At 46.2% G+C, this 144,179-nt stretch overlaps 4 protein-coding genes and 1 long non-coding RNA gene across 8 annotated transcripts; 4 read left to right on the top strand and 1 right to left on the bottom strand.

Annotated features, from left to right (window-relative positions):
- Positions 1-17,849: 17,849 nt before the first annotated feature.
- On the top strand, positions 17,850-26,003 carry LOC120837496 (zinc finger protein 525-like). The gene is made up of 2 exons (XM_040206911.2): positions 17,850-17,949; positions 22,702-26,003. The coding sequence occupies exons 1-2, from the start codon at positions 17,931-17,933 to the stop codon at positions 23,538-23,540; spliced, it is 858 nt and encodes a 285-aa protein (XP_040062845.1). The 5' UTR covers positions 17,850-17,930; the 3' UTR covers positions 23,541-26,003.
- Positions 26,004-43,564: 17,561 nt separating this feature from the next.
- Positions 43,565-62,639, top strand: LOC120844377 (zinc finger protein 525). Its single transcript, XM_042286107.1, has 3 exons — positions 43,565-43,653; positions 47,139-47,240; positions 52,674-62,639. The coding sequence occupies exons 2-3, from the start codon at positions 47,216-47,218 to the stop codon at positions 53,561-53,563; spliced, it is 915 nt and encodes a 304-aa protein (XP_042142041.1). The 5' UTR covers positions 43,565-43,653; positions 47,139-47,215; the 3' UTR covers positions 53,564-62,639.
- A 22,559-nt stretch (positions 62,640-85,198) lies between these two features.
- On the top strand, positions 85,199-93,960 carry LOC8030772. The gene is made up of 5 exons (XM_040206912.2): positions 85,199-85,449; positions 85,868-86,036; positions 89,903-89,965; positions 91,534-91,663; positions 92,862-93,960. Exons 2-5 carry the CDS (start codon positions 85,916-85,918, stop codon positions 92,926-92,928), a joined length of 381 nt encoding a protein of 126 aa, XP_040062846.2. The 5' UTR covers positions 85,199-85,449; positions 85,868-85,915; the 3' UTR covers positions 92,929-93,960.
- Positions 93,961-97,117: 3,157 nt separating this feature from the next.
- Positions 97,118-112,205, top strand: LOC120837500. The gene is made up of 2 exons (XR_005714914.1): positions 97,118-97,385; positions 111,500-112,205. It is a non-coding gene; the product is annotated as an uncharacterized LOC120837500 (long non-coding RNA).
- LOC121046026 lies at positions 102,458-118,728 on the bottom strand. Of its 4 annotated transcripts, none has more exons than XR_006076526.1 (3): positions 118,313-118,674; positions 115,117-115,213; positions 102,458-104,130 (listed from the first exon to the last, which is right to left on the bottom strand). XR_006076526.1 is itself a non-coding variant. In XM_042286105.1 (3 exons), the coding sequence occupies exons 2-3, from the start codon at positions 114,114-114,116 to the stop codon at positions 112,394-112,396; spliced, it is 915 nt and encodes a 304-aa protein (XP_042142039.1). In that variant the 5' UTR covers positions 114,117-117,658; positions 118,313-118,728; the 3' UTR covers positions 111,933-112,393. The 4 variants fall into 4 exon arrangements, 2 of the variants coding, with proteins under 2 accessions (XP_042142039.1, XP_042142038.1); XR_005797963.2 differs by having other exon boundaries at positions 102,465-104,130; positions 113,259-115,213; positions 118,313-118,719; XM_042286105.1 differs by lacking the exon at positions 102,458-104,130 and adding an exon at positions 111,933-112,450 and having other exon boundaries at positions 113,259-117,658; positions 118,313-118,728.
- Positions 118,729-144,179: the final 25,451 nt, after the last annotated feature.

Here is a 144,179-nt window from a genome sequence, read left to right as displayed (position 1 = left end):
TCCTCTTTTTCAACTACTGCCTGTTAAAGAGACTGTAACAGATATGTAGATAGATAATTGACAGTTGCCAAGGTGCTGCAGAACAAAAACATTGTGCAAGTTTTAGCATGTACAGAGAATATCATCCCATGAGTCGACTATGCCACGCTTTCATACGATCCGAGGGCCGTTTTGAGGGGGTGCAGCAACCGCAGACGAGCCTGGAGGGGCCTCATCACGACCAGCATGTGTCAAAGGAACCAATTAGAAGTTCCTAATGGTGGCCGTGTAACCCATTAACATTCATACAATATTAACACAAAGTATGGTCTGTGACATATGAGCAGGGAAAGTAGGCAAAGTTTTTCCATTACCTTGTTGGGTTAGGAAGTTCCCAGTCCATGATCCATGACATATTCGTAGCTTGGAGGTAGCTTTCCAGCCACTGGTAAGTATCTCGGTCACTAGTGAGAGTGACGCGAAGCACGTCGATGTTGTCAATGCAGTTCTCGGTGTCTCATATCTGTCCACCTCGCACGTAAAAAATCTCAAAGTCCATCATCATCACAGGTAGAACGAATAATGGAATTCAGCTGCTGTAATGCAAAACCTTGCAATTTTCACGCCCTCGTGTCGGTAGGCACGAGTGTGTTCGCTGCTTGTAGCGCGCATGTTTAAATTTGCAAAAATAAAAATGCATGTGAGCTTATTAGTTGTAAAGGCTGAACTGCAAATTGTGCTAGAACTCGGATTGTATAATCTGTTTTCTTTAATTGAGAAGTTTTACTGAGGGGCGTCTGCTTTTTATAAATGGCGGGGCGTGCTGGCTGTAGCATGTAACACCTTGCTGCGCAATCACGTAGAAATACAAGTTGAACAACATATTTAGACTTGCTTTGGATTTGTATATGCTTTACTGGTGCGTTATCATAAATTATGAAACAATGCTTCCCACACTTGCGGGAACAGAATCTGCTCTAGAATCTGGTTAAATAATGCATACTCATCGATATCAGTAATGGTAACAACTATGAAAATAGCAAGAAATAGGAGGCGACATACCAACTCAAGGCGGCCAAACAAGAAAATCCCAAGTGAAGCCAAAAGTAGAGCTCGCGGTCGGTGGGAACGCCCATGTGGAATTAGGGAAAGGACTCATTGTTTTTTAGTGTAACAGAACATGGTTTATTTCGAGTGAAAACTGATTTCAGTAAAGCAAGCGAAGGCACGTCCACCTTCGACCGTCGTTTGAACAAGAAGGGAGAAGTGGCCCCCAAGCGTGGGTAAAGAGGGGGGCTCGTCATTTATGACCCCGCGGTGGGGCGCGCTCTCCCTGCGGCTCCCCGTCCCTCTTCGCAGTTTCCTGAAAAGGGGCCGGTGCCTCAATCTCGGGTCGTCCTAGTCGTTTGCCGCCCTTTCTTCCCTGCTCGGGCATCTCCAAGTTCTCTTCTTTTTATTTTACAACACGTTCCCCCCAAAATGACAGCGTCATTTTTTTTTTTTTTGTCCCGTTAAGCGATCTCAAGAGGGTGCAATAACTGTACTATAGGTTTTTTGAGCGTTGACCCTCTGGGCATCTTGAGCAGGCATGATCATACTTTGCCATCTCTTCCCGGAAACACCTGCTGGATCCTAGCGAGTCCCCACTGCTGTCGGGGTCGCAGGCCGTTGCGAAGAAGAACCAGATCACCCCCTTCCAGCAGTTTTTCTTGGCGTTGTTTCTGGCTTTGCACATTCCTCAGTTCCGCCATGTACTCTTGGCTCCATCGGCGCCAGAAGGCTTCCGTTGTCATCTGTCGGTGGGTCCAAAACCTGCGAAGGTTGGTGTGAACACCTTAGACATCTTTCCTCCCTATGCTTGGCTGCGTCGTCAGTCGTCTGCCCGTTAAAAAGAAAGACGGACAGAGTGGCACGGGCTCTTTGGGTTCAGCAGGGCAGGCAGCTGTTGCACGGTTTTTTCTTTGCAGAAGAAACAGCTATCAAGTTTCGTTCATTGATGCAGTAATGCTGCGGAGGATTGATAGCGTTCTTCAGGACTTCCCTTCTTCTCGTTTTTCTTCTCTGCCCTTAATCCACGTGGCTGTTGCCTCGTGCCTATAGCTTGTTGTGTAGCTAGGTTCCCGCGGTTCTGGACTTCAACTCTCAAAAAGGCAAGCAGTCGTGAGATTAGTGGCACGATACCTCGTTCAATGGTGCTTGTCTCCATCGGCCGTTCCCGAGAGTCCTCAAATCTCATGGACATCCCACCAGCTGAAGCGTCCAGCGTCGACACGTCTGATGCCTGCTCGTTCACGATCGTTCTGTTAAAATTCAGCAAGATTTCTTTTGTCAGTGCACGGTAAACCATTGGAAACAGAGGAGCACCAAAGGTCTGATGCTTCTGTCCGAGTGCCTCCAGCCTTTGGAGATGGGAGATGATGGTGTCGTAGAGTCAACGGAGACCCCGGACGTCGTCGGCGTTTCGCACTGGCTGTAGATCTAGGAGCTTCTGCATGTGTGTCTGAACGAGGATGTCCTCATTTCTGAAGCGTTTCTTCAGCAGAAGCACCGCGTCCTCGTAGCACCGTGATGTGAGAGGCAAACCCCTGATGGCACTTAACGCCTCGCCGGTCACCGCAGCCCTGTGGTACCCGAACTTGTCGAAGGTATTACTTGCTCGAACTGCTCCCAGAACTCTTGCCAGGAGAAGCTTTTGCCGTCATACTTGTGCAGCTCGAGCTTCAGGTGCTTCACTCGACAGGCAGTCGTTGTCGCGTTTCCGTTGTTGTGCATCGCCGATGAATCCGAATTTTGTGGTGCCCTTGCTCGGACTTCCTTCAACTCTTCCTGAAGTGTTGCAATATAGGTGAGGACCTGATCATTGTATTCAATTGTTTGCACAAAGTTTTGCTCGGCTTCTTCCGGCACCAGTGGCTCGATGGCGGCGTCCACCTCGTTCAGTTGGGCTTGGAGGGCACCAAGCCTTGCGGAAAAGATGCTGAGGTTCTTTTCGTTTTTCTCATTGCTTTTGATGTATGAATCAATTTCAGAAAGGAGTTTGGTCACCTGTGTTTGCAGGGCAGTTCGTTTCCCCTTGAGTTGTTCCATGGTCCGGAGCTCGTTGCCTCAGCCGTTGGCGAATCCAAGATGGCTCCTGCCTTCTTCTCGTTCGTCTTTTTCCCTTTTCTGTCGTTGGATGTTCTGCGTTGGAAGTCACGTCCTAATTTCCTTCATTCCCGGGTTTCGGCACCAACTTTTTAACAGTGTGGAATTAGGGAAAGGACTCATTGTTTTTTAGTGTAACAGAACATGGTTTATTTCTAGTGAAAACTGATTCAAGTAAAGCGAGCGAAGGCACGTTCACCTTCGACCGTCGGTCAAACAAGAAGGGAGAAGTGGCCCGCATAAAGCAAGGTCCAAGAGGGGGGCTCATCATTTATGACCCCACAGTGGGGCGCGCTCTCCTTGCGGCTCCCCGTCCCTCTTCGCGGTTTCCTAGAAAGGGGCCGGTGCCTCGGTCTCGGCTCGTCCTCAAAGTCGTTTGCCACTCTTTCTTTCCTGCTCGGGCATCTCCAAGTTCTCTTCTTTTTATTTTACAACAGCCTCTAAAGGTGTCCTTTCTTGTCTATGGAAGTAGGAAGCTTCTGGAGGCGACATGAGGTTACCAGGGGTGAAGCCAGAAGCGTGGAGGGACACGCCCCCAATGATAACCAAAAACCAAGAGATGCTATTGGACAGCTGTTGAGCCAGCTCTCCTTTTCGTCCACAAGCGTCTCTTGGTTTTTGCTCATCGTTGGGGGCGTCGTGTCTCCTCCACAAGCTTCCTACCTCCATGCGAAACGGCGCTCTGTTGTTTGCAGACCAGTGGCGTCGCTGCGTTTCCATAGGAGCTAAGCCTTTTTCTTTCTTTACTTTTTCCTCAGGTAAAATCGCTCTTTGCAAATTTTACAAAAAAATGCACCATCCGTGGGCAACGCTGCACAAAGTCAAAGAGCGATAGGTTAAGAAAGCGAATTTTCCGGTCGATTTAAAGAGCCTGGCGTCTCCTTGTATCACCCTGTAGAATGCTTTCTTGCTGCACTTGTGAAGACAATTGTATCTGTTTTTGTATTTTATCCTCGCAGTACATGTATTGCAGTATTTGTGCTCCAGAATAGGTTTTCGAGTATATCTGACCAGCCCTGGCTATCTTTTTCCTGGTGGGCAGCTTCTATATAGCATACAGATGGTCTTCGTCCCAAATTCAGAGGCTAGAAGTATTCGATTTCATGTGGCAGACTACCTACCGAGCAAGTGCCCACTCAAAATTTTGAGATAGTCACAAACCATTGGGGGATGGGTGCTTGTTAGGTCATCATATTAACATGTATATATGTGTACTGTGCACATTTTTTTTTCTTTCTTTCAAATGTTATAAAATTTGGGGTTGGGCACTTGGAATGGGCAGACGCTCTAAGCACTAGAACAGCGACCACGATCATCATTCTTGACCCCAAGTACACATGGTTTAAACTTTCAATGTTATTTTACACTAATAGGTATGGGGATGGGTTAAACTAGTTGGTACGTGTCTGTTATATGCATTGGCTTGTGCAAAATACACAAACACACACAGGAAGGAATGGGGCTCTGACCGCTGTCTACAAACTAAGGTTTACTACTCCTTCCTCTTCATTCCTGTTTACTGGGACCACTAATAGTGTTCACTTTTTTGATGGCTACTTAAAAATGATTACCCCTCTCATTGGATTCATATGTGCAATGTTTGACAAGTAGTGAGCCTGCTTAAAAATAAGCAAGCACATTAGAAAAGAACCATGCCAGTGTGTAGTTTTACTTTTCCCACATCATTTTAACAGCAATCCATCGAGCTTGGCATGTTGTAAAATTGTGAGCCACCATTGTCGAGAAACATCACAGAAAACTTGGGCGATGTGACTTTCCTCCAAGACATTCCAGCTTGTCTCACTACCTGCCTTGCAGTTCCATGAATGTGACTTAGAACTCTTATGCCTTGGCACCCTACTCACTGGATCTGGCACCATCGGACTTTCATCTATTCCCTGCGCTCAAACAAGATCTGTAAAGACAGCCGCTCCAGCAAGGAAGCCGTCATAGACGCTGCACGTGAGTGGTGTGAGGACCAAGAGAAATTACTTTTTTCTCAGTGGGTGGGCTCCACTAGAAGTGCATAACACTCAAAGGAGACTTTGCAGAGAAATAATAAAGGGCCATTTGCATGTGACAGTCCCATCAAAAATAGGCTCACTACTTCTCAAGCTTCCCTTGCAGACAGGTTGTGTACCAATCTTTAACAACTTTCTACAGTACTAGCCCACAGTTCTTCGTTATGCTTCATATTTTTTGTTGGGCGTATTTGCGCACCTTGTGTTGCACTGCCAGTGCTCGTGATGTAAACTTGCTTTCGTGCTTGCCTGCTCGCAAGTGCAATGTGCCTGAAATAAATGGATGGATTTCTAAAGTTGTGTGCAGGGAGTTTTGTTGTCGGGTCTGCTGCATATATAGTCGACCATGCTGATCATCTGAGAATGTCTTGCCTCGTATATTTTCCCTACTGGTTTCAGAAAAATTAGGCATTCCATGATTTGACTGCACATGGCCCAGTGGAGGTCATGCAGCCAGAAGTGTCAGTATTCTGTAGTGGAAATTTGGGTTGATGGAACCTCGCAAGTGGTTAACATCACCAAGTTTGGAAAAGAGGACAAACTGAGATGAGAGTGCTTATTTTTGTAGCTGCTGGAAACAGAAACGTCAATGGCAATGTGCCCAACATGTAGTGCATCTTTTTGCGGCTGCATTTTGAAACCCTGTTGCTGAAGCAAAGTTCACGCTGGCTGACCTCGGTTTCCCTTTATGTCTAGACTACCTATTCACCAATGCCAGGTGCCAGTTTGGCCAGCTTTTTGTAGTCGCAAAGAAAGATGGAGGTCAGGCAGGCAAAGCCAGCCCTCGCTCCGGGGGGCTATGTTGCACGTTTTGGACTCCCAGGAGACTAGGGAGAAGGAAGTGACGTCAACGATGCTCGCTGGATGTTGATTGGTGTAGTCGCTGATGACAGTATCTGCAGAAGTTGCCAAGACACGTTCATTCACACCTACGTCACTTCCTTCTCCCTAGTCTTCTGGGAGTCCAAAACGTGCAACATAGCCCCCCTGTGTCGAGCACAGGCTCCAAGTCACTCGGGCAAAACTATCCGAGGCTTGCGGACATGTGTGAATACAATCCTTTGAAGATATTCTGAGGTAAGCATAGCTAGGACAAATCTGACACCTGCTGTCTGCAGCATGCGTACGCATAACAGTGGGCATATCACATTGCAGAGGCTAATTGGTAAGCACAGCGAGGACGACCCTTGACATCAACCAATTCGTTCACACACGTGCCCAGTCGTCGCTGCAGGTGAGGACGATGACAGTAGATGGCCAGTCGGCTTGTGGAATATTTTCTCACTGCCCGCTTCCTTCGCTAAATTTGTAACAATCGCTACGTCACTTCGCGTCACTCCACTGTGGGTGTACGAGTGCGTGCACGCTGCCCGCGGACATGCTTCAGCCCCTCGAGTGATCGCGCAAAAAAAAAAAAAAAGCACTGGTCGAAGCAGCTGCGTTCACGCTTTAGTACCGTTTCCAGTGGAGCACAAAAAAGCTGACATCGGGTATAGATCAATTTCGCCGCAGGGTTACAGGCTTGACAATGCACTTCTCCATTTCGACTAGCTGCGGGGAGCGCGATTGATTCTTGCAGAGGCGTGACAGTGTATATGCAAAGCACAATTCAGACGTGCACTCGCGGTCCAGATCACCGCTTGTGCTCCGTTGGCGTCTCATACGTACCTGGCGCGATTCCTGTTGAGGCCAGCAACGGGCGAATGATGTTACACCCGTGAATAATGCTGCCAAGCGGCGAGTTGGGCATCGCTGTAGGGCAGACTACACAACACCGCAGCGGCGCGTCGTTCGAATGAAATAAAACATTAGCTACACTGGACGTTTTAGCGAAAGCCAAACGAGCTGGGTTTATTTCCAGGCCGTAAATGACTTCGGAACGCTGGCAGCGGTCACGGGTCCTTAGGCCTAAACACACCCTTCCGCCCTGGAGTACGCGAACGTTACGGCAGAAAGCATAAAACGGCCGTAGCGTAGCTGCCCAGTCAGCATTGAGACCTGTGCGCGTATGTTATCCAGTTTCACACTAACGATACCTTCCAATATCTAGGACTGCACCAATGCACTTCTTCGACTGGGGCGTGGAGTACTCCAAAACAAAACGGCAGGGCGTCTGCTCGCGTCGGCGGTAGGGGGGGGGGGGGGGGGAGGGGGGCTGCACGCAGCTTAGAACAGCCCGTAGCGCGCGCGTACCACGTGACTGCGCCAGCCAATCGCGGTATTCTTCCCTCCTCCCTTTCCTCCTCTCCCTCCTTCTTTTCTCTCTCGCGGGGCTTTGCCGTGGGGGGTCTCACAATACGCCCCCCGCGCTGGCGGTCGCAATCACTGTTCTATGGTCACACGTCGCTCTGCACTGGCAAATATTCCAGTACATCCGGGACACTCGTCGTCTCATTTAATTGCCTGACCAACTTCGCACAGTCTAAATATCACACCCCAACTTTTCTAAACTTGATTTCATGAAAGCCACTGAGGCGTGAAAACAATATTTGAAACTGAAACTGTGGAGGAACATGAAAACCCGACTTCGAACTTTGCGCACTTGGACTTTAAAGAAATTCGAAACCTTCTAAGTTCTTTTCGAGTTTAGCCTTAAAAGAAAATTGAAACCTTCGAACTTTAGAACTTTGTACAGAAATAAATTCGAAATCTTCAAATTTATCGAACTTTGTGTCTATAAAAATTTGAAACGTTCGAATTTTTCGAAATTCAGATCCAAAGAAATTCGAAATCTTCAAATTGTCGAAATTCAGATTCAAAGAAGTTCGAAATGTTCGCAGTTTTCTAACTTTAGATCCTAAGAAGTTTTAAATTTTCGAATCTCTCGAATTTCAGGTTAGGAAAGTTGGAAATCTTGGAATTTCTCAAATAATAATAAATAAAATAATATAAAATAAATAAAATAAAAAATAAAATAATATAAAATAAATAAAATAATAAAAAATAAAATAATATTCAAAACAATCGAATCCGAATTTTAAGAAACCGTAAAAGCTTCGAACTTTTTGATTGCGAAACTCTACGGTGTTTGAAAGTTGCGAACTTTTCGAATTCAAACCTCAGTACTGTTGAAAATATCGATATATTTCGATTTCGAACATCAATTCGGTTCGAAAGTATCGAAAGCTTTCGAATTCGAACCTAGGGTGGTTCGCGGCATCCCTAGTTATGACTTTGTCAAGATTGCCTGAAGCCTATTCCAATTGTAAAATAAAATATCGAAGGTGCACGTGTCTTCATTTTCCTTTTAAGTGTGCGTGCTTGCAGGACATGAAGTGTCACAGCTTTGCGACCACAACAGCTTACACGGGCACAATCAAAATTGAACTGGTCGGTGTTCTTAAACACAATATTTAACATTATTTCGCGCATTTAGCTCCCGGAAATTAGCAGCACATTCGGGAAGTTGAAGTTGAGTGGCATTCTTTTTTTTCATAACTGGCAGAAATTATGACAAACGGTTTTTCTAGTCATTTGTTACATATGTTACATACAATTTATGTTACATAATTGTCAAACCTGCGTCGTTTCTGTAGCCATCGGTTCAAGACAGGTTTTCTGTCGCTCGGTTGACAAGTATCCATTCAACGTAGTAGCGTACTTCAAGTCTTCAACGACCCGCTGATCAATCTTGCCCTGTGCTACACCATTGTAAAATTTCATTACGGGCTTGAATCATCGCGATATGTGTCATAGGCCTTCAAGCGATAAGAAGTGTTTTAGAATTTAATCAATTTAATTGTAAAAAGTTGATTCTCAAATACATTATTTTTCTTTTACAAGAAGTTCTTACCACCCTCTGAGTACCCATACATTCAAACATAATAACGTAAAAAGCAGCATGAGTAAACAACGGGCAAGGGGAGCACAGCGTCATGCACGAAGCCCGAGAAGCCCGGGCAATTGGCGCCTCGCAGTCGCGCCCAGCCGGAGCGCCGGCAACCCGGCCGTGGCCGTGGGGCAGGCGCCGCGACGTTGCGGCGCCGCGCGCCGCCGTCCTCTACTTTTCAGTGTAAGCACGGCACACGGCGAATTCTACGCATCCCGTGGAGTCAGTAAATTCATTGAAGTGAGACAGGTGGGCGACCCGGGTCGCACGGGGACTGCGGGCGGGCGCGTTTAGGAACCGCGTGTGAACGTGGCATTTCGGATCGGCGTGAGCCTTTTTGGAACCGTTTTTCGTAAAAGTGAGTTCCAAGTTCACGTCTCCATGACCTCACCGGGTTCCTGTGACATTTCACCTACTCGTAGAGTTTCCTCAAAAAATAAACGTCGTTATTGCTGCGTGAAAGACTGCAACAGTCGCGAAGGTGACTCAAGCGTCAAACTTTACCGCTTCCCTTCAAGATTTTGGGAAGCGACACGGCGACAGTAGTGGATTACTGCGGTGCGACGCATCAAGTAAGTGAATTTTACATTAATTGTTGAATTGAACTAAAATACATGTGCAGGTTTGGAAAGTGGTCTGGCAAACTCGTTTTGCAGACTACTCGGCAAAATAACATATTGAACAAGTTGTTTTACGAGTCTCTGAGACAGCCACATAGAGAAATACGGTGGGAAAAATCGGGCCGATTGTTCGCTGTGTCATCGAGGATCAGGCGATCAGGTCTTCAGGCGAGATGCCCGTCGCCCCGTTCCGGTACTCGTAGTTCTAAGCGTGCATTTGGTTGCGACCGCGCGAGCCGTTCGGCACGCGCGGTTGCAACCAAAACCTTCCAAACCTGCAAGTTTTCAAATAGTAGATTTTCGTAGAAAAAATGTTTTGTTTGTTTCGGCTACAAAATTTAATCCTGAGTCTGGTAAAAAATGTGACGGCGTGCAAAAAATAGGACGCAAAAGGTTTTCTTTTGAAAAAGCTCATGCGAAGCGTAAATATCCTTCTCACGTGCACTTTGTTGCCTGTCGCCTTTTTACACCAGGCTTGTGTACTGTTCTCTAGCATGCAAAGTTCGGTTCTAATTATCCTCATTTTATTCTAGTGTCATGGGGGCGTCGGGAGAAGAAGAGGACGGCCGAGCGAGGCGCGAGCGGGGGCCAGCCGGCGAGGAAAGAGGAAGAGCGTGCTGCACGCGGCTGGGGCCGGGCAGGAACGATAGGGCCGTTCTGGCTGGTCCGGCCCATGTCGATCCCCGGAGCATTCCACCAGCGAGGTTCGGATCAGGACTGGCGGAAATGGCGAGCCCCTCGTCCTATAGGCCATGACGGTCCAGGAGTGGTTCTGCAGCGAGACTCTGACTGTGATAGCCCGGAACAGCTAGCCAACGCAGCGCTGGCGTGGGAAGGACGATCCGCAGGCCTGGACACGGGCTCCGACTGCGAGCTATGAACGACGGGCAACAACTATGGTCGGCGGGTCCGACTGCCGGCTCTCGAAGACGGGCAACCGGGAAGTGCAGTAAACCCATTCGCTGCCTTCTCGCTGCCTTCTCAGAGCGATCGGGCGGCGATTATTATAGAGCGACCCCACAAGTGGTGAAGACAACTCAAACTGGTGTTCAAATGACAACTCTAGAATATGCTCCAAACATAAAATAAACAGGGACATGGCGCGCACGTGCACACAGGAACTGCTGAAATTAGGGTCGCCGCCGCTCGCCACGGCCTGACGGGCAGACTGGCCGCCCCATTAACAGAGGCGCCTCCGCTTGTGGAGCTGAATGCAGCACTCTCGTGGCTCCGCCTGGCCATTGCTGGCTGGATATCATGCGCTTGTGCTATCTTGCCCCGAACGACACATAAAAGCACGATATCGCACAATGTAAAACATCTCACTCGAAGCTTTGATCTATCATGACACCGCCTTCGTTGCACTTTTTGAGTGTTAACTCATATGCGAAACGTACGGTGAGGTGTGCGGAAAGATAAAATTGTTTGTTCGATTGGGTGATGATGAGGATCATGCGAGTCACTTAATTTTGTCGCAGCCGTGCGAGTGGTATAGTTGACGCAATCATAAAATTCTATGCGCACCGGCACCAACTTGGCAACAGGAGCCGAAATCCACACGAGCCTTTCTATGCCACAGAGAGAGGAGCGCTAACCGTTTGGAGCGCTTCCCCAACTCCGGCGTTACCGCACCGCCACGAGGCGCCGTCAGCCCGTTGGCGTCTCGCCGTCTGACGAGAAGCGGAGAGCGAACGCCGAGGAGAGACGAAAGCGACACCCCCCTCCCCCATACTCCCTCTGCCGTCCACAGCTGGTTGAGACATTGCAGAGGGCGCTGGCAAGGAGGAGCCTGCAAGAGCAAGCACCCGCCTCCTTTCCTCCACCCTCCACAGGACCCAGCGCGCTTACATGGCGGAGGAGCAGGCGAGCGACACCCAAAGCAACCCTGAGCCCCGCACAGTAGTTGCGAAGCGGGAGTCTCCTCGCACACTAAGATGGCCCGGCAGCTCTCACGTCATCAGGCGGACTAATGCAACCACCGGACTCATATCTGCCCTAACCGCTCATTCACACTGGAAGCGGATACCCGTTCGCAAAACGGTTGCGAACGCGGTTGTATAAAGATCCAGTACAACTGCACGCGCACTCGATGGCATCAAGTGCGCGTGCAATTGTACTGGATCTTTATACTACAACCGGTTTCAAGGCTCATGCTCATGAGCCTTGAAACTCACAATCACACTCAAAAGATCACAAAACTCCCGCTCATGAGTACTTCACTTAGAACTCAAGCTCACACTCACACTCATGAGTCCTCAGAACTCACGCTCATCAGTTTTCAGAACTCACACTCAAACTCATGAGTTCTCTGGACTCAAACTCACGTTCAATGGTTTTCAGAACTCACGATCACACTCATGATCAAACTCACGTTCATGTGTACGCAGGACTCGCACTCACACTCATGAGTTCTCAGTACTCACGATCACACTCACAATCAGACTCACGCTCATGAGCTCTCAGGACTCACACTCACATTCACACTCATGAGTTCCCATAACTTACGATCACACTCACACTCATGAATTCACATAACTCACGATCCCACTCAAACTCACGCTCACAATTTTTCGAGACTCGCGGCCTCACTCACGATCACCTCAAATCTGACGGTGAGCGTGAGTGATCGTGAGTGATCGCACTCATGAGTGAGAATGCCGAGGTATGGTGACAACCAGAGCAACTTTTCGATGCAACTGAATCTGCTACCTGTGGTTGTAGGCAATGGGGCAGTGGTGAATGTGGAGCTTGAGGTGCAGTCGGTACAACTTTTAAAGACTGTTGGACTTCTCATTTTACACACAGGTACTGTTCTTAGCACACCCTGTATGCGCTCGGAAAGATTAGCGGAAATGCGGATCCCGCGAGCTTCGGACGCGCTCCTTGGGATGCCTTGGAAGGCAAAGATCGGAGGAAGGCTTCTCCTGTGTGGAAATATTGACGACTCATCTATGAAGATTTAACTAGCTCTGTAGAATGTATATTTTCTGCTGCTCGCGAGAGAGCTGGGCCAGTGATGCGGGTGCAACATTCTATGCACTAAACGGCCGGCCAAAAGTAAGCACATGGAATTACCGCGGCTCATGTACCGCGTTGCGTTAAGGAATGTTCCGAATCAGAACACACGATGACAGCGGAGAATGGGCTGGAACTTTCCAGAGGAGTACAAATTAAAACGGGACTGCGTTTCTGCAATGCTTTGCTGGAGACCATGTCGAAATGCGATAGGCACATAGCTGTCAAGTTTTAAGCAACACCCCGTGGCGAGCCAATAGAATATTTTAGGTCGCATTTCGATTATGCGTCGTTACGCTCCCTAGCGTTGCTCGCGGACGCTATGACAGAAAACAGAAGCTGAGAAGAATGCATTCTTGGTGTTTTGATGAACGCAGGTGTTACGAGCTGCATATTTTCGCTTGTTGGTTTTTGCTTTTCATATGCCGCATTTACATGAATGCGACTTTAGCGCATCGACTCCACTTATCATGTAAGTGGCTTAATGTGTTAACGAAGTGCATCGCTCTCAAGCCGCTAGACAGAGGTGGATTGAGACGGCAAGTGCGCATTCATTTCTGAGCGGGGAGTATTATGGGAAGGCGCTCGCTGCAGGAGTGATTGAACAGCTGAGAACATGGCGTCGGCCAACCTCTTTGGTGGCGGTGGGAAGTGGTACTGAACACAATCCCGGGTGTTCGCCCGCAATTTCCTCCCGCGAATCAATGCGAGCTTTTATTGCCATCGTTAGCGAGCTTAATATAGCTGAGCTGCTCAGTGAGGGTGGCCTCCGTCCAGGCCTTGGGAATCGCGGCTTGCACATGAGAAAGAGTCCGTACAGGCTCCGGCGCTAGTAGGAACGGCGAGCTCCGAGCACTGGTATTGTGGAATAAGCAACCACTATCTCTGTGTCGTTTCTCCTTGCGCCGGAGACTCTCTGAAACAGGGTCCGGCCATGGTTGGTGCGCTCTGGTGAGGCAAGGCACAACGGTGTCCTGTGATTGGCTGGAAACTGTCTCGCTCGCCAGGAAGTGCATTCCAACGTCGCCTCTTTTCCAGAGGGACTCGGATGCGAGCCCAAACCGCTTGGGACTCTATGTTTGTTGCGTCTCGTAACTCCTTGCAGAGCATTGAAGGCAGGTTCGTCGATTTCTACGCTCGTTGAAAGGGCCTCCGTGCTCAAAACACCGGCCGGAAAACGTGGTCACACGGTGCGACTGGTGCCGGAAACACACCTTTGACTTTGAGATGCGACATGGCGTGGCACCACCTTTGCATAGGACAAGATGTGCACCCATGTAAACATTGGCATGGCGGCATTATTCCAAGGACAATTAGATTCCATTATTGGACGGCACTGCCTTTATGGTCACATCTTGCGGACGCTATGATTGGCATTAAATGTTTGCATCTTGTGGGAACGCTCGTGCCGCCGAGAGAAACAGGCCTATACATTTTGACATTTCTTCTATGAAGGCATAAATCACTTATTGGGCTGAGACAATCCTTGTCTCCTCATTTTGCTCTTGGTCGTAGCAGTATGAGCCCACCTTGTTTCTCTGTAATTAAATGCAAAGGGGCAAGCGAGCTGGACAAGAATGACGAAAATAATCCCTGGAGAAGGGGAATAAAGGGACAAAGGACAAACACAGCAGAAGTCTGTTCGTCCTCTTCTGGCATTTTATTCTCACGGCAAACATGTTGAGCCTCGGTAAACTGCCACTTCTGTTAAGTGATGTCCTTTCCAGTCCACTCCTTTCTTTTGCGAGGCATTCTGAAGATGACCGAAGCACTTCTGGCTAGCATGTGACTTCTGTCGTGGACCCCTTTCGAAACTGTGTCCTCTGTTGGAGCTGTAAAATTCCTGCGCAATGGCAGACACAAGCACGAGCTCCTTGCGTGCTTGACTGAACGACCCCTTGGGCAGCAAAAGCAAAAGTCGCAGCTACCCGCTCTCGCTTCTTGCATGTTTTTGCAGTGTCGGTTGATGAAAGAAATGTTTCCACGTTATATAAACACTGCGTCACAAGCGTCTTTTTTGGTGCGGTGATTGATCGTCAAGCTCGCAATTTTGGGTTGTAGGTACAATTCGCCTTGGAGAACGTTAGGAATTTTGTTCTTTCTTTTCAATTTATTCACTCGCCACTCTCGAGCATGTGCTTTCCTTTCGTATTACAGACTGATTTTCCCAGGGGGGCCATTGAAAGAAATGCTATCAGATTTAAAAAAGAGAACTGAGTTGAGCGGTTCGAACCTTCTTCCACCGCATGGCAACTGCGTTCATTTCCAAATATGCCACGCCCGTTGCAATATAACTAAATTGCGTTTCTTTCTGTTTATTTTTCAGCAGGGGCAGTCTGCTGCCCTCTTGCATTCTTGCTTTAATATGGTGATTATACTTCTGCATGCCGGTACAATGCTTCTTCATGTCGAGTTGGGTAGTGGCAGGGGTGGAGCTGAGGATAGGATGCTAGGGTTCTGCAGTGCGAGATTTTGTCCACATGCACACAGAGCTGCTGTGTGTTAACCCTCTTGGTCACCGATTTGACTGAATGGCCTTCTATGAAACGCCAGTTCCCGTACTGTTGGGACACTGACAGGGTGTTTATGATTGCTGAGGTTTTTATTTGTACTTGACATATGAGAGCCCAACTACCCAGAACAGAATTCGCGGCTCAAAATTCGGTTTCTTTACGCCCAAAAACCGCCGATTGAGAACTGGCCGGTTTGAGTCGCACTCACTCTCTTTTCCGTTGTCATGGGCCGTTCTAGGTTTCGACGCGACCACCAAATTTAATCAAAGTCGTGGGTCATTGAAGGCACACAGTCAATGCTAAAAATAGAAAAAATATGAAACCTATTTTTCGTGGCTTCCAGAAAGCTGCAAATACGTTGATTGAAAAAAAAACGTTGCACAGACAACCGGAAGCATTCTGTGCATTCACTACATAATTCTCAACATGGCGTCGTTTCGCGTTTCGTGGGACTCGCGGGTGGCAGTGGGCGACGGGTGTGGGACCTCTACTTCAGAACTGTTGTTCACGGTACCGGCGAATTCTGTCTTCCTTCGAAAGAGAAATTTTGGACCGATCAAAAGAATTGATATTCATCCCGTACGACACGCCCGACCTGCAAACCGATTGTACGAAGACGTCGCTGAGCCGTTGTCCCTTCTCGTGACTAAAGACATTGCTCGCTTAAATGTCGAGCACAAAGTGCGTACATCGAGTTGAATATGCACGCGTACGGTTTCTTTACTTGGTGCGAATTATGCCAATGCGTGGTGCTGCCCGACTTCAAGCCGGGAGTGCATGTTCTGGAGGGTAGTCGGCAGCAAACTTTCCGACATACAGTTGACAAGATGCATTACTACGAACAAAAGAGTTCCTTCAGTAGCTCAGTGGAAAGACGTCCGCTTCACAAGCAGCGGGCATGGGTTCGATCCCTAGTGTGGTTGTACCATTTTTTTTTTCAAACATTTTGCGATGTTTACATTTAATTTTTGTACAATTATCACTGAAAAAAAAAAACAATTGTTGTGGACGATGTGTCGCTGAACTAAATGGTATGGGATTCCATTTTTGACATCTCTGCCGCACAGTGCCACTTTCAGATGTGAGGCAGCTCTTCACGCAACTTGGGAGTATTCTTTTCGGAGCTGATCATGGGAATTCCCCATGGGCACTCACTACTAATTGACACCACCTGAAAGGTACAAAACAACTCTTCTTGAAGTACAGAACAGCAAGTAGAACAAATATAACGTCAAAGGAACCGCACGACGAACGGATCTCGAACGCATTTCGTCTGCTGCACCCGAAAGAAAAAAAAAATCGCACGGTCGGGTGTAGCTACGTGACTTCCGCCACGCGCTCTCTCCTCTCCGCATCTCCGTGCGGTGCGTGAGTTTCGGTTTCAGTTTCGAGCAGTTGCGTTTTTTGGCTTTATTGAAAAAAATATGTCACTCTGCAGCGAAATATTAATGGGGTAGTATTCCGACACCGTAATGAATCGCCTGGCAAAAAAATGAAAAAACAATTTTGGGGGGTGTCAGTGTCCCTTTAAAGAGGCACTAAAATGGTTTCTGAGATTGTCTGTTTCTAGTGATATCTCAACCTATGGGCTACAGGCACTCGAAAAAGCCCAAGATTAGATTGATATTCGTCCCATTTACTCACTAAAGACTGCATCAAAGATTGTGACAGGCCCATCTTTCTGCGGTTCCACGCAGAAGCCAGAGGGCGTCGTCGGATGTTCGAAGGCCAATCGCAAGCGATTGCTTCCCACAAGGCAAAAGGGTCAACCAATGGCAGACTGATACTCACATCTGTGCAGTTCGCACACGGGAAGCAGTTACTCACTATTGGCCATCGCACTTTCAATATGCCCTCTGATTTCTGCACTGCTCCACGGAAAAACGGGCATGGTGCAATCTCTGGTTTTGTTTTAATAAGAAACACGTTGCACCTATCTAATCTAATCTTGGTTTTCTTTAGAATGCGTAGACCCCATAGCAACAGACAAGTGAAAGAGACCAACACCACAGAGCGCAAATCAGCGCTCTGTTGTGTTCGTCTCTTTCCCTTGTCCATGGTTTTTAGCGCTTTAACCCTCTGAGCTATAAAGCCAATAGGTTGAGTTATGCTATATATAGGTGATCTCAGAATTATCACTTCTTTGGAATGCATAATAAAGGGCCCTGTTTAGCAGTTGTGTTGCTCTTGCTGCAGCACCCCCTGCAATGTTGAAGCGGTATTGCTTGTGACCTCTCAAAGGCAGATGGATTAGATTCTACTGGCTCATCTTGAATGAAGAGAAGCATTTCAGTCAAGTTTTTTTCATGTCGATTTGATGAGTGTCAACACATTTAGCACCTTGAGAGAAGGTTGTTTTGTATGTGTAAACACTGTCTCAGAATTTTGTTTTGGTGCAATGACTTGTTTCCTGCGATGATCTGAAACCACCAAGTGCCGCTTCGCTTAGCTGATTAAATGTTTATCATACTAGCAGCCCAACGGAGAAAACAGACAGCTGGTTTTTAACATATACTTTCAAACACACAAACAGCCACCCATAACTAAGCAAGCAGGCATTGCATTTCCTCATACATTTGTCATAATAATCTCAAAATTTCAGAATTCCAGGTGTGTTTTGCATTTGTTATTTTCATAGCTGTTTGGTTAGCTTGATGCACTTGGAAGCAGTGCTCATGCAGTTTGTGTTTAGTTACTGTCATTGCTCTTTCCGTTTAATCGTAGGCACCACAAGTGGTCCCAAGCCTTCTTCACGATCTTCCAAACCTCCTTACGAACCTGACGGGAGACAACAATTGGAGTGGAAGTGATGCAGTCCTCAAGTCTTGGTAAGTTCTTTGTTTAAAACTGTTTCATAAATATAGAATGGTGACGGTGTTCAGACTAGAGATGGTTATAGTCCAGAGCAGCGCCTCTTGTATAGCTGGTGACAGAATCCTAGGGTTTTGTGCTGATTTCAAGATGCTCCACTAATGACGTATCCTCAGTGGAGCCCAGAGCCCAGTTGAAGGTGTGCAGGGAGGGATGGGTTGGGCTTCAGGAAGAGGGAGGCAAGCAGCAAAGAAGGAATTTCAGGAAAGGTTCGTAGCAGTTGAGAATGAAGGTTAGGCAAGTTAAATGTTGGGTTCCTAGGCACATTTGTGAGTATAGCCTCCGGGTCCTGCCGTCTTTCCACTGGTGTGTAGGTCGTCTGCTGGTCAAGTTTTGCCACGGCAAACCCACAGTTGCCAGGCTGATGTCCTAATAAAGCGTTTTCCAGCTACTGTGGCCAGATGAGCTTTTGATGCTTAGCTGCTTGTAAACATGTGTAGACGAAGGGGGTGGGGACAAGATAGAGAAAGTTGCATAATTGCTGTCTGCCAGGTTCTGGACTTGCACTGGGAAAGAATGGGCGGGATAGAAAGATAGTAGAAGTTGGAAAAGAATAGTGGAATGAAAGAATGTTAAAGAAACCTGTACAGAACAAGGAAAAATAAGGATAAAATAGAGAACATCTTAGACAATTAGATGGGGAGTTTATTGCTTTTAGGACATAGGTACTGAGAACTAGGACTTGTAGTTGGAGGTATGAGCAGGCGGAAACAAAATTTAAAATATTGGGACGGACGAATGAAGCTATGCAACATGTGAAGTTTAGTCAATTCGGTAAATACATGGACCGTTGGAGGTGCAGCACCAGAGATACTATTTCAGGGGGAGGGAGTACTGTGGAGTAAAATAAAAACACTTAATGTTCTGTGTATGTAGGTATGTATGCTAATTAAATAACATCATTGTTAAATTCCATTGAAAAGCGCGGAGCCCATTGTTTTTATGAGTTAAACATGGTGAAATGGTTACGAGTTCATTGATGTTCAAAGTGCTAAAAGTGAGGCTATCGTTGCTTGCTTCCAATGAGTGGGACTCCAGTGCACTTTGTGTGGAGCCAGCAATGAGGTTCAGAACACAATGAAGTTTATTTTTGCTTACCAACTCGGGTGGAACTTGGGATTGTGCCTATTAGGATGCATGTGTGTTGCTCCGGGGGTTTGTGGTCGGTTGGGAGCTTTGGGTGTGCTCTACATTAAAAGTGGAGCGCAAGATGCCAGACGGAGATCGGTTTTGGAATGCCAAGGTACAAAGTTTGCATTCTGGAATGTTATTGGTAAACTCTGCTGCGGTGCAAACATGCAGTACATTTGGGCTCGCTTACAACCAACCCCTTCCTGATTTGAATTCCCTGTTTTCGAAGTTTATTTCTTTTGAAATTCGGACCGTGTTTTTGGGAGTTTATTTTTTTCCCAATGTTTGGAGTTTATTTCTGATAGGTTCCCGATTCTCAAAAATTCTGATTGTAATTTTTCGGTGTGCCCAATTTATTTTTTTTTTAAATTAAGTATAAAATCATAATATTATCCATAGGTAAGCGCCGCTTGACCGGTAGTTCCTTTTTCTTGGGCGAGCTCTTCGGCAGTCCACAATGAAAGCAAGGCACGAAGCAGAAGCACCAACACATAAACACCAGATCACTCTGGAGCAGAAACTAAAAAAATGCGCAGGCAGAAAAAAGACTGCCAAACCGAACCAGATACACGATCACACTTATCCTTGTTCTGGTCCCTCTGCATAAACAAACACCTCGCAGTCACACGATGGCGTAAGCCACTGATCTCTATGACAATTGCTGGATCGCGCTTCCACGCTTGTTCGCTGCAGCGCAAGTGAAGCCACCGGACTTCACTCGCTTGGGATACGATTTGCCGTTTTTGCTAGCCTTTGCTGCGGTTTTCCAGCGTGCTGTAGACACGTTTTCTACTCGTTCGTCGTCATTCGCCGAAGAAGTTTTTTGAAGACTCTGTGTATTGTTGAGACTTGTCGTTGTGAACATGTGGCAAATTTTACGAAAGTGCAGTGTCGCAGGAAAAAGGCACAACGCGTCGAAAGGAAGGGCTGGCGGCGTGTTCAAAGCTTCCTTGGCACGCCGAAGTGCCGTGTCTCTGTGCCTTCGCACGCTTGGATACCGACCAAGAACCGACGCCGTGTGTATGTGTTTAGCGAGTGCAATGTGCGTGAAGCTGTTCGTGCCTCTGGATCAGCGTCTTTTCCCCTCGCGGTTTAGGAACGAGCTTAATCCAGCGTCCACTAGCGACGGAAGATGGGGGGAAGGTACGTCTTTTTTTCGTCCTTAGACGATTTACACAATACCGTGCACAACAGCTCCTCATCACTGATCAGTGCTGGCTTATTATCAACCTACTTAATTGCACTTGACGTTTGAGCGCGGCTCGCCTAATTGTAATTGGTCAACAGATTGCACACGACCATATCGGCCGCGCTTCAAAGATTTTCATTCCCGCCGTCTTGTACTTTTGCTTTCGAAAACCCCCTGGCTCCACAACGTTGCCCTATTCGTGCTCCCACGGAATCTATTAGAGTAGATTTGGGACATAGCCATGGTTAATATAGTACATAAGAACACGTACAGATCTCCCCCTTTTATTGATAGCAACTCACCGGAACAGCTGGACGATCCGGAACTCCGTGGCCGATATATATAAATGATCTAAAGGCATCTACGCGCGACACACGTTCAGAACTTTGGCGCGGCGTCAATTCTTGACCGGTATCCAAGCGTGCGAAGGCACAAAGATGCATCACTCGGCGTGCCAAGGAAGCTTTGATCACGCCGCGACACCGGCGACACGTTTTCGACGAGTTGTACCTTTTGATACGGCTTCACGCACATTGCACTCGCTAAACACATTCACACGGCGTCGGTTCTTGGTCGGTATCCAAGCGCGCGAAGGCACAGAGACACGGCACTTCGGCGTGCCAAGGACGCTTTGAACACGCCGCCAGCCCTTCCTTTCGACGCGTTGTGCCTTTTTCCTGCGACACTGCACTTTCGTAAAATTTTCCACGTGTTCACAACGGCAAGTCTCAACAATACACAGAGTCTCAAAAAACTTCTTCGGCGAATGACGACGAACGAGTAGAAAACGTGTCTACAGCACGCTGGAAAACCGCAACAAAGGCTAGCAAAAACGGCAAATCGTATCCCAAGCGAGTGAAGTCCGGTGGCTTCACTTGCGGGAGCGGCAAGCGCGATCCAGCAATTGTCATTGAGATCAGTGGCGTAAGCACAGTCGGTGGTCTTGGCTTAGCTTGTGTTGACTTGACTTGGCCTGGCTTGGCTTGGCTCAAATTGACCAGAGCCCGCATTTCCGCATGGCGCGCTGCGCTTTTGCGGCGTGCGTGCGTTGTACAAACACAAAAGTGATAAAAATGCTTTTTATGTTTTCTGTTTGCTCCTTCACGTGGCCCAATAGCTAATAAATTCCCTCCCAAACTCCCGCATCTTTTCCCACCCAGTCTCCTGCATTGTGCCGGAGGGATTGCTTTCTCCAGACTCTCGCGCCTTGTGGCTGAACTCTATTCCGAATATAACGCAAGGTGCATTTTGGAGCACGTTAGGAAAAAACTCGTTATATTCCTGCAAATACAGGATTAAATTTAGCATTTAGCACAAATAATGTTGGCATCCATTCATAATACAAATATTGGATTATAATTCACAGTTATTGATTGTATTCAGCTTATTTATTAGTGTTTTGCACCTATTTTAGGTTTCATTTGGTATCTCTAGAAGCTTCCTGAAGTTTCAACGTTACGCCTGAAAGCTCTTCAGTGTTGCTTCTTCCAGATAACAGACTTGTTTGACTTTGTAATCGACTGAAGTTTAATGAAATGAGCTTCAGCCATGCACACCACTTCTAGTAATCTTCGACGAACATGCAAGATTTAAATGCAGCTGCTAATTTTTTAGTGTTGGGAGTCAAATCATAGCAGTCATTACACCTACAAGGGCAGGTGCAGGGAATTTAAAAACAAAGTTTCCAACAGTGTTTACGTTCATAATCTTGGCATTAAGTGTGATAGTAAGCTAAGGTTTCAGTCATATGACAGTTTCCTATCAACACAAGAAATCCAGTTTCCATAATGTCCCGAGACGGCCCACTTCAAATTGAAAGCGGCACAACCATGTGGTTGGGCTAACTTTTTGAGTGAGCAAACACTTTTAAAAATGTTATAAGCAGACAGGAATGCTTGTAGGGAATATAAACGATAGTTTCTTCACAGTTTATTGACACACATTATCGGAATTTAAAAGGTGGTCTGCAGTTTATGATAAATTTTTTTTACTTTTGTGACACTGTCACTAACCCCATAAAACAGTGGCTGAAATTGCAATTGATGATTTGGTCTATCAGCCGAATGCACTCAAGGAGACTGCACCACCCACAAAGAAAGCAAACATCTAACATATGTAGGGGAACAATATGTGCTTGAACAGTCTCAATGCTGTTCATGCTAATAAAATAATTAATGGAAAATGAGTGAGAGGAGTGTCGAAAAGAAAGGAAGCCTGGAACTTAATAATTAATGGAAAATTTTTATTTGAGTGCTTTCATGAATTTATTTAAGAAGCAGCAAGATATTAAACCACATAACTAAATCTTAACTACAATAATAGGTACTTCTAAATTAGTACCTATCTTGGTTGCTTTCCTTGAATTTTAATACACAGTATTTTCTTTTAGGTGATGCATCAGCACAGTTGTGGGAGATCAGCTGCCGTCTCAAAGCTACTGAGGACATCTGGTTTAGATGCTGTTCCTGCACTTACTTCACCAAAGATCAGCATGGAATTGTGAGCCACCTGGTTGCCCATAGTGGTGAACAAGTCAAGTGCCATCATCTCCCCATGTCTCCTAACTCTAGGTCCAAAGTGAACTGCAACACTCGATTGCTCAGGGGTGATAGGTTCTTTAAATGTAAGCTGTGCCTCCACACCTTTGTTGACAAAGGCGGTCGAATCCAAGACAATCGAACACACACAGGTGAAAAGCCATTCAAGTGCAAGCTTTGCCCTAAGGCCTTTGCTCGGAGTTCCCATCTGAAAGACCACAATCGAACACACAATGGTGAAAAACCTTATAAATGCAGGTTGTGCACCCAAACCTTTGCTCAGAATTCCCATCTGATAATTCATAATCGAACACACAGTGGTGAAAAACCTTATAAGTGCAACCTGTGTTCCCAAGCTTTTGCTCGCAGCGGAAGTTTGACCTATCACAACCAAATACACACTGGTGAGAGGCCATTTAAGTGTAAGCTATGCCCCCAAACCTTTGCACGAAAGTCCTGGCTGACGCACCATAATCGAACACACACAGGTGAGAAGCCTTATATGTGCAAGCTGTGCCCACAAGCCTTTTCTAGCAGTTCTAGTCTTAGTCGACATAATAGAATACACAGTGGTGAGAAACCTTATAAGTGCAAACTGTGCCCCCAAGTCTTTTCTCAGAATTCTCATCTGATGACCCATAATCAAATACACAATGATGAAAAACCTTGTAAATATAAGCTGTGCTTCTAAGCTCTTTTCAGAATTTCCAGCTGAAAAGGTATACGGAATGCACACAGGCAGAAAGAAGTGCGAGCGGTGTCCAGAAGCCTTCGTTAGAAGTCCAGCCTGACCTCCATAATCTAATGCACATGGGTGAAAAGCCCTTCAAGTGCAAGATCTTCCCCAAAACCTTCTCAGAATTTGTTATATAATCTAATATGCACATAAAAGCCCTTAAGTGCAAGCTGCATTCCCAAGCTTTTACTTGGAAGTCCAGTCTGACTTGCCATAATTCGATGTGGGTGAAAAGCTATTCACATGCAAGCTGTGCCCACCATGTCTTTGCGAAGAATTTCTATCTGAGAAACCATAATTGAACATACAATGATGAAAGACCTTATAAGTGCAAGCTGTGTTCCCAAGCCTTGGCTCACAGTGGCAGCCTAATATACCACAACCAGACATACACTGGTGAAAACCATTCAAGATCAAGCAGTACCCACTGTACCAGTATTCAGAAAAGACGAGACGAGGCCATGACTGCTGGGCTTAAGACATAAGCGTGTGTGTTCTTTTGCACTTTCTTCATTATTCAATGCATATTGCCACACCTTCCCTTCCCTGAGGGAGGTTCGAATGAACTTAGAATTCAGCAAGTTGCAATCACATCAGCATACAAATAAACGTTGAACACATGAGCATGCACACAAGCATACAGATATCCATATATATACTTATAGACACATATGTACTAAAGAGTCACTCTGTGAACCTCTTCGATTTCATGGTAATACGACCGGGCCATGTCTGTATTTTTGTGTCCTTGAAAGCTGACTCTGGCTGAGCTTGCGTTGGTCCTGGCTTCGAGACCATTGGGGGTGGCGACGTCTGCACATTTGCATCTGTTGGTAGTGGAGCAAGGTGGCATTTTCTTCTGACCAGAAATCCTTTTGAGGTCTCCATGATGTATGATCGTGGTACTGTCCTTTTTCCTGCAGCTTCTATGCAGAGCATGTAAACTTGCAGAAAGTAAATGTGTGACCAGAATTCAATTTTATTTTTCAAAGAAAAGGTTGGCAGTTTCAGCTTCCACACTGTTGTTTCTTTCAGTTATTGTAGTCCTTGGTACTAAAGTATGAATGCAATAATTTTGAAGGTTTCGATTTTGACCTTTCATACCACATGCTGTCTCATTTGACCAGTTATTACAGCAGGTGATTGATTGACGAGTGTGTGCATACACCACAGCACAAATGGGGCATCTCTAGTTGAATTCCCACACTGCCCAGCAGGTTTCTCAATAAATTGACACTGTACCAATGTGCACGTTTTTAATACCACATACTGTAAAATCTCATAAGGGTGCCCTCTCAAAAGTAAAAGATAAATGGCGAAAAACATCAATGGGCTATCTTTGGGAATGAGACAGCAAAACTTTAGAAAAAATTTAATGAAAAACATAAAGGGCAATTGCCACAAACAGTGTGGCTTGGGAACCGATACCGCATATCAAGGAAACAATAAATCTGCATTTCACAACGTGATAAACACATAATTCAGTACAAATGCCTGTGTCACAAGGAAGGATACCGCAGACTGTGGATGCAGCAGATTCGTGTTTCATAGTGTGATAAACATTTGGAAACCGGCTACACTTCTCTGCCACGGAACCGATATCGGGCGCACAGATTGTGAAGCGAAAAACATGGGAACTCGCATGTCATGGGAACCAATATTGCGTGCGCAGATCACGGACAAAAACACGGGAATGTATGACTCCCATAGAACATGGCACAATGTCTAACGAGAATCGGCAGTGGGCGATGTTTGAGAATTTTTATGTTACAGATATTTAGCCAGAAAAACAGGAAGGGCGATCTCTCAGGGGAGGGTGCCCTTGCAGGATTTTACGGTAATTAATGCCTTTTCAAGTCTACGTTGATGAAAGGAGGTGTTGAGATCTTGAAACTGACTTTAACACAGTCTCATTCCTAAAATGTTTTCACTATTTTTCTCTGCAGCGGCATTATTGTAACATATTTATACGACACCTATTTTGAGACATCACTCCCTAGTGTTTCGGTGGCTCCAAAAGTATGTTGCTCCATGTTTTTGTTCCTGAGAGTTGTTTGAGTGTTGCCTGTCCCTCTGTCGAAATTCTCACTCCATAGGCGTCAGTGTACATCAGGCTATGCGCTCGGCCCTTTTTGTATTACACAGGATAGTAGTTTGTTTCTATGCTTCTCTAATGGCAAACATTGTGATATTTTTTGTAACAGAATGAGATGGGTCAGAGCAGCTTAAGTCTCAAAGAATGCAAATTTAGCCATGATTATGTGTGGGTTACAGAGTCCAATGATCATGTGTGCTTATTTTTGCCTTCTCTAACAGATTTGTTAACAGAGCTCCAGTTTGGCTTGATTGTTTGTTTATTAGGCTGACCTCGTTTATCTCGAACAAAATCTGCAGACAATAAATGTGCAATAAGACTTCTTTTTCGCTGTTTCTCTGAAATAAAAGTGGCAGTTTTAGCTTCCGCAGTGTTAATATATGTATATACAGGGTGTTTCACAAAAGGTGGACAAATTCCATATTGCGAAAACTACTTATCGCAACAAAAAAAGGCTTGTGTTGTTTTGGTCCTTTGCCAAGGGCCTATTTAGGAAAAATATTAAAGTCCGGGATAATTAGGTTGTTAATTATTTTTTCATATTAACTTTTTTAATATTGTGTTACGACGCAGCCTCTGCTGCGTCGCGCAATGACAGCGCAGGAGAGATTGGTTGCACTATCTCTCCACAAGGCGCAGTGCCGCTGGGGTGGGGATGCACTCCGATAGGAAACCGAAACTTAAAAACCCGTCGAATTTGTGCGGTTTTTCAGAAAGCCACAAAATGCTTCGCGTGCCTACTATCATTCTGCAATTTGTTGATTTAGTGTTTTTTGATGGTGCTGAGCAATTTTCTTATTGAAACCATGCCCTTAAACCCAATATTAAAAAAGTTAATTACGCAAAAAATAATTAACTTAATTATCCCGGACTTCAATAATATTTTCAAATAGGCTCCTGGCCCAGGATTTAAATGACACAAGCCTTTTTTTTGTTGCGACACATAGTTTTTGCAATATCGAATTTTTCCAGCTTTCATGAAACACCCTGTATATATATATATATATATATATATATATATATATATATATATATATATATATATATATATATATATATATATATATATATATATATATATATTCTTTTCTTCTTTTTGCCGTTGCAGAGTTTAGTTGAAGTAAATTTGCCACTGGCAGAGTAGCTCTTTACAGAGATTGTAGTTTGCTGTATTGTGTCATGCTGGGATCCCACAATGGCAGTTTCGTCGCCGTCCAGTGGTCTATAAAGTGGATGTGCACACTGCCTCAGTGGGGGTTTTGCTGCTGGTTGTGACAATAGCCCAATTCCTGCCTTCCAGGAGGTTTGGGTATGAGGTGACATGCTTTTACTACTGCTGTGTAATGCATGTCAATGTATTGCTGCCTTCTGAAAAGGTATGGAAAGGAGACTTGAAAGTTGAGGAATTTTGAACCATATTTATTGCACTCTTACTCCTAAGCACTGGCTACTTTGTAATTAGACATTGTTAAATTACACTTTCTTTTCAACCTTCACTGATCTGACTTCCATATTTTGGTGCATAGTTCACTTGTTCCTGAGTGTTGGAATTCTGTTCCTTGGCTCTCTTCACTAGAAGCCATGAACTGTTGATGTCATTGTACAAAGTTTTTTTTACAAAGTGTTTCCTGTTAGTTTTGTTATTGTTTAGAAATATTGCAGCTTGTAGATGATTACAAATCTTGTTGGAAATGACAATGCATGTACAAAGGCTGACAGCAGAGCGTCCTAGTCGTTAGCAGTCCGTACAAGAAAAGAATCTAATAATGGCCTATTTACCCGAGATTATGTCAGTAGCTTGCTACAGCTGCATTCACATCCCGAAACAACTTTAAAATAAAAATAATAAAGCTTACATGGGAAGGATGTATTGGTGATTGTGTCTTTTTTTCCACACTGCAGTGTCTTTAACTAAAAAATGGAGTTGTTCTTTTATTTACGTGCTCGGAAATTGTCACACCTCTTAGATGAGCAGAGCTTCAGCACTGGTGAAGTAAGCGAATCTCCCGCCATGCGAGCCATGCATTGTGAAACTTATAGCCTGCCCTAAAGTTCTAGTAGTTATTTTGCCAACACATACCCTCATTTTGATAGTGCCAGATGCCTGCTCCAGGCATCTGGCATGTGGTTCCTTCTGTAAAAGAGAGACCAGAATGGGTAGCATTGCTTTTTATATTGATATGTAATTACTTTATAAAGCCTGTAACTCATTTTTTGCCCCATTGGAGCCAAAGCTGAGGATTGGAATGCAATGCCACATGAAACGCCTTTATAGTGTTTTCTATAGTTGGTGACAGGTTTAAAAAGCAGAAAAGCTCCTGCCACCAAGCTGTTCACTTTTTCTGCTTTAGTAGAGCAAATGCTAGAGAGGAATCGAGGAGGGACTCACCTCCTCTCCCTCACTTTTCTCCTATAGTGGAAAGAGTGGAGGGTTTTAAGGGAGGAGCTTTACCGCTTTCTTAACGTCTTGCAGACTACCGTAACATCCCGAGAGATGCACTACCTGCCTAAGATAACCCACCCCTATTTTTGGCGTGCTTCGTAATTTTTTTTTTTCAGAAACACCAAAAGATAGCTTATTGGTACTTGTAAATACAGTGCCCGGGCCAGTGGTAACGTTGTCCAAAATCGGGTTAGTTAGTAGCTACGGCGGGACATAGGCGAACATTTCTGACTGGGAAAGGCATGCAGTCTCCTTGCCCCTCGCTGAGATAAGTTTACCAGGTCACAAGATCTATCGGGTGTCTCAAATAGCGACCAGGCTCTTTAAATCGACCGCAAAATGCGGTTTCTCAACATATCGCGCTAAGATTTTCCACAGCGTTGCCCACAGGTGGTGCATTTTTTCTATAAAATTTGCAAAAAGTGAACTTGTCTGAGGAAGAAGTAAAGAAAGAAAAAGGCTTAACTCCTATGAAAACCCAGCGAAGCCACGTGGTCCTCCGCTATAAGCGAATAGTGGTGTTAGAAATATATGAAAGGTGGTTTATGTGAATTGAAAATAGTAAAGGGCCCAGCTCTGTTTTCTGCAGTGGCCAGTGTGTCTGGTATAGATAGCCTACAGACGGATGTATGTAAATTTTCATGTCGCAAGCTGCACATATACTTAGTTTTATGAGCAGCTCTTATACTAGAGATGAAACACCCTTTCTCAAAGCGAAATTTTATTTCTCAGTTTTTTTAAATGAAATACACCATGTTTCATGACCTGCTGTATCGAGGAATGGAATCAGTGGTCTCCCAGAGAAGCAGGTAAAAATTGAGTCTCCATTCTTGTGGAGTTTTATTTCAAGCGACCTTGAAGAAGTGCTCGGAAAGGAGCACAGTGTGAACCCTGTATTCCTGCTTGGCCCTGGACGAGTGCAGAGCCATGGCCAGTGGGCGACTGTACACTTATCTTTAATTCACATTAAAACCTGTCTCAGAACAAGAGGGACATACAGTGGGGTAAAGGGAAGCCTGGACTGGGTGATGGTAACACTTCCTGAGACAAGAGAAAATAGTTTCTCAAGGCTTTTCAGAAACATTTCGATTGATAAAGGGACATGTTGGCACTTTCTAATTACGTTTTCAGCATCCTTTTGTCAAAAACTCAAATCCTTGCCATCATGTATCATCGTGAAGCACTGATAAGCTTCAAATGTGTTGTTTATGAAGTACCAATAAATCTATGACACATTGATTGATTTGCACTTGAAGGTACTTTCAGTCATAACTACTGCAACATTTCAGTGTAATAAATATTGTGAATACATCAAAGATTGTGACCACCTATCTGTAAAAAAGGCGTTTCTTAAATTGAAATATCTAGTGGGCTACTTCATTGTTGGTAAGGACTAAGCTTTTAAAATAAGGGTGGAAAGACTTTGGCAGGCAAAATTATATTGGTAATAAAAAATGACTAGCATGGTGGATAAGTCTGCGCATAGCAAAAAACGCAGGCCGATTTATTTGCATGGCACCCCATTGAAGCAACTTGAGGCAGTGGATTAGTATACGCATCAGAATGTTCAGGTTTCACTCCCACCTCCCTTTCTTGATAAGGATGCGTTCAAACATAGAACATTGAAAGTTGACTGCTTATGACCCAACGTATATAACCTCACATTTTCATGACATTCTATGTTTGTCAGAGAGTGATTTGGAAAACATACATAAAAATATTTCTGTAGCGAAACTTTACGCAGAAAAAGTCATAGACAACAAATTAATCTGACGTGCATTCATTGATTTTGCAAGAGCATATTACTAGGTCATATCTGAGGTGTAATAATCAATATGGTCATAGTAACCAAAACTCGGGTCATTAAAGGGGCGAGCAACAATTTTCGCACTTTGTGCAAATACCGTTAAGAACGGATCTCTGACGTTAATGACCTATGAAACGCGTTCGTTTTTCACCCCACGCAATAGAAGTACCAGAAAAAAATTCAAGAAAAACAAGCAGCGTTCACCCCCTCAACTCGCAGCCAGAACAAGCGGCCGCGTCATCTGGAGCCGATTATATGCCGCCAATGTTGATCATAGCCACGTGCTGGGGTTGGCAAAGCACAGGACACGCGCCGAGTTCCAGACATTGTTATGGCTCGGCTATTGTCGTCGTTGCAGCAATTGGACACGGGCCACTACCCGAATGCTTCTTGAACTATAGTAATTATCACGAGCCCAAATCGAGTGTCCACGCAATGCTCGGGTCCAATCTATGGAACGCATTCAAATATTGTCATTGGGGTGTACTGCGATCCCCACGTTACGCCATCGAATTTTGCAAAAGAAGAGATTAAATGAAAACGCTCGCTTTTGTCCTTGAAATTACACTGCAACAAAGGAGTTTCTTGGCCAGTGGCGTTGTGTGCGAGTATCCTTGAGTCCCACTAGTGCCAGTAAGCTAGTGTAAAGTGAAAAACATTCCAACTGAATATCGTTGCACCGCCCCTTTAAGCAAGACTCGTCCAGTGTGGGTCTCATAGGAAAGTAAACTTTAGACGTTCTTCGTCCACATGAGTTTTCCAAACATAATTTGCTTAGTAAATTGTATGATGTGAAGATGCGAGCATATTCATCACAGCTGGTAGCCATAATGACGTCATTAATGCAGCTAACTTGACTTTGATAGTTCTGGGTACTAGGGACCATGCGTTCATGCAGGGACGGCGCCAGGCTTTTCATAGTGAGGGGGCAGTGGGGAGGCGCACGGCATTTTTGGGGAGGCATGGGCCTTCGATCCGACTAAAAGAACAAATATTCAGGGACGATGATTTGGCGCTTCGGGAGTTTTTAATAGAAATCAGCTCAGTTTATTTCATTGTTTTACAACCTATCTATAACTCTGGTTAATGTAGAATTTCACGTGCAAAATATTCAGGCATGTTGACATTCCGCAATACTAAATAAGCACGCTCACGCTTGTCGTGACTCATCATCTGCTCTTTAGGCAGTCTTCTGCACCGCGGAAAACCGGAGCACGTCAGCGATCATGTAGATGTAGTGACGATTCTCCCTTCTCTGCTGAATACGCCTGGCAGAGGTACACGGCGACTGATTTAGCCGCGCCACTGTTCTTCGTCTGCTTGAAGGAAGCCGATGATCTCTGGGACACCTTGCGTGCCGCACTGTTGGAGTGGCGTCGTAGTTCGCCTTCCTTTTGAAGAGCTTTCTTCCAGTTTCGATAACCCTCCGTCAAAATACAGCACTTCCACTGTTTTACTCCCTCCCCCCCCCCTCCCCCCCCCCTCCCCCCAAATACACAAACACTTTCAGCTTTCCTCCAACCTCCTGGGATAGTCCCTCGAAGGGACTCCGTGCCCCAGGGTCGCTAATGATGGGAGCATGGCAGTTCTCAAACCGCCGGGCTCCGACCTATTCCCTTTCCCGAGCACACACAGTCGCCGTCACCAAAGTTGCTTCAAGGACCCCATAGAGGCTTGAAATAAGCAGGATGATCTAGACACACCAAAGCCGCCTCTTGGGAACTCGCCAGTCGGCCCGAGCGTCTCAGGACTTTGAGAGATTTCCTCGGTCAGAACATGAACAGTGCCCTTGAGTTCGGCGCAGTGCAGATGGGATTCCAGGTCTCTCCGAGTAATCACTTGGGTGAAGCTACTTTCAGGAAGTCTTTCATGGTTGGTGACAGAGGAATTGAGTGGTAGACGACGCTCCTTAGCTTCGGCAAGCCATACCGATATTCATGCATCGTTCTTCACGGTTTACGTAAAGAAAATAAAGCGGACGGCACGAAACAGTTAAAAACGTCCTTTAGGCTGGCTATCCTTTAAAAGCCAATGCCTTTTCCATGGGACGAGGAAATTAGGAAAATGACGAGCCATGTAGCGTATGCGGGTCTGCGCGCGAAAATTAGGGTGGGGGGGGGGGGGGTGTAAAGGCTGGCATATTTTTGGGGTGGCAGGACAAATCTTAGGGGAGGCGCCCGCCACCCTTCGCCTCCCTTTGGCGCCGTCCCTGCGTTCATGAGTTAACATACACCTGAGGATGATTGGGCCTCCATTCAGTTTTGGTGGCTGTTAAGCATGCTATGCCACATTGCAGTTGTGCACTGCAGAGCAGCACACCATGACATGTGAAATGTGAAGGAGCCAAAAGAGGGAAGTAGGGGTCTGCATGTGGCAAACCCTTTAGGAAATTGGAGCCAATAAATCTTTTGCTCATAAAATGATTAAGCTCACACTATCTCAGAGTGCCAATATGTAAAATCGAAAGCAACTATTTTAGAAGTCAGCGAGTATTTTTAGTTGAAGACAATGCTTTAACTTCTCACAAAATGCATCATGTTGATCTTACGGTACGACCTCATGTTTCTTCGTATTTTCATTTCTGTTATAAAAAGCATGGATATATTTTGTGTTCTCCGGAGTGGATTGTGGATTGAAGTGCAAATATGTACTAACAGTTGAGCACTCTGCTTTAATTATCTGTCTCATGATGGACTACCACAGATTTTGAACAAGGCAGTGTGGAATGGCGCAAGAGTTACAGATACATCAAAATAAGTTTATTGCTAACTTAAGTCCGACAGTTGCATACAATACTATGCAAGCTGAAAGCGAAGCCGTCATGCAGGAAACTCCTCGCCTGCCTCTGTTCATGCCTTTGGGTGTCACTGGTGTATATTAACACAACACTGCTGTTTACTTTTCTTTGACCCTAATACTACACAAAGGGATGTTTTGCACTTCGATCACATTGATGGGGCTCGAGTTTGTACGAATGATTTGTTTTCGCAGGAACCCTGCAGACCAAGGGGCTGGCACAAGCATGAAGTCTGCGACCCATGACGGCGCAGACGCTGGCCGAGTGCCATCACCGGTCTTGGAGTGCCAGCAAGGCCCCCAAAAGGCCCGGAAAAGCACAGGCCAGGAGCTCCTCCCAGAGTTTCTTGCCTTTCTTTGGCAGGCTGAAGAAAACAAGGAGAGGTGGCATCAATAGAGGATGGCCCTTTTCAAACGATATGTTGAGGCCTTTCAAGTGACAAAGAAATAAAGCTTCTACATACTTCCTACATTTTTTAGTAAAAACTGAGCCCACTGGTCCGCTTCACCAAGCAGTCCCTGAGTCAAGGTTTGTTTTTGTGTGCACTCTTTAGTACTTTAATTATTTCATAGGGCATACTGAAGCAGCCGTGCCACTGGAGTCTTTCGAATTAAATGAGCAACATTGAACTGTCTATTTAAAGCAGTTACTACATGAGATCAGAAGTCCTTTCTAAGGTGACTTATATGTACTTGTGGGCATTTTGCATTACTCTGCTGCAGCCTGTGCACAGGCCATGTATGGCACATGTATATGTATATATGTATGGCACTTGTACATACATGTGCACACGTGTGGCACAATTATTTAATGAAAGTCTGACTTAGTAAGCTTGAACTTTGTGTGCAGGAATGCCAACTTAATAAAATCGCAATGCTCGCGCTGCATTTTAACCTGGATATATGGGAAACATGTATTGAAATATGTAATAGTTTACTGGAATAAGCCTAATATTAGTATTCACAATTTTTTGCATTTTATTTTTACCAGTCTCACAGATTTAATATCTTCCATAATATGTGTCTGTCTGTACAGCGTGTGACACTGTTGGCTGGAACTACTGCTCATCGGTCTTTCCTGTGTTTTGTTCAGGACTAAAGAGCTGTAACTACCCGTTTGGAGTAACTTATGCAGTAGAATTTGATGCAAAGCATGAACAAGTACAGAAGTCATGTGCACAACAACAGTGCTGTTAGCCTGCACAACCTCAGATACTTCTACATTTTTATGGCAAATGAAAATTAGGGGGTGTCGCGAACCGGCCGAGGTTCAAGTTCGACCAGGTTCGACTTTTTCGAACTTTTAGTGGGAAATTCAACGAACCTTCTATTGAGTAACAGGCTGAAGTTGAGCTAGTTGGTACATAATTTAGGTAAATGGTCAGCTAGAACGAGAGGGACAAACACAGACAGGGAGAAACAGAGACATACACAGCGGTGTGTATGTCTCTGTTTCTCCCTGTCTGTGTTTGTCCCTCTCGTTCTAGCTGACCATTTACCTTCTATTGAGGTTCGACTCGTGTGCGCATGCGCGACAGGCTGGCCAGTTGGCTTCGGATTGGATGGTGATGGCTAAGGGATGAATTAAGGGCAGCGCTGATTAGGGGTGTCGCGAACTTTTGTCGAACCGGATTTTTAAGTCGAACTTTCGGGGTTCGACTGTGTCGAACCGGTTCGACGAACCTTCGAACTTTTCACAGATTCGACCGGTTCGACTTTGTGGACACTGTGGCCAGACCTTGTTACAAGCATGTCTAGGTTTGGAGAATTTTTTTTTATGCAATGGGTTACTTTATTTTATGAACAGTTGCAATTAAAAGAAATCAATTCTTATCACTGAAAAAGTTAATAACTTAATTTTTTTGTACTGTATTAACTGAAAGAACCAATCAGCGCTGCCCTTGATTCACCCCTTAGCCATCACCATCCAATCCGAAGCCAACTGGCCAGCCTCTCGCGCATGCGCACACAAGTCGAACCTCAATAAAAGGTTCGTCGAACTTTTCGCTAAAAGTTCGAAAAAGTCGAACCTGGTCGAACTCGAACCGCGGCCGCTTCGCGACACCCCTAGCGCTGATTAGTTACTTGAGTTAATACAGTACAAAAAGGTTAAGGTATTAACTTCTTCAGTGATTAGAATAGACCGAGCTCACCAGCCAGTTTGACTACGCCACCGCTGCCGCAATGCATCGAGGGAACTTTAGTCTTTCTGCACGTGCGAGAACCCTGCTGGAGCTCTGCGCGTGTAGAGCATGAGACGGCACGAGCCCTCTCGCACGCTGCCGTCTGCCTCCTGTGAACTAAAGTTATGGCGGCGTCACGCATGCGCCGAACGCTTAGTGAGATCGGTCTATTAGTTTCTTTTAATTGCAACTGTTTTTAAAATAAAATAACCCTTTTCATAAAAAAAAAATTCTCCAAACCTAGACATGATTGTATCAAGGTCTGGCCACACTGTCCACAAAGTCGAACCGGTCGAAACTGGTGAAAAGGTCGAAGGTTCGTCGAACCGGTTCGACCTAGTCGAACCCTGAAAGTTCGACCTAAAAATCTGGTTCGACAAAAGTTCGCGACACCCCTAGTTATAATAAAGACTAAAGAGGTGTCAGAAAAATGAGTATAGTTGTGGGAAAACTCAATATGAAGGGATAGAACAAAAAATGACGAACAAACAATGTTATGTTTTTTTCTGTAAAATGCCACGCGAACATCCATCCAAGATATTACAAATAATCTTGAAAACCGGGTATGGGCGTTTGTTAGATCCGAGAGCAAATATGAAGAAGGGGTAGAAAACAGGGTGGGCTTTACCGCATCGTACAGATCGCGACAATGTTAGCGCGAACAAGCGATCACCGGTTTTTCCAGTTTTTCTCTTTGAAACCAAGGGATGTCATCAAAGTTATTATTACCACGGAAAGAGCTCATTTAGTTCTATATTGTAAGCGAAAACATTTCGTGCTCGCTAATACTTTTAAGAAGTAAAATGCGAAAATACGCTGATGTCGTGTTCGCGCCAACAGTCGCGATGTGTACGTGTGCGCGTGACAAGCTTCACTGCTTTGCTCCAATGTGCTCGGAGAGCGGAGGAGCGTCTCGGTTCGCTGGTTGAGCTTTACAAGTCTGTGGTAGGCACCTGATATGTTCTTTGCTTTACTTTTTAAACCTTTCAAATGTAAAAGATGGGCACTTATAATGGGCGAGTGATGGTGGTGGTGGTGGTCAGCTGTAAGCTAGGGGCAATAGTAGGAATGCATTCATTTTTTATAGTAGACTAGTATACGCAGCTCAAATATTAAAACCATGTCAGACATTCAACTGACCTTCGCTTGTTTAAATTGAGCCTCCACTTCTCAAAATTTATAAAAGGTAAAGACCTGGCCGTTCCTGAGTGTTTCATATGGAGGCATGAGCCACGGCAGAAGTGGTTAGGCCAAGTCTTCAAGGAGGAATCCTTCTGGAGTAGAATGGAAGTAGGAAAACAGGTTGGACTTTGTATCTTATGCAGAACATTGATTCTTGCATCAGTAACTAGGATTCTTATCAGGAAGTAAAGTGTCCCACCAGCTGTTGTGTCTCTCCACAAAACGGTCATGTAATGAGCATGTGGCACCACTTATTACGTGAAGACACCCCGCCAGCACTCTACTACACTAGCTCAGAGGTCTGTAAATTGGTGGTCGCAACCACCTATTGGTCACGGACCGATGTGAGGTGGTGGCAAGGCCTCGAGGAAAAGTCCGGAAAAAATATATATGCCCAAATTTAAGTTGCTCAGAATAGGTGGTGTGGGGGGTCACCGAACAGCGTTCAGATTCTCTAGGGATTGCGAGCCCAAAAAGTTTGCACACCTCTGCACTAGCTTAATTTCTTCAAGTGTCCACTGTATTTTGTTAGCTCATGAGTTAATGCCCGTTCGCACTCTTGCAACCGTCGTACGACCGAAAGAGACCAGACCGGTTTTTAAGCCTCTTGCGACCTCTTAGAACCGGATGCGCACCAGCGGAGCTGGTCGTAAGAGGTCGCAAGAGGCTTAAAAACCGGTCTGGTCTCTTATTTGCTGCATATATCTACATATCAAACAGGCTGTTTATTAACAATATAGCCTGAACTTCTGCTCCAGGTAATAAAAAAGCAGGAATTTTTGCATATGAGCTAGGAGATGCGATTAGTTTTATTTCATCAGGTTACATAAGATATCTTATGTTGACATCAGGTGTCAAATATGTATGTAACGTGTTTTTGCTTTTTTACATTATTATAGGAAGGCAGGGGTCATGAACATGTTAACCAGGATACTCTTTTTAAAACCACTCTTACCTGGAGGCCTAAAACTATGTACTAGTGGGGCTATGAAAGCTGTTTCTGCAGCTAACCGAACTCAAATCCAGAAGCAAGTGGTATCATAACGTACCCTCGCACTTCTTGTCCATCTGGGAATATGAAGCCCTCCCTGGGAGTACGCGGGCATCGTAGGCGGAGCCAATGAATACATCAGTAAACTTATTTTCATTGCAGATGCCCTGGAACACGATCGAGTGAATTTGAAGCCTGTTGTAGTACGATTTCTCCGAGACGGATGGTTTCCTGATCTCAATGCGGCACTCGTCAATGCAGCCGATCACGTTTGCAGGCCTCTCTTGTTGCTAGTCTTGCTCTTGTTGAACTTCCTGAAGGCTCTGCTGCTTCAAGCTTGCTCCTTTGGGGTCGACCATCGGATAGCATCTCCGCTGACGGAGTTCAGAAACTTCAAGACGCGTCCAATGCAAACATGCACGGACGACTCAATGATATTAAATTTATCAGCGATCTGATAAATGGACATCTGAGTCCCGGCCGATCGGTGCGTGAGGACCACGAGACACGTCTTCTCTACCGTGATATTCGGACGGCCGTGAATCGTAACAGGGTAAAACCCTCACGCCTGAAATCGTTCAACGAGCATCTCTGCTGTCTCCCGCGGGAGCCGGAACAACCGCAGGAATTCAAATTCCAAATACCTCGGCATGATGTGCTCAACGCACAGGGGGTTCCTCGTTCGTTCCTGCCTTCCCCGAAGTTGTACAACGGCGTCTACCATTCCGGCATTGAGGAGATCGTCGTCGTTGTTGGAGTCGAAAAAGGTCGCGATGCGCCGACGCGTCCATCATTTTGCGCACGCGCGAAAGAAAGCGGACGACGATAGCAGACGACAGCGCGAGGAGGAAGTGTCACTGATCTCTGGGAAGTGTTTTTATTCGATTAGCGGCGCTAGTGCAGCGGAACTGCACCAGCGCCACAACACCGGAACTACATTGTAGACCTGTGCGCCGCCGCGCCGCGCCGCCGCCGCCGCCTGTTTTGCTCCCGCCGCCCTGCGCCGCCGCCGGAATCCGCAGAGCCAGCACGCCGCCGCCGCCGCCGCACAATAAATCCGGCGCGCCGCCGGCGCCACCATCTTTTTTTTTTTTTTTTTTTGGGGGGGGGGGGGGGGGGGGGGGTATTGGTTTTTTTTCCTTCTTCTGTATGAGTTGTACTTACTATATTATGCATAAAAATGAATAGATTTTTTTGCCTTTCATTTTTACTCCTGTAAATATATCAATAAATGTAGAAGTACCATAAAAAACGGAGACACGGAACGATAAAAAAAAACGGACAAAACAACAAGTCTCTAACACCGTTCGTTGTTTATTTGAACAACGAACGTTGTTACACATGCCTCAAAACCCTCACACCAAAAAAGAAACACCTCCTCCTCACTAGGTAACAGAGAGCCGGACACTCAGACAGAACCCATATGATCCATGATTCAGACATATCTAAATGATTCACACCAACCAGTCACCCTGATGACCTCGCTTGAGGGCTGACCAGCCACATGCGATAACAAGAAACTCCAGCTCCAGCACAGCCCTTACAATTTTTAGAAAACAGACACAAAGAACGCCTCATGTCACTGTCCAGTGCCAAGGACGGTGTGCTTACTCAATTACCAGAAATCGAAATACGCATGGTCTCCCTCAGAACTCTCCTACCATTGCTGATTGTTGGGCGAGAATTGGTATTGTGCGTGAGAAGACATGATTGCGCTTTAAGGCTTAGGCAGAGGAAGAACACCACAGAGCGCTTACTGTCAACTGATTTAATCCAAGAGCCTCACCGTAGATACACACTGCGTCACCGCACAACGCGGACCGCAAATACACTATCTCTTTTTCTGCAAAGTCGATTGAAACCACGCATGACTGCAGGTGCAAACCATTATTTGCTTCTTCCACTGTTCTCGCTAGGCACAAAGATAAGACTGTTAGAGAGATAACTGAGGCGGACGCCATCAATAGTTCCGGCACGTGTTGTGCATGTGTTTTTTTCTAGCACCCCTGAGGACCACCCGAAAAGGAGGTTAACCTTTCTAATTTGTGCTGAGCTTTGAAAACTAAATTTACACCGAACCTCTTTGCCACTGATATAAAGTTATGAGAGATTCCGATTAAGGTAGTAAGGCACACACACAACATTCTTTACAACCGGTTTTTTTCACAGGAGCCGGATTGAACGTACGTTCCTTACACCTTCAGCACAACTGTAACAATCCCATCCTGGTGTAATTCTTAAAATGGTTGTGAACGAAAATTGAGCTTGGTAGAAGGTATTGTCGGTTTTTATCTAGAAATGCCTGACAGAAGTGGAGCAACAGTCCATTGTCACTCAAAAACTCTGAGTAATTGATTCAAATATTGAATCCGCATCATGGGAGAAGGTGCGATGTGACAACTGTAGACATCAAGGACTTATGTTACTTTATGGATAACTCGGAGCTGTTAATAAGGGTCAGGAGGTGGTGTGATGATAATCTAGTGAAGTTGCGGTCTGCCACTGGGATTGATCTATAGATAGTTTTATCAGCATTCTGGAGTTTCATTTAGAGTCTACTGCCGTAGACTTTGATGGTTCTCTTTTTATTCAAAAACAGGGTGTGCGTATCGGGTCGTGAATCGCTCCAGTGTTGTCCGAGATTTTTTTTTTTTTTTAAACGAGACTTATGTACACGTTGACACGGTTGTGCGGTCCTTGTTGATTGGACTGCACAACCCTGCCATCGCAGCAGTCGAATTAAGTACTTATAGATACTGTTGCACACAGGAAAAGGGCCTGTGTTGGAGGTACGGCAAGGAATCAGCCAAGCCTCTGCTGGCAGCGTCTATGTTGGCAGCTCACAGCTGTCACTTGAAAATAGTTAAGAGTGGTGTAAGTGCGTCTGCGATGGATAACGCCTGTAAAGAATCCCGTATGTTTTGGGTTGGTGAGGCAGTTGACTTGCAAAAGATGCGTCGTCTGGAAGCGGGCCATCACCACGATGTAATTGTTAGAGTTGTGCTCAAGGTGCTGAAGGTTTAATCCGGCTCCTGTGGAAAAACCGGTTGTGAAGAATGGTGTGTGTGTGCCTTACTGCCATGGAATCTCTCATAACTTTATATCAGTGGCAAATAGGTTCGGTGTAAATTTAGTTTTCAAACCTCAGCACAGATTAGAAAGGTCAACCCCCTTTTTGGTGGTATTCAGGGGCGCCAGAAAAAAACATAAGAAACCAAATGTAACTTTTCAGGCAGGAGTGGTGTACGGGACCCTCTCATTTCGTCGAAACTCGTTTCGTGGAATTACGTATTGCAGACAACTTTTCGGGTCCATATCAGAAGAGCGAAGGACATTTTAGCGAAAGGCGACATTTGAGCGAATGTTCGTTTTAGCGAATAACGGGGGCCCGCGTTAACCCATCCGTCGCGCTGCGCTTTACGCCGCTTCGCGGCGACAGTCTACGGCAACTATACAAAAATATGAACTCACTTGGCCCATCCGAAAACGCCGCTTCGCGGCGTCTGACTATTCGCTAAAGTGTCGTTCGATGAAACGTGGGCGTTCGCTAAAACGTCATTCGATCAAGTGAGTGCCTCCCCAACTTTTCATGGGCACAAGTTTCACGGACACACGTTTTGTAGACACGATCGTTTCATCGACAATTGAACGCTGTAGAGAGTCTGGGGACATCTCGTCACGCGTGTATCATTAGTAAGGGTTCTGATGGAGTTGTTGTTATCGCATGTGGCTGGTCAGTCATCAAGCGGGGTCGTCTGGGTGGCAGGTTGGTGTGACCATGAATCATTTGGATCTGTCTGAGTGTCCGGCTTTCAGTGACGTATACACTCTATAAAAAGGGTGTATTCTTACACCTTTTGTCTTCTATAAGACACCCCAACACTTCAGACGTCGATCTCACGGTACTAACTTTCACGAGAGGCTTGATAGCCGTGTGGTACAACTTATTAACATAGCTAATGTATGTGTTACTGACTACAAAAAAGATAATCGAGGTTATCTTGGCCCTACTGCAAAACCTCAGTGCTTTCTTTCTGTGGTCTTTGATACGTACTTTAGCTATTTAATCAGTTATATCGCTCCGTTATCAAGCCCCTTGTTAAATGTATGGCCGTCTGTGCGCCGTGCGTCAAACTAAAGTTATGGGGTGCGTTATATGGGACAAAAGGGTGTATGGTGATACCCTTTTTTAAAGAGTGCTTTTTTGGTGGTGAGGGCCTTGACGTATATATAAGAACGTTCCTTGTTCAAATAAGCTACATCCGTTTTTTCAAGAAAAAAAAGAAAGTTTCGAGCATTTATTTATTTATTTATTAAAGTACCCTCATGGCCCGAAGGCATTACAAAGGGGGAGAGCACATACACGAAACAAAGATGTTCGTGTACGCGACGCAAAGTCTTACGAGATTTGGCTGTCGAAGAAAGAAGCGATGATTTTGGCGCTGGAACGTGTACGTCTTGATAACACATATAGTGGAATCCAGCTACATATATCTTAATTCTCCACATAAAGGTGGAAATTAGTATTGGTTCGCAAGGAGTAGGACTCTAGAGTTCTTGACGTGAAAACGGGCATAAAAGCTGTGTTTGAGACTTGTTGTCTAGTGCGTTATTTTTATCGTTTCGTGTCTCCCGTTAGTATGGAAGTTCTTCACCAGCTCGCCTGTGTTTTTAAAGTGCTATAACGGACTGAACGGTTTTGTAGACCGTAAAACGATTTAATGAAAACTTAGTGAAATATTTTGATACAATAAGCCCGGGCTATATTCGCGTCCGTTATCAGGCTTCTTTCAAACGTATTTTATTTTGATCCACACGCCTGGCTTGTTCGTTTCACGTCGTGTTTCTAGGAGTCCTTCTTTCTCGTTTCCACGCCGGGATCCAGCATCGGGGGTCGAAGTCGAGCTCTCATCCGGTCGAGTCGGAAAGGCTCTCCTTACGGGTCTCTTCCGCCAGCGTGTTTGCTTACACTCCCGAGCTCAAAATCCTTGCGCCCTCGCACATTTTGTTAATGTTGTCATGATCCTCTGTTATGCGTCTAGCCATCGTGGAGGGCGGCGTCGGCGTGATGCGCTTGTAATCGGAGGATCTGCTGCGGTGCAAGGCGAGTTGGTTGAAATCGACGTCAATCGCTGCAGGTTGTTCGTGAAAAAAAGAAAAGAGCTATCGTGCGGCAGCTTGGCGCCAATCCGGTGTGCCTTGCGGGGTAAACCTGGAAATGGTGTAGGTTTGATTGTTCCCGTTGGTGATGACTTAAGTGTTCGTGGAAAAGCAGGCCAAGTTTCGAGGTAGGAAGGCCGTTCGTGTACCATACCCTGTCCCTGACGCTGTATGGAGCTGGTCGATATTTTGCATCGTAGGAACGCTTCATGCCGTGAAGGTAAGCGTGGTTCGCGTTTGCAGCGTCGCAGTTCGCGCGGACGTCACCGACCTCGTCGGGAAGCGGGGAAAATTCCATTGGTCGACGTGGGACAAAGTTGAACAGGAGTTCAAACGGTGATCTCTGGAGTCTGGCGTACGGCTGCTGGTTTACTCGAAAGCTGGTTGCCTGGAGATAATCGCTCCAATGGTCGATGTCGCCGTTGACTTTCTTTCGCGCAGACATGGAAGGATTTTTCCGTTGGCGCGTTCGACAAAGCCGTTAGCTTCGGGAGCCTAAGGTACTGTTAGGGATGCTCTGAATGTGCCTGTCGGCGAAGTACCGCGAAGCCGAACGAGAGGTTAGGACCCTGTCGTTGTCGGTGATGACGGCTTGCGGCGTACCGAATGAGTTCTATAAATCGAAGGACGTGCTCGGTCGACTTGTTCGGCACGGGGCGCGCGACAAGCGCGTGGTGAGGCGGAACGCGGTGATAAAATACCTGTTGCCGTCAATCCTCGTCTTGCGGAGGATCTTGCGCCGCGGCTGCCAGCCGGCGACATATTCTCTTACAAACGAGAATAAACAAGAAGCCGAAGTACCTGATTCTTCTAACGGACGCACTCTTCACAGCGAAGGCAATGCCATACCTCTCCAGAAAAAAAAAAATAAAATAAAAAAGTGTGTTCCTTTTAATGGTATTTGCATCTTGCTTTCCAAATTCAAACGACTCCTTTCTCTCCCCCTCACTCTCTAATTTACACCCCTCCCCCATCCCCCCACCCCTCCCCTCCCTCTTCCGCGCCACGCCGCCGCCGATCCATTGATCCCCGCGCCGTCAACACGCCGCCGCCGGAGGTACACACACCGGCGCGCCGCCGCCGGCGATTTCTGACCGGCGCACAGGTCTACTACATTGACCCTGCCCTACCCTACACTTTTCTGCACTTCCTTCTAAATCGAATGCGCGTACTGTTTTGAAATATTTTGCGTCGACGTCCACCACAGCCCTGCAAAAACGCAATTTCATCGCATGTTACAGTAGCTAGATGGCGCAAGTCTTCGCCCAATTCGAGGTTTTCTGTTTTAGTGGTATTTTTTTCTCCATCATTAATCCCAGAGCAACTTTCAGCTGCTGCCCGTGGTTGGAGTTGGAGCGGGTGGTATCACGTCTCTCACCGAAGGATTCTGAATTTCTCTTTCAACAAACAGGTACTGGTCTTAGCACATCTCGCAGGTAACAGGACTAAAAAGTCACGCACGCAAAGATTACCCGAAATCCGGATCCTGCGAGCTTTGTCTGCGCTCCTTGGGACTATACGTTTTCTCCTGCTCGCGAGAGATAATAATAATAATAATAACATTAATAATCTTTATTTGGGCTTGTCCAGTGGTGCGGATGCAGCATTTTATGCACTGAAGGCCCGCCAGAAATGAGCAACTCGTATGAAGCAGTAGCCTGTTTTCAAATGGCGTCATTCACATAGTCAGGTTAATCATAATTTTGAGCACACTGCATTACCGCGGGTTTTATATATAGACTCGGTGCGTTCAGGAATGTCCCGAACCAGAACACACGATGACAGCCGAGAATTTGAGCTTTCCAGCAGAGTAGGTTATTAGTCAATCAATCTATCAATCAGTCCTTTATTTGCCAAAAATTCTTTTAGTGGCGCATCTGCGCACGGCTAGCAGATTAGTCTAATCCGTGCGCAGGGGCGCCTACTAGCCAACGTCCTGAGCACACGAGGCAATACAATGAAGGATGAAGTTTTGGTTCAAGCGAAAATGGAATAAATTTACAAATAAAAGGGGCAATGTACCTATAGGTGCGGAAGAACATGCAAACGACTTCTAGCGAAACCGCCGAGGTTGTTGGTCGTCTGAGCCAGAGGCGTGCATCTGTGCCCAGGGAGGGGGTCTGCATTCCTGCTACGCTTTGCTGCAGACTACGCCAAAATGCGACAGGCCTGGAGCTCGAGTGTTCGGCAGCGCCTCTGGCCAGTACATAGAACATTTTTAGGTCGCGTTTCGATTCTGCATCATTACACTCCCCTACGTTGCTCACGGACGTTATGAAAGAAAACGGAAGTCGTGAAAAGAATGTAATCTTGGCATTTCGATCAAATGCTGAGGCTACGAGGTGCATATTTTTGTTTGTTGGTTTTTCATTTTCATAAGCCACATTTACAGGAATGCGACACTAGCACATTGACTCCAGTTATCACATTCAGAGCTGTGATATAAGTAACATAGTGTGCTAGGGAAGCACCCCGCATTCGGCCGAGGTGGATTGAGGTCGCAAATGCACATTCCTTTCGGAATGGGAAGGATTATAAGAAGGCACTTGATGCAGGAGCGAGTGAACCGCTCAGAACAGTGCAAAGTCAGTCTCATTGGCGGCGGCGGGGAGTGGTATTGGGCGCTGTCCCGAGTGTTGCTCGCAATTTTCTCTTCAGAAGAAAAGCAAGCTTTTATTGCCATCGTACGTGAAATGAATAGAGCTGTGCTGCCCGGTGAGGGTAGCCCCCGTCCAGGCCTTGGGAATTGCGACTTGCACTTTGGAGGGAGTCCCTAGAGGCTCCAGTGTTAGCAGGGACAGCACCAAGAGCTTTGAGCACTGGTGCTGCGGAACAAGCAGCCCCCACCACGGCGCCGTTCCTGCCTGCGCCGAAGCCTCTTGGGGAGCCGGCTGTAGTTGGTGCGGTTTGGTGAGGCAAGGCGCGGCGGTGTTTTGCGAGCAGCTGGGTTCGATCCCCGTCCACTTGGCGACTGCGCTCGTTGCCGAAATTCGCCACGCACGTGGCTATTAATTCAATTGCATTTCCCTCTGCTCCTTTTTCTGCAGGGGTGGTCTGATGCCCTCCTGCATTCTTGCTGTAATGCGGTAATTTCATGACTGTGCTCTGGTACATTCAGTTCTTGAAGCCTCCCACCGGTGCCAGGGGGGCCTCCGTTGTGGTCACCTTGGGGGAGGGGGTTAGTGGGACATATTTTAACAGGCAGCTTGCCTTTAAACTAATGACATGCACATGCCTCCAAACCAATCGCTGACAAAGCGTTCTGCGGTGTCAGCGTTTGGCTGACATAGCCGAGTGCTACGTCAGAAACACGCCCAAATAATTCATGTTGTACCTATGGGTTTGATTCTCAACTTCGCTGCTAGGTGTGCGACAGTTGGATCTACACCCTAGAGGGGTCTCACACTCAGACCCCCCGTTGAAATCTAGGGGGTCTGAGATTTCCCTTGACTTTAAGCACTGGGTACATTGCTCGTTTGTGTCGAACTGGGTGGTGCCAGGGGTGGAGCTCGGGATGCTTGGGTTCTGCAGTGCGAGATATCATTCTGCGTGCAGTGAGCTACTGTGCACTGTGCCACTTAGCCACTGATTTTAGGAAATGGCGTTCAATGAAGCAGCTTTGCTCAAGCTGCGTTCAATGAAAAGTCGAGTCCACTACCGTTAATAACATCGGTAGTGTAGTTATCAATTTGTAATGCATGTTAAAGAGCCTTGCTTAGCAATTGTATTGCTCTTGCCAAAGTGCCCTTCAGCAGCGTTGAGGTGGTGTTGCTTGTGGCCTCTAAGGGCAGATGGATCATGGTTTCTGCTGGTTTATCTTGACCGGGGAGAAGCATTTTATTCAGCGTTTCATGTCGACTTTACGACAGTCGGCTCATTTAGTACTTTGAAAAAAGATTGTTGTTTTGTATGTGTAAACACTGCCTAAAAATGTGTTTTGGTACAACGGCTTGTTTTACAGCAATGCTCTGAAACTGCCAAGCGATTTGTGTTGGTGCAAAATTTGGTTTAAAGGGCAACTTTGGTCAAATTTCGATGATGAGAAAACAATGCAGTCCAACATCGCATCATCTGAAAAGCCTACATGTAAAATGTTACGGCACAGTCCTGCCTAAAAGTTTATTAAACCGGCCAACAATGTCGGAGCGGCTCCACGGTCACGAAGATCCACCAAATCTAGCGAGCGACGTGCGGTGCGCGGAGCAGCGCAGTCAACGCGTCAATTCCATTGTGTTGACACAGTCATGAAACACTGTGTGGAATGTCAACAACTGGAAGAATTGTTTTGCTTGTTTCTTACTTTTTAAGGTGCGGAGTGCGAGGGCAAAAGAGAAAAAAGAGAGCGTGGGGCGCCGTCTGCCGCTTTCGTTGATGACATAGCCGACGTCTTTGTACAACGTGATGTCCATAAGTTAACGCGCAGGACCAATGTTGCCTACTGTGGGCAAGGTTTCAGTTTCACTTTGTGATTTTTATTTAAACGAGGTTTGCAAGAAAACTATTTAGTTTTTCGAAAAACGAATGACATAGAACCATTTATTAGTAGTTTTGAAATGATAATCACCCGTAATCCCAGAATTTTCAAAATTTCCGGAGTTGCCCTTTAACTGATCGGATGATTACTGTGCTAGCAGTGCAACAGAAAAAACAAACAGGTTGTTTTTTAACCTACCTTCAAATGCCAACTCAGATGGCACAAACTACCATTCAGAAGAATCAGAACTAGGCACGCAGTTATTGCATTTTCTCGTTCATTCATCATGATAATCTCAAATAGCAACATTCTGGGTATTTCTTCTGCATTTTATCCTCAGCTGTCTAGTTAGCTTGATGCTCCTCAAGGTTCCACTCACTTTGTTCTTAATTAGTGCCATTGATCTTTGCGTTTGGTCCCAGGCATCTCAAGTGGTCCTGTGCATTCTCCGTGACCTTCTTAAGCCTTCTCACGGGCCTGGTTGCAGACGGCTATTTCTATGGAACTGATTCAGTCCTCAAGTCGTAAGTTCTTTGTTTCAACATGTTCTATAAACACAGAACAGTAACGGTATCTAGACTGCAGGCAGTCATAGTCTGGAGCTAGTGGTTTATCCAGGAATTTTTTTCGGGGGGGGTGGAGGGGGCTGAGGTGGCTGGAATGTCCATGATTTGAGGTGCAGAGGGGGGGAGGGGGGCTAAATGTATGTGTATATTATAGGTAGGGCTCCGTGTTTTCGGAATTCATTTTTCATGAAATTTGGAGGGTGTTTTTCGGAGTTTATTTTTCGTAAATAAGATTAATTTTGCAGTGTTTCCTGTTAAAAAATTATAAATAATAACTGGATGCAAACATATGGCAGATAAAAACTAAAACACACTTGTATCAATTAAGATGTCTTGAGTTGATTTTGGCATTGGTGCCATTGGCAATACTAATTTGTCCCACGACAAAAGTCGCACACAAGTGTGGCTTCGATAAACGTCGATACCTAAAAATCATTAAACTGCCGGTGTTAGCTACAAGGAAGCTCGTATTCATCCCATCAATCTATCCTGTGGCCACGCGATTTGGAGTGGTTCAGGATGTAATAGAGAAGTTTCAACTGCCCCTCTTCCCTATTTTATACAATCTCTATGATCAATAGCTTTCACTGTTACCCCCCGAAACATACCCTCTCCTTTCTCTAAATCCCAAATCCCATGGCCCAAACTGGAAACCAAAAGAGTGGCTTTTGTCGCGACACAAATGGTATAATGACCTGTTTCCCTGAACCAACCTTGACGAGACAAGCCGTAAGACCCCTTTTGACAACGGTCCGAGGCTAGAAAGGTAATTATGGTGTCATTTTCCCAGGACCATTGACCCTGCACTGCCCAAATTGGGAAGGGGGGGGGGGTGGCATGAACACATAACAATACAGAGTTTATCGGATAAATCCGAATTGACAAAAATTTTACCGGCGGGTGTTTTTCAGAGTTTTTCGGATTTATCTAAGAACAGGGAGCCCTAACTATAGGGTCGGCGGGATTTCGGGGGGGGGGGGGGGGGGGGGGGAGCTGAAGCCCCATAAGCTTCCCCCCTGGCTATGTCATTGTCTAGAGCAGCACTTCTTGTACAGCTGTCAATAGACTTCTAGGGGTTCATGCCGATTTGGAGATCCTCCACCAGAGACGCGTCCTCAGCGCAGCTCAGAGCCAGATGAAAGTTTTTCTGGGTGATGGGTCGTGCTTCAAGGTGAGGCAAGCAGCGAAAAAGGAATTTCAAGAGAGGCTCATGCAGTGGAGAACGAAAGTTGGGCAATTTTAATGTTGGGTTCCTTGTTTGTGCACATGGCCTCCCAGCATTGCCTTTTTTACGCTGGTGCATGTTGGTCGCCTGCTGGTCAAGTCTGGATGTTTGTATGGATGGACGCTAACGACTGTACCCTTTCTAGTGAGCAGTAGCTTGCGCCACTTAGCCTAGAAACCAAAACAAAAAATATTCCTTCCCCCTTCTAAGCAAAATTCTTTCCCTCTTTATTACTGTAATCGTCACCAGGCAGTGTGGGATATCGCCATGATAATCATTGGGGGATCGGGCAAAAAACTAAAAAACACAGCCTCTCACCTTCTCACCTTGGTGAAGGAGTTGCCATTTCTTTGGTAAAACCTTGTCGGCAAACACATAAATGCGTGGAATAAACAAGGAGCAGAACTCGGCTCCTCCTTTGTTCTGTGCATTTTTATGCTTGATTTATGCTGATTGAAGCCTATTTCTCAGACGTCCTTCAAGATACATGGTGTAGCCAACCACTGAAAGAAAGCAGATGACACACAGACAAATTCTGTAGCCAGCAAAAGTGCCGTCGCTACGCAACCACATTTTTAAAATTTCTTTTTTCACTCCCATTGTCCGCACCTATTTTTAGTCCAGAGGTACATTTTGAAAAGATTACGTTCACTTTAATTGACCACGGTCATTGCGAACAGTCTCGATAAGGAGGTGTGCCATCTATCAATATGTGCGCCAAATGCGTCCTGCAACTAGATTCGGTCATCTGCGTTGCCAGCCGCCGTTGATTATTGCAAGTATTTGGCCCTGTTTTTTTTACAGAAAGGGGGCTAGGCTTTGTAACTTTACAATATAAAACCGTCCCGTGAAAGTTAAGATTGGTACCAGCGGGTGTAGATTTTTACGGCCCATTTTAGATCGAGCCTCGTCATTTCACACACCCTATACATGAGAATGCAAAATAATTTTTGTGTAGTTATAGAGACATGACACAGGACACCAAGAATGGAGAGCTGGCGATGACAATATGTGCTAAATATGACACGAAACTACCAGAGGGATAAGAACCAGAACGGCGATTGCGCGTTTGGTGAGCATTGCGGTGCCATTTCTTTACACGCGCTTATTTTTGACTACTGACCTTGAAGGTGTTGCACTTGGCTGGAGAAGAAGGAAGTAAAAAAAAGGAGGAAAAGGTGGATCAGGGAGAGGATAGAAGTGAATAGGGGGATCTAGGGATGAGGGGGAAAGTCAAGGAGGTCCCCCGGGGATTTGTTGTGGGTATTGTTTTGGGAATCGCACTTCTTTTTTCCCGAAATGGTCCCGGCAGAAAATACCCGATGCCTTGGAGGACTCGGCGGGTGGGATGGGGTTTGTTTCTTTTTTTGAGTTGCCTGCAACAATAAACATTTAAGCGTACTACATTCATAGTTTGGATTTCAAATAGCTGCTTTCTTAGCATTTTGAATTTGGGTTCGTTCAGTGTTGGAACTGCTGCGCCATTTGTGCCAAACTGCGCCAGAACGAGCAACCTGCCGCATGCTGCTCCAAAGGCTGTATTTGCGCACAACTGGTGCCGTGTCTGCGCCAAAAGGGAGCTGTTCTCGAAAAAGGAAACTGAAAGTGTCCGACACTTGTCATTGTTGGCGATGCCACTAAAAATTTTGAAAGTACACTTGTTGTTTTTTTGGATGCCTAAGTGTGATGTGCGAAGGGTAGTGCTGTGTGAATATTTGAATTATACGCTATTTGATATTCGCTTCAAAATTAACTGCAAGATCCACATTTTTTGAAGTGTTGATTGCTGCGGGTTAGCCCCCTTAAGTGCGCTTCTCCTCAAACACCAGTGTACTGCAGCATTTTTTAAAGTGTTGATCGCTGCGGAAGTGCGCTTCTCCTCAAACACCAGTGTACTGCAGAGGAGCAATACCCGCAGAGTTGACACCCCAATCTCGTGACTCGCTTTGTCGCATCAAAGCCACTTGCTTGGGCGAAAAACACACTTTCAAAGGGGTCTGGTGCATGCACGCACCTGGTGTAATAAAAAAAAACACAAAAAACAGGAAACATTGAAACGTGATTGTTGATATTTACATTGCAGTAAAATCTTCGAAATTTAACTGGGCTATTATGCAAGCGTATATGTTAGGCAGCTATATTCTAACAACATGTGTTTATTATTTGTGCTTATTTTTTGTTCTTTTTAAAAATCAGAATTGAAGAAAATATTTCTATATAGCAAGAAGATTCATAAACCGCCTTAATTAAGTCTGGTTGGACTCCTTATGAATTAATTTTATGTCAAATCTGTCATTTGCTTGCCATCCCAACATAGGTATTGGACTTTTGAGGCTACAGTGTATAAATATAGTTACATTAAATTTAACAGATCTCATGAGTGGGCAATTAGGAGCTTGGGAACAACCTTTGGGAGTTCAGCTGAATTTTCATTTATGCATGGTGTAACAGTAGCGAAAGGCATAGAGAAAGGTGCATCAGCCATTCACTATTCAATTAAAAAAATATTTGGCCAAAGCGACTATTCACTTTGAATTTGCTTCGAACCCAAAATTCATTTGCACATGCCTTACGATGGGTTATCGGTTTTTGTGCAAACTGTACTCGCATCATTTGCAATGAATAGCTAGCATTATTCATTGTGATTGGCTAGAGTAGCTGTGTGCTCCGCTTAGCTGCTCTTTGAACAGTAGCAGGTGAAATACGAGCAAGAACAGCATGATATGAACCCTACAAAGTAGCCAAAAACATCTTTTTACGTCAAACACTGACTGAAGACGCCATCGGTATTAGTAATAGGGTAATCGAGACATCTGCAAAATTATCGCCATATATTGTTCAATATATAAATAAATATCTGTAGCGGCTAGGTCCCCTGTAGGTATGACACTTGAAATAGTCTCCCACCATTCCAATAACTGCAGTTTTTTCCCCAGGCTAACTTTCAGAGAGATAGTATAAAATTGTTTGGTCTGAAAGCTCAAAATTGTTTTCTCCAAGCGTAGGAATCTCTGCTCCAAAACCCATTTTTCTTTGCTACAAGAGCTGCTCCAAATCACCACTTGTCAGTTACACCACTGTTTTTTTTAGTCACTTTATTTCACTGTGTGAATTTTAGTTTCTTTGGGATTGGGTCAATTCTGGATAAAAACTTATTTCCCAAACTTGTTTGAAAAGGGCTGCTCTTTTCTCCACTTACAAATCACCATGGTGTACTGGGTTAAAGCTATTAAAAATATTGACCTCCTTAATTAATATTGCACCCACTCACAACAAATCCTGAAACGGCACTTCTAAATCTGTTAGAACCCCCAATGCACGGGAAAGGGGGTATCTCGTTCCCATTCGTCTGCTAATCAGTAACAAGAAGCGACCTGCATTTAGTCAAACATTTATTCGTTTGTCAAATAGTGAGTGTCTCTTTTCTACACTTGCCAAAGGGAACGAGTCCCCACAACAAATCTCTGGGGGACCTCCGTGACTGCAACGCGACCCCTCTTTCCTTTTCCTTCTCGAGCGTAGTGAGACACCTTTGAGATCAGTACCCATCATTGTGCCAGTGGGCCTACTGGAAATGGGCCGTTGGCCGGGCGTAGCTCAAGGACGGCGGCCAGCTGCGGGCCGGTGAGAAAGCCCCTGGGTGCCGGATCTGGCCCGCGGGGCGGGGTTTGGAGGCCCCTGATCTAGAGCATGTAAGAGAAACAACATGCACTTAAGCAGGCTCGGTGATGTTTATGCTAATAGAACAGTTATGGAGTGAACTGTATTTAAGTGCTTTTATGAAGCAAAAAACTTTTAGCCTTTCCACTCCGGTGAAGAAGGAAGACGAGCGGAGCTGTACCATGGAAAGTAATGGCTGGCCGCAAGTCGGCAAGCCAGAGCGGAAAGGCTGCCGCCATCTATGAGCGACGGCGGCAACCAGATACGTGGCTTACCGCCGTTGCTCATAGATGGCGGTAGGTCTCCAGGGGTCGGTGTCTTCATTTCTTTGCGGGGGACATGATCCTAGGGAAACTAGCCCTTAACAGCTCCGCTGTAAAAGAAAAGGACAGCGACATATGAAACCAGTCAGCTGAAGTCTGACTTCAGTAGTCGCTACTTATTTTTAAACTTATTGTCCTGGTTTGGTTTTCCTTGTGTTTCCTTACACACATAAACTCTTTTAGGTGATGAAGCAGCACAGTTGGTGGAGACCAGCTGCCCTCTGAAAGCCACCGAGGACATCTGGTTCAGATGCTGTTCCTGCACTTACTTCACCAAAGATCAGCATGGAATTGTGAGCCACCTGGTTGTCCATGGTGATGAACAAGTCAAGTGCCACCATCTCCCCGTGCCTCCCAGCTCTAGGTCCATAGTGCACGCCAACACTCAATTGCACAGAGGTGATAAGTTCTTTAAGTGCAAACTGTGTCCTCTATCCTTCGCTCGAAATGCCTATTTGACCCGTCATAATCGAACTCATACGGGTGAAAAGCCTCATAAGTGCAAGCTGTGCCTCCATGCCTTTACTAACCGTAACCATCTGGTCGAGCACAATCGAATACACACAGGTGAAAAGCCATTCAAGTGCGAGCTGTGTCCCCAAAGCTTTGCTCGGGGGTCTGGTCTGACCGATCATATTCGAACACACACAGGTGAAAAACCATTCAAGTGCAAGCTGTGTCCCCAAAACTTTGCTCGGAGGTCTAGTCTGACACATCATCTTCAAACACACACAGGTGAAAAGCCATTCAAGTGTAAGCTCTGTCCTGAAGCCTTTGCTCGGAAGTGCAATCTTAGAAACCATAATCAGAAACACCACAGTGAAACACCTTATAAGTGCAGGGTGTGTTCCCAAGCCTTTGGTCAATTTAGCAGTCTTATCCACCACAACCAAGCACAAGGTCACAATCCATTCAAGTGCAAGCTGTGTCCCCGAGCCTTTGCTCGGAAGTCCTGTTTGACCCGTCATATTCGAACACACACAGGTGAGAAGCCTTATATGTGCAAGCTGTGCCCACAAGCCTTTTCAAGGAGTTCCAGTCTAAATCGCCATAATCGAACACACAGTGATTAAGAGCCTTACATGTGTAAACTGCACCCCCAAGCCTTTGCTAGCAGTTCAAATCCGATCTGCCATAATTGAATGCATGGTAGTGAAAATCCTTAAGAGCACAAACAATGCCCCTTAGCTTTTTTTTTTTTTTTTTGCTGGGAATAGAAGTCTGATCTACCACACTGAAGTGCACGTCTTGAAACACACATTTGTGAAAACCCTTACGATTCAAATGTAAGTTGAGCCTTCCATGCTATATAATGTGTGTAATCATTCATCTCATGTAGAATTGTATGCTATTTCAAGTTAAATATTTAAGTGCGAGCAATGTCCCAAAGTCTTTGCTTACATTAATAGTAAAGGTTGCCACATTGAAGTGCATATGTGCATAAAGCCTGTCGAAAACATTTTCTAAATTGTTTTGTTTCATCAGGCATGCACCAACACATGAGGTTGACAAATTTAAAGGAGTTGTGCGAGAATTTCTGAACTTCAGTGAATTTCGAAATTAAGTAAATGAAGAACAGAAGACCACCTTCCTTGTACGGAATGGTGGTTTTTATCTTAAAATAAATAAATAAAAGTTTGGACTTTGGAGTACCTCTCAACTCTCTTACTGTCTTTTGAGTGACGTCACTTGGAGAACTACTTGGTTTCCCACTGGGCTCTGCCTTCAGGGCCCTAGCACTCCCTTCGCAATTTATCAAAGATTGGCATCGACGAGGGTCGCTGCGAGCGGTCAAGGAAAAAACGCGGTTCACCACGGGGCTGAGGGCCAGAGGGGTGGTTATTATTTGGGCCCGTTCTCGTTTTGACCTTCTTGTTCGGGCTTTCTCAAAAGGCCCTTCTCGGTCGTGGCCTCTGCATTTGATCCATTCTCGTTACATCCTTCGTGTTTCATCTTCCAAGAAAAAAAAAAAATAAAATCGGGCCACTTCGAGGTGTCGGCGTTACGGCTCGGTCTCCGCGTATCCCCGAAGAAGCTTCTTCAAGTCCACCCTGTTATCAATTTAGCCTATCTCCAATATAATTTATTTTTGAAAATAAATGACGTCTTGACAACTGGGTTTTTGGTAATTAAAGAAACATTAGGTTTAGTATTCTCGATAAAATTTTAGGTTTCATGACGGACACTATTGGTGGTCGCGTACCACCATCGCACAGTGCTCTTGCTCTGAGTTCCGCAGGTAGGCTGGCGCATAGTTCCCTTGCGCGGCTTGGTCTCGCCCATGGCTGTAACCCGATGCTGCATCCGGTCTGACGTCAGCCAGTCTCACCTTCACGGAATTCACGTGCGAGACCTTGGTGCCGAGCTAGAATAAATCACAATCTTCCGAGAACACAACCTTGTGCCCAACGAAATAAAAGAAAAGGGCAGCACAGAATGGCGCTCGCTTGGAATGCGCTTGGCAAAATAAAATAAAAGGGCCAAAACAGAATGGCGCTCACTTACATTTGGGCATCCTGGCATTGTTAACGTCCTTGTTAACGACAACGAAAAGCAATGCTTATGCAAATTAAGAACGATGAATCTTTCACGTTTCTTAATAATAATAAAAATATGAATACACATGAATGGACACTACATATAAGTGAACAGCACAATGAATGCATCAAAGCTTCAATGGACGTTATGCAACAAAAAACAACATCAACAAAATCAATACAAGCAAAAAGTAATATGTTTCAAATGTGCTCACTTCGGAGTTGCACACTTACGTGCAGAGCGCCTCGGGAGCCGAACGGTGACTTTCTCCCTGGTGGATTCTGCTTCTTCTGACGATGATGTGTCGTCTTCCAAGTCTGTTTTCTTTGTTGTCGACGTCCATTCCTTCAACTGGGAAACATGCGCCGTAGTTGCGAATCTACTGGCCTTGGTCTTGTCAAGCTCAGTGACGCGATATGTGTCGGATGGAAGAACCTGCGTCACAACCAAAGGCCCTCTGTACTTTGCTTAAGCCTTCATTGGCTTGCCTGTTGGTTCAAAGGCTCTTCTCATGAAGACTATGTCTCCGACATCGTACAGTCGCGCAGGGAAGTGTCTTCGGTCGTATGCGGTTTTCAGTTTTTCTTGTTCCTCAACGAGGTACTGTCGCACCTGTTCCCGCATTTCCTTGGGGTCTTGCCACACCGGTTCCTCAGCTTCGACTAGCCATTTTAATGCGGTGTTGTGAAAGTCTGGTTGATATCAGTGTAGCATCTCGAAGGGGGTCTTTCCCGATGTTTTATTCACGGAGTTCAAATTACCCTCAGCTAAATTCAGTTTTGCGTCCCAGTCGCGCTGCTGGGGGTCTGTCATGGAGATTGTGATGACAGGCAGTACAGTCCTGTTCACCGTCTCCACTTGACCGTTCGCTTGTGGGTGTCATGTAGAATTAAGCACGTGGTGTGTGGCTCGTACACTGCAAAACTCCTCAAATGCCCGAGTAGTAAAACGACTTCCCCTGTCTGTGATTAGGGTTCTCGGGAGGTTTCTTTCCAGGATAAGCTCCTGCAGAGCCCGCAGTGCGCGCTTGGTCGATGTGTCGCGCGCTGCGAAGAGTCTCACAAATTTTGTTAGGTTGTCAATGATGACAAGTAGGTATTGTTTCTGCTTCTTACTTTGCATGAATGGACCCATGTGATCTATGGGCACCACCTCAAATGGTTGCGTGCCTGGTTGTATGGGGTTAAGGAGACCTTCTCATCTGCCAGCAGGTATCTTGTTGAAAATGCACTCAAAACACTGTGAAATGTGCTTCCGAACGTAGTTCCGCATTCGCGGGAACCAGAAGCTCTCATGATTCTGGGCGACTGTTCTGTCAAGTACGAAGTGACCCATTAAGTCATAGGACTGCACCACTACAGCCTTCTGCGTACACTGGGGCAGCGCAAACTTGTACTTTTTCTTGCCGTTCTGTTTGATTACTCATCAGCCTATCATTCTTCAGAATGTAGTTGCTCACTTTCCCCTTCTCCTGTTCAGTGCGACAATGTTCCGGTTTTTCTAGTATGGTCACCAGTTCTCGTAGCTCCTCATCTCCTCATCGAAACGCTAGCACTTGGTCTGCAAGGTCGCAGGTGAGGCAGACCTCGAAGTGGTCCTCAAGGACAGAGTCCATCGGATTCACCGGCTCTTCCACTGGGCATCAGATAAGCGAGTCCACATGAAGCATCCGTGATCTGGGACGGTGCCTCATTGAAAAATCAAACTCCTGGATCAAGTCATACCACCTCGCAATCTGGGGCTTATGTGTTCGTTGTGCATTAAGGTACACCAGAGCCTGGCAGTCAGTCACAATAATAAAATGGATGCCAAGTAACAATGGTTTAAGCCGATCCGCCGCCCAAATGATAGCCATCGATTCGAGCTTTAATGAGATAGTTGCCCTCGGCGTCGGTCATTTTCTTGCTTATGTAGTAGACAAGGTGCCACTCGTCGTCTTTCTGTTAAAGGAGCATTGCTGCCAGTCCCTTTGCACAGACGTCTGTATGCAACTGCGTCTCCACATTCGGGTCGTACAGTTGAACTACAGATTCACATGTTAGTCTTGACTTAAAAACTGGAAGCTTTCCTCTTGCTCAGGGTTCCACTCAAGCTTTGCATTCTTCTTGGTGAGTCTTGTGAGGGGTTCAGCGATTAACGCATACTTCGGGACGAAGCGTCGAAAAAAGCTCGTCAGCTCCAAAAATCGTCTGACATCATGACGGTTTTTTGAGACCGGGAACTCTGCAATTGCCCGTACCTTAACTGCGCCGTGTTGCACCGCTCCGTTCTTCAGTCAAAAGCCCAGAAAATCCACACTGTCTCTTCCAAAAGTGCATTTGCTCAGGCGAAGAGTTAAATTCGCCTTTCTGAAAGCTTCCAGAATTTCGCGCAGTTGCGTGACGGTATCACCCGCTTTTTTGATGGAATCAGCACATCATCAAGGTAACACATAGCAATCGTCCCCTTCAGCGGCCCCAAAACGTGGTTCATAAGACGCTGGAAGATGGACGGAGCATTCGTGAGTCCAAACATCATCCTCTCAAATTGACCTGTCTCGTCCGGAGTGATGAAAGCTGTCTTCTTCGCATCGTCACTCAAGGGCACCTGAAGGTAGCTGTGAGCGAGGTCTAGAACTGTGTACATCCCTGCTCCGGATAGTCCTTCTACTCCTGCTCCGGATAGCCCATCAATGCTTGGTAGAGGTTATTTTTCTTTTGCGGACTGGGCGTTCAATTGTTGATAGTCCAGAACTAGACGCTTTTCTCCGTTCTTCTTTTGAACAAGGATCATGGGACTTGCGTAAGCGGAATGCGTCTCGCTCACAATCCCCTCTCGTTTCCATTCGCTGACAATCTCGCAAATCGTTTCTCTTTCTGCCACATAGGTTCAGGAAGGCCAAACCGCAACTGGTGAGCTTCCCGGCACTTCTGGGATGTCCATTTCAAGGATTTTGTGCACCTAAGCTTGCTCGAGTTCGTAGTGAAGCACTCCCGAATCGCGATACTCATTCAGGAGGTCAAGGAGCTCATTCTTTTGCCCCTCGGTCACCAACGAACCTACTTCGACCTGATTCTTATCTATCGGCTTCCAAATTGCCGTGGTGAAAACTCCCTGTTTCTCGGTTTCGTAACTCTCTTCTTCTTGGTTTCCTTGGTTGTCCTCCTCGTCGAATGTGTTTACAATGTCGACCGCAGTGATACGTTCAAGACGCTGTCCCTTTTTAATGGCAACATCGTTATTTCCGTTTGGAAATACTGGAAGAGCAATCTCTCTGTCTTTCATGTCGAGAAGAATTTCTTTTCCACAATTGTGGAACAGAACGGGGCCAGTGACATCAGATTCTGATGACAGCGTGATCCAGTTTACCACGTTCGCCTGGAGGGTGGACCTTTCGGTTGTCTTTACAATCAACTTGGGATTGTTGCTCAAATGTTCGAGGTAAGAGAAAGGGCACTGACTCTTGTGCCAAAAGCGTAGACATCCGCCCAGCCTAGCTTAACTCGCGTAAGGTAGCTCGGTGAAAGTTCGACCAACGAGCAGGTCGACCGACTGGGCTTCGTCTGGTACAACAAAAAGTGTGATGTCCTTCCCAGTAACACCGTCAATCTCCAAGTCTGCTTTGCATTTACCAATTGACGTTACTGCCGGGACGTCCCGGTTTACAAATCCATAAAGAGCTGTTATGTCTCTCATCAGCTCAGCACTGCAACGCACTGCCGCAGGCGCGCAAGAGAGGCAACTTCCGGTGTCAATCATTCTAATGAGCTTTTTTTCGCCGTTCCATGTGACTTGCCTGAGGAGCACTTCAGAAAAACTCCACTCTTTTGAGTTGCTTACGGTGTTGGTCTCACTCCTTGGGGCTCTTTCGATGAAGTGACGCTGAGTGTGCCTGGTTTTTCCACAGCTCAGGCACTTTAGTAGGCGCTTTCGCTCTGGACAGTCGCGCACGATGTGACCAAACTGTGAGCAGTTGTAGCACTTACACTGCCCCTTTACGTTGTGTATTGGTGATGTCTTATCCTTGTTGTTTCTCTCGTCAAGTTTTCTTGACAGACGTCATACCCGCGTCTCGATTTCGCGGTGTGTCGGTAGCAGCCTTTTTGTCACGCTGTCCACTGAAGCGCTCTTGTCGATCCCGATCGATTCTTTTGAATTGCTGTATGTTGTGTAGGAGGTCATCACCGTCCTCGTGTGTTCTGCCCATTAACATGGTGCGCACAGTTGTCTTGATTGCAAGCCGGCCAGTACTTGCTCGCGAGTATCGCAGAAGTCGAGGTTTGCCTCTCCACAAAGACTGATCTTCGAGTGGAAGTAGGCGATCGTGCTCTCATTTTGCTGCTGGACGCGGTCTTGCATTCTTCTCCAGCGTTCCACTGCTCGGGTCTGGCTAACGAATGTTTGTTGAAACTGGTGCTCGAGATCTTCCTACGACACAATTTTTGCATAGCGTGAGCGTAACCAGTATTTGGTAGCTTCTGTGAGATGCGATTTTGCCGTCTCCAGGAGGAAAGGTGTCGACCACTTGTGAAGAGTCGCCGTCCTTTGTAGGTTCTCAATCCACTCTCGCGCAGCTGCTGCGTCCTTGCTTCTGTCGAAGTTGGATATGTTCTTACTGAGGTCAGGCATTACCTGGAACGTCGGCACGCCGCTCACTTCCGCTGCTCCTGACTGCGCCGGAAGGGCAAGTCGTCCCAAGAGGTCCGTTAACAAACAATACTTTCCTTGAATCATTCCCAAGAGCTCACGGAAACAAAACTCGTCTCCCAGGGAATGAGCAATTTCAGGCGAACCTGCCTGGTTTGGAGATGCTCCTGATGCTTCTTGGTTCATGGTGAAGCGTTGAGCTGTAGAAATGCAATTACACCCAGCACACAGGCCCGCACAATCAATATAAAGCGATAACATAATACACTACATCTCATACGGAAACTGAAAACTCCGTTGGTAAAGAGTTCCACCAGGAGATGAAACGTCAGACGGTACCTAATCCTTGAGTTCCGTGCAGTGAGGAGCCCCCAATCGTAGGCACTCACACGCACGTCGCCCACCTGTTGCTCTGTGGGTCGCTCCAACCGGGTTCTGATCGCACCTGACTTGTCGATCCAGGGTCCGCGGGTTCGGATGCCTGAAAGCACTTGTTTGCTTGTGTCACTCTTCAATCCTTTCGTTCCGAGGAGTTGATTGATAATCCCACTTCTGATATGTTATAAAATTAGTCTATCTCAAATAAAATATATTTTGAAAAGAAACGAGGTCTTGACAACTGGGTTTTTGGCGATTAAAGAAACACTAGGTTTAATATTCTCGATAAAATTTTAGGTTCCATGACGGACACTATTGGTGGTTGCGTACCACCATCACACAATGCTCTCGCTCTGAGTCCCACAGGTAGACTGGCGCATAGTTCTCTTGCGCAGCTTGGTCTTGCCCATGGCTGTAACCCGATGCCGCATCCGGTCCGACGTCAGCCAGTCCCGCCTTCGTGGAATTCACGTGCGAGACCTTGGTGCCGAGGAGTTAGAATAAATTACAATCCTCCGAGAACACAACCTTGCGCTCAGTGAAATAAAAGAAAAGGGCAAAACATAATGGCGCTCGTTTTGAATGCCTTCGGCGAAATAAAATAAAAGGGCCAAAACAGAATGGCGCTCGCTTACAACCCCTCCACACTCGCCTATACGCAAGCGCTCCCAAACGCGCACGTGCTAATTAGTCCCACGGTTTGGCTAATAGCTCCTGGAATTCGTCCCTTCCACTCTTGAAACATGCAGCGAAGGTCAGGACCCTCTTGTTGGGTGGTCTGGAAGTGGTAGCAGGCGCTGGGCAATGGAACACCGAACTGCTCTTGTGTCAGAGCACGGCTTTGTAGGTCCCTCTTTTCTCACGTCACGGGAGAGTGCACTCAAAGTGGTCCCCCCACCCCTTCCAACATACAAACACACACACTCTGTACTCTATTTTTCCCTAAAGCGGATTGCAGCGTATCCTACGAGCTGTCGGAGCAGATCCAGAACTGAAAGCTTACCACGCGCCATTCAGTTCAAGTGCGAACGGGACCAAATGTGAAGAGACCCAGATGCGAAAAAACCGGTTTGGGCGTTTTGAGAAGGTTCAAACGAAAAGTTCCAAAGGAGAATGAGGCAAAACGAGAGCGGGCGAAACGCAAATGGGGGGTTTCGAAATATGCCCTGGCCAGAGTAAATGAGATGGGGAACAGTTTTGTTGACTTCTGTATACTTTCAAGGATGGGACACCATAGTTTCTGCAATCACCAAAACCCGGCTACAGATTGACCGATGATGTATTCTTTGCGACTATGTGGTGGAACCGCAGCCTTTCAGGGGAAAGGTGGCATGTTTTTTCTCACTTCTGCCAAAATAAGTAATATTAGAAATACAAGCTGCAACTGCATTTAACGTTAATATCTTTGCACTGCCCCTTTAAAAGGGAATTTGTGTGAAGCTGCTGGCAGGAAAGACTTTTTTTGAGCACGAGCATTGTCTCAGAACATTTGGCCAGAATTCGAGTTTGGCAGCATGGATTGTGCACAAAGAGTCTGACTGCTTATTAGCCATTCATTTGCATGCCTACTTTGTCATCACAAAAAAGTATTTGGCGGTAAGGAACGATTACTTGAAAGTGGTGATCAAGAGGCGTGTCATTGTAACGGTAAACAGTGTTCAACTTTTTAATTCAATAAGACGGGTCAGAGTGGGCCAATTTTGAATGTTCTACATCCGAGTACACGCTGGACCATGCCTTTGCTCTTGTTTTGAGTTCCTTTGCACTTGTCCGAAGTGTGTTTCATTGAGAATGAGGTGTGGTCTGATATTTTGTAAAGGAGTTCATTGTTGTATTGTTATTTACTCCTATCTATGCAGAAGATGTAAGCTCGCAGAAAGAAAATGTGTAACCGCAATTCCATTTAACGTTTTTTAAAGATGAAGTTGGAAATTTAAGCTCCCTCACTGTTTCAGTTGTTGCTGATCTTGGCACTGAAGTGCGTGCGGAGTGTATCTTAAAGTTTCGACCTTGAAGTCCTGTACCATATGCTATCGTATTTTAGCAATTACCTCGTGGGTGATTGATTGATGAGCACGTGCATGCACTGCAGCACTAATGGGGTATTGTAGTCGAATTCCCACACCACCCAGCAAGTTTTTAAAAAGAACTGACATTGTACCGATGTCCACGTTTGTAAAAGCGTGCAATTCCTTTTCAAGATTGTATTGGCGAAAGGTGTAGAGATCTTGGGACTGACCTAAATAGTTTTGCAGTAAAATGGATAGGTGGGCTTCCTCGTGTCCTCATTTTTTGGCTCTTCGCAAGTTAAATAGTTTTCACTACCCTCTGCACAGGCATTTTCTTAATGATGTATTTATATGACACCTGCTTGGGGGAAGACTTAACTCTGAAAGAAAAAAGAATAAATAAAGCATTATTATTATAGTGTTTCGGTGGTCACAAAATTTCGTTGCTCAGTTTTTTTGGTCCTGACATTTGTTTCAGTGTTGCCTGGCCCTCTGAAAATTTTAAAGTGGAGATGTCATTCAACAAGGTAGAGGGGCTTAGAGCGATAAACTGGCACCTGAAAGTGACCGCCAATTGGCTGCCGCCATGTTGCGCATTTTTGACCACTGGACACGTGACCTTATAGTTTTGCGTCTAGATTTGAACGAAGTACCGCGCACAGATAATATGTTATTGATCTTTATTAGAGGTCTGTTCACACAATGCATCTTTTAGGCACGCAACAGTTTCGCGACACTCCAAGTTTCGCGAAATGTGCTCGTTCACACGTCGATGACATTTAGACTCGCGAAAATAGTTTGGGTGTTGACCATAAAGTGGCGCTTCAGTTGAAAGCCAACATCATCATCATCACCATTAGCCATTCAGCGTCGTGTTCTCCATCTCCTGCCACATTCTAAGAGTCAAAACGCAGGCGAGCTGGTGAACATCATAATTAAGAAATAAAACCTTAAGACAAAGAAACAAAAAGCGACATACACACCACCGTCTTAAAACCAGCACAGCATACAGCTGTCATTTACTTCCATTTACTTAATTTACTCTTAAATTGTCATTTACTAGTTGTTGAATTGTCATTTACTGCCATTTACTTTATTTACTGTTGAATATGTATAATCTGGATGGAGGTTGACAAAGAAGAAGACTGTTGTGGAAGTAAATGAGAGCTGTACGCTGTGCTGGTTTTGAGACGGTACTGTGTACGTCCCTTTTTGTTTCCTTGTTTCAAGGTTTTATTTCTTAATTATGACTAAAAATAGACGCAAATTATCATCATCACCAATTACGTCTTCGTCCATCGCTGGATTTTTTTCCTTCAGTGGTGCTTGACGTGCTTGCGGAAGCGCCGGCAGTATCCACCGTTCGTGGTTTCTGTTTTTTTTCGGATTTGGCTCGGCTACAACACCGGCAGAGAAGTGGTCTTCTCAAACAGCTCGCTCGCCCCTCAAAGGCCACGTGACAGTGTTTCTGAGCGGCCATTGGCGGCGCCCTAAGGGTGATTGACAGGACTCGGCAAAGTTTCAGCAAAAGCTCGTTCCAGGAACGAGGTGTGCGCGCAACTTTTTTAGAGCGCAGCTCTTAGGGGCCCGTTCCCGGCTTGAGCGGCGTCGCCGTCGCCGTAACCAAGGTCATCCCAAGGTCACGTGACCCCCAAGGTCACGTGACCCCTCCAGGTCACGTGACCCCTCCCAAGGTCATCTCAAGGTCACGTGACCCCACGTGACTCCCAAGGTCACGTGACCCCTCGAGGTCACGTGACCCCTCCCAAGGTCATCTCAAGGTCACGTGACTCCAAGACCCCACGTGACCCTTTGAAGGTCACGTGACCCCCAAGTCACGTGACCCCTCTGAGGTCACGTGACCCCCGAGGTCACGTGGTCTCCTCCCCAAGGTCACGTGACCCCTCCCAAGGTCGTCTCAAGGTCACGTGACCCCAAGGTGGCCCCCACGTGACCCCCAGGTCACGTGACCCCTCTGAGGTCACGTGACCCCTCTGAGGTCACGTGACCCCCCGAGGTCACGTGACCCCCATCCCCGAAGTCACGTGACACCCCCCCCCCCCCCGAGGTCACGTGACCGCCCCCCCGGAGCATATTAAAGAATGAGGGGAGGAGGAGGGGTCTACCCTCCCCTCAGTACCCTTCACTCCTCCTCCTCAAGAGCTGCGCTCCAATTCGGCGTTACAGGGATTTGTAAACGGCTTTCACTTTTTAGATGCGCGCATCCTTTTTGGATTCGTTCAGACGGCGCAACCATTTCGCGAAACTACGTTTCGCGACACTAGATGCGCGAGAAAAATGCATCGTGTGAACGGGCCTTAACAGTACCGACGAGATGAGTTATGTTTCGTTTGTTTTAAGTCGAAAATGTGCTTTTACGACAAAAACGCGCGCAGCTTCGCAATGCCTCTGCTAGATGCCGTGAACCGCGGTGCTGTATTTCGGGTTTTTATCGGAGCTAGATACTGATCTTTGGGGCTAACGGTATTGAAGAAATAGTTTGTCATTTTTTTTTACAGTGATCGAAATACAAATCTCGCCTAAATTTTGCATAACAGCCTCAGGATTTTGTACGGTCAAAATTGTACAACATGCTTGGGCTATGATGTCTATTGAGCTGTTGCGTAATGTGTGCTTATTTTTCGCTTGTGTAATACATTTGTAAACACAGCTTCACTTTGGTCTGCTTTGTTGTTATTACGCTGATCTCGTTTGTCTCGAACAAAATCTGCAATTGCTAAATGTGTAATGAGACCTTATTTTGTGGTTTCTCTGAAATAAAAGTTGGCAGTTCAAGCTTCCATAATATTACATTTTTTACAACCCTTGCATATCTCAGTTAAAATAAATGTGCCACTGTCGCAGTACATGTTTAGAGACTTCCTAGCTGCCATCCTGTGCAAGGGTTGGATCTCACTGTAGCAGTTTCGTCGCCAGCAAAGGGTCTAGCAGGTGGACGCGTACATTGCAGCGGTATAGCGGTTTTTGGCGGTGATTGTGTTAGTATCCCAATTCCTGCCTTCCAGGACATTTGGATATATCATATAAGGTGACAAGGTTTCACTGCTGCTGTGTAATGCATGTCACAATACATGGCTGCCTTGACAAAGGGTATCGAAAGAAGACTTGGGAGTCGAGGAATTTTGAACCAACTTCCTTGCACTGTTACTTCTTAGCACTGGCTACTTTGTAGTATGTATTGTGATGTGAAACTTCCTCCTTTTCTTCACCTGGGTAAACGAGGATTTGGAGGGGCCGCAATAGAGCTTTGCACACATGGGGGAACGGTAGCCAAATGATAAGGAAGACGCCGTTTTGAACGGCTGCGTTTTCATGTTCTCCGCTTAAGAAAACAAATCGGCCAAGGTATTACGTCTACTGCTGCTGCTGCTGCTGCTGCTACCGTTTCCCCGATGGATGACTATTGAGCGCCGATAGTTATCCAACCTACTTGTAACCTCATTATTCAGTATTCTGGCATGAAGATCTCGCTGCTCGACCCTACCGAGCTCCGGACTTTCGGGATGCCGAAAGGACATCATTGCCATGGGACAATACCTAATGTCGCATGCCCACATAGAAATGCTTCCAGTCCAGGCTGTGTTATGGAACCGGAAATCGACTACTGCTGGAGCTGGAAATGTATTTTACCAGCCGAATTCCAGGCTGTTTCCACCCAGAAATGGACAAATTTCTTGCTGGAAATTAGATTTTTCCTCATCTAGCTGGGAAACTTCCAAGTGGATCATGTACTTCCAAGCTGGAATTTCTGATTTCCAGCGTGAGCAGCATCCATTTCCAGCTGTAAACAGGAGTTCCAGCTGCTGCTGTATAATTTAGCCGAAAATGTGGCTGGAAATTTTCATTTCCAGCTGTAAGCTGCAGCTTATTTTCATTTGGGTGTCTGGACGCTCGAATGTGCGACTTCCCTCGCGTAAAGCAAGCTCGTCGCCTGCGAAGAGCTAAGGGTGAAAGGACGGAAATGCCTCGTCGTAGACCCTGAGTCAAAAGACGTGAAACTGAGACTTCTCTGGCTGACCCCGCACACGGAAAACCGGAGAGTTGTTGAAGCGCTGGAAGCCTTCGGTACCATGCGCTCTATCATACGAGAGAAGTGGAAATGTGAAGGAACGGAAGATACGGATACCCTCAACGGAGATGTGCAACTGATACTCCAAGACGACATAAGCGTGAGGAAGATTCCTTACCTACTGACTATGTAAATCCCGGAGAAAAGCTCACCGGAGAAAAGCTCACCGGAGAAAAGCTCACCGGAGATAAGCTCACCGGAGATAAGCTCACCTCGAAACCGGCGGATGCGGAGAAAAGCTCACCGGCCATTGAGCGTATGCGGAGAAAAGCTCGCCGATTTTTTTTCTTCTATTTATATGGAGGCTGTTGGATCATGCGTAACATATATTAATTTATTATTATTAAAATTCGTCAACTTTGTAAAAAAGAAAATCTCATTTTTTGTAATATTTCCTAAGCTTATTGTGGATACTGCTACCGAAATAATAATTGCGGGCGAGTGTTTTCTATGGCTTACTCTCTAGGCAACGAAAACCTAACTGAAAACTTTATGAACTTGAAGAACAGGAAAAAGTTTGAAAAATTAATAATGTCTGTCTAAAACCTATAAATCAAAACTGTAAATGCCGAAAATCCGAAAGTGCATACGCAACAACACGGTGCCTGTAATTCCTTTTGGAGCTTTTGTTAACTTTTGAAAACAGGATAAAACAGTCAGTAGGATATCGAGGGTTTCCGGACATTTCATCGAACGCCGTTTCATCGAACGCCGATTCATCGAACGCCGTTTCATCGAATCGCTGACGGCCGTTTCATCGAATGTCTTTTAAATAAAAAGTGTGAAAGATGCTCGTTTATGCACGGATCGAGTGCATTTTCGTGTAATTCACCCATTTCATCGTCAGTTTTTTTCATGACCAAACCTGTAGCTGTTACAATTTATTTTGATGCAAGTAGCCCATGAGAATATTTTTACCGATTTTTATCTTTGTTTCGCACGTTGTGCTTATTTGTTCACTCCCTCTGTATTTACCCGATGGGAGTTGATGTTATTGTAACACATGAATAAAAGTCTCACTCCCGGTAAGAGCGCACTCCAACTCATGGAGGTCAGAAGGCGACTTAGGTTTTGCGCAGGCGCAACAGCTTTAGCCATGTGAGCTTCCTAGCCTCTCATGTCTTTCTATTTATACTTTTTTACTGCCCGAAGCTTGCAGTAGCTAAAGCTGAGGTGCTATTTATAAAACTACAACGAAACATTTTCTTTTTTTTTTTAGTTTTAAGACTTAATAATAATAATAGTAATACCAGGAGGTCTGTGGTGCCGCAGTTACATAAGCGACAAAAAAATGCATAAAAAAAAAAACACTCGGCTGCGTGCTGTTTAGGACCGCAAGTGCGGTATTGCCCCCCTGCAGATGGGTAAGTCAAAAGTAAGTACGTCACTTCAAATGTTATTTGAAAACTTTCGGGGGTTCATGTATTCGTGCGACAGCCATTCACCGTTTCAAATGATGAGCAATTTCTCTCAAAAAATCCCCCACAGCCATGGCCCGTCGGTTCTCATAAAAAAAGGCGGACCTTCTCATTTCTTGCCGCTACGGCCTTCTGGCGAGGAGGCTCTTGGGAACTCAGCATCGCCTCCAGCTTGTCTTCCGTCAATTGATGTTCTGCGGCGATGCAAGTCAAAAACTTCCAGAACCCGGGATGGGCACCTCCGACCAGCTTCAGGAAGCGGGAATGCCACCCTGGCGTTCGATAAGACTGCGTTCGATGAAACGGCTTCGATGAAACGGTGTTCGATGAAACGGCGTTCGATGAAACGACATTCGATGAAACGGCTTCGATGAAACGGCGTTCGATAAAACGGCATTCGATGAAATGTCCGGTCCCAGATATGGTGGCTTCTTTCTTTCACGGACATGCACGTTTCCTAGCCGTTCGTGCTGGTGTTTCCACCCGTTGCCTTTGCGTGATAGGGCCCTTCTACGGTGAGCCACCCCAGACCTTCAGAGCCGCACACTCGCACCGTTGTTCTTCTGAAAGGTAGCAAATAGGGCGAGTTGGTAAACGTTATACATGATGAAAACCGCTCAAACGACGACGACGGAGTGAAGACAACAATCACCACAAGACGAAGTTGTTCGCAACTAAAGTTTTGTTAGTGAAATTAACAGAAAGAAAACAGCGTAGCGGACACTGATTACATCAACAAACACCTACTTATCTATTAGGCAGTAAACAATATTCGGAGCTGAAACGGTTCACCACACCGCTATTCATATTAGCTCGCAAAGAGCAAACCTTTTTATCTGACAGAGCTACGTCGACGGCGCACTGTCAGCTGTCAATAAATTGTTGTCGTTTTTACTTCAAGAATATTATAAAAACGAGGACATATGTTTAATGAAGTGACGAATGCGAATTGTGTTAAATTGCCACGTTTGACGCAGAATCCGCACAGTTAAAAAAATCGCCGAGCTTCTCTCTGCATCCGCTCAAAGGCCGGTGAGCTTTTCTCCGCATCTGCCGGTTTTGCGGTGAGCTTTTCTCCGGTGAGCTTATCTCCGGTGAGCTTTTCTCCAGTGAGCTTTTCTCCGGTGAGCTTTTCTCCGCCGCCCGACTATGTACGGGTGCCGGAGCTTGCTACTGATCCCTGACCGACCTCCTTTGTGCCTGCGATACAACCGCGTAAGCCACATCCTCCGCCACTGTTGGACTCCCGAGGTGCACGAAGTGCCGAAGGTACGGACACAGCTTTGTTGATTGCGTTTTCGCCTATGCCGACAGGCTTAGGATGGGAACAGTAGGTGATCCAACCACAGAACACCTGATGAATGCAAGTGAGGTTGTTAAATTGCGTAGGGACATCCCCATGATGACGGAGCTTCCAGGCCAACGTCTCGGTCACCCTCGACCGAACCCACCCTCCCAGAAGGAGCCCTCCCCTCTCCTGATCTGACTGCAGATCAACCCACCAGCCCCCGTACCATCCAAGAAAGAACGCTGGCAACTTCTCATGACAGAACACGGACATACTTTCACAGGTGATCAACATAACACAGCAAACACTGAGGTTGAGGAGCAAGGTAACCCTACGCAAGGAATCGATGATGCAGATGACCCCATATTTGCAACTGAGGCACCTACAAATGCGACATTGGGTGATGGTTCCTTAACTAGATCGAAACTGTTCGACAAGACAGGCTGGAGCATAGCACAAGCGGTATTTGTAACCATCTTCTGGCTCTACACTCGGCGATAACGCTCTACCGTAAACAATCGGATGTCCAGCGCCCTTCGGCTCCGTGTAGCTACCTTAAGCGTGAGGTCTTAAATCTAAGCGATATCAGTACCAGCTTCTTCAGCTGATATCCCTATAGCAGGTAGATGTACTGGCTGTACAAGAAACAAAATTGTCCGGCGAGGAAGAAACCGAAATCGCGTTGAAGCCTTTTCTGTACGGTTTCGATGTGTGCGTCACCCATGCAACGAGCACCTCGGCCGGTTGTTTTTTGTTACTAAAAAGGAGAATGCAGTTATGGAACTGACAAATGGCGATTTAGAGCAGCTCTTGTAGCAGAGAACAACGGCTTTCGGTGCAGAGATTTCCACTTTTGGAGCAGACAATTTTGAGCTTTCATGTAAAACAATTTTATGCAATCTCTCTAAAAGATAGCCTGTGAAAAAAAAAAAAAAAAAAAAGAGTTGCTGGAGTGTTGGGAGATATTCAAAGTATACTTACAGGGAACCTGGCCACTACAGATATTAATTTTTTTATTGAACAATCATACACTGGTAATTTTCCAGATGTCTCAATGAACCTATCAGGAGTACCTATGGCGTCTTCGGTTTGTGTTTGACACGACAAATATGTTTTTGGCTACTTTATAGAGGGTTTGTATCGTGGTGACGTAATTGCTGCGAGTTCGACATCATACGGACACTTTTGTGCTGAATGTGTCTCACGCTGCCCTCGCTCGTATTCAGCTGCTACTGTTCTTAGAGCAGCTAAGCGGACCACGTAGCTACTCTAACTGATCACGAGTAGCACTAATCTGGGCACCATTCACACAAAAACCGATAACTTTTCGTTAGGCATGTGAAAATAATGGATTTCGGGTTCGAAGCAAATTCGAAGTGAATACCGTAAAATCTCGGGACATAGCCCAAATAAAATCGAAAGAAAATTGGGTGAAAATAGAGTGGGCTAACTTTTGGCGTGCAATCAAGAAAAAAAAAAAAATGTTATTTCAAGATTACGTGTCTCTGTCAAAGTTGTTATCGCGACGAGAGGCCATGAAGCAAAGATGATGGTACTTCCCAATCAGCAATGTTCGCTTATATCCCGCCATTTCTAACTAGACGCATTTACATCAAGGTCATCATTGATCCAAACACTGCGATTACTAGGAGTGGTCTATATTTCGGTATTTAGAAAGAAATAGCAAATCAAGCCAAAAATATGGGTGGGTTACCTTTCAGAAGTCGGGCATCTCCCGGGATTTTACGGTAGTGGTTTGAGCCGATTATTTTTTAATCGAATATTGAACAGTTGCTGTGCCTTTCACTATCACACCATGCTTGAACAAAAATTCAGCTGAACTCGCAAAGGTGTTCCCAAGCTTCTATGAGCTTGGGAACACCTCAGACGGTCCAATACCTACAATACAATGGGATGGCAATTAAATGACAAATTTGACATAAAAGTAAACCTATAAGGGAGCCCCAAACCTAATTAAGGGGATTTATAAGTCTTCTTGCTATATGAAAATGTTCTCTTCAATTCTGAATTAAAACAAAACAAGCACAAGTAATGAACACAGGTTGTTAAAACATCGCTTCCTTACACCCTTGCCTAAAAGCCGCAGTTAAATTTTGAAGATTTTACTGCAAAATAAAAATCGCCAACACTTTTCTTTTTTTTTTTTCTTTTTGAAATTAATAGGAGCGCGCGTGCGTTCTACCACTTTGAAGGTCTGTCTCGCCGAAATGCGCGGAAATCGCTGTGTCAGCTTCGCGGGTGTCGCTTCCCGCAGTGCATCGGTGCTTAAGGAGAAGCGCACTCAAGGGGGCTAACCCGCCGCTATCAACACTTCGAAAGGTATGAATATTGCAGTTAATTTTGAAGCGAATATCAAATAGCGTATAATTCGAATATTCGCGAAGCCGTTCTCTTCGGACATAGTACTTGGGCATCCGAAAAAAGAGCAAAAAAACAACAACTGTGCTTTCTTCATTTTCAGTGGCATCGCCAAGAATGCCACGTGCCAGACACTTTTTCAGTTTCGTTCCCTTTTGGCACGGACATGACGCTTAAAGCCATATATGAAAACCGAAAGAAAAAACTTTTACTAGGAGATTTTAACTGGGTTAAATATTGAGGATTGTTCTCCATTTACGGCCAAATTTGACCCTAGTACAGCTTTATTGCAGTCCTTCATTACCGAAAACAACTTAGTAGACATTGGAGAACAGAAAGGAAGCAGAGTATATTACACACATTTCCAACGCTCCTCTCAGGCACGACAGAATTGAAGGTACGTCTCTGGATAGCTCTACAAAATTATTCCAGATTACACGGTTAAACCTGTACTTTTCTGAGACCACTGTCTTGTGTCAGTCACCATCGGCGGAAGGAAAAAAGAGTTTATTACGTCCTGAGTTGATCCTATGGGAACAGACCAGAATCCTTCTAGCCGACAAAACAATGGCCGATCGTATTCCCGATTTTTTTTTTTTTTTTACACGTACGTACAACAGATGCCCTTATTACAGGTATTTGGCAAATGGGACATGTTCAAACAAGAAGTTAAAATTTGGACAATCGAACGTGCGAACTCTTTCACATCCGAAACGAAGGCGAGAACTCTAGAATCTTTTTAATACGATAACAACTCTTTACGAACTTGAAAGTAACAATCCCGCTGAACACACAGAAGAAATAAACATGGCTGAAATACAGTTCCAGCGATACGATGCCGAGAAATATCGAGGCGCAGTGATTCGATCGCGCTCACAAAAATTTCTACTTGGAGAGACACCCGGGTGGAGATCCCTGGAAGATGAGCGAAGGTGTGCTTTAACGAAGGAAATAGTTGAAATTGAACATAATGGTAGTAACAGAATAGATACATATAATATTTCAGAGGCCTTTGTGGATTATTACACTAATCTTTCAGGGAAAGGCATTCCAATTAAAGAAAATCGCTCTCTTTATCAGATGAGAGAAAAAAAAAAAGAAATCGACGAAGAAATTTAAGATATGATAAAAGCTCTTCCTTGAAACGAGACACCTGAACTTGATGACCTCGGTGTTGAATTATATAAGTTTTGTTTTTTGTTGATATGTTGAGTCTATTACTATTTGATGTCCCAAAAGTCGCATATGAACACCAAGCACTACCGCCAACTTTTTATTATGGTCGCACATCACTAATTCCTGAAACAGATTACACAATAGCTTTAAAAAAGCTTGAAGCTTATCGACCTGTATGACTTTGTAATGTGGACTGTAAAATATTCGCAAAAGTTTTAAACAGACGCTTACACCTCGTAATACATAATCTAATCGGAGAACACCAAACTTGTGGTACACGAGAACGAAACATTCAAACGAACTTACACGTAGCAAGATCTGTGATAGACTCTGTATCTGATGTGCGAGATTAAGTAGCTGTAGTTTAACTTGACTTGTCCAAAGCGTTCGATAAATCAAGCCATTCTTTCTTACTCAAAAAACTTTCTCGTGCAAAAAAAAAAAAAACGTAGGTGCCATGTTATTCGAGGGCATTCTGCTCTTTTACAAATAGCATCCTCGATCATCCGAACCGGTGCGCACGAGGTGCGCCCCGTCGTCTTCGCTCAAGTGCGCCGGTGCGCACTGGATGTCCTCGAGCAACGCAATGCACCCTCCTGGTGCGGCTTTTCGTTGCCCCCAACGCGCACCAAGAAGATGGATGGTGCGCCGGGGTGCAGCCCCATCAGGCATTGCGGCCTGGAGCGAGAATCGAGGAGATGGCGGGAATAGCAGACGCGCAGTCGATCGAGATGGCGACCTTGCGAAAATGAACACGCCTCGCAGCTGCACTCGATAAATTTCCCTGCTCTTCTGACAGTGAGGACAAGGAGCTTCTTACCATCGCCGCGACTACCGGTAATTGCTGCGGTGGCAAGGAGAGCCCGAAAGTTACCAACTTCGTGGAAAGGGTTGTAAGGCGTTTCGATGACACCGAGGTACGGCTATACTCTGTTTCACCTTCAGTCCGAGCGCAGTGGACGCCACGAGCCATCCCAGCCGATCCAGCGCCGGGAGAAAGGCGCGTGACCCGCCGGTGGGGCGGAGCGACATAGGGAGCTCAAGGTCGCATGACACTCCCTCAACGCCGCATTGGCTGGGATGGCTCCTAGCGTCCGCTGCGCTCGGACGGAAGGTGAAACGGAGTATAGTATCTGGTGGTCCTCCTCCTTGAACCAACAATCACGAGCGAAATGTACCTGTAGAATTGTCAGCCGCTTCGTGACCCCGTAGACAATCACGTCCACGATGTTCATTTGTATGGGACCGCTAAATCCGAAAGTAAAAAGCCAGGAGAAATTGACAGCAGACGCTCACCGCGCGCGGACGTACGCAAGATAAAAACAAAAAACAAAACGCTAGGTGACGCATGGTGACGCTCGTCGCGGTAATGCTCGATGTTGCGCCGACTTCGCGCTGCATCGAGTTAATCGAGTTTATCAAGAATGCCCCCCCCCCCCCCCCCCCCCCCCCACCCACCAAGAAAAAAAGAAAACCCAGCACCACAAGCAGTGGCGTCTTCGGCAAAGCCGAATTTTTGCCGAACTTTTCCTGAAGAATCGGGAGAGGGTGAATAGATGGATGGTAATTACACCACTTGTAACGGGCGGCAGCTTGGGCCGCCTAGCCTAACATTTCATCGTCCCTTCTTTTTTTAAAAATTTGTATAAATTTTGTTATAACACAACCCCCTTCCCTCTTTGGAAGCGATTCCATTGCTTATTTTTATCTGTATTTCTTTTGCCCCTCCCTAGATCTTTTCCACCTACCTTCCAATCTCCTCTTAGTTACCGCAATTCTTTCCCTATTCATTCGTCCATCCATGTCTGTAAATCCCAGTGCCCTCTCCAAATCCGTGGTCATCCCCCCCAAGAGGGTGGGACGAAGCCCCGTGCACCTTAAAATTACGTGTTCTATCGTTTCCCTTTCGTGGTTTTTATTTAGCCCTATATGTTTTCGTTCTTAGCACCCCCGTTCTAGCTTCAAACAGTAATGAGCTCCCCAATGAATTATCATACAACTGTTCCTTCTTTATTTCTTGTTTTTGTGCCCTGTATATTTGATTTCCCCTGCGTTCTCTTTTTCCACAATTTCCTCTCTGTTTCCTTTACTCCCTTTTCTACTGATATACTTTGATCGGCCCCATCTCGTTGAATGTATTTAGATCTCAGCTCGCGGGTTCGGTTTGTCCACTTAGTGTTTAGACTTTTCATATATAAATAATTGTACACTTTCGCTGCCCACCGCGTATCCTCAATTGCAGCTAGTCTTCGTTCAAGTTTTACTTTACTGATCGCTTCTCTACTCTCGAAAGATGCCCATCCCATATACCCCTGTACTCCCTCATTCGGTGTATTCCCATGTGCTCCCAATGCCAACCTACCCACACTTCTTTGCTGTATATCTAAACCTGCCTGAATTTCTTACCTTATACACTATACCGCATTCCCAAATGACAGTCCTGGCACCATGACTCCCTTCCATACACCGCTAACGACTTCATATCTATTATAGTTCCATAGTGCACTGTGTTTCCTGATAGCTAAATCTCGTTCAACCTTCTTTATTACAATATCTTCATGGTCTTTTATATACCATCTTCCTTCACTTAACCATACTCCCAGATATTTGTACTTTTCTACGTGTTCTATCAATGTACTAAAGTTGAGGCTTGGGCGAGTTGGTACATACTTCGGAAATTAAAAAACAGCGCGGAAAGACGAGGACCAGACAAAGAAGTGACACGGACGTAGCGCTGACTTACAACTGAGTTTAATGAACGGAAACTCGCAATATATATTTGCGGTGTCACGAACAAAAAAAGAAAAAATTCAGCCCATGTGATGTATCACCAATAAAAATAAAACAATGATAAAAACATTGAAAAAACATTGAAAATAAAAATGAAATGCGCCATGACACAGCCGTACAAAGTATGTGCTAAAAATCGAGCAAGTCACGGAACCAGAAAATTCAACTCTTTACCTGATAGGGCCACGGAAGGACTGCTTACACATGCTGCACCCAACCTCGCTATCTCAACAGCCTCTAGAATTTCCCGAGTAAGCTGGTCCCTATGACGCTTAACAACCTCACACCGTTGGAAGTCGGGAAGGCAACCACAGTCGCGGCAATGAATGCCCAGGTGACCAGACACGGTTGTAGAGACACTGTAAGCGTGCTCTCTCAACCTGTCGTTGAGACAGCGGCCCGTCTGGCCAACGTAGCGCCTGCCACACGTCAGAGGGAGAGAATACACAACCCCCTCCGAACACGGAACGAAGCGATCTCGATGCTTCGTACTGCATCCCGTGGCCGCCCTCGAAGAAGGGTTAACAGCTCTGCACAACCTGGACAGCTTGTCCGGGGCAGAGAATAAAACATCGACGTCACACCTGCCAGCAATGCGTTTTAGGTTGTGGGACAGGCCGTGTACGTAGGGAATAACCACAAACTTTCTTCTTTCCCTTCCCTTTCTGTTGTTGGCCTCTTCTTCACTTCTCATAGGGCTGCTCTTGATATCTCTCAGCAAAGACTCGGCGACCGTTGTTAACACGTGAGAGGGAAACCCAGCAGCTGCGAGGCGTTCAGTTTGCCTGTCAAAGCTATGTTTAATTTTATGATAGCAAGACCTACGCAGCGCATGTGTATAGCAAGTCCTTGCAATCGCCCGCTTGACAGTTTTTGAGTGAGCGCACTCGAATGGCAACAATGGCTTTCCAGCCCGGGGTTCATAGCTCCAACAAAGATGACCTGGACATATAGTTAAATTCAAATCCAAAAAACGGATGCATCCTGCCTCAGGCACTTCATGAGTCAGGACAAGTGGCGAAAGGCAATGACTAAAAATTCCTAAAACGTCAGTCATTGACGAAAGAAAGGATACGGCATCTTCTTCCGGTATGTAGATGATTTTCTGATTTTGTTTCATGCCGATGCCGTATCCTTTCTTTCGTCAATGACTGACGTTTTAGGAATTTTTAGTCATTGCCTTTCGCCACTTGTCCTGACTCATGAAGTGCCTGAGGCAGGATGCATCCGTTTTTTGGATTTGAATTTAACTATATGTCCAGGTCATCTTTGTTGGAGCTATGAACCCCGGGCTGGAAAGCCATTGTTGCCATTCGAGTGCGCTCACTCAAAAACTGTCAAGCGGGCGATTGCAAGGACTTGCTATACACATGCGCTGCGTAGGTCTTGCTATCATAAAATTAAACATAGCTTTGACAGGCAAACTGAACGCCTCGCAGCTGCTGGGTTTCCCTCTCACGTGTTAACAACGGTCGCCGAGTCTTTGCTGAGAGATATCAAGAGCAGCCCTATGAGAAGTGAAGAAGAGGCCAACAACAGAAAGGGAAGGGAAAGAAGAAAGTTTGTGGTTATTCCCTACGTACACGGCCTGTCCCACAACCTAAAACGCATTGCTGGCAGGTGTGACGTCGATGTTTTATTCTCTGCCCCGGACAAGCTGTCCAGGTTGTGCAGAGCTGTTAACCCTTCTTCGAGGGCGGCCACGGGATGCAGTACGAAGCATCGAGATCGCTTCGTTCCGTGTTCGGAGGGGGTTGTGTATTCTCTCCCTCTGACGTGTGGCAGGCGCTACGTTGGCCAGACGGGCCGCTGTCTCAACGACAGGTTGAGAGAGCACGCTTACAGTGTCTCTACAACCGTGTCTGGTCACCTGGGCATTCATTGCCGCGACTGTGGTTGCCTTCCCGACTTCCAACGGTGTGAGGTTGTTAAGCGTCATAGGGACCAGCTTACTCGGGAAATTCTAGAGGCTGTTGAGATAGCGAGGTTGGGTGCAGCATGTGTAAGCAGTCCTTCCGTGGCCCTATCAGGTAAAGAGTTGAATTTTCTGGTTCCGTGACTTGCTCGATTTTTAGCACATACTTTGTACGGCTGTGTCATGGCGCATTTCATTTTTATTTTCAATGTTTTTTCAATGTTTTTATCATTGTTTTATTTTTATTGGTGATACATCACATGGGCTGAATTTTTTCTTTTTTTGTTCGTGACACCGCAAATATATATTGCGAGTTTCCGTTCATTAAACTCAGTTGTAAGTCAGCGCTACGTCCGTGTCACTTCTTTGTCTGGTCCTCGTCTTTCCGCGCTGTTTTTTAATTTCCGATCTATCAATGTATCCTGTATCTCCGGGGGTTCCCCCTTCTCGTCGTTGAAAACTATTGTATCCGGCTTGACCTTACTAAATTTTAGTCTTAAATTGTCCGCTTCCCTGCTGTAAATACGAGTACAATATCGTCTGCATACATTAACCCTGACAATACTTGATTTACTTTATGTCCTTCCTCCATGCAAGTGAGGTCAAAACCTGGTTTGCACTGTTCAAACCTTTTTTCCATCTCACTGAGGTATATTATAAAGAGCAGGGGAGACAATGGGCAACCCTGTCTAAGACCTCCTTTTATTGCTGCTGCTCTTGTAGTTTCGGCTTCCCATGTTATAACCACCCTATTCTCCGCATAAACCCGTTCTAGAAACTTGACCATGGTTCCCTCTAGTCCATATTCCTTCAGTTGGTTCCAGAGTTTTTTATGATTCACATTGTCATATTCCCCTTTGGTGTCTAAAAATGCTACCCAAAAGGGCCTTTGACTTGCAGTTGCTATCTCTATGCACTGAGTGATTACGAATAAATTATCATCTAGTCGTCTACCTTTCCTGAAATCGTTTTGAAGCACCCCCAGAATATGCTTTCTCTCTGCCCATTCTTCCATTCTTCTTTTTACAATTGGCATAGCTAGTCTGTATATTACTGAAGTTACTGTGATTGGTTGGTGTGATTTGATGCTGAATTTGTCTTCCTTGCCCTTATATAAGAATCTCATCCTGCTCCATTTCCAGTCACTGGGTACCTTCCTTCCCATAAGTATCTGGTCAATCATCTGCCTTAGTTTCAATTTGCTTGTTCTGCCTATAACCTTTATCAATCTCATTGCTATGCCGTCTGGACCTGTCGCAGCTCCAGCCGGAACCTTTCCTTCTGCTTTTTTCCCACTCCCCAGTGGTCATTTCCTCTTCTTCAGTATGGTCCTCCTGTTGTGTTGTGTAGACGCTACCATTCCCTTCGGCCTGATCTGATTCTAACTCCGAAAATACTGCTTCGATTGTATGTCTAATGTATTCCCTTACATCTTCCCCCTCTACCTTTGTCCCTCCCTGTGTGGTTAGGGTCTGCTGGTACCCCTCGGTCTTTTTTTCCTGTGCACTGGTGTGCTCCGAGAACGTTTTTGCCGCCATTCCTATCCTTCTGGTTTATCTCTATCATCAACTGGATCCCTGCCCTCCCAATTTTGGCCTGTATTAATGCTGATGCCTCCCGCGGTTTCTTTTCTGAAATTCCTCCCATTTTGATGCTACTTCGGCTAGTGCAGCCCCCTTTTTCTTTGCCCATCTGTGTTCTTTAGACGCCGCTTGGCGTCTCGATATTGCTGCTTTAACCTCTTTATCCCACCAGCTTTTGAGCTTGCGTTTTAGTTTTCTTTCGCCTTGTTTGATTCGATATTTCTCTAACTCTGTTTTGAAAACACTAATTAAGTCTTCATATGTCCATTCTCTTTCCGGTTGCTTGGATACTATGTTCTCGATTCGCTTAGATACCTCCTGTAGTTGTTTATTATTTAAGTTATTCCTACCCTCTTGTTTTTGATTTTGCATATCTGGTTTTACTGTGCCGAATCTGATCTTGATTCTCTTATGGTCGGTCCCCAGACTTTTTGTGCCTTCCTCATCTCTTTCTATACCTCCTAATTTGTTGTATATCTTACGCGACATTAAACAGTAGTCAACAGTCAGTGCGAGTTTTTTCTTTCCCATGTTATGTTTCCATCGCATTTCACCTGAGCATTAACCAAAACCAGATCAAGAGCTTCGCAGAACTCCTCTAACATCCTCCGTGTTGTATCCGTAAGTCCATCAAAGTCTCCCAAATGTGCATTAATGTCTCCCAAGATAATTATTTCTTTGTTAGTGCCGATTTCCCGAACGTCTCCTGATATACATGTCAAGTGTTCTGCATTTTCCTCCCCTGCATCACTTCCGGTTTTTAGATACACAAAACCCAGGATTGTGTCTAAACCCCCAATATTGCCTTTGACCCACATGTGTTCCCTGCAGCCCTCTCGTTCTCTTTCCCATTCCTGACCCTTCACTAACACCCCTAATCCCCCTCCCTTGCGTTCCCCATTGGCCCGGTTGCACCCCATCCAATGATATCCCGGTATGTATGGTGGTTCTTTCATATCCCTCAGATGTGTTTTTGCTAATCCATGCACTGCAAGTTTTCGCTTTGTAATTGCTCCTCAATCTCCTCCCACTTCATTCTGTTCCTGCCCCCCTGCATGTTTATGAACCCTATGTTAAGCTCTTTGTTTTACTAGTCCCGCGAGGCTTCCTCTCACCCTCCCGAACCCTTCCCCTGTATCTACATTTTGGCCCTCATTTACACCGGCGCCCTCAGGGCTCCGGGACACCCCAAAAAATGTAGGATGTGACGTCCAATCCTATCGCCTACCGTGCTCCCAGTGGTTCCACTGTAGTGGATGTCCATGTAAAAGGGTCGGAGCGAGCCTCGTACACCACCCTGTTTACTTCCACTACTCCGTACACAAATCGTCGGCTCAACCCCCTTATCACCCGGTTAGCTTCCACCACCGGCTTCTCTATCTGCAAAGACTGTTCCAGACCTCTGGGAGGGTGCATATTTGCACATGCACAGTCTCAGATGCCTCCCTCAGCTTACGTAACCCCAACTCTATCTGCCTGGCGAGGTTCTGGCTCCGTCCCTTTAACACATCATTTAGTCCTGCGTATACTAGCACTAGGTTCTCTCCCTTCCTGTTTTTCCACACTTCCTCCCTCGCTTTGGCCATAGCGTCTACCATGCACTTTCCTGGCTGAGCCACTACGTTTACCCTTCCATCCCCTTTCACCCTGTCCAGCAGCCCCTCCTTAACCCTTGTTATGTTTGAGTCTCCTACCACCAGCGCACCCTCTTAACCCCCGACTGCCTGTCTTCCCCCCCTCCAGCTATCTGTGCTTTCTCTGCCTCAACTTCTGCTGCCTTTCTCGAGCCCTGCTGTACTCAATTACTCAATTTCTAAGTGAGAGATAAAAAAAAAAGGAAATAAACTGTTCCTCTCTACCTGCACCACCTGACGGTATAACAGGTTTGATCCAATATAATATAAAAAATGAGGGCCTTAATTGACCAAACGTCTCTTTAGTCCTTAAAGCCAATTAGAAAGAAAAACAGGGAGCCCTGCTGTACTGCAGCAGGGCTCCCTGTTGCAGTACAGTGCTGCAACAGTACAGTACACTGCAGTACAGTGCTGCAGTACAGCCCTGCTGTACTGCAGCACTATACAGCTGTGCATACTTTTTTCCAACACAGTCAACTACCTCGTCAATATTTCATTGGCCCCCTTTGTGTGCCACCGCCATCCCGTCTTCTCTGCCACCTCCTCCTTTTTCTTGTTAACTGCTCTTATAAGTTGTTGCACCATCTCCTCACACTTCTTCTTATGATCCTCCAACTCCGCCTTCCACTCTTCCCCCAGTCTAAACTCCTCCTCCTGTCGCTCAAGTTCGGCTCGCTGTTCCCGTTCTCGCCTCATATTTTCGTTCGGAAATGAGTCAAGCATGACGGATAATAACTGTAAATGATAATCGCACGTTTGTATTTTGAACTACTGGCTATATTTTTCGTTCCAAACGGTGCACTCGAGCAAGCGCTCGAAGAGAAGCGAGCGGAGAGCGTGATGCGTCATGGGATATCCGGCGCAAACAAAAACAGAAAGAAAAGATTCCCCGCATTCGTGACGTACCAAGGCTGGCGTAGTTATGAGCTTTGCCCTTGATGGCGTTGTCAGCGTTGTGGTGGTGTCAATAGCGTCAGCGCGTTACAACCGAGCCCTTCGAAGTACCCGTGGGGTGACGATCGTGTGGCTGGCCCAAGGAGCACGTAGCTTCCACAACACTGTCAGCTTAGGGCTGAACGGGGTGGGGAAAGCAACTTTTGTTCGAGTTGAGTAACGGGCTAATGTTCTTGGGGGGGGAGTGGCTGTGTCCGGTTGCACGAACGAAGGTCTGAGAAAGAGGGGAGTCCTTCCTTTCTGTCTTAGACCGTTTGGTACAATGCGCGATTTGTGAGTTGAGGAGGAAAGTTAAGAAGTAAAATGTTGAAATGCCAAAGAGCGGCGCTGCTCCGAAGGAATCTGCTACGTCACGACTACGTGGCAAGTTCCCCAACGTTGCTAGATTACCTCCCAAATAGGCTCCGCAGGCATCCACCAGGTGCACATTGAAAGATCGTTTATTTAGCTTTAAAATTAGTTTTCTTGCGCCTTTCAACGGACGGCTGGTGTCTTTGACGTTAGGGTGCAACATGCAACACATTCAAGCTAGAAAATGAGCGCTGGACTTTCGTTTCCCTACACATGTACGACGAAACCGTCCGATCCGACGTCCGACCAGGCAATACGACGGTCGGAGTCGAGGGTTTTCAACGCTCTCCGATGCTACGAAAACTCTCACCCCCCAAGGTCATTCCGGCAGTCCGCATGTCGGATCGGAAGGTTTCGTCGTACATGTGTTTGGTGCTTTACTTTCCCATTCCCTGGTCATCTTCTCCACGTCCGCTTCGGCCCTCTTAATCAAATCTCCGACCTGCGCCTCGAGCTAAACCCGCTTCTCCCGCTCTACCCGTATATCAAAGGTTCGCTTGCTTTTTCGCGTAAGTAAATTTGACAGCACTGTGGGAACTACACTACCCTTTCCAAAGTAGCAATAAAGAAATATAAAAGAAAAAAAAAACAGCTTTGATATTGTTGCCGGACTTAAAAGTTCATATATCATTTTATTCGTGCAAAAAACATTAGGCTTTTTTTCAATGCATAATGACAAGTTATTACTAAATAAGGTGATATTGTACAAGATAATTGTATCCGTGTCGTTTTTGTGCGTTTGATGGTAATTTTAAAGTAACTTTTTGCAGAAGTGCTGTGACAACGGGGTTGGGTAGTAGTGGCCGCAGTCACGACAAGCAAGATTCGGTTTTGAGGCCTCGTCAGCGCAAACCTGCAAATATGTATTGTTGAAAAAAAAAAAAAAAGAAAAAAAGAAAAAGGCGGTAACATTGTCTGCGAGTTACCGTTTCGTGCGCGAAAATTAATGCAGTGGCTCTTCAGCCTTAATTCACCAGAAAAGATAACAATATTATTGTAAATATGCAAAATTTTCGATTTGAGTCACTTCAGCTTTGCATGAAAGTGCAAAGCTGTTCAGTCAGCTTGTGCAACCAGGACATGAGTCCCACATGAACGCAGCACTTGCGCACAATCTGCTCCACCGTGGCCTCACCTACTGATGCGGAAAATTCAGAACTACGGCCTTGCTCCTATCTGTAGCTTCCCTTCATCGTACCACGGCGCCCGAAGGTGCACCGTACACCTTCATGCATTTAAACCCCAAAATGGCGTGTCGCTTACGTCAAGAACATGTCTACCCTGTAGCTGAACTGTCGTAGTCTTACCTGGGGCCCTAGACTTGCGATTTTCCTCCCCAGGAACTGCTCAAGGTGAAAAAGGCACCCCTTGGTGGTGACCTCTCGGAGCTGCTGCCAGCGAGTTAATAGGCGAGTGCTAAATGGGCCTCAATATGACTGCAATGTGCCGGTGAGAGCTAAGCGCTCGATCCGAATGAGACTGAAGCGAGTGAATTCTGGGGACCGAAATGGCAGAGATGTCACCAGCCTAAAGCAGATGTGGCGCGTGTGTATGAAGGCTCCTTATGTGGCCCATGCATTCTACTCCGGCAGCGACGCACCGATTGTGGAAGCTGTTTCCTCGTCGTTGCAGAAGGAACATGAAGTACCAAAGGCTGGCTTGCGCGAGGCAGCGTCTCAGCTGAGACAGGCTTAAAGGGGCCCTGCAATCATATTTAAAGGGGCGGTGCAACAATTTGCGGACTTTGGCTAATTAATTGCGGGAATTGATCCCGGCCACATATAAAACGAAGGACCGAAAACTATTCTTTCCTGCTTGCCCTAGTTTTCATTAAAAAAAATTAAAGAAATTGGTATCTCTGGCACCCCTCAACTCAACATTGAAGCGGCACCACCTTCGCCCGTGACGTCATTCGGAGTGGCGTTGGTTTCCGGTTGGGTTCTTCTAGCTTCCGTTTCCCCAGCGCTCGCCGGCTCGCCAGGCTCGCCGCTTTCCCGCCGATTCCCGACCAAGGGCCCTAATCTGGACACTTGGCGGAAAAGTCGGCGAGAAATTCGGCGGCTATGATTGGCCGGCGCCAAGGTCAAGTGTGCCGTTGGCCAATCGCGGCCGCCAGATTTCTCGCCGTCGTTTTCGCCAAGTGTCCAGCTTAGGGCCCCAACATGGCGGCATGGGCGGACGGCCTGAGCGACGTCGAGCGCAAGATGCTTGCGACGCGGCGGGCAGTCGGAGTCGAAGTCGAGACACCAGGAACAATAACGATACCACGATACTACAGACCACGACCAACGGACTCCGTCGAGCGAGGGAACGACAAAACTGTCGTTCCCTCGCATACTGTTTGTTATGAACTGTGGGGAATAGAGGCCCAGTCAGGGCAGAAATGTCTTTTGTCTTTACTTCCCTACCGGGCCTGGCCCGTCAGAAACCAAATGAACTTCAACCGGGTTGCTCGTGTAACCACCGTAGGCGCCTCGGGCGTCGACGGATGACGGCGACGGCAGGTTTTGTTGACTTGCGGTAGATGGCGCCACAAATAATTCAACCCTTTTAGCGGCAATATTAGGCTTTTGAAGCGTTTCTGCATGCCTAAACAACAACATTTTTTAAACCTAACCTTAAATCAAGCTTACAATTTCCTAAAACTATCACTTACAAAAACCACTCCGAATGACGTCACACCACAGGTTCCATTTGCGGCCACCATGTGGCCGCAGGTTGGGAAAAAAAGCGTTTTTTATTTTACGATTACGCAGCGAAATAGAGGTATTTTGGGGTATGGTGGCACTTTTTCTCTTACTTATGCCGAAGTAAACAATATAAAAAATACAAGCTGCACATTCGTTCAGTGTTAAAATCACTGCACCGCCCCTTTAAGCGTCTACCTTTTTTGCAGTTTCCACGTCTCTTGGGGTTCGGGCAAGCCAGCGGGCACGGAGAGAGTAACTAAATATCAGTGAGTCATATTTTATCCGGAGGCCCCCAAAACCTCCTCCACCTACGAGGGCGACCCGCGTTGCCGAAAGCGCGCAATATGTGACGTATTTGGTCCTGGGCTTACTACTGGTCAGAGCCGCTAAAAGCTCTTTTTTTTTTTTTTTATAATCGAAATACAAAATATAAGTGTCGCGGACCATTTTAATTATGTATGTATCAGACAAAAACACAAATGCAGTTTATAAAGTACCGAAACAAGAACGATCCGTCGACAAACCCGCCACCAAGCGGCGGAAAAAATGGCGTATACTAGAAAGGGCTAGTGGGATGGCGAGCGCCTATCCAGAGATCTGCCCGTGCCTAGATCTGGGGACAACGCCAGCGTAGGGAAAACCGCTCGTAGGGAATCCGTTCGCGTAGTGGTGATGATGATGATAATCATGTCATATAACGCCTGAGACTGTGGTCGAAGAAATTGTAAACTTTTTAATAGAAGGATCAGACACAAACAGGGACGTCTCAAACTCAGCTAACTGGTTTATTTCTCGACCATCCTATATCATGATTGACTTGCCCACTGGCGCCACCCTGGCCTTGCTGTTTTCAACGGTTCTCAGGTTGCCGGAGCGGCGTGTTTGAACTGTTTGAACCACAGGTTTGAACTGTTTCAACGGGAGTCATGGCAAAACGGACGGAGTAGCCACTGCGTGGCCTCGCAATCCCAGCGACCCGACGAGCTCACAAAGCGGTGCTCGGAAGACGACCCTCCCAAAGCCGACGACGCGCACTCACCTCTGTGGACAGCGAAGAAACATCGTCGCACTGTGACAACGGCGACTAGTGCACGGCATTTATTTTTTGTTGGCGTTCGTTTCATAAAACCCGTCTATAAGGTATGTGTTCAATCTTCATTACTTTACCTGCGCGGTAGAACCGGCCAATATCTGAAAGCTAAATCAGCCTGCGCGTTAGAATCGTGAAAACACGGCAAAGTGATTCTGCTGCGTCCTCAACCCCTTTTACCATGACACAGGATGTCGTAGCAGAGTCTTACGTGTTTATCGCATCATAAAACGCAAATATGCTGTGTCCGCAATCCGCGGTATCAGTTCCCGTTTTATGTGGTTTGTAGCGGATAGCCCAGTTGCTTATCGCGTTTTTTTAAATAAATTTTTGCTGTCGCATTCCCAAAGATAGCCCACCCCATGTTTTTCCCAATTTATCTCTTCATTTTGGGTGGACATCCTTACGGGATTTTACGGTAGTTTTGCTTTGTCCTCTGCATAAGTCAATGTCCTTTCCACTTTTCAGGAGCTTGTGACCACCCTGAAAGGCTTGACGAGCTATGTGCTCGTATTCATGTTGGTGCCACGAGGTGGGCCTTTCGGGCATGCCAGGGAGGATGAGAGGCTGTCCCTAAACCGCCTACTTGTACAAAAAGGTGTTGCCCTCGGCGTTACCATAGTGAATGTCGACCGACGTAAGTACATGGAACTTTCACCCCTGGTGCACTGTCCTTTTGAGTTACATGTGACGTGCCCCTTGTGACGAGATGTCATCTTCAGTGTTATTGGTAGCCAGGTATTCATGATACCTCTGGAATGCTGTTCATTGAGAGTGACAAGGTTGGGCGGATATAACCTAAAAAGCATTTGAAATGACAAATACTGGAATACACAGCAGTGACAGCTAAAGTACTGATACTAAAATACATTTATAAAAGGAGCATTGCAAAACAACTCAAATATGTATGACTAAAAAATGGGTGACAAAGTATCTTTAAATATGTTTTGTTTGAAGGAGAAATCCTGATACTGAAATATGGGGGGCAGTCAGTTCATTGACAGTTCGTTTCATCGACAGTTTGTTACATCGACAGCTCAGATAAGCTTTTTTTCTGTAGTGACTCCCCGCAGAATGTTGCCGCGAAGCAGCTTGAGTGGGTGGGCCCACTGATCTCTACTAAAAGAGGCTGGATGGCGCTTAGCTGCTCTCCGAGCCTGGCGCAAGTGAAGCCACCGGAAGTTCGATTCTTGTCCCGGAAGCTTCCTAGTGCATTCAGTCGATATTTTGGACCATGCTTTTTTGTTTCTTTGATTGGGTTTTACTACTCCCGTTCTGGATTAAATCCCGAGAATGAGGCATTTGAACTTGAGACATATTCACAACTTGATCTACTAGAATCTCAAAATGTTTACATTGAATGGCTTCCCATGATACTTCTCGGGTCCACATGCACTCTTACTGCGCAACAAGCAGGCTCTCTTGAGGGAACAAGCGAAAATCCAGCGCCCTTGACGCTTTTCGAACCAGCACTCGGAAGGGTTACAAAACCTGCCAAGCACTCGCTTCCGGGACAAGCCGCTCACCTCCGGTGGCTTCATACTTGTTTGCTCAATGCGCATACATCCAGCCCCCTCTAGTGGAGATCAGTGGGTGGGCCTTGTCGTGAGGATGACGCCAAGCCCTATGCCGTTACATACCCAAGGCGAGTTCCTCTTCCACTGCTTTCACAAGTGGAGAATGAATTGGAAAGGATGAAAGAAATGGGAGTCATCAAGAAGGTGGAAAAAGCAACGGAATGGTCCGGCATCTTGCGGTGCAGTGACACGGCCAGCAGCCCAACCAAGGTCCTACATTGTAAGCACATCAACAGGACTAACACGACGCAGCGGGAGTCACATGCAGCCAACGGCGGTCACTAGGAGCGGACGACCAAGCAGACCATCGTACAGGTTGGACTTGTAGCGCGGCTCCCTACTCCTAAGAAAGGGGGGTGTCGTGAGTGGCATTGCGAGCGACCACCGACTGCTGTGCCGCGACGCGCCTACGCGCGGAGTGCTCTCGCTCCGGGAGGCCAGTGGACGGGGGAGAACGGCACAATTATGCGAGGACATGGCTGTGTGTCGCTGACTACACGTATTGCCTTTAACCCGCAATAAACTGTTCTTGTTATACCCGAGCAACGGCTACGACAGGCCTGGTGTGTTAATATTTCTGTAGTGAGCCGCCACAGACGGTTGCTGCAAATGACGTAGACGGGCGGGCCAGGTAAGTTAATGCGTCAGCATTAACTTACCTGGTTGTGTGTGTCACTGTGTTACAGTGACACACACAACGAAACATCACAACATCGTACAGTTAGCGTAACGATTGTCGATGGCATGTCAGTGTCGACCAGGGGCGGATTTAGAGGGGGGTCCGGATGTCCTGACCCCCCTCTTGATTTCTGCTTGTGTAAATTTTAGGGCGTAAAACGAAGGAGAGGGGGAGGGGGTCCCTAAACATATGGTACGCTGACCGACGCCTGACCCCCCCTCAGGAAATTCCTGCATCCGCCCCTGGTGTCGACGAAATGTATGTCAATATGTCGTTTGATTAAAAGTTGTCGATGAGATGTCTGTCGATGAAACAAAACAGATACCAAAATGTAAGTTGCCACAGTAGTGGGGTTTGCTATAAAATGAAGCAAAAAATTATAGTCTTGGTGGTTGGGTCAAAATACTTAATGTACTTGGAAATACAAATGCTGGGATACATAAAAATAGCTAAAATAGTGATACTTAAATATATCTGTAAAAATGTATTGTGATATGCATCGGAAATGCATTTTAACAAGGAGCAGAACGTATTTGGAAATACAAATGCAGGAATACCTCTTAGGGATGGCAGAAATACAGATACTGAAATACATTTTTCCAATTTGCTTGAGGTGCCAACTGTCATATCATAGGCAACAAATTAGTTGGGAGGTGCAATAAAAATCATTCTTGCTTTGTCTGTTATTTTACACTGAAGCGATACAAAAGAAAAACATGCAACTGCTAAACTCAGTTACACTTGAGGAGTAGGAGCTTCTCAAATAGCCGACCTGTGAGCCATTGCCCATTCAAATGCAACGTCATGTTGGCAAAAGAAAAAGAAATAGCTGCTCAACAGTTGTTGAGGAATACAGGTTCATATTAAATCAAAGAAACATTGCTTTCACAGCTGGGAACCACATTTTTTCATTAAGAAATGTGCCACTCACAGCACATTTCTAATCTTCGCAGAATAGAGAAGAGGTCGCATTGACAAATATTTCTGGGAATTGGAATGAACCTTGGTCAGCATAGTAACAATGCCCCGCGTCCCTTTAAAAAAAAAAAAAAAGACGTCCAGACTTTTTTTTTTGGGGGGGGGGGGGGGGGGGGGCAGAAGCATGGTGGAAAACATTCTTCAGTTTTGCAGAATAAAGAAAGGGGTTGCTAAGGTCCGACACAAATAGTTCCGGTCAAACCTAGGTTCGCATGATAGCAAAGGCACAACATACCCCTCATAATGCCCTCTGGCCTTCTCTAGCAAAACAAAAATTGTCATCTTTTTTATCCAGAGGTGAGGGTTATTTCTCAAGAAATGTAACGAAATACATCCAATCTTGATTGTATTGCGGTACCGAGAAACATCCCAAATGCATTTCGATACAGAAATACAAATACTGGTGAAAAAAAAGTGTTGCAATAGAGAACTGCAGACACTAAATGTATTTCTGAAATACTATTGCAATACATTTGTATTGCGATACTGCACAACCCTGCTTTCGACTTGTTGTCTGATGTAGACGCTAAAAACAGAGATGATCGGTGAAAAAAAAATTGGTTTGGGACACGTTGCTTTCTTATCTGCCGTCCTCTGACATGAATCAACAAGGGCGTTGTGACTGTTGGTAGTAGCCGTCTGACTGACCTCTCAGGCCCTTGTCCTCCAGGGTCAGCGATCCCACTGATTGGAGACCCCAGTTTGCTTAATTCTTGGTAGCAAAACAGGCTCAGCAAATGCCTAGAATTCGGGGTTTCAACCAAAATAGTTATCGCCTAACGCCAAATCGTCCCCAAAAACTGTTTTTCTGTTATAACAAATTTTGCATTTTCGTCATCGGCGGATGTTTCTCAGTATTTTTAGGTTAAAACTGGAAAGTCACAACCTACTGATAACTTGGGTTCTGTGTTTTCTGAGTATTTTTTTTTCCTCAAATTGTTTTTTTTTTTTGGGGGGGGGGGGGGGGGGGGGGGAAGGGTAATTTTTTGTGCAGATTCGTTTTTTTTTTTTTTGTGTAAATTGGTTATGACTTCAACCAATTTACACAAAAAACACAGAATCTCTGGGAAAAAATTAAACACCGAAAAAGAAATACCCCCAAATTTGAGCAAAAAGAATTAACTTCGAAAACACTAAACAAGATCAGCGTTTTCGTTTTTTATTTTTTTTTCGAATTTGGCCTACATTTATCGGTTTTTATTTCGAAATCCAATATTTGGTTTTTATCAGTTAATATACACCAGAAAATTTATCTTTTTTCTTTTTCAGTGAAATGTATTCTATTACACCTGTTCTTTTATAAGCACTCAGCGATGGATACAGTTGTAGACAGTAAGTTCCTTGAAAGTTTGAAAATCCAAAAAATGGGTAAATATGTCAGGAATATAACAAGATACCATTTGTGAAAGTAACATGTATAGAAGGCAGTTTTAAACTCTGGCAGAGTTTGAAACTGCCTCTATGCATTGGGAGGTTCTGAAACATTTTTGATAAGAAACTGTCCAAATCACTTCTTAAAATCACAGTGAACTCGGCACACGAGAACCGGTCCCGAAGGAAAACAGAAATTTAACTCAGAAGGCGAGCCCAAGTACTGCACCTTAAAGGGGCCCTGCAATCATATTTAAGCGTCCACCCTTTTTGCGGTTTTCACGTCTCTTGGGGTTCGGGCAAGCCAGCGGGCACGGAGAGAGTAACTAAATATCAGTGCGTCATATTTTAACCGGACGACGCGGAAACCTCCTCCACCGACGAGGGCGACCCGCGGTACCGAAAGCGCGCAAAATGTGACGTCTTTGGTCCTCGGCTTACTACTGGTCAGAGCCGCTAAAAGCTTCTTTTTAGTCGAAATACAAAATATAAGTGGCGCGAACCGTTTCAATTATTTATAAAAGTAGTTTTTGTTCATCATTTTACATAAAAAAAGAAACGAATTCAGTTCACAAAGTACGAAAACAAGAAATGACCGGTCGACATACCCGCCACCAAGCGGTGGAAAAAGCAGCGCATACTAGAAAGGAATAGTGGGATCAGGCGCCGACACTGAAAGGTCCCGGATGTACGCGGCGGCGCTGCAGTCTTATACCGGCTCGAGGATCCGACCGGTTCCGAGCGTTCCCAAGGCTCTCGGCGCGGGCTTGGCTGCCGATTTAGCCCTTTGGCGGTACGGCAGCGCGAAGTGGCTCCAGTTCTGAACTGACCTTTACCCCGTGTTTGCTGTCGTTGGTGGCCAATGAAGTGTCATGCCGAATTAGTATTTAATCGCGCAGCAAATGCAATGAGAGCCGCTCTGGCTGCCTGCTGCATACAGCCTATCCAGAACACGCTTCAATGGCGCCCTCTCGCGCCGTCGACTCGGAGTGCGGCAGCCGTGAGCGCTCGATGAGCTCACTACTTCTCCCCTAGTTCACGGCCACTCTCAAGCAACCAAGGATGTCATGAGGGAGGTTATTTTTTGCTTGTTTCTGTAATTTTAATTTGCCTATAACTTTTAAAATAAAGGGAATTTCGAGAAAAGAAAAGTTTCACTAAGTTACTACGTTCAGTGCGCTCAGGTTCGGGGCAAATGAAAAATTAGTAAAAAAGTCATTGCAGGGCCCCTTTAATGTCTGTGTTTACAGTTAGATCCTCCCCTGACTAAACGAAGGTGGACCCCAATAATGAGCAACCAGCCCCATAAAACATTTGCAATGAGTTAACAACCCCCACCCCCTGCACGCACACATCCACACACAAAAAAGTAGCTGCACAATTAGGTCTAAAATACTGACCCCTACCTAAACCTATAATGTTTATTGACTGCTTCCAAGTTAGACACATGTGTCCTGTGTGGTTCCAAGGAGTGGTCACAAACCAGCTTTGTTTTATGCTATTAATTGATTCATTCGCTGACGTTTCAGCACCTGTTCCTCAACCGAGGCAACATTGTCAACCTCGACAAGCTGGCTACCGACCAGTACAACGTGTGCCTTGTCTGCGGCATCCAGCGCCTTGCATTTGCGCTCGGCAAGGCACTCGCAAAACTTTATGGTAATTCTATCCTTGGTGGGTGCTGTACCCCATTCTGACGTTTCAAAGTCCACAGGTGGAGCCTGTGGCCAGTGGGGAGGTGTATGTCTCCAATTTGCCGGACCCTAGCACTAGCTAAGTTACCGCCGAATTCACAAACCTCATTCCAATTGAGGCACCCCTCCACTTCCTCAAGGAAGGTGCGAGGGCCGGTGCTGGCCAGTCGCGACGACGGATAGGCGGCCTAGGCTGCTTAGCCGTCCTCGCGATTGGCCAGTGCCGTCCCTTGTGCCTTCCTTGAAGAAGTGGGGGGGGGGGGGGGTTGCCTCCATTGGAATAAAGGTTTGTGAATTTGGCAGTTAGTGTCCCTTTTCTCCTATGTGCAATCCCAGCCAATAGAACCTTTCTGATGCGTTAATTCAGTTTGTTTATTTCTAAAGAGCACCTGAGTGCCTGCATTTTGATGTGTCATGATGCTCTACTGTAAAATCTCAAAAGGTAGCCCACTCCTATTTTTGGCTTGATTTGCATTATTTTTTTAAACTCTGAAAGATAGCCCACTTCTAGTAATAGTAGTGTTGGGATCAGTGATGGCCTTGGCACAAATGCGGCTAGTTAGCTGTGGCGGGATACAAGTGAATGTTGCTGTCTGGGAAGTACATACCTCGGGATTTTGTGGTATATGCCAAATAGCTTTAGAAATAAAGGGATCTGCAGAGATGCTTGAAACATCATCACTTTTCTCATGGTAAGGAACGAATTCAGGGCCATAGAAGGGCTGCAACGAATTGTGTAGTTGGGCTAGTTGGTTGGTCATTTTGAAATAATATCTATCTGCTTCTTTTTATGTTTACTTACTGTACCATGCAGAAGAAAAATTTTCAGTTGTAAGTGAGTGCTGTGTCTGTGTTCTCTTAGTCTTTTTTTTTTGTGCTGTTTTAATACCATTTTAACTATAGGGGGCAGGGATGGCGCCAGCATCTTCATAATGGGTGGGGGCAGTGGGGAGGCCAACCAAATTGGGGGGGAGGGTTGCTCTGAGGTGCCGTCGCCCACGGGCTTATCGAAGATAGCTTATAGCTTATGCGGTGTGCTCATTGAAAAGGGAAATGAGGAGACACGAGAAGGAAGTGGCGGGGAGGGGGGGGTTATTACAGCATTGACCTCTGCCCCTGTGCTCATAACTCACAACCAGGTTTTGCTTCCTTTTCTTAGACAGTCTGGAATTCCTCATGACCTCGACTTTAACTAAGCTCCCCTTCGTTCACGTCTCCGGTCTCCGCTGAAGATAAGCGCCACACAGCGGAATGCGGAGAGAAAAGCCAGCAGGCGTCGCAAAGGGGAGCTGCTTTTTCTAAGGCGCTAGATAGCTTACTCGCCCACGGTACGACTTGCAGTGGCTGGAAGTTAATAGAAAAAAAAAATATATAAATAATAAAAGGCACGAACAGCTCTAAAGTCTGGACACTCATTACATCGGGTTTTCAAGCCGACGTCATAGGCAGTTATTTGTGTACAAAGCTGCTTCATCTTGGGGTGGCAGAAGAAATTTTAGGGGAGGCGCTTGCCACCCCTCGCCTTCCCTTGGCGCCGTCCTTGATAGGGGGGCTCGCACACCATTGGTTGGGTAGCTTGCGAACCATGTCGCTGAGTGTCATTGTTGATGTGCACTTTTTCCCATAAGAAGAAACAAAGTCAATCAAAGCATCAAGCAAAAAGTTCAGTGCCTAATTATGAATGCTACAAACAGAATATTTGGAAGCCTTTTTCAGCTTAGGCCATTCTAGATGGTTCAATTTTATTTTCTTAAAAATTGCTTTCAGAAGCTCTTTACAGACTGGTGCAGATTACATACCCGGGGTTCCCAAACCGGGTTCCATAGGCTGGTCTTTTGGATTCCGCAAGCACCCAAATATATTTCATTTTTTTTATGGAAAAGTGAGGAACTGTATATTTGTACTCAAATGCTATGTATACCATGAAATACCGAGCATCCGCCGATTCCACACTAAGCGCCCACCCCTAAATGTTGTAACATCTAAAAAAATATGGACAGTGGAAATATAGATAACATTGATAGCATATCAAGTGCCCGTCTCCCACTTCTTTGCGATGATCTCCGGATTTGTAGAGGGTGCCTGAGCGTTACTTTACGACATATTTTAGGGTTGTACAAATATTCTAAAATTCAGAATATTGAAGCGAATGACACCATATTCTACTCGCACTTTGAATTAGTGAGGAGTATTCGGCAAATTTAAATATTTTCAAAGTATTTCTTCACCGCTATACACCGCCGCAACGCACCGGTGTATAGCGGTGAAGCGTGATGCATGCGTGGCGGAGCAAAGCACAAACTTTTGTGAGCACGATGGTGCGAAGCATGACGTGCTTGGTGCAGCACCTTTTGAAGATTGCTAGGATTCCTTGTCACCAGAAAGTTTGAGAACACTTGTTTGTAAAGATTGAGTCAAGGTGCCGGATAATGCATTAAAATCAAACGGAACAATTGGCACCTGCATGTAACAGGCCAGCATTTCACCATATTCCTTTTGTCGCTTCAGGGGCAAGCCCAGATTACCCATATTTAACTGCTCAAATGAATAAGGCCCTCTGCGAGGGGATCCCCCCCTCACAGGGGGCGTGTTCCAAACCTTACTCGACTGGATCCCAGCTACTCCTGCGGGTCATATCACGTGACATTTCAAGCTGAGCAACGCTGGACGCAAAAAGGTTTTCAAACACCAAGGTATGAAAATGTTACTCTAAAGTGAGATTGGGTAAATTTCGGAACACGGCCAGGTTGATCACAACCGCTGGCCATTGCTGAATCAAAAGCAGCTGGCGTTGGCACGAGAGCGCTCGACACAGAACACGCAGAGTGGTCTGTGTTAACCGTTGCGTACAGCGTATATAAATTTTTTTTCTGCGTCTACCCTTCGCCGGAATATTCTGCAGGCTTGATTTGAAACGGATTGATACGGTATTCATGCCCATGCGACTCCAAGACACGTGGTGGTCAGCCCGAGCGGATGCTATGAAGCTCTGTTCGCTCAGGAAATTAGGGTCGCCTTGAGGGTCTGAAGGTTAGGAAGAACTAGCAGAGACATGGGTTATGGTTGAAGACTATGGGTATGACTGCAAGAGTTGTAGCTTAGTTCATGAACAGGGTGTTGCGATGCTTCAATGCCATCAGAAGAAAGCTACATAATCAGACGCTCACATTGAATAAAGCTGTAAACCTGACGAAATTATTGAGTGATTATGTATCCGGTCTAAGAGAAAGATTCTATGAAATGAAACAGGCAGCAAAGGAAACATTGGGAACTACATACAAAGCAACAATCAAAAGAAAGCAAACCGATCGGCACAAATGGCAACCTTCACCCTCAAGATGCCTCACTGAACTTCCACTGTGATACCAATATTGGCATGATTGACAACCTTTTGCATTCACTTAAAACTTGTTTCACTGCTTACAGCAAAGTCTGCCTACAGTTTACTTTTTATTGCCGACCACGGCACACTTTCGTTGAAACAGTGGTGATTCCAGGCAATGGATAAATCTGGTCTGTCGGACGATTTCCCCGATGAACTAGAACAGTTTCTTTTATTTGCCAAAAAGGAAGGCTTCTGTAAGAAACATTCCAAAACTGTAGTCTGAGAAAAGCTTCGAGGCTCATTTCTAGGTGTTCATGTACCCATTTTAGATTTTTATTTTTTTATGGTTGCAAACTTCAGGGGTGAACACTCTCTCAGTAGGCCCAAATTGACATAACACAGACTTCGATCAATGATGGCCAATGACCGCCTCAGTGAATTGTCCTTGCGGAGTGTGCAGATGGGTAGTCTCCATTGGGTCAAAGTCGAAAAGTTTATATAATCGCGATTTGAACAAAAGACCCCGGAAGATCCCGTGAAATGTAGACATGATACCAGCTTCCTTGTAAATTGTAAATAATGCTGAAGACTATGGTTGTGCAAATATTCATAACTTTTAAATATTGAATAGAATAATGCCGTATTCGATTCATACTTTGAATCGAATAGGATTATTCGGTAATTTTGAATATTTTCGAAGTCTGAAAATAGGTCTGCAAAATGTTGAGCCCCCCCCCCCCCCCCCCCCCCGCAAAAATTAAGATGCTTTGCCATAGTGCTGTAGTGTTAAAGTATGAAGCTTCATGCAAGCATGTCGGGTGAAGCGGTGGAGCTTTGTGCGAGCGTGCAAGTGCAAAGCGAAGAAGCTTGGCATTCCCGACCGAGCTCGAGGGCTACACAGTGGAGGCATACTTGGTTGATATGATAATCTTATGTTATATTGTCTAAAGGAAACTGGCTTTGTAGTATCACAAGCCGCCGTCCTGCCATTTTACGAAGTAGCTCCTCACAACGTTTTAGCTTGTTCTCAACTGGTGTCAGCTGCTTGTGCAAGCTGATGAAGCATTTAGAGAAGATAACTATTTCGGTAGTTGGGACGATGACATGGCAAGCCCAGTTGAAAATGTAATGGGATACATTATTCCCTTGAATGTATTGCGAGACCAGGAATATATTTTTACGTGTATTTCGATGCTGAAATACAAGTACTGACCCAAAATCTGGTGTCCTGTATATTGTTACAAAGGGAATGGAAGACCTACATATCATAGGCAATCTGGGCTCGTGTTGCTGTACCGGTTCCTTGATCACCGCTATGGTTCCCTCTAAGAGTAGCCTGAGGCAGTTGTTTTCAGTCCCCAGATATCAAGTAGAGTCACTGCCTGCACTTTGATGGTCTCACACAGTTCACTCATGAGCGTGCATTGTTACCATTTGAGACAACACCATCAATTTTCTGGCAATGAAATGAACTCGCTAGCATTCATCTTGCCATTGCAGATCCTTCAAGTGTAACTAGTCCCCCATAATGAGCTGAAGTAGGGTGGTAGATTGGGCTAGTTGGTAAGAGCGAAACTAATCATAATGGAAAACAGCCTCTGCTACAAAACGAAGTGAAAAAAAAAAAAAAAGAATCTTTATTCATAAATTGGAGTTTAGCACTGCCACATTGTGAGGCTCTATCCCTGTGATTGCCAGCTGCCTGGTTGGCATGCGTGTTTGTGTTAATGTAATAAGACTAAAATGCTTCCTTTTCATAAAATAAACTACACTTGAAGGTCATCTGTTGTTTTGTCGTGTTAGTGCCTTTACTTCATCCTTGTGTCTGAGGCTGCTTTCCATTATTTTTATCCCATAATAATCATTTTCAACTGAACCTGTGTGCCTTTCTGGCCACAGACAAGCCACCCCCACAACCAGTACCTTAACAGTGCATATTTACTGTATTTTCGGAAGGGGTGTTTGGACAGGACATTTTCACCTGTGCAAATGCCAGCGAGCACCTTTCCCTGCAATACAGCGGTGTCTTTCGGTGAAGCAAACCTATGCTGATCTGCGAGAGTATGAGAGTGTGCTTCATTGCGAAGTCATTAAGCTCTCAATTTAACTTAAAGAAAAAATGACAATATATATATACTCAAATGATCAAGCTATCTACGTTGCGAAAATAATTTTAACTATGCAAAACGCATTTTTGTTTCGAAACCGGGGAACCAGCGCACGGTAACGAGAGTATGTTTACAAACGTCCCGGCGCCATGTTGTAACGGTTCACCATGCATTTTTTTCCTTGCGTTCTAAGTTTTGATGACGCCTTTCCCCGCTGTTATCTTCGTCGTCGCACCTACAGCCCTCAGAGATCGGTAAGTAGACCCGTGTCCCGCGAATGCAGTAAGCATGTAACATCTACATGTGTGTAGGCGTTGTAAAAGAACATCTACACCGTCGTATGGAGCTACTAGTTTCAAGAAGCCGAATTGGGCATTCCACGCGTACAGGCCTCGGAGCTTGTGCGAGGAACATGGTTATTCGAAACGTTAAATTAAAACTGAAGATAGTGAAGATCTCTTACCTCAATTCGGCTACGTGAAAGCGCTTCGCTTATCACGTTACGATATTGAGCTACTATGCGGTCGTAGCTACCAAGTGCGGGAGGTGCGCTGAGACTTTCTAACCGAATTGGGCGCCTATTAGGACGTAGACGAGTTGAATATGATCACTGTTCTTTTTCAGTTACTTAGGTACGACGGGTGACAGGCGTTTAAGCGTTCCGACACGTTAATACTGGTGCTCAGGGGGGCTATGTTGCGCTTTTTGCACTCCCAGGAGACTAGGAAGAGGGAAGTGACGTCAACAACGCAGCAAATGCAGATTGTATGTTGATTTTGTTTTCTTCTGTCAACATCCAATCTGCATTTGCTCTAGTCGTTGACGTCACTTCCCTCTTCCAAGTCTCCTGGGAGTGCAAAAAGCGCAACATAGCACCCCAGGTTCCCGGTACCTACCGTGTTTTCAACCTGATGGACGCGTGAGATGTAGCAATACTTTTAACGCTGTGTCTAAAGCTACGTGTCGGACGTACCCGGAACGAGGAGTCTAAAGGTACGTTGGACGTATCCGGAACGAGGACTCTAAAAGTATGTCGGGCGTATCCGGAACAAGGAGCCTAAAGGTGCATCGGACGTATCCGAACCCTGGAGCCTTAAGGCTCGTTCCCAGTCTTGCAACCGAGTACGGCCGAGAGAGACGAGATCTCTTAAAATTTCTGAGGACAAGAGAACACACTGGCACGCTGGCGCCATCTATGCGGTGTCCCTGGAACTGCGTTTTACAATAGCGAAGGTTTTCCGGGATTTCCGAGGTCAAATGTGTGTAATACCCAAGAGAAAGGCTTGTTTATAGCGTTGACAAAAGTTTTTCCAGCCAAGAAAGAAAGGATAATGTGCGAGCGAAATAGAAAATATGCCGGACCGCCAAGCTTACACTGTTACCCAATAGATGGCGCCAGTTTGGTTTCTCGTCGTAAGAGGTTTCAAGGAACTTGGTTCTAAGAGGTCGCAAGAGTGTGAACGGGCCTTTAAGATGCATGACGGACATGCGCGGAACCGGGAGATGCGTCGGACGTAGACGCGGTAGGAAAAGGTCGTATCACAGCGGGTCATAGCATGCCTCACCGAGACCCCACTGTCGATTTTCATTCCAGCTTTATTTCTCATTGCTACTGTAATTAGTTCATTCTATGCACTCCTTTCGTTTTACACCCGCGATGTGCAACGAGGGGGGGGGGGGGTGCTTACTTTCGTGAAATGCTCCGTAATTACAACATTTGTGCAAGAAATATCAATTTATTATAGGAAATTCATAAGAAAAAAGTCGCAGAACAAATAAAAATAACCCGACGAGAATTAACCTGCTCGCCGTCAATTCTCACCGCGCACCACGGTCAAAAAGTTGCTCTCAGTACGACTCGACGAGTCCTCGGTGGCCCTGTCCAGTTAGCTGCAAACAAACTCACGAATTTTCTTCTCAATTTCCAAATGTCGACTTTTGCATTATTGCGCCGTCCCGAACACTTTTTACGGATCGCGACGCCCTTGAATACCTACACCCGCTGTCTTTTCCACCGTATCGCACGGTATCGCAGATGCTCTGCAGTGCCGTGGTTACCGTTGTCTTTCGCATACCTGATCACCGTTCGCTCTAACTTCACTGTGTACGAAGTCCTCTTCGCACTCATGGTGGACAGCAAAGTTATGAACGCCTGAACATATGGGCTAAACCACGTAAACAAAAACAAAAACGAGGTGCGCTTGCGAGTCGGACGACGGAGTCGAACGAACGGCGACGAAACAAAAACAGAGCACACAACGCCTTACCTGTGCCTATATTCTACAGCGCCTGCGCGGTAGCGCAAGTGCCGTTGTGTGCCGCCATCTACCAACTGATGACGAAACCGAGTGCTGGGGACCAGAAGGTGGTGTGCTGCCGGCACCTAAAGGTGGGCACAAAACTAAAAGCGTGGATAAGACGAGCAAAGAAAAGGGGAAAGGAAACAAGCGACGTTTCAGACGCTTGGCCTTGATGGAGAGCAGATATCGCATGTCTCTGATCTCTAATTTCTTGTACAGAATTGGGGCGCTTACAATAAGTCCGACATATCTTTAGACTCAAACTTGCGGGTACGTCCGACGTACCTTTAGACTCCTCGTTCCAGATACGTCCGACGTACCTTTAGACACAGCATACTTTTAATCCATTTCCAAGGCGATCAGGAAGCTTCAGTGCAACAGCTGCACGTTAGACGACACCTCAGCGTGCTGCAAGCTGGTAAAAACGAGTTTTTTTTTTTTCTCGTTCGAAAGGCCTCCAGCGTCTGCGGGGAAACTGTCACAACATGTCGTTTGGGTTCAAACAAACCGTTGCTAGGGGCGTTGCTATAGACTAATGCATGCAGACTCCACATGAGGCTTAACTTTTGCTTACAAGTAAATTTTTTGTAAGCAATCTAACTTCTTGATATCTAATTATGAAGATGTTCTTGTCGTTTCTGTGTCGTATTGCGACGAGGAAAGCCATTCCGCTTTGCTTTGGTAGCAGACGACACGATAGATTTGCTGGCCTACCTCTGTTGCAGCGGGCATCTTCATTGAATTGCTTCTGTAAACCAGTGACGAAAACAAGTGCATCATCATGACCGTAAAAACTTCGGCAATGTGCCTTTTTTTTTTTTTTTTTCATTGTGAAGAATATAGTTTTGTTCGGAGGTGCAAAAATGCTGTAAAATCTACCCACGTCATGCAAATCAGTTACGACAACGACCCGAGGTGCATTACCGGCGTAGTGCAGGCCAGCAATCTTACACCTTCGAGGGAAGTCGTTTATTATTGTTATTATTATTGAGACTTGTACTAAATTAAAAAAAGCTAGTCCAAACAGGAGAACACATGAAGAGCACAATGAAAAAAAAAAAAGTCATTAAAGGTAGATATATAAGCATAAACAAAATAACCGGATAGCGCATGGACACAGGCATACATCTCAACGCCGTTTTACCATAACATTTTTAAAGGGGTTATGACACGCCAAAAATAAAATATTTCATAACTATACTGCTAGGAACCATTGTATGTTCCTATAATCCTGCTAAATTTGTTTTGAAAAAGGAGCGATAATTTCGTGGATAAATCGATTTATATGCGGGCATCTCGGAGGGGCAGATCCGGGCGGGCCTGGAGGCTGATGACGTAGCCAGCCTCCAGCGTGTTGTCTAATTGCACGCACTCCCAGACTTGGCTCTCTTGGCGTATCGAGCCTCAGCTTCCTCGTTTACCTTCCACGTTTTCAGCATCCGGTCTGTGACGATTACGTATACGGCATCGATCGCCTTGTCGAAGTGTTCGACATTGATCGCAGCAGCGATGAGAGTGATTGCTATCAAGAGATGTTGGAAGCTGTTCATTTTGACTGCGACCCGCTGGCGACGAGCTCCAGCGACGACGAGTTCGCCGTGGTCACCGTCGTCCGGGAATGTCTCGCAGGCGCATGCAGGCTGGAAGGTCAACTGGACGGGGGGCGAGAGCGAGAATAGCTTTCAGTTTACCGAGCTGTTTGAGCGGTTTTGTTCGTACCGCGACAAGAAGAGCTTGGGCGATCATGGGGGCGCCTAGAATGAGAGAGTGTTCATGGTCACGTGGTTTATGGACACCATGGTGCGACTAACTTGAGCAGTGTTGCCTGGTCGCCAGATGAAAATTATAAAAATTCGTAAATTGAATATTGCAATTATCAGAGCTCTAGAAAATGCGTAACTTGGTGTATATACTAAGTAGTCTATGAGCATTCCATTTCAAGAATAATCTATCCGTTTAATTTTTGTGTCATAACCCCTTTAAGGCCCGTTCAGTCTTGCAACTTCTTAAAACTGGGTTTCTTGAATCCTCTTACGAAAGGACACACTGGCGCCATCTATTGCGTAGCAGTGTAAACTTGGCGGTCCGGCATATTTTCTATTTGTCGTGCATTATCCTTTCTTTCTTGGCTCGAAAAACTTTTGTCAACGTTATAAACGAGCCTTTCTTATAGGTAGTACGCACATTTGACCTCGGAAATACCGCAAAACCTTCGCTCTTGTTAAATGCAGTTCCAAAGTCGCCGCATAGATGGCGCCAGTGTGTTCTCTCATCCCAAGAAATTTTAAGAGGTTTTAACAAGTCTCGTCTTTCTCAGTTGTACTCGGTTGCAAGAGTGAACAGGCCTTAAGCACCGTTCAGTCTTGCAACCGAGGAAGACCGAGAGACCAAGCCGGTTTTTAAGCCTCTTGTGATCTCTTAGGACGGGATGCGTTGCAGCGGAGCTGGTCCTAAGAGATCGCAAGAGGCTTAAAAACCGGTCTGGTCTCTCTCGGTCGCAAGAGTGTGAACGGGCCTTTAAGACTACTGAAAGTTTGATCTGGATTTTACTCTCACTACTACTTGCATGCAACTACTTTATCAATATTATAGTAATAAGATATAAATATACCGCCATATTTTCAAACAATATGACCGAACAGAATATGGGTTTTACGTGCTCTTGGTTGGTTTGGCCCTTTTTTTACATCGAGGCAACTGTCCGCCAGTGCTACATGTACTCACCTTATGGTTTTTATCCAGTTCTCTCACGCTTTGGGGTATTGCGGGAATCTGAAGAAACTGCAAGAACCTTTCTTCATGGGATGGTTACAACCAGCTATGAAGCACTTTCACATAGCGCAAGTCCCCCCAAAAAAATTTAGGATCTCAACCGGTTGCCTGAAGTGCTTTTCTCACAGGTGCAATGCAGTCTTTTAGCAGACGATCATCTCGATCGACGACCGGACTTTCAATAAACCATATTTTGCATCGCACCCCACTATGAATTCTTATAAGTGTCTGAAAGTCATTATATTTCAAACAAATACAATATCAGAATATAGTCTTTATTCACACGATTCAAACGATGGCGCCAGTTTGTGGCAGACGGCATACTTCTTGTATTCGTAGTCCGCTGCAGGCATCTTGAGGACCGGAAGTTGCAGTTGAAATTATTCCAGAAACAAGCGATTATTTGCACACTTCTGTCTAAACATACAAGACATTCAAGCTTTCTATATCTGTGAATTTTAGAAGTTTAAATCCTACTCCTGATTTTTGAACAGTCGGGTTTTCGTAGCGAAACCTAGCCACATGTATTTGTCAACATCGACCCTAGCAACGGTTTGTTTGGACTCATGACGTCACACTTACGGAGTCAATTGCTAGCGTCCGTAACCAATTGGCCCGTTATTTATTACTTGTTCTACAAACCCAATTTTTTAATTGTACTTTACTCGCTCAATATTTATCGTAAACATACCCAAATCGAGTGAAAATAAAGATGTGGTTTTTCCACTGGTCAAAATATGACTAATTAATTATTAAGATTGGTGATATGCGTTTGCAGTGAACAATTTTATGAACCTTTTACAAATAAAGGGTGGTCTAAGCCGCCAGGCTCGATCTAAAATGGACCGTAAAAATCGACGCCTGCACGTAGCAATCGAAACTTTTCGTCAAAGGTGTATTCCACGGGTCGGTTTTTTCCTGGAAAATTACAAAACGTGTTCCCTCGTCCCAAGAAATTTTAAGAGGTTTTAACAAGTCTCGTCTTAGGACCAGCTCCACTGCAGCGCGTCCGGTCCTAAGAGGTCCGAAAAGGCTTACAAACCGGTCTCGTCTCTTTCGGTCGTACTCGGTTGCAAGAGTGTGAACGGACCTTAACATGATTCTTTTCTTTTGCCTAGACATAAAAAAAAAAAGTATGAAAAAAAAAAAAAAGAAAAGAAAAGGTGGTACTGAAAAGACAACATATTAGTTCACATTTGAAGACGTGCCTCGATGAGGCAAGCAAGTGTTTTATTGCTGTGCCCCATTTTGAGTTTAAAGTAAAATCTGTCACTGTGTTTATGCGTTACCATGCTGCCTCTCAAGAGAGCAGAAACACTGCCACAGTTTGACTCAGTGAAACAGTTGTCCATCAAAGGTAACAGCACCCCATCACATAGCCATCCGCATCATCTCCCAAACTGCGACCATCACTGGCACAACTTTCATCAGTCTTCTGGCCCCCCCTTGCCATGTCTCTATGAACATAGCTCAAGACGAAGCATAGGTATTTTTTGTGGGACCTCATTATACACCTGACATATCTTTTGCCGCACAAGCGAAATATCCTTTACTTAAATGTCAACAGTAACATTGGTTCACCAAAATATAGACAGAATATAAATATTGCACGTTCGTCTCCTGGACTTATCCCTAGAAGTCCTCTGCGCCACACACTGACGACTAATGCATCCATGTCCCAGTGACTTAGCAGGCTTGCCTCTATTGCGTAGCTAGTTTGGCAGATGAACCTGTCATGAATGTTGATCACCATGGCATGGCAAAACCTTCCAATAAACTTCTTGCCCCACCACTGTTCACCTCGCCATGGAGATCTCCGAAATGAGGCACTAGTTCCATGCCACTAAATTGCACAGCCTCGCGGTGAGCAAATCACCCTGTAGCCTTGCTGACATCTCCTAGGTCACCGGTCTCGAGGTCCAGGTACCTGCACATAATCAATAATTGCTGTAGCAAAAGGTCACAGAATCCACCAGCGGATGCTACATTTTCTTGCAATGGTCAGTGAACTGAATTACACAGGACTTTGACCTTCCCATTCCAATGGCTCCAGCTCTATTCAATCACATATACTTCACTGGGTCCAGTACAAATAGCTTCATTGTTTAACACAAGATCAAGGTAAGGTTAAAAAGCTTTTTGTTGCAAGGGCAGCCAAATGAAAACCTAATAAAAATGTTTCTCTCGAATTCGACTCCAAAAACATTCTGTCCAGATGAGCAATCTTCACCACTTGTTACCTGCTGCTCACCTGTCATACTTTGGCATTTTCAACAGATTGAAGGTGCTTCCCTCCTTGAGAGCTAGAATTAACCTATGATGAGTGTTCAGGGAAAAAAAGGCTCAGGTGGCAGGCACCAAAACGGCAACACCCCTGGGTGGCTTACAAGGTTATTTCAAAACAATGTACTATAGGTAAAGTTCTAGGTTTTTGGTATGACGGCAAACACTGAAAAGTAACCCTTAAAAAGTGTTTTTCAAAGTCGGTGGAAAAAAGCAAATAAGAAATTCAAGTTTTTTTTTAACAAGAAAAACACCAGTTTTACAACAAACAACCTGTTTTGACATCTTCATTTCGTGTTCTCTTGAACACAGACTACACTGATCTGCTTGCAAGGCTGCTTCCTCCTTTGAAAAGTGTTTCTACATGTGCCATTTAGCACTCCATGGGTCTTATAGATATGCTGTCACTCTTATGACACAAGCCCTGAGAAACCCTGCATGCATTCCGGTCAACAGCAAAAATAGACAACGAATAACATCAAATTTGCAAGAAAAGAATAAACAGCAACCCCCCCCCCTCTTTTTCGGATTTAAAGAACATGGAACTTGGCTTTAAAGAACATCACTTTAAAAGTTGCAGTTATCCAATAAAAAAGTAAGTGTTACAGTTACAAAGTACCGCTAATAAAGAGTAACGCGTTACAGTTCAAAGCTGTTGGAAAAAGTAACAACTGACCGGTAATGCATTACTAGTAATCACACTCCATTTCGCATTAAGATGGACCGCAGCTGATGCTAGAAGCCATCACGCCCAGCCAGAGTGTCACGTGACATTGTGCATTGCTGCGCCAAGCCGGAAGGTCGCCCAACACACTCAGCACAGAATTAGTTGTGCTGGCTCGTAGCATCTGCTGCAATCCACCTTAAAGGGCCCCTAAGAAGAAAAAAAAAAGTTAGTTTTGAACAGTCTGGCTGGGACACGCGTGTCAAAAAATTAGTTTATGCGAAAAAAATTTGTTTAGACCAATAATGACGGCACAAGACGCCATTTAGTCGGCAGTTACCTCCTTTCCACTTGTTTTCTCTTGGCATTTTGGGCACATGGAGTAGAGATGGACCGGCTTTGCCTTCACGACCGAGATGGTCATTCCGGAATGACCCGTGACTTCATGGGCTTTGCACGCAAAATTTCAAATAAACTCCCGCCGTCAATATTGCTCTAGAAAAAAAATTTTCTTTTTTCGCATAAGATTTGATTTTTGACTTGCGTGTCCCAACCAGACTGTTTAAAAAAATCTTTTCTTTTCAGGGACCCTTTAAAGGGACACTCAGACGGTATTTATGCTCGCCGAGGTTTTTAGTTTTATGTGACATATGAGAGCCAAACTGCCTAGAACAAAATTTGCAGCTCGAAATTCGGTTTCTTTTCGCCCGAAAACTGCCGATCAAGTCGCACTCACTCTCTTTTCCAAGGCAGTTTTCTAAGGTTTAGACAAGACCACCAAATTTAATCAAAGTCGTGGGTCATTGAAGGCACACAGTGAATCCTAAAAGTAGAAAAAAAAAATGAAACATTTTTTGTGGCTTCCAAAAAGCTGCAAATGCGTCGATTGAAAAAAAAAAAAAAATAAAGGTTGCACAGACAATTGGAAGCATTCTGTGCGTTCACTGCATAATTCTCAACATGGCGTCGTTTCACGTTTCGTGGGACTCGCGGACAACGGGCGTGGGACCTCTACTTCAGAACTGTCGTTCACGGTGTCGGTGAATTCTGTCTTCTCTGTAGCAAAATATTACTTAAATAGTATTCAAACGCCTGGCAAAAAATGAAAGAAAAAATATTGGAGGGGGGGGGGGGGGGTGCAGTGTCCTTTTAAGGTAAGCCCGAGTATAGCTACTGCCCATGACTAAGTAAGACAGTTAAAACAAATTCTGTAAAAAATTTTCGGAGCAGCTCAAGAGGAGAACATGTACATTTTGGAGCAGCTTAGGAGCAGAAAATTCCACATTAAAGTAAAACATGTATCGCAGCAAAAACTTATTATATAAAAAAAAAAAAAATTGAAAAAAAAAAAAAAAAGTTCTGGAGGTATTTTGGTGCAGTTTTGGACAATTTAAGGGTGATTTTGGGATAAGACTGACCAAAGGATGGCTGGTCAACATTTTCAAGTCAACTGATATTTTTATTGTCCGGTGTAAATAAACATGTTTATTTTTCATCAGAAAAAGAATCTGGGCGCACGAGAAATCTTAGATCACATAAAGGTAGACGGTCGCATTCACGCGCACTATTGGAGCAGGCATCTTTAAAATTAAATAACTAAAACAATAACACCAGGAGAAGACTAATACTTTTTAGAAACAAAGAAAATTATTTAGACATGGTGGGTGTAACCATTACAAATTATTTTGTTAAAGGGACACTCAAGTGGATTCTGATACCGTCTATTGTCGTAACTCAATCTATAAGCTCTAAGCATCCTAAAAAACCCATAATTAAATTCAAGGCTGGCCGATTTCCCCATTGAAAGTCCAATCAAAGATTGCGCCACGCCCCTCTTTCTGCGCCATGGCGCAGAACACCAGGGGGTGCCACCATGCGCGCCTTCGAAAAGTCAGTCCGCCGGGAAACCGTCACTCGTGATTTACTGTCATGTGCCTTCCCCTGCTGCCTTCCTGTCTGGTGGCACCCTCTAGTGTACTGCACCACAATGCAGAAAGAGAGGCGCGGAAAAATCTTTGAATGTACTTTTATTAGGGAAATCGGCTGCTCTTGAATGTGGTTTCAGGTTTTTTTTAGGATGCTTAGAGCCTATATATTGAGTTACAACAATAAATGGACATGGCTGCTATGGTAACTGCAGTGTATTTTACGAAATACATGTGTTTTGAAGCTCAGCGTCTAAATAGAGTTCCACAGCACTCTATGGAGCACACAGTTCGTAAACGAAAATCTAGATGGCGCTTCGAATAATGACGGGAGGCGGATTGAAGCGAGTGAGGGGGGGTACCCTCTTCTACGAGAGTTCCACAACTGAGGTAATCTAGTAACGTTGAAGAGAGCTTAGAATGGGCAGTTTTGCCAAGGGACAGCAACGTTGCAACACGGTACAAAAAGTGTATGATATATTAAAATATAAATTTTTGATAGAGCAATAAATACAACCCCTAAACACCCCAATTATGTTAATAGACAGTTTCAGCATAGCGTTACGACATGCTACCGTGAGCACGGCAACGCTCCAGCGTGAGCTGAAAATTGTTCTTGAAAGGCGCAGTGCGAGCTTCCGGTTGCAATGCTACACCGCAAGGTAGCCTGCGGTAACAAACTTCCTATAACCATACAGCCGTTTGATCCATGTGTTGCAATACACTAAAACCTAGAAGGTGAGCAGCGAGTTGCGAGCCTGTGACACGAAGACATCAATACTGTGAACGCTGCTGTTCTGGAGCTTGATGGTCACCGTGCACGGCTCACTTTTTAGAGCACTAATGGCCAGGCAAAGCGCAAACACAGTACCTTCATCACCCTCCAAAATATGTTGCCACAAACAGTGACGTGGTTGGTGTCTAAAACGCGCTCACACACAAAGCTTCGGAAGTTGGGGTTTCTCCAACTTTTAAATATCAGTATGCTCGTTTTTCTACCACGCATCAATATCTCCGTCACCTGTAATATGATCCTGCCCTAACTGCTTCACATTTGTACACAAATGAGTCATTTTTAGCGTAGTGACAAGCGTGAACAAGCAGGTGCACGTGAAATCCTGGAGAATCTATCTTCGTCTCTTCTGCCATCCTGGAAGTACTGCCTTGCCACGTATGGGGCGTTGGAGTTGCAAACACGGGATATTAAGCAATGACAGAAAAATATCAATTGAATTGAAAATGTCGACCAGCCACCCCTTGATCGATCTTATTTGAAATCACCCTTAATGTTTTGGCACAATTCAGCAACAGCCAATATGTTTTAGTTTTGTAGAAACCTTCATCATATAAATTACAAATTGGCAGAGTGTATACATCGACGTGCGGCGTGCTTTGTTTATCAACACAACGGGAAACCCGCGCACGCGCAGAAGGTATGTGGACAGAAGCGGCCGAGCTCTGTGTTTTTGCCATTGCAGTATGTGGTCTACATTTGTTGGTGAGGCTGCACAAGGTGCCTGAACTTCATTTGTTCTTGCATTTTCTGCCAACGAACCTCGTATGTGATGCTAGACTATTTGGGCTAGCTACCGGACTTTGAACGGCAGTGGTACAGACAAACTGCATTGATAGCGTTGCCTTTGACAATTCTAATGGGCACTTTGACAAAAAGTTGGTGCCACTAAAGTCAATGGCTTATGTCGTCATTTATGTGGCGCCTTCAACAAGTTAGTACACAGCTGGCATGATTCAGTCATACAAGTCTCTTGATCTGTAAAAATACAGCACAAGTATAAATGCGCATAACCCTTTGAAGGAACTGCATAAATTGCTATCTTGACCTATCGTGCTACGATTTACTACAGAAGTGATCTAGATGGTGCAGTAATTATATAAAAGTTTGAGCCCCCCACACCTAAGGAAACAACACTTTTTATGGGTGATTGCTAGGGTGACCATATTCCTCAGGGTAGAAAACGGGACACCCCAGCAGGCGGCGGCGGGAAAGGGGGGGGGGGGGGGTACTAAAGCTTGAGTGAGGAAGAAAAATTTAAGGAAATAACTTGTCGTATTTCATAACGTTCGGATATTGCACTTCGGTAGCATGAACTCATTTGGAAGGTCCTGCTTCGGGTCCTTCGTTGGAGTGGGCGTAATTTGTTGACGACGGAAGTTTTCTAAGCAGGACTTTATCGTGCAAGACTCGGTTGTAAAGGTCTGCGCACTTGTGTGGGAAGTTCAACCGCACAAGTATCATTGCTCGCAATGTTGAGACAAGAAGGCGAAACTTCTCGCATATCCACATGGAGTTCATAATTAAAAAGGCGCGCTCCACTGGAAACGTGCTTCCAGAGAAGCACAGAGCCTGTTCCACGAGTCGAGAAATCTCGGCGCAGCATACATTCTGTTTTCATCTCTTTAAAGACTTGCAACTATCTCTGAGAGACCTGGAGAGTTCCCCTGCTAGTTTAATTTCAATGTTTTTCTTGACAAGGGTCCTCCATTGGTGAACACACACGTACGTTTCTTCGGCATTTTCGAAAAACAGTGCAGTGTCGCCAACCGAAATTCTACATGCGTGCTATAGTCAGTAACTTATATATATATATATATATATATATATATATATATATATATATATATATATATATATATTTCTACACACGCGTCTTCGCGAGAGAAGAAGTGTTTGTGGGCAAGAACAGTTCTAAATTTTTCTCTCGAGGTGAATATTTTAAAGCACCTACGGTTATTTTTGTAAAATATAGTTGTAACGAGTGGGCATATTTTCGGTTTGCTTCAGTTCGCTTAGTGCCAATTTCATGACTATATATGCACTCCTACGAAAACGGGATATGATTCATTATTGGGACAAAAAGACGGGACGGTAAAAGCAAACCTCAAAAACGGGACTGTCCCGGCCAAAACGGGACGTCTGGTCACCCTAGTGATTGCCCACTCCTTTTGGCACAATATCATCAAACAGCCTTTTGGGCCACCGTGGCATTTATTACGACTAAAAAAATGAGGGAATGGGAAGGAAGTAAACTTGGCTTATGTATTATCTGTCTCCCTTTGCCAAAATAGACAGTGGCCTAAAATGTAATTTGGTTTTCACACGTAAACTAAAGACAAAAGTTTTTTTTTCTCTTTTATTTTTTTACTAAGGTGAGCTCTGTTCAATAATATAGCTAGAAATTGCCAATTTTATTGAAAAAAAAAAAAAGTTTTAGTGCAGGCAAGTTGACGGTTGACACTTTGGTCAAAAAAGACTGTGGACTGTGGTAAAAAAAAAACGTGAAAGCCGTTTACAACTCCCTGTAACGCCGAATTAGAGCGCAGCTCTTGAGGAGGAGGAGGGAAGGGTACTGGGGGGGTCAAGTGACCTTGGGGGGGGGGGGGTCACGTGACGAAGCCGATGACGTCATCAGTAACGATGACGATGCGGATACCGATGACGTCATCAGTGATGATGATGATGCGGATGCCGGTGACGTCATCAATGATGACGATGCGGATGCCAGTGACGTCACTGATGATGTCATCAGCGATGATGACGATGCGGATGCCGGTGACATCATCAGTGATGATGACGATGCGGATGCCGGTGACGTCATCAGTGACGTCACTGATGACGTCATCACTGATGATGACGATGCGGGTGCCAGTGACGTCATCAGTGACGTCACCGGCACTGATGACGTGACCCCTCCCCAAGGGTCACGTGACTCCCCAAGGTCACGTGACACGCAGGGGCACGCGACACCCAAAGTCACGTGGGTCCCCAAGTCACGTTACCCCTGGGGTCACGTGACCCCCGATGACGTCATCAGTGACGTCACCGGCATCTGCATCGTCATCATCACTGATGACGTCATCAGTGACGTCACTGATGACGTCATCGGGGGTCACGTGACTTGGGGAGCCACGTGACTTTGGGTGTCACGTGACCTTGGGGAGTCACGTGACCTTGGGTGTCACGTGACCTTGGGATGACCTTGGTTACGCCGACGGCGACGCCGCTCAAGCCGGGAACGGGCCCCTAAGCCCGTTCCCGGCTGCGCTCTAAAAGGGGAAAAAAAGGGACAGACAATGTCACAATTATATTCCACCTGTGTGCTAAATTACATTGGTCCGAGCTGTGCACATTATTAGTTTGTACAAATATCACCAATGACGAGTCATTCGTCCACCCTCATGCTGTGCTGCTCTCTGCGTCAAAGACAAGTTACGTTCAAAAATTGGTTTCGGTTTCTATTTTCAACCTAAAAAGGTGCTAGGAAAAAACAAACCGTTTTGCACTTTTGCAATGTGTTTAGCCTGACAGCAGTTGTTGGCCTGGCAACATGAATTTAAAAATGGCGACACGCATGAGGAATGCTAATGGCGGTGATGGTCCCCAGAAAAAGAGCTGTTTCTTGCAGCAGTTCGGACGGCAGCGATGCTGAAGATCCCGAATTTGTCTTCAGAGTGAGTCTCACATTGCCTGTGAAGACAAGACGGCCTCAGACGACGACGAGAGTGACCATGAGAACGTGCTTCTGAAGACTTCAGATAAAGTAGGTCGACTCTTTTCACAAGAGGTAGAAAAAGTTTGCGGGGAAACGCATAGGAATACTGCCACTGAATGTCAATATGGTAGTGTTTATAATATTCCTTTGGCATCTGGGTTTTCATACATAGTTTAAACTGGATGTTATGTTAATGAGCAAATCATGGAGCACAAAAGGTGTGTTCTCCTGTAATCCCCAAATTCAGAAACTGTAGTACATTTACAAGTTTGCAACAGTTGTCATCCGAATTGGATGGCCACCATGGTGATAAGCCAAGCGAGATCAGTTCAAACACGTGGTAGAAGAAACTCTTAGTATTGGTTCTGCTGGAAATTGTGTAAGTGTCTCGTCGATGGTGATTCACAAGCAAGCACAAACTTTTTGACCAATGCAATTTTTTTTTTTTTTTTTTGTCAGTTGCTTGACCTTGGCACATATGGAAGCGTCGAGTGCATTTCTTTTGTTTGCTCTTGCTGACAGTCTGGGTGTGTGACTTGGTGTGAGGGTTCTTGGCGTTGACTGTGGTGTACCGTTATAAAAGGGTGTGGTTTTAGAATAAACCTTCAGCTGTGTTCGAGACGGTGTGTGTGTGTCATCCTTTTTTTCGTGTCTTTTTCCTTCCGGTGTTTCAGTTTTTCGTCTGCAATTCACCAGCTTGCTTGTACTTTTACTCTCCTCTGAGTTATCGCTTTTTAAAATGCTGGCAATTGAATCTCACCTAGCCCGTTACGAACTATCCCGTGCACACAGGGCCGACTTATATGATTATGCTTCCTGTAGCAGACCCTCGTGCTTGGGTTGCCAGTGGTCACTCCCTCTTGGCTCACAAAACAATGAAACAGTGATTATAGGCACTCATTAGCAAGAAAACCATTATATCCTAAAGCATATAAGTCACATACTAAAATAATTTGGTATGTAGCGGGAACTGCAACTGTCACATTCCCGTGCAGCAGTATGCAAAATAAAAAATAAGCATGTAACAGGCAACTTGAGGTATTATGGTTACACATTAACTTAGAGGTAACCTGTCCGCATAAATTTGAAATTAAATTGGCAAGCTCTGGCCTTTAAAACACTTTTCCAATTAAGACCAGCTGATAACATAAGCCACCTGTTGGAGAATGGCGAGCTCGAGCACCTCTTGACATTCTCCAAAGCGGAAAAAGCTGCACATTCTCGTGCAGTAATACTATCTAAAAAAGAAGTGCCGGTTTCAGCGAGGGGCACGCTTATAAACGAGCATTTCGAGGCACTATGGTTGCCCGTTAATTTAGAGACAACCGTTCCGTATCAACTGAAATAAAATTGCCAATCCCTGGTTGTTAAAAAAGCGTTACGATTAAGGTCAGCATATAATGCCTCGCCTAACGTAACCTGTTGGAAGATGGTAAGAGATGCCCCTCTTGCCTTTAGCTCGAGCCTCTCGTGACATTCTCCAAAGTGGAAAGAAGTACAAGCTGTCCAACACGCCATTCCTTTTTGCAAGAAGAATACTGCCCCTTTTTTGTAGTCCAATTGTCACGACTACTGATTTGCAAAGTAGTCATGCTCCTTGAGGGCCAGCAAAGACATGCTCGGAACATTCACATGGAGCTGAGCGGATGCTGCTCCTTCCGTAGGAACTCACCTGGCTACAAGGCCCTACATGATGTGCTGCTGCTCCAAGCTGGTGGGAGGTTTGCCATGCATGGGACCAGAACCAGGGCGTTTTTTGGGGGGGAAAGTACCGTGGTTGTTTTTTCATCTTTTTGTTGTGAGGGATTACCCTAGGTTTTGGAGAAGTCTCATCTGGAACAGAGTCAAGTACTTCCTGGGCCTTGGTATGGTATTTCAACACCAGGGAGCTTGTCAATTTCTTCCTGGAGAGGGACTTGTTCAGTCCACTTATTGTTAAACATATGTTGTCCTCTGAATTTGGTTGAGTCTTCTCCATCCCTACCTCAATACCCTGCCGAATGTCATCCAAGAGGGACTGTGGCTCATCATCTAACGTAAAGCCTGTTGCTTCACGTGTTGTTGATGGCATTTCTACACCTGCCTCAGTGTCGGCCTCCTCCACGGTCGTCACATGAAGCCCCAGGTAAGCTACTGCGTGAATATGCTTGCACATCAATGATGAAATCAGGCTGTCATTGCAAGTGCACTTGTAACTGTTGATAAAGATGTCACAGTCCCTGCAACAAAGCACGCAACTCTGGCGGGGGTCGCCCTTCTCAACATGGTAGCTTCTCTCTGTCTGGGACTGAGACTTTACAAGCCAGCCATTGCCATTTTGCAGATGTTCTACATCTGATGCTGGAATTTTCATCCCCTCCTGGTGCCTCCGAAAAAGGGCTGCATCATGCCGATTCGTTTTTCCTTTTACGAGCGACTTGGGACGCTTGTAAAGCCGGTCACGGCTCAGTTCGAAGAGGATCATCAACAGCTTGTCGAGCCTCTGGTTGCGAGTTCCATGCATGTAGCGTGACTTCAGGTCCTTGTACATTGCCTCCAAAAGGTTCGTAGTATTAAAAGGAATGCCCTTTCTGAAGCAGAGCACCCACTGTTAGGCTCTGCCACCGTGGTAGTGCCCGAAGTACTGAAGAAACTCGTGTACTTGTTGAATTAGTTTTGGATCAGTCTCTTCACTTAGTTTCTGACACGGGAAGCCTGTCGGAGCTCGTTGGAATTGACCCTCATATTTGCAATTTCTCAGCGCCCACAACTCGTCGCAAAGACGGTCACGGGTTTGCTTATATCTTGGACTGACTGCAACTTCAGAGCCCAGTTGTGGCTTACATGCCACGAGCAGAGCATCCAATGTTGGGCACAGCCCATCACTTCCTCCCATGCATTACCTTTATGGCTTTAAGGAGCGTTTCATAGCCTTGGTGCCTAGTTACTTTGAGATCAAATATGTGCATGGCATGCCTGAGTGATCTTCTGCAGCTGTCATGAGTGTTCAGTTGCAGATTGTGGCCATTTATATTATGAGTGTAGTCAATGCACAGAAACTTGGGGCCAAGCTTTGTGAGGCGTTCTTTCTGAGGGACAGTCATCAGGGCAAGCTCAAAGCTCTCTTTTTGTTTTCCTTCCTCCATGTCAGTACAGGACTGAAGAATCTGACTTTGTTCAGTGCCGTAGCTCTTTCGTCAGAATTTCATGCTTGACGGAGATGTTGCCAATGTCTTTCATTGAGAGTAAATGTAGCCTGCCCATCTCACTGCCAGCAGAAGAATGTGCGTCTACCAGATCTTTAAGGGCGGGGATGCCTTGCTTTAGTTTATCAGCTAAAGCCTCCTCCTCAGTCGTAAAGAGGCGCTGGTGCTTCAGTTCCTTCGGGTGGCCGTAGTGTTCTGCCTGGTACTCTACTGTCACCTTGCCATCTTTCCCTGTAGCTTGAATTGTGGCTAAGCATTGCACATTAGTCTTACAAGTGCCCTGGGTTCTCAGTTGTCATTTACCTCTTGCTCTGAAATGATCCAGAGCGGTGGCAGTAGTAATACCTTTTCAGGACACCCTCATCTCGTCCCTTGGGTCCGTCGTGGAGAATGAAGCGAACATGCTCTCTGCCATCCCTAGCCTCCCTCCAGTCACTGAATTCTGGCAGGCAGAGAAGAAAGAAAGCTTAAAATGAAATGGCCTGAATTAAGAGTGGTATTTCAGTCACATCATATACTCCACTGCTTCAAAACATCTTGTTTGTTTCACTAAATGTACATCCCAATCAGACTTTTAGCTGTAGCATGCAGTCCATGGTTTTTTTCGTGCTTCCAATGCCCACATAGTAGGTGCACTCCAAAACACTACGGTCTGCAAGAACAGGTTCACTGCTCCCCACATGTGTGGTGTTTGCAAGTGCACCTGCTATGTGAGTGACGGGAGGACAAAAAAAAAAAAAAAACACAAACTAAAATATGTTTTGCATATTCATAAGTTCAATGCAAGTGCGCACTACAACGGAGAGGGAGCACAAGTTTCTTTTGCTCCGTGTGGACCGCGCATCTTTCACAGAACACTTTAAATCTACGGTTAACCAAACACTAAGAATTTTATTCGCGAATCGATTTATCCGAGAGCTTACTATTTGATTTGTATTCCGATATTAAAGTATTCATACACCCCTAGAAAAGAGTCAAGTCTCATTATAGTGGCAGTCACAAGAGCAGCTGAAAAACCCTAGTGTGTTGGTACCATGTAAACTGTAGACGTGAGATATATGCTTACCGTAAAATTCTGAGAGATGCCCCAGCCTCGAAAGGTAAGCCACCCCAGTTTTTGGCTTCATTTGCTTTTTTTTCTTTTAGTTAGCTATTGGGGATATCATGTGTCTAGTTATTGTGTCGAGTTAGCTACGGCAAGATATAATGAACCATTGCCGACTGGCAAGTAGAGCTATTATTGCTTTACACTGCAAGTGAGCCCACTCCTTAATTTGAGCCATTTTTTTCTTGATTTTAGGTGGGCTATCTCCCGGGATACTAGGGTAACACTGTGACCCCTCTACTTCACTCCCCAGGTAGCCATACTCCCATCATACATACCTGTGGCAACGGCCAAAGCCGCTACAATCAGGTGTGTCAGGTTTGTGCTTAAGCTTATGTGCTTAAGGTTATGTGCTTAAGCTTACACTGAGCAGCCGAGCAGATAGAGCTCCGCGGCTCGTGCGTATGAACTCGTGCTTTGCGCCCGTGGCTACAACGTACCCGGCTCTGAGCCGATCGCCATATTAAACCTCTTCTTCTACCTTGCTATTGTGTCACCTTTCCTGGCGAAACTTGCAACACGACTTGCAACATGGTGTCAGAAGTGGGATGCGGAAGTTGTTGACAGCGAAGATGCTCAAGAGCCACGTACAGAATGTGAAGGCAATCTTCATTCACACACGAGAAGTGGCCGATGCGTCAAGGCTCCCCAGAGACTTTGACTCTTCTGTATGGGAGAGATGTTGGCTACACTGAGCAGCCGAGCAGATAGAGCTCCGCGGATCGTGCGCATGAACTCGTGCCTTGCGCCCGTGGCTAGAACGTACCTGGCTCTGAGCCGATCGCCATATTAAACCTCTTGTTCTACCTTGCTATAGTGTCACCGTTCCCTGGTGCAACTTGCAACACGACTTGCAACACTATCCACAAGCTTTAGCGTCAGTGCACGAGAACAAGTGTTGGCTCGAGGAATAAAAATTGACATTCTATTTTGTCTTAAAAAGGGCTCGGACATTCATTCAACTCTTTCTCGACCTAACGTAACGAGGAAGTATGTTACCACACAAACAATTCAGTGCTAAATGAATTGCATGTGGTAAAATACTCCTTCAGGATGTTATAAGGTATATACACTGGAAGTATGGCTATTCCCATGCACAGGTGTGCTTTAGGAGGCGATCCTGTTGATGTCCTGATGTGAAAGTCATGCTTGTAAAGTAACATGGCTTAAAGAAAGCTGAAGTGGTTCCTAAAATGTAGTTGGAGGTCAATTCTTGCCTGGTTTTACCCCATGAATCCAAATATGACAATTATTTGGTGCAAAATTGTTGGCAAACGCAAGGTAGCCATGTTTCACATTCACCGTTTATGACGTCAAATATGGGTTTCCGGCTACACAGCGCATGCCAGTCCATAAAGGGTCCCTTTCATTTCATCGAAACTCGCTTCGTAAAATTATGTTTCGCGGACAACTTTTCATGGACACGTTTTGTCAACACAATCGTTTCATTGATGCTTGTTATGCGAATTGCATGCTGTAGGGACATTTCGTCTTGCGTGTATCACTGGGGTATGTATTAACCCACCCACAAGCCTGCCTGCCTGCCTGCCTGCGTTCACGCCGCTTCGCGGCGGCTCATTACAAAAATGTTAACCCACCTTACCGACACTGCATGGGACTGTCGCAGTGACAGTCTCATGCAGCTTATTACAGAAAAAAAGGTAACCTGAGCTGTCGATGAACCGTCATGCAATGAACTGATTGCCACTTCTCCAGGAGTACTCTGAGTTGCATAGCTTTGATCAGTGCAGTTGGTGTGCAAGCTTTTTGGGGATTGTGCACCTGCAGAACAAAAGAGCTCTGTATACGACATCACAAACTACCACTTTGAAAGCACTTTTCAGAGGGGAACGAAAGAATAAACTCGTACCGCACAGCAAGTTTTAAACATCTCGAAAACAATTTGCACGAAAGACGAGAGAGGGACAGGACAAGTGGCACTATCGAAAAGAATGTGGCACTTTGAGATTCAAAGAAAGGCAGTGTTGCATTTTGATGCTCTAGAAAGATGAACAACCCTCTAGAAGAGAAAAGGAAAGAAAAAAAAAAATTAACAAACCGACTTTCTTCTCGTACTTCTCTTAGCACGCATCAAACAGTCAGTCGATACTAGATGGTAACGCTTGTTGCCATTTCTGTTCTTATCCTCTTCTTTTGCAATGTTTTCAACATATGCTGGGATTTCATGTGGCAGCTCGTGCTATTAGAGGAACGAGTGTATTTTATCCCTCTGTGCAATCGCAATAGTCACCATTGGTGCGGATGCAAATTTGTGGTAATGAATTGTCGTCTCTTTTCAAATTTTTTTGTCTTTAAACGAGAGCTTGAATTATATATTTTCTGCTCTAGGCCCACACCGTATTTTGTAACAGTGGTAGGCATTGTTATTGATTTTTCTTCTGTAGAAAAGGTAGAAAACTAAGCGAGCGCACTTACCTTTCAACAAATTGAACTTTAACTTGTCACGCCTCGCGACGATCCCGTGTTTCGCTTCAAAGTGGCGCAGCAAGCTGTTGGACACAGATCGCATGCAAGGCGGCAGCGGACAGTGTGATCCAGCTCGTGTCAGCGTCCCCGTGAACCTCCTTTAGGTGCCTCTTTAGGTTGTAGATTTTCTTGAAGCACATGTCACAAATCATGCACTTGTACTTATCTGGGTCGGCGTTATGCCGCTAGCATGCACAAAAGCTACGGAGCAACCAGCAACCACATCCGAAATTCAAACTGAGAACCGTTGAAAACAGCGAGGCGCCAGGGCGCCAGTGCGCGAGTCATACGTGACGCTATCATCATCATCACCACTACGCGAACGGATTCCCTACGAGCGGTTTTCCCTACGCTGGCGTTGTCCCCAGATCTAGGCACGGGCAGATCTCTGGATAGGCGCTCGCAGTGGGATGAGGCTTCGACGAACGGCGAGCGTAGAAAGGTCCCGGATGTACGCGGCGGCGCTGCGGTCGTAAACCGGTTCGAGGACTCGACCGGTTCCGAGCGTTCCGAAGGCTTTCGGCGCGAGCTTGGCTGGTGATTTGGCCATTTGGCGGTATGGCAGCGCCAAGTGGCTCCCGTTCTGAACTGATCTTTACCCCGTGTTTGCTGTCGTTTGTGGCCAATGAAGTGGTATGCCGAATTAGTCTTTAATCGCGCAGCAAATGCGATGCGAGCCGCCCTGGCCGCCCGCCTCATACAGCCTATCCAACACGTGCTTTAGTGGCGCCCTCTTGAGCCGTCGACATGGAGTGCGGCAGCCGTGAGCGCTCGCTGAGCTTACTACTCCTCCTCTAGTTGACGGCCACTCAAGCCAGGACTTACGACGTCAATAAGGAGGTTATTTTTTGCTTGTTTTTTCATTCTAATTTGCCTATAACTTTTAAAATAAAGCGAAATTTGAGAGAAGAAAAGTTTCTTTAAGTTACTACGTTCAGTGCGCTCAGGTTCGGTGCAAATTAAGAACCAGTCAAAAAGTTGTTGCAGGGCAGCCTAGCTTGGAGTGCGCGGGCGCATGAGACACGATTTAAGCTTGAGCGCTACCCTTGACAGCGCTTTCTTGAGTCAGTCTGAGCCGACACGCTGCTTGGAGCAAGCCGACCCAAGTCTCCGTTGTTTATTTATTCGAATATCTATTTTGATTTATATCGCAAAAAAATTACTTCGAATTGTGTATGGGTGGGGAAAATTTTTTTTTTTATTGGTAGATGTATACTTTATTTCTTAAAATATTTTTTTTTTCTGATTCTGTACTCGATGCTGATAAACTAGAAACGAAATGTGTCTAATAAGATTGAAAAGTTATACCCCTGTCAGACGGCAGCTAAAATGGCATTTACGCCAAATGGCATTCAGTGTAAATGTCATTTAGGCACTGTCACACGGCAACTCGAATGGCATTCAACCGAAATGCCATTTCAGGTAAACTGAGTTCGTAAAGCGTACTCTCGTCGGCAGCGCTCGGCACATGTGACGGGATTTTTTTTTAAAAAGAAGGCATTAATTGCGGAAACAATTTTTACTTCGTTTTAATTACGAAAACAATCAGTTCAACGCATATTTTGCACACACTTTACGTTCCTAAATGTTTAACCTACTCACGGCTCCAGCGATCTAGTAGGCCTAATGGCTCTGAACCCAGCTGACCCAGCGCTGAACCGCTGTAACTGTCGTGAGCTCGCCTCGGTCGGCTGTTGGTTCGTTGGTTCCATTTCCAGTTACGCTCAACATTTGCGCGTTTTTACGATGTCGGAAGGAGCACCTGCCGGCAAGAAAAGGCCACCTGTTAATTATACCACCCGCGAGACGTCAGCACAGCTACGTGAGACGAGCACCTCGAATGCCTTCGGTAGCAGAAGCGGAACGGCGGGTTCTGCACCGGCATTCGGGCGTTTTTAGAAGCCCTCGGTTTTCAAGACAGATGTCGCAGTCCATCACAACACCGAAACCTCGAGGAACATGTTTGGGTAAGATATAACTTTGACGGTGGGCGTAACCAACGTGAGCACGCAAAACCACGACGCGCAAGACAGTTAGCGGAGCGGACGGCCGCCTAGTGTTTGTTTTGCGTGTGCGGGTCGTTGCAGCACCGCGTACCTTGAACGAGTTCATTGCACGACCGGCTTGGTTGTGGTTCATACTAATATAGCTGTCTGCGCCTAGCAGCGCTTTAAATTTCGCGTTTGTTGCGCAGGCAACAGCTCCCGAGGTTGGCTGACATGCCTTGTCAAATGTACTACCGCCGTGTAGAGATTCTGGGAAGAATGCAAGACGTCAAAGAGGTTGTAAACTTGAGGAAGAAAACGAGAAAGGACGGACAAACACAAACTTTGTGTTTGTCCGTCCTTTCTCGTTTTCTTCCTCAAGTTTACTATCCATACCAACCCGCTCGTTCTGTCCCTTCAAAGAGGTTATTTTTCTTTTAAGTGGTACAAATCTTGTAAATTGTGGTCTGTTGTTCTAATAAACGTAGTGTAGGTATTCGCCACCGTGACCTTTTACCGGCTTTTACATTCCCATTGACGTGCTCCAAAATGAAATAATAAATGCTGCATAAAGTCAGTCTCTGAATGTGTCTATTTCTAGCTTTCTTTGATGTTGGAGAATCCCATTCTGTTTCAAAGCTAAATAAGCTACGTGTGTTTACATTATAGGTGCACATTTTTATTCCAAAACATCCCAAAAATCGTTTGATAAGGTATTGCACATATACATTGAATACAGTTGCTGCACAGTTGCTACTTAAGATATCTACATGTTCCAGAAAACATCTGCTGCTGGGGGCCACCATAGAAGTAGGCAAAGTGATCTGGCTACATTACAGAAAAATCTATAAGTTCCTGGGATCACTGCCTCTAAATAACAAGTGCAGTTTCTTGCAGCCATGGCCACTTATGTGACATTCTCCTCACTTGTTTTCAGACGTGCAATGCAAAAGCACTCCAGAAAGCGCAACCTGTGTGAGGTACCTTTGGAAAAGCCGCAATAAAAGAATGTTGTGGGGCTGAAAAGGACAGTGCAATAGCCAGCATCAGGGCTGCCACTGGTAGTGACCCTAAGATACCAGTGACAATGTCGGTGATGATGCCACAAGTTCCAGAACAGGCCGACGAAGCAGGCCTTTTAATGCCATCTTCTCCCACTTGGCTCAGTACAGCTTCCAGCCCGGACGGAGAGGCATCGCAGGCCAGCACTATGGGACGTGACACATCGTAGTGTGTTAGAACATCTGAGGATTCTAGCAGACCCTTGGCACGCTTGTACACCTCTCCTTCCATCTTCGTCCAGGCCCACACCTTATCCTTATCCAGAAGGCGATAAAGGGTTCCAACTCATGGGCAGCCCCCTTCAAAAAACAACCATAGAGGTTCAGAGCTCCCAAGAATGACTTTAGTTCTGTCTTGTTCGTCAATTCTGAAGCTTTCTTGGTGGCCTTCACCTTTTCGGCCGAAGGACTGACGTCGTCCTTGTTGGTACGGTACCACAGCTACTATACTTCCTCGACTTGGAAAGCGCACTTGTTAGCGTTCAGACACAGGCCGTTGTCCTGGATGCGCTGCAGCACCCTTGGCAGCCTATCGTCGTGTTCAGCTCCCGTTTGTCCTCCGATGAGAATGTCATCCGAAATAGCCTACACTTCTTCAAGGCCGTTCAAGAGCTCTTCCATATAAAGATGTGGGGTTCTGCCGGGCACTGTTAGTATATTATTAGAGGTATGAAGGGAAAAAGAAGTGCCTAAGGAAAGAAGTGGAATGACATTTCAACCAAACGGTCTTCTTCAGGTATACTAAAAGGGGAGACGACAGATCAAAAGGGTCAGATCGGCTTTGAAGTGCAGGGACGAAGGACAGGCCCTTTGATAAAATAACGTGTTCAGGGGCAGTGAGGGGTAAATCGTCAAGTATGGCAACACCATCATTCCGTTGGACGGCAGCCTCATGATTTCGGGGCAAGAAAGTGTCTAGTTTCCTTGATTTACAGGCGAGACCATCGGCATAGAGATACGAGTTGACTAAAGAATTTTGTTGACAAGTTTGTGTGAGTGAGAATGGAAAGATGAGTCAAGGGACTTGAGGAGTCTTTTAGCGACGGTGAGCTTTTGGCGTAACTGGGCACAGTGGTCATTATGATATCTCAGATCTGCCTTCACTAGGTGGAGAGCAGCATTATCTAATATTTGTGACACTTCTTAAGGGCCAGAGAAATTCTCATTGGCAGGTTGAGAGGAGGGCCCGTGTGTTCGCACGCAAGACATGTCGGAGTGCCGCACGGCGTGGTACCGGGGAGCAAAGTCTGACGCTTTGTGGACTGGTTGCTGCGTACTGGAAAGGATCGTAAGTTGGGCTGTCGATAGCAAGTTAGGGTGGGTGCTTTAAAAATAACTTTAGAGTCTACGAGGTGGGAAGTTGTCTCCATGATTAGTTTGCCGAGCCTGGGTACGGAGGGATGGAACATAAAGATGAGGCGGTTTCGGAGTGGCTGCTATGTACTAGAAGGGATTGTAAGTTGGGCCGACGACGGTAAGTTAGGGCGGGTGCTTTAGAAACTACTGCAGAGTCTACGAAAAGGGAAGTGGTTTCCATGATTAGTTTGCCGAGCCTGGGTATGGAGGGACAGAACGTAGAGATGAAGGGGTTTCGGAGTGGTTGCTGTGTACTAGAAGGGATTGTAAGTTGGGCTGACGACGGTAAGTTAGAGCGGGTGCTTTAGAAACTACTGTAGAGTCTACGAGGTGGGAAGTGGTCTCCATGATTAGTTTGCCGAGCCTGGTTACGGAGGGATGGAACGTAAAGATGAGGGGGTTTCGGAGTGGTTGCTGCATACTGGAAGGGATCTTAAGTTGGGCTGTCGATAGGAAGTTAGGGCGGGTGCTTTAGAAATAACTCTGGAGTCTACGAGGCGGAAAGTGGTCTCCATGATTAGTTAGCCGAGCCTGGGTATGGAGGGATGGAATGTGAAGATGAGGGGGTTTCGAAGGGTGTTGCTGTGTACTGGAAGGTATCGTAAATTGGGCTGTCGATAGGAAGTTAGGGCGGGTGCTTTAGAAATAACTTTAGAGTCTACGAGGTGGGAAGTGGTCTCCATGATTAGTTTGCCGAGCCTGGGTATGGAGGGATGGAACGTAAAGATGAGGGGGTTTCGAAGGGTGTTGCCGTGTACTGGAAGGCATCGTAAGTTGGGCTGTCGATAGGAAGTTAGGGTGGGTGCTTTAGAAATAACTGTAGAGTCTACGAGGTGGAAAGTGGTCTCCATGATTAGTTTGCCGAGCCTGGGTATGGAGGGATGGAACATAAAGATGAGGGGGTTTCGGGGTGGTTGCTGCATAGTGGAAGGGATCGTAAGTTGGGTTTCAATAGGAAGTTAGGGCGGATGCTTTAGAAATAACTGTAGAGTTTACGAGGTGGAAAGTGGTCTCCATGATTAGTTTGCTGAGCCTGGATATGGAGGGATGGAACGTGATGATAAGGGGGCTGCATGGTGGTTTAGATCTTGGTTGGGGAAATAGGGCGTCGTGCCGCGAAATGTTACGAGACGCGACTACTCGCATTGCGCAGAACGCCGAGTGGGTAGCTACTTTCAATAAAGAAGGCGGTCATCGTCTTAAAGGGGCACTCAGGTGGATTCTGAGATCGTCTATTTATTGTCATAACTCAATCTATGGACTCTAAGCATCCTAAGAAACCCGAAATTACATACAAGGGCGGCCAATCTCGCTATTTAAAATTCTATTAAAAATTGGGGCATGCCCTCCTTTCTGCGCCGTGGCGCAGAACGCCAGAGGGTGCCATCGGACGGGAAGACAGCAGGGGAGGGCACGTGACAGCCAATTACGAATAATGGCTTCCCAGCGCACTAAATTTTCAAACATGTGCGCCTTTGAAAAATCAGGCCGCCGCGAAGCCGTCACTCGTGACTGGCTGTCGCGTGCCCTCCCCTGCTGCCTTCCCGTCCGGTGGCACCCCCTGGAGTTCTGCGCTACGGCACAGAAAGGGTGGCGTGCCACAATCTTTAATTGGATTTTTAATATGAAAACCGGCTGGGCCCTTGAATGCTACCTTGGGTTTTTCAGGATGCTTAAAGCCCATAGACTGAGTTATGCCAATAAATAGACAATCTCAGAATCCACTTGAGTGCCCCTTTAAGCTGTTGACGGAAATCAATGTCGTTGCTGCAAATCCTACAGAGGCAAAGGATCTGCAGCCTCAAACGCCATTTTGAACTCCAACACTGGTTTGCCCAGGGGACGACGCTGCACCCTTTTGTCCAAGACACCACACACTAGACGGTCCTATAGCATGGCTGACAAGGTCTCACCAAAGTTGCAGTGTTCGGAGAAGCGGCACGGGGCGGGGACGAAATTGGCGATGCTTTCTCCAGGCTGTTGGCTGCACTTATGAAACGCAAAGCACTGAACAATCACTGACAGGCACAGTGTGAAGTGGGCGGTGAGCTCCAACACAATGTCCGCATAGGGAGTCCACTGGCACACACAACAAGCATACGACGGAGTAGATTGTCGGTTCACAAACGCTACACAGGACTGCGCATATTGGGGACTCCTCGACGATGTTGTGCACAATGAAGAAAAAGTTTAGTCGCTCCTGGTACAGGGGCCACGCTTCAATCTTTTTGGGTCGAACTCTTCGAGATGTCTCAGCCGCCCCATGATGACAACGTTAGGCTCATCCTTTTTCGCCATATGCTCTCGTCGTTGCCAAGTTGCCACGAAGCTGTCGTTGCTCAAAAAAGTGTGGTTGCATGCCTCGGAGTTTGAATTTCTTCATTCCCGTCGTTGCCCAAATCTTTATTCAAGCAGCCGACTTGGCCGTGCAGAAAAGAGGAGTTAGACAAGAGGCACATGGTTTACGACGAGTCCCCAAAATGACAAACAGTTCGGTAAAACCAGCTTGACTCGCCTTGGCTTGACTTCTGCTGACTCGCCGATGTTTCCAGATGCACACACACAACACTCACGACGCAAGATTCCGTTTCATTTTAAGTGCAAGATCCAGGCTTTCAATGCCGCTACCAAGCATGCACGATCATGTAGTGGTAGCATCGTTCAGGGCAACATGCTCATGCTCATAGCTTCACTCACGCATGAAGTAAATGAAACCATAGCCCCTGTGTCCACTCTAACTCTCCAAGTCAGTAGTAGGCTGAAATTTATCCATCACTACAAGAAGTTGGGAGTGATGCTGAGAAGTCTGGGAGGGTTGTCGCATGTACGGAATTGACCGATCGACGTGCACAAGATGATGTCCTGGATTGGGCAAGGTTCGAGCATGTTGGATGTTATCAGGAACACGTGGTTACACAGGATCCGTGGGGACACGGCGGTCCCATTGACTTTGGCCATATGTGCCTGGGGCTTCCCGAGTGCTAGCCAGTGCCAACCTCTGGAACATGGTCACGACACTGCCTCAGCATCCCGACATTGAGATACTGGAACTGGTAGCAGTGGTCTAGGAGAGCCAGAGGAATCACTGTAGTTGGATAGAAACATTGCAACAGATGCATCAGTCCTCTAGGCATAAAATATCTTACACCTTAGTCATATTATTCTTAAAATTGGATATTCAATGGAGAAGCAGAGCAGTTAAAATTTCACCACACAGCTAGCTTGGAACATTTCTTTGAAACTTCACAGAATGGCAAACATTCTATAGCTTCTAAACATAGTATTTACAGTGCTAGAAGCTGGCACTCTTGTCTTGTATCTAGAAACAGTTATTCAGTCATTTTCACCTCATCAAGGATGCACAATTGGGAAGATGATCAATCCAGTTGTTTTATTCACATTAAAGCGAATTAATGAATAACTTTAGAATGCTGACAGGAGCCATATCAGTTAGTTTTGAGTGACATTCAGTAAAAGGAAGACAAGTGAATTTTTTTTTCGTTTTAATTTTGTGAGTTTGAAACAAGATAGCCTGCATTTTCTAAGAGCAAAAAAAAAAAACATGTAGGGATATTATTTCTACTGGGTCAAACTTTTTTTCTTTTTTTGCAAAAAGGGTACTTACTATTTTTATTGTGCTTTGGTAGCCGCTGGTGCTGAAACTTGATGTCCCAGGTGGCATTCCTACAGCGATTCTCTATGACCTGAGGGAGTCCTGGGGCAGTTCGGTGATCCCGTGTGTGTTTAACCGTTCAGCGGTCGCGGCGGCGCTCACGATCTTCGGCCAGTCGCGTCGGAGGGATGCGATCACTTGGCAGTGGTTTGCCCCACGACGAGCAAGTTGGCGATGGTTCTGTCCTCCGCAGGAGAGTACGGCTTTGCAGCGCCGACTCACTTTGTCACTGGGGTGGTTAGGTGCACGCAAGTCACCTGGCCAACCAAGCACTCTATGTAACACAGACACACATCCACATCGCCGGCATCAGCCAAACGCCTGATTGAAGACGCGGTACGTTAGTAGTACCTACTAACGTACCGCGTCTTCAAGCAGCCTGTCTTCAAACCGAAGCTCGCGGAATGCTTCTACGACGAAGATGATGGGCGGCCTTCTCAACAGGGGAGACGCTCGAACCAAGATCAATTCATACCGCCGTGACAGTGACGGCGGAAGCGCAATACGGCATCCAGGATCCCTCGCAGACGTAGAAGTGAGCACGGCAGCCGAAGATCGAGCGTGAGGGACAACCAGAGCAAGCAAGCACTACCGAAATTAACGAAAGAACTGTGCGAGCAAGCCGACAGCTGTAGTGGCGGAGCGCGGGAGGCTCGGCTTACGGATCGGCTTATGACGACGTTAGGTTGACTAATGGATTTCGCCCCACGCTTCGCTTTATTTTTTCGTCAGAAACTAGTGAGCGCAACTTTCTATCCCAGTTTTTTGTTATATTTTCTTGCCCCAGCAGACAAAACACACAAAAACAAGTGTTTTGCCGTGTTAAAATTGTTTATTGACGAAAACGTGTTCTACGTGCACGAGACGAATTTCCGATCACAATCGTAATAGACATCACTTAAATGTCATTTTAGTTGTCGTCTGGCAGGTCCCATCCTGAATGTCATTTGAAAACCTGAATGTCATTTGGCGTAAATGCCATTTTAGCTGCCGTCTGACAGGGGTATAAGAGGCTCTGAGACGGACGAACCGGAGGATGACGGTTGGCACTTTTCTTTTTAAAGTCACGTCTCGTTGGGAGTTGTAGTAGATCGTTTTTCTCCTCCGCTACGGTATCCCCGAAGGAAGCGCCGCAGCTGCGCATGTGCGCCGCCAGCATTGTCTGCATAGTTCAAGGTCTTGTGGCGGATTACGGAGCGTTATCCGGGTGCTTAGCGGGCTGCGGAGACGGTCTACTACAATTCCCTAGGGTGCCTCCATGTGCGCTTCGCATAGGGTGATGCCAACTGCCTGTTTCCCTTTCCCACACCCTCGTCCACCGCCATTTTGTTCCTCATTGTTTCCCCGTGCGACGGAAAGTGGCCTTTGTGTCCATCGATCCTCCCATCCGAGGGGGGAAATGCTAATCCTCCCTCCGTGGGTTCCACAACGCTGCTCCGTACTTGTGAGATAAGGTGCTTGTTTCCGGGAGGGTTATAAGCCTACGGATTATCGCCGAGGACCAAAATGGCTGATGGTTTGTCGGCGAGTGGTATTACAAAGGGTGGCATCACCCTAGCAAAGCGCACATGAAGTCTCTTTACAATAGACCCTTTCCGAAATTCAGTGCCATCTGGTGGCTGAAATGGCGGTTTAACTTTTGCCATACGAATGGCGGCAATGAAATTGTAGCCTGCAGTATTTTATCGGGCACCGTCACTTTTGCATGTCAACGGCAGACGAGAATAAACTTTTCGCTATCCAGGTTTTTCTGGATCATCTCTTCCAGTGTCGATTCCCACAACGATGCAACCAGTCAAAACGAAGCGCCAACCCAGACAGACGCCTTGATAAAGTTCTATAAGTCAAGGGGTTTCGAAGTCGATTTTGTGCCACTAACAGGTTCACTGGGCTGGAATTAGAGAAATGAACACTTACGCAGCGCTTGCATTCAATTCCGGTTTCGCAACGCGCTAACGTCTAGAATGTATAGGACTTGAATCCTCAGCTTAGGAGTATCTCCAACATGTTCCTTCATCAGTAGATCGAAAGCCGCCATTGGTATGGCTCATATGCCATTTTTCAGATGATGATGATTGTGATCAAAGTGGCCAGACTGAATTTCGGAAAGGGTCTATTCCCTAGTACAGAAACCCCGCTATTTAGACACATTTTTCAGGAGACAAACTGGGTAAATAGCCAAAGTTTTGTCTCGTTATTATGGACAACTCATATTATGAACGGTTTTTAGTGGAAACGGAGGTGTCCATAAAGTAACACGACATCACTGTACACTTTTTCCTCTCCTTCCCCAATCTAATGGAGAATTCTACTGGGCGTTTTGTAGCGCGCCGGGATCAGTTGGCCAGATTCGGACTGGAGCACATGATCCGAACGGGGTCGCGCCGCCTACGGATCCCCAGTGGAACATGACCACTACTCCGGGATCGGCGGATGCCTTCCCGTCATTCAACTGCCCGGGAATCCACTTTCTGCGGCCGCCACGGTCGTTCCGAAGACGTTTTCGCAATCGTGGCGCTAACACGTGTTCGACGCACGAACGGCAGGAATGGCTCAGGCGCTTCCAGCAAAGATTGCCGGAATGCCCGTAGCGCGGCAAATACCTTCTCTTCTCCTTCCTGGAAAGCGAACCGGCTGTCGAGCCAAGCGGTAAGCAAGCGGCCATTACGAATTCTTCTGATGTCGAGACAATCTAGGAGCCCAGCCTGCGACGTGCTTCTTCTTCTGTGGCGAGATGGGCGGGATCAGGCGAGATGCCCCACGAGAAAGGAAGTTACGTGTGTGCGCCGAGGGCTGGCCCGGCTGGCTTCTGGTTGAATCCGCCGAAATCGTGGGAGTGACTTTTCTCGGATCGAGATCGAGATCTGGAGCGGGAGCTAATCCAAAACAACCAGTGAAACACGTCGGTCTCGATTCCGATCGCCCAGTGAAATAGGCTCGCTCAGAAAAGTCGATCCCGGCGCGCTCCAAAACGACCAGTGGAATTCGCCATAAGGTAACCTCTTTAGCAGAGCTTGCTCTTTCTGCTTTTCGACGTAATCCGTTGACACTTTTTTTTTTTCATTACTTCATACGCTACCAGCTACCATTTGACAGCCAAGACAAGAACGCAGGAACTCTTTTGTGGAAGTGCCTCTACAAAAGAACCAGAAAACGCTGACGTCAACCACGGTTTCGTGACTATTCTGGACCTTATAAAAAGATGAGCCGAAAGTTGGTAACTTGGTGGCTGACGCAACATCACCATACTCGAGATCACGGACTTCGAGTGGGTGTCTTCCGAGAAAAGGAAACCGTTACTGGTGGTTTCTGCCGTAGAAGGTTGGCAGCCCACGAAGCGCAAGATTACGTGCAGTGGAAACTACATTTCCAAGGGACCGTCATCATCGGTCGTAAAGTACTACGTCTGCCTGGCATGTCGTAGTAAGAAAGAGGCAGAACAGCTAAAATATATTAGCCTTCCCCGGCTGAAATTAGAAGAAAGTGGACAACTCTTCCTCATGGACCAGAGTGTGGAGCACATCTGCCAAACTGCGAATCCTCACAAGGTGTCATCCTTTATTTTAATTTAATTTAATTAATTTCCAACTTAAAAAAAAACACCAAAGTAAAAAAAAAATATTTTCTTTTTATTGTCCGATTGAATCATGTATTATTGTCGAAAGAGATATTTTGTTCGCGCAATATTCACGCCGCAAACACATTTTCACTTTTACGAGGGAAATCAAAACTTGGTTATTTTTGGCGCGAAGCTGAAATGTACAGCTATCTTTTGAGGTTGCTCTCATCGTCTCTGAGATGATTGACGTTTCAATTGTTGGTGATTGAATCGTTGCTGTGTGTTGTGGTCAAATTACATTTGACCACAAGGCTATCACAAAAATCGAAAATATACACTTAATATCGATATACAAATATATAAAAATATACAAAATATGCATTTGGGCGCTCGCGGAAGCCAAGAGACCAGCCAGTTTGAGAACCCCTGGACTATAATATATGTGCTGTAGCGTCACATCCGCGCCCTAACGACCATCAAGGTCGGTGTTTCGAATGATACTTTCGCTAGTATAAGATGACGTTAATTAATTTTATTTTCAGTTTTAAAGAAAATACGAACGAAAAATCAACAACACCCCTAGCACATTCCCAGTGGAAACTGTTAGAAATTACCTCATATCTCAATGTTCATTTGATATTTGTGGGAATGTCCGATCCGCGTATTACAGAAAAAATGATGGCCGATACCCGACGCTACAAGACGTTGGCGAGCCATCCACGGTCTGGAAGGAACTCATCAAGACCTGGGTAACAAGGAATAGTCAAGGCCTGACCGACACGCTCCTGCTTCACCAAGAGACGGTACCGCAGATGGTGGTGCTGGCGTCCCCGTTGGACATCGAGACGCTGCATGGCTCCTACCACTGGATATGCGACGGCACCTTCGAGCACTGCACCTCCCCCCCCCCCCCCCCCCCCCCCCCCCCCCCCCCTCATTCTGCCAGTTATACACTATACCTGAATTTGTACGAGGGGAGGCAGTACCGTTGGTTGCGGCACTGTTGGCGAACAAGTCGTCGGCCACATTCGACAAACTGTTTGGAGTCGTCCGGGACGCCCTGACGCCTCGATATGGGTCAGTTGGTGCACAACGAACTTCGACTTCGATGAGGCTGCTATACACCAACTCAACTCTCCTACGTCACGCCGCGGTGGTGGCGCGCCGGACGCACTTCCGGTCTCGGGCGGTGGGCAGAAGTCGCCGTGCCAGACATGCATTCCTGTGTTCCTTTGGAAGAAACGAGACAAAAAACCTGCCTTCTCGTCAAAATGCTGCGATGGGGGCTTTACCAAGAGAGTCTGGGAAGGTTTGAAGATCAGTTTTCAGGTGTTTTTGCACCCTCCGTTCGTCCGAGAACGTGGATAGCAGCCGTGAAAAGGGCAAACCTGACGCTGTCGAACTACAATTGCGTGTGCGGGCCACAATTTGTAGTCGCCAGATGTATTTGCTTTGTTCCAACATGACCGAGAGAAAACCCCCAAGTTGTCCGGACCACCCACGGATTCAGTGCGCCTTCAAATTCACACGGTCGCCTGATCGTTCGAACTTTCGTCTGCTCTTTCAAAGTTGTCTGCTTTTTGTCGTCTGCTCGTTCAAACAAAAGCGGCCCGTAGACCAAACTTTGACCCGGTGATTGCAATAAGAAGTAATTGCAGGCCTCAAAAGACTTAAGTAGGCTCGGTGTAAACAGTAGATACAAGATGTTAATTATTGGTACCGGTGACCGTCACCTACTTGTTACGCTTTGTCTGTTCCCGCTTCCGATTTTCAGTATTGATGTCGATCATCGCCGCTACCTTTTACACTTTTTCAGCACGAGCGACGTCGCGACCGAAAATAGCTACAAAAATCTCATCAGGGTTTTGGCGTCCATTCTGCAGCGTTCATGCGAATGAATCGCCGCACGTCAAATTATTTACGGAAAGTTTAGCGGCGTAACGAGCCTTGATAATTTCGCTCAGGCGATTGAAGTGGTAAGACATTGCGATGAGGACGTAGAATCGACAACTCCAACGCGAAAAAGAGTATGCAGACTCACACAGACGCCGACAACGTGACCTTCGAATGGTTTGTTGACGCGGGACGCGGTGCTTCTTGCCCGTACTCCATTGCGCGTGCGCTGGAACTGTCGTCTGCTCTTTCAAACTTGGCTGCTTTTTGTCGTTAGTTCGTTCAAACGACAGCGGCTCGTAAACAAAACGTTCACCTGGTAATTGCGATAAGAACTAAGTGCAGGCCTCAAAACACTTTTGAAGGTTGGTTGGGGTAAGTCGGCTAAGTGTAAACAGGTACAAGAAGTTGTTGATCATTGTTACCAGTGGCCATCACCGACTTGTAATGCCCGATCCTACTTGAGGTTTTCAGTATCCATCTCAGCTACGGTCCACGCTTTTGCAGTCCGAGCGACGTCGCGACTGAAAATAGCGAGCAGAATCTCGACGTGGGAGTCAGGCTTTAGCGCCCAATCTGCGGCGTCCACGTAAAATGAATCGCCGCACGTCACATTATCCACGCAAAGTTTTGCCTCGATAGTTTTGCTGAAGCCGCTCAAGTAGTCAGACATTGTTAGGAGGACGTAGAATCAACAATTCCAACGCGAAAAAGAGCACGGGGACTCCCACCGACGCCGACAACAACGCAATTCAATGGTCTGTTTATGGGCGACGGCGGGCTTCTTGCCCACCATCCACGGCGCACGCGCGGCGCCGGTGACGTCCGCTAGGGGCGCTCCGGTTTGTTTGTAAACATGAGTTGGTGTATAACAAGCTGCGAGCAGCAGTTCCGAGGGGTCACGACGAAGGGGTGTCTGTTTCACTTTGGGCAGTGCCTCACAAGGAAAATCGCAAGCCTAGGACTCCAGGTAAGACAATGACAAAATTTTCAGGTTAAGAATATTTGCTAGTTTTGCATTCATTACTTTTATAGTTGCCCTCGCTTTTGCATGCATTATTTGTTCTTCGTATGCTCCTACTCACGCCTCGGGTCTCCACTTTGTGTTTTTCTGTACAGAGCCTCTACCGAGATCCAAGTTGAGCCCAGCCTTCAAAGACTGGGTTCACAAGGTGGTGGGACTTTCCCTTCTGCCGCCGCTTCTGGTCCTTCCTCATTGGCACAACCACCTGAAGAGCAGGCAGCCCGTTACGGGTGACAGCCGTTTGGACCGCGCATTGGTCGACTCCCCTACCTGGGGAGCCAGGGGCTGTGCTCACCAACCCAGGTAGAGCAGTGGAACCAAATACCGTGGAAGCCAATACTGGCAACTCCCGCGGAAAATGGGCGAAAAGTGATTGCAGCGCCCCTGGCGAGCTCGGAGTCTCGGCTGGCAGGCAAGTTCTCCCAAATGCATTGGTTTTGCCTATCTCCGTGCGAGGTGACCAACGAAAAAAAAATTGTCACGGACATTCGCTGCTTTGAAAGTTAAAAAATGGGTGCCAGCTCATGAGTGAAAGACATTCTCTTCCCGTGGGAAAGATGTTACAGCTTTCTGGGTGCAATTTCGGAGTTCTCCCGAAGAAAACATTCTGTCACAACTTATGTAAGCCAAGCAAAACACGAATGTATGCCTTCGCGCTGTTTCGTGAAAAAGGGAAATGTACAAACATTTCAGAACATAGCTTCGTTTCAACTTTATTGTTCTTATCGGTCAATTCGTTTTGTCGTTGCAATTCCCATTTCTCATGAGTGTCTTGCTTATAACCGTTTCGTCGAACAGGCGAGCTGGCTAATCCCGTTAAGATCGTCTCCGGATGAAGAAGCAGAAGTCAATTTCGAACCACGTACGTTACGGCGATGTCAGTATGCTCCGAAAGAAGGCGTTGTGCATATGCAAAGCTGACGCGATTATAGATTAACAAAAGCGGAGTTACGAAAAAAGCAGACTTCTCGCGCTTGCAAAGAAAGAAGGGGAGAGCGTCGTAGCCCCGCGAAAAACGATGATTTCAGTCACGTTATTTACAGTGCACAAATTCCGATTGTTAGCGCGGGGACGACCAACATCTTCTGCTTCGCTGCTTCTTTACTTCTACGATAAAGGCCGACACCCGTTGAACCGTCTCCACTCTTTTCATTTTTGAGGCGACGGCACTCTGCCGCGTTATTTCTTCCTTTTGCTTATATGTTGCTGTGTATATTTTTTGTTTGCTTTTTGCTTTTTTTTTTTTGCCCGACGTGTAAACAAATCGCGTATCCTTGCTTTGTTTGGCTTAGTTTTTACTCCCTTTCCTTCGCTTCGGCGCTTACTACCCCCGGTTCGTCTGCGCTAGGCCCGGGCATTTTGAGGGCCGTCTGCAACTTTGCGGTTGTGTTTGTTGTTTTCTTCCCCTGTCGTCTCCGATAACCTCCTATTTTCGCCTTCGATTGAGTTTCTAATCCAAAATCGTCATACGTGCTTTTTGATATTTATTAAATATGTTAAGAAGTGTAAGCTCGTTACCCATTTTTATTCGAATTTTATTTGTGTACTCCGGCCGGCACGTCTGCTACGGGTCATCGTTTGTTGATCAACCGGCCGCATTCAAGAACACGTTTGTGGGATGTGGTGGAAAATCTTTCTTCTGCTTCCTACATCGACCTACGGACACCTACGTCAACAAGTACTTGAATGCACTTTTAAACTGCTTCGTCAAGCGAGCTAACGAACAACCCGCCAAAGTCACTGGAAAAATAAATTCGAAAGCAAAAAAAAGGTTAGTCACTGCTAGCCAACGTTACTAAAACACTCAGTTGGGAAACTCGCCGCCGAAACCTGGGCCGCTGGCGTCCACTGAGACCGAGCTAAATGCGACAACAGCGCCACTCTTTTTCGTTTGTCTGTACTATGGTCACCTCGAGCTTTTTGAAAGCCTGTTTTTGCGTAAAAACAAACGGAAAAGACTCTTTTTGTATGAAATTTATTGGAGTTTAGTACCAAATGGTGGGCGCGTGATGTTTTTATCATCTTTAGTTCGCAGGGTTTTGCGGAATAATTAGTATTGTTTTCATACAACCATGCCTCAGCGGGCCTTTCAGGTAGCGCGTCCCGCCCTAGGTGTATTTTAACTTCACAAGTCGAACGCGGCGTGTCCGCCGGGGAGACGGGGGTGGCGCCCCTGAAACCTCTACCGCTGTATCTGTTTTCAAGCCAAAATACAAGTCACGTGCAGTTCTTCCGGTGGCCGCTGCGGGAGAAATGGTGGCGTTGTGTTCGTCATTAGCTCGGTGCTCGGAGACAGATTGGGGCCATTTTTTCAAAGCTGTCTCTATGGGAGTTTCCCAACTGAGTGTTTTAGTAACGTTGCTGCTAGCACATATAGAAGATAGCCTGCGACCAAAACATTTCTGCGACTCTTTTTTACCGGGCAGTGTGAGCTGCAATACGTTATTTATTTCCCCTGTTTTGTTTTTAGTTCGTACCTACGCCGCGAAAGCAAATAAAGAAATGTACAACAAGCAGCTGAAAAAAAAAAAGGGTCGCTTTCTTCTTTTTTCATTAGTTTCGTCTGTTGCTTCCGCTTTGTTTGTCGTGAACTCAACACCGGTGGCGACGACCAGCTATTCATTTGCTGCTTTCCATTTTTCTTTCCTTTTTTGTATAAGCGCCGCAACGATCGTCGTCGTTGAAACAGTTTTTTGCTAGCTTCTTTGTTTTATTCGCCGTTGTTCGCTTCTCTTTCCCGTTTCTTCTTATTTTCGTCGGGAATGGCGACACCATTTTTTCTGCAAAGTTCGGTAAGTGTTTGCACGTTCATTTTTGTCCTTACTTTTTGTTTTGTTTTTATGCTCCAGCAGCTCGTGCGCTTGCTCTGATAATATTAACATGTCGTTTTTGCATGTTTTAACGATTACGACGTAGTTCAAGTAGCTAAACGCCTTTTTTCCGCTTCCCAGACGCGTTTCAAACGCGTGTCATCCCCTGAGAGGCGTTTGAGACCGCATAATAAACTGCTCTATCTTTGTTTATGCGCGCGTTGTTATTCAATTTTCGTTGCAGTTGCGATCAGTGGATTCCGCTTTGCAAGCGAACTGACCGTAATAAATTGTTTCTGCTGTTAGGGTGACGATACGGGGCTTGTAAAGCTCGAGGACGTCGCGGAGCCTATACTTTTCCATTGCGACGACTGCTTCCGTAGACTCCGAGTCCGCTAGAGGCGCCACTGTCACGTTCGCCGCCGCTCCTATGTGTTTTCGGAGGAGTTTCCAGTATTGGCGAAGGCTCGAAGCTATATTGTATTTGGTGGAACTACTACTCGGACCAAGACAACCTCAGGACCACCAACCATGCCGAGGGTTGGCATAGTTCCCTCAGGCACAAATTCAAGTTCTTGGCGGAATTCTAGAGGTTTATTCACCACCAAAACAAAGCAAGGAACTTAACTAAAACTACAGTATAGCTTTTACCGCAGTGACACGTATAAGCTTTCTTCTAAACTTTCTAAGTACAATTTTTACAAAAAAAAAACAACAGCAACAACAGTAATTAGCTTGATTTTTAAACAGCGACACCTGCTCGCGCGTGCAAGCACAAAAGTGACTTCTCATCCAATCTTTGCGCTTGGTAAATCCAAAACCAGTATAATATGGCATTTTAAAACATGAGGCAATGCAGGGACACATTACAACATTTACAGGGTTTATTAATTAAAGGAGCCTGGAACGAATTTGTTAATGGTTTTTAATTTGTACCGAACCTGACCGCACTGAACGTAGTAACATAATGAAACTTTTCTTTTCTCGAACTTCGCTTTATACTAAAAGTTATGGGCAAATTAAAATTAGAAAAGCAGGCAAAAAATAACCTCCTTCATGACGTCCTTGGTCGTTTCAGTGGACGTGAACTATAGGAGGGGTAGTGAGCTCAGCGAGCGCTCATGGCTGCCACACTCCATGTCGACGGCTCGAGAGGGCGCCACTAAAGTAGGTGCTGGAAAGGCTTATGAAGCGGGCGCCCAAGGCGGCTCGCATTGCATTTGTTGAACGATTAAACACTAATTCGGCATGACACTTCAGTGGCCAGAAACGACAGCAAACACGGGATAAAGATCAGTTCAGAACGGGAGCCACTTCGCGCTGCCATACCGCCAAACGGCAAACCGCAAGCCAAACCAGAGCCGTTTATACTGAGAGAGTTTGGCCGATGGGCGGAGCTTGTTGGCCGCTAGAACCAGCGGATTTCGCGATAACACAATATGGCGTTACTTCTTTGTCTTGTTCATTCCTGTGAAATCGCGTAGAGTTCCTATGAGTCAGATCCACAATATGGCGGACGGAAGTAGTCATCCCCCGGTTGTCAGACTACGCTGCTGTGGTTGTCAGACTGCCAAAATCTCCTTAAGAAGGCCAAACTCTCTCAGTATAAACGGCTCTGAGCCAAACCTGCTCGGCGAAGGCCTTCGGAACGCTCGGAACCGGTCGGATCTTCGAGCCCGTATACGACCACAGCGCCACCGCGTACATCTTGGACCTTTGTGCGCTCGCCGCTCGTCGGTGCCTGATCCCACCACCCCTTTCTAGTATGCGCCGCCTTTTCCACCGCTTGGTGGCGGGTATGTCGACGGGTCATTTCTTGTTTCCGTACTTTATAAACTGCAATTTTTTCTTTTCTGATCTAAGACACTGAACAAAAACTACTTTCATAAATGTTTGAAACGGTTAGCGCCACTTACATTTTGTATTCCGACTAAAAAGAAGCTTTTAGCGGCTCTGACCAGTAGTAAGCCCTGGACCAACGGTTTCACATATCGCGCGCTTTCGGCACCGCGAATCGCCCTCGTAGGTGGAAGAGGTTTCCGCGTCGTCGGGTTAAAATACGACGCACTAATATTTAGTTACTCTCTCCGTGCCCGCTGACTTGAACGAACCCCATCAGATGTGGAAACCGCAAAAAGGTAGACGCTTAATGATGATTGCAGGGCCCCTACATTCCCAAACGTTGCTGTGTAGCTTCTGTTCCGATTGACTGGCGTATTCGATTACGGTTTCTTTACCGTCTTGTTGCTGCGGCAGTACTGCGCCGCTTGCAGTGCCGGAGGCGTCAGTAGCGACAGCCGTAGGGGCACTTGGATTAAATGACCCAGTATATGCGTTGACGTCAAGGCAGTTTGCAGGGCCTGAACGGCAATGTCGCAGTGTGGTGTCCATACGAAGTTGTCCGTACAAATGCTGTGAAGCGGAGCAGCGATGTGCGAGAATCGCGGGATGAAGCGTCGGTAGGAGTTGGCAGCTTGAACCGATGAGAGGAGGGACCTCGTGTTGCGCGGACTCGGGATTTTCAGAAGAGCGTTCACCTCTCTAGGTTGGGCAGTTTCCCCAGACTCGGAGAGAATGAAACCCAAGAACACTGGGGATTCCATCACATAATGGGATTTTTTCGGCAGAAAGCTTCAAATTTCTGTGTCGGAGGAGTGTTAAGACATCCTCAAGAAGGTCAAGAAACGCGGTGATGTTAGTGCGAAGAGCAGCACATCGTCGAGGTAGACGCGAACACCGCATTTGAGGTGGCGTGGTCGGAGTTCCTGGAAGACGGCGTTTATGGCTTTTTGAGATAAGGCGGGCGCCGATGGCATGCGTGTCCAGTGGCGTACCAACTTGTTTTTGAGTGAGGAAGCAAACCAGACCCCCTCCCTCTTGGCCGGTGGGCGGTGGCCCCCTTGGTATCTCTTGGGCGCCGCCGGCTAGTGTTTGCGCTGCCCAGTGGCGGCTCTTTCAGGGGGGGGGGGGGGGGGGGGGGCAGAACACATGCATTGCCCCTCACCCCCCACACACTCTGAGAACTGGGGAAACGAAGGCCCCCCAGGTTGGTACGCCCATGTGCGTGTCCACTCGTAGGTTCCTTGGTGTCATGAAGGCGGTGTTATCATGATCCTGAGGTCTCAGCAGAATTTGCCAATAGGAAAACTTGTAGTCCAGCGATGCGAAGAGGCTACAACCACCGATGCCTTCCATGATTTCGTCGGCGCGGGGAAGGGGTTGTGCGACGTTTGCAGTCAATTTGTTCAACGAAATATATTTGACGCAAAGGCGCTTTCTGGTCTGCTGGCTGACCACAACAACTGGAAAAGCCCAGGGTCAAGAGCACGGGAGAATAATTCCCTTCTGCAAAAGATATTCTGTTTGACGCTCTAGAAATCGACGATCGTTAAAGGAGTACCTGTACGGCTGGTGGCTGTATGAGTGGGTCCAAGAGCCAGGTCGATGTTGTGTTCCGTCCCAATGTAAAGGCCGAGGTCTTGCTCCTCTGCGCCGAGGAGATGCACGTGGCTGTTCGAGATGGCTTGAATCCTGTTTTGGTCACTATTGTGCAGGTTAGGCCCGATCAATGGGACAACCGAGAAGGGTAGAGCTGATGAGGGCGTGGGAGAAGCCGGCGTAGGCTGCTCATGAGGCTCGACGAGCTGGCGGGTGGCGGTGGCGCAAACTGTTGCGGCGCGCGAAGCCTGACTGGGCGCGCTGTGTGACGGGGACGTGGAGGTGGGAACTTCCTGCGTTGTCCACTGACGCTTTTGATCCTCTAAGATAGGTTCCCATTGGACTCCTGTTAGCTTTGTTAGTGCAGCGTGCCACTTTTGAATGGTGGTAACCTGCAGGAGCACGACGTTCACTATCTCGGGCAGGGACTTCTCAACGCATGGCACCCCAAGTTTTCGGTGCGGTTGGTGGATTTCGGAGAGTCTGCGTGGCTTGACGTGAAGCTCGGCGCGAGCAGCGCAAAGCCGGTCGTCTCCGAGGCGCTACGGTAAAGGGTTGTTTTCAATCATAGCGACCTCGACAACTCCAGAGATGTCGTCGACGGAGATGCGAAGGCAAGCAGATCCGATGGCCGTAATCGCGCCTCCGACGACGACGATGAGGGGAGCTCCTGTCCATGGGAGGAGCTAGGGAGGCTCTAGTTAGGGTGGGTGCAACTCGTATTCTGGAGAGCGTTTGCAATTTAGTGGCGGCGCCTGAGGGAGAGAATTGGGAAAGGATATGCGCCAATGTTGCCCGCACGAGAGCAGACGCCCGCTCTGTCGCATCATGTGCCTTTTCTCCTCTCGCCTCCCATTGCAAGCAAAAAACGCCTTGGCGGAGCCTTTCTCGCTCCTTTCTCGTTCCGGGAATCGCAAACGTCGAGAGGAGAAAGCAGGGCTGCCAGACAACCAGCAACGTCGAATATGGCGGAATTTACCATTTTTCCGCGTTAAACAAATATGAAATATATCGGAACAATACCGGTGGCCATAAAAAGTAATCATTTATACCTTGCGCAAATTATTCGAGCACCTTAATTGGCTCTTACGACCTGGGTTAGGAAATAAAACAACCCTTTACCCGTAGACTCCCAGCAAAATTTAGCAATTAAATAGCGTCCATATCCCGTAATCCCCGATTGAGCAGTTGAGCCCACCCTAACTTGAGCCTTCCTAGGAGAAACTGTCAGCCGCTTACATGCTTCGCGGAGATGAGGGTGATGCTCGATCCGCTGTCGGGAAATGCATCAAGCTGGTGGCCTATACCGCGGACGTCGGCGGTCACCGCCGACGTCCGCGGAAAATTGCATGGCACATGCAATTTTTGAGCTACTTAGTTTGGAGTCTCCAGTTTTGCACGTGAATGTTCTGTCGGAGCAAGGCGATAGAGCCGGCGTCGACGGCGGTCGGGGTTGTTGGGATTCGGGACACTTGGCATAAAGATGCCATTGTTCCGGTGGCGAAAACACACTGCGTCCCGTAGGTCCTGGCCAGACCGATATGCGGGTGCGTTGTATCGCTGGGCAATTGCGTCGTAACGCACTTCCCGTTCAGCAGGTAGAAGGTGAAAATTATGAGTGGGAAACGGTTGTACGACGACGATTGGAAGGCAAGGGGCAATGTATTGCTTTTTGAGGGACCGGGTTTTGGTGCGGCAGGAAGTCGTCAGATGGGAATACGATTCCCGTAGCGTGTGAGCGGGTCATGCGTCCGGTGGACATGTAGCGACGAGTTGTCCAGCTGCGTGACAATCGCTCTGAAGGCGTCGACAGCGGGAATGAACTGGGCAGCGATAGCATAAACAACTTGCCTGTCGGCGATGCCGTGATTGATGTATTCGATCCGCTGTTGGTCAGTGAGCAGAGCGGGACATCCCACGAGGATTCGCATTTTGGCGAATGTCTATTGATGAAGCGTCTCAGATGGAGTTTGGAGTCGCTCCATGACACGTCGTTGCCACTTAATGAGGGTGAGTTGGGCGCTAAACTGCTGGAGGAAGGTTGCCTTCCAGTCATTCCATGAGGCATGAGCGTGGCCGGCTGCGAGGTGCCAGTTCTTTGCGGTACCTCGTAGCTTACTGATGGCGATCGCACGGATGGTCGAATCGGTCCAGGCGGCGAGTTGTTTCGTCTTTGCAGTTGTTGTAGCCTGCGCTTGGTGGAGGTCGTTTTTGAGCCCTCAAATGTTGAAATGGAGGAGCTCAGATCTGGGAGTGTCGCAACCTGCACAGGACGGCTGTGGATCTCGGCCAACAGCTGGGTGTTCTGCTGTAGGCACGAAGCCTGGAGTTGCATTACGTTGGGCGGGGACACGGGCGTGGCAGGAGGCTGTGCCGTGTCGCCATTCTCGGTGCCGGGAGGCAACACTTCAGGCGCGGGGGTTTAGGGCTCGGGCTCTTGTTGCATTTGGTCTTGAAGAAAAAATAACAGGCGGGCGACCAGGTCATTTTTGGATCTCGAGGAATACAGTCCTCTGGCTTCCATTTCCGCGCGGAGAAAATTGGCGGTGAAGTCGTGACTGGTGACTGGAGATGCTTGGCCCCACTGGATGATGACGAGGGCGTAGGGGATGTCGGGCAATATGGCGAAGTAGGTTTACCGAAGGCAATGGTCTAGATGTATTCCACGGTTCAGGAGGCAAGGCGTTGAAGATTGGAAATTGAGGTTCGAAGGGTCGACTGGCGCCAGATGTGAGGGCCGGTGGTAGGCCCCAGGAAGAAGGAACAAGTTTAAAGAGTAAGATAACTGTTTAGTACGGAAAACACGGGTCTGTCTGAGTCAGTGGGACGGGCAGAAGCAACTGAAAAAGGAGGACGCGGGCTTGGAGACTCTTGAGGCGAAGAGGCGATTTTAGCGGGCAGGGGCGAGGGCGAGAGCGAGGCTAGTTTAATAGTTAGGGTGTAAGGTTACAGCTGCGGCGAAGAAGTCAGCTGCCGAGGCTTTCGAGCAAAGTCGACCAGGCTGGTGTGTACATTTGGGCGATGAGCAGAATCAATGGCGAGGAAAACGGACGGTCGGTTCGAGCGTCGATGGGGCGTACGGAAAAGGGGATGGAAGAATAACCGATTGCTACGGTTAACATATCCTCACAATTTTGTCACTAACATTTGCATTTTTGACCGAGCCGTGTGGCTTGCTAATGTCTATCGCATGCCACAACTTTTGATGAAAAAGTGTCTCAATCACTAGCGCTTCCTATCAGGTTGAACCTTGGACAATGAAGGCAAAGACCACTTAACGCCGTTTAGATTTCCCCTTTAACAACACTTTTCGTGTCTGTGACACCACAAAATCTATAATGTTAAGTGCATAAGGACGCACTGATCACTCCAAGCCACTGGCTTTACACAAACTGTGCTAGTCCCAGTAGGAGAGAATGTCGGGGAGAAAAGCGGTAAGAAGAGAAAAGCAAGCATCCATGTCCACAAGGTCATGCGCTCTTAACAAACTGAAACGTTCCAAGTTGTCGGAAGTATTTTTACACCGGATTGTTTTGAGGTAAGGGGTATGCACTGAGAGTCCTAGCAGGCCACACACATTCCGCAATTCAATAGCTCTTTATCGAGGGCAACACAATAAACAAAACTACAGTATGAGTCTATATAAATACACAGTGGTGGCTAAAATGTTGTTCGTGCCGACTGTCGGCTGTAGAAAAGAAGGGGATCGAGCACCGGAGGGTCAGCACGACGAAAACAGCCAAGCGGCAAGAGGACCATCCCGCCGCAGCACCCTGGGGACGCCGTCGCTCTGGAATGGGTGGGCCGGCCCGGCGTCCGGCCGAGCTATGCCGTGCCGACTTGTTGGGCAACCAGGTTGGCACACTCCAGCGCCCCCTTGCCCAAGACGAAGGTTTCGTGAAGTCCCTCTACCACGTGGATGTGAACCTTGCCCTCGCAGCACTGCGAGAAAAACCAAGGACGTTCAGCCAATGCCAGGATACAATCGGCCTTTGGAAACAATGTGTCGACAACGCTGGATTAGGGACCATTTGTAATATTGTAGCCTCAAACTATACTTGTGTTATAGTATGCTCTCAATATGTTAAGTTTGGCGCATTATAGCCCTCGTTGCTGCTGCGCCAATAAACTCCTAATCATCATCATCCTCCTGGATTAGGAAAGGGTGTCTTCAGACAAGCTCGACAAATATGGCCCATACTTGTTTCCTCGCAGAATTCCACTATATTACTGCTTCCAATTCAGCCGCATTCACTGAGGTTCATTCACCCCTCAGGTGACAGATCGGTAGAAGCCGCATGCTTGTTGGACCAGCCGTACGCTTATCTTTCGCCATGTGATAACCCCCCCCCCCCCCCCCCCCCCCCATACCCACGCACAGAGTGGAGCCGGGTGACGAAAGGGGAGCGGAAAGGGAATCGCACTACACCTGCGCCTAGGTGGGTTTAAAGCAAAAACATTAATACGTGGTTATTGGTCGTCCCTAATATTTTGAAATTTAAAGGAACTGTGCAGCAATTTCAGGGCTTTGCTTAAATTGTGGAAGTTGATGCCTGACACTTCGGGAGTGAACTACAGAAAACAGATTTTGCCTGGATCCCCTAGTTTTTTTTTTTTTTTTTTTAAAAATGAAAAAAAGATCCAGGTTTTTGTCGCCTCTCAACTGGTACGTTGTCTTCCGGGTCACGTGCGCAGTGACGTTGATGGGGTAGCCGCGGGATTCCGGAAAAGTTCTCTCTTTAGAGCCATCAGTGAGCAGCGAGAACTCATCCGCTCGCGACCGCGTGACCACGTGCTGGCGAGCGCCGCGCTAACAATATGATGAAAGGAGGAAAGTCTCATCCGGGTCCGACCATACCATCCGGCCCTGTCCCCCTCCCGCGTCGGCTTCTGGCGGCTGTTCGCGGTGGCATATAAAGCTGACGGTTTTGTGGACCTATGATAGATGGCGCCACTAAAACTCCGTATAATCAAAGTTTTGTCGGTGATACCAGGTTTTTGACCCATTTATATATAT

This window comes from Ixodes scapularis, unplaced genomic scaffold (genome assembly GCF_016920785.2).
Source record: "Ixodes scapularis isolate PalLabHiFi unplaced genomic scaffold, ASM1692078v2 PGA_scaffold6__148_contigs__length_123643588, whole genome shotgun sequence".
NCBI classification, from domain to species: domain Eukaryota; kingdom Metazoa; phylum Arthropoda; class Arachnida; order Ixodida; family Ixodidae; genus Ixodes; species Ixodes scapularis.
The sequence above is the reverse complement of the archived record's forward strand: the minus strand, read 5'-3'. Positions and strand labels throughout refer to the sequence as shown.

Coding starts and splice junctions, on each gene's coding strand:
- LOC120844377 (XM_042286107.1), top strand. CDS start 47,216: ATGGAACTGATTCAGTCCTCAAGTC. Junction 47,241..52,673: donor ACTGATTCAGTCCTCAAGTC/GTAAGTTCTTTG, acceptor AAACTCTTTTAG/GTGATGAAGCAGCACAGTTG.
- LOC8030772 (XM_040206912.2), top strand. CDS start 85,916: ATGTTGGTGCCACGAGGTGGGCCTTTCGGGCATGCCAGGGAGGATGAG. Junction 86,037..89,902: donor CATAGTGAATGTCGACCGAC/GTAAGTACATGG, acceptor TTTCTTTTTCAG/TGAAATGTATTCTATTACAC. Junction 91,664..92,861: donor GGCACTCGCAAAACTTTATG/GTAATTCTATCC, acceptor TTTCTTAGACAG/TCTGGAATTCCTCATGACCT.
- LOC121046026 (XM_042286105.1), bottom strand. CDS start 114,116: ATGTACAAGGACCTGAAGTCACGCTACATGCATGGAACTCGCAACCAG. Junction 112,451..113,258: donor ATGTAGGGCCTTGTAGCCAG/GTGAGTTCCTAC, acceptor TTGTTTTGTGAG/CCAAGAGGGAGTGACCACTG.